The sequence below is a fragment of the Diceros bicornis genome, chromosome 6, assembly GCF_020826845.1.
Source record: "Diceros bicornis minor isolate mBicDic1 chromosome 6, mDicBic1.mat.cur, whole genome shotgun sequence".
In the NCBI taxonomy this organism is placed as follows: domain Eukaryota; kingdom Metazoa; phylum Chordata; class Mammalia; order Perissodactyla; family Rhinocerotidae; genus Diceros; species Diceros bicornis.
The window spans coordinates 65,942,346-66,084,821 of NC_080745.1; the positions used below are offsets into that span (position 1 = coordinate 65,942,346).

At 50.7% G+C, this 142,476-nt stretch overlaps 1 protein-coding gene across 6 annotated transcripts; it reads left to right on the forward strand.

Annotated features, from left to right (window-relative positions):
* The first annotated feature begins 28,919 nt into the window (after window positions 1-28,919).
* Window positions 28,920-106,635, forward strand: PAX2 (paired box 2). 6 transcript variants are annotated; one of them, XM_058542695.1, is made up of 11 exons: window positions 28,935-28,977; window positions 32,462-32,630; window positions 33,380-33,577; window positions 59,859-59,944; window positions 61,501-61,620; window positions 67,471-67,539; window positions 86,090-86,265; window positions 88,489-88,615; window positions 103,430-103,531; window positions 105,768-105,854; window positions 106,343-106,635. In XM_058542695.1, the coding sequence occupies exons 1-11, from the start codon at window positions 28,935-28,937 to the stop codon at window positions 106,462-106,464; spliced, it is 1,299 nt and encodes a 432-aa protein (XP_058398678.1). In that variant the 3' UTR covers window positions 106,465-106,635. The 6 variants fall into 6 exon arrangements, with proteins under 6 accessions (XP_058398683.1, XP_058398678.1, XP_058398680.1 ...); XM_058542697.1 differs by having other exon boundaries at window positions 106,324-106,400; XM_058542700.1 differs by lacking the exon at window positions 67,471-67,539 and having other exon boundaries at window positions 28,920-28,977; window positions 106,324-106,400.
* The last annotated feature ends 35,841 nt before the right edge of the window (window positions 106,636-142,476 follow it).

Genomic DNA, 142,476 nt, shown 5'->3' on the forward strand with positions numbered 1-142,476 from the left:
CCCCCAACTCTTGGACAGCCTCCCCCTTCCCCCCAGCTGACCCCTTCTGTTTGCATGGCCACAGACACCATAACCCTCTCTGACACTCCCCTTCCTTAGCGGCCCCAAGTGGCCCCCCAATCCCAGTCCAGCCCCAACCTAGTCCAAAGCCCCATTTCACTAAGCAGGGTCTGTCCCATCACCGGGACTCCCCACCCCAAATGGCTTCTGGTCTTCTGAGAAGAAAAAAGAAGGATGTGGCGACTGGAAATGCAGAGGATAAAGAGGTTGAAAAGAGAAAAGCTTGAGAGAAAACCTAGACAGTTGGAAGAGGACATCCACAACAGAGGCAGGGGCACAGCGGGCCACACAGAGACAAAAGAAGAGCGCCTGCGATGAGAGGACAGAGGCAGGTGTAAAGACAGAAGAGGGAGCAACAGTGATGGGCAGAGGCAGCGGAAGAGGCCCAGACAGGCAGAAAGAGGGCTGGAAAAGAGGGAGGGTGCACTGGGGGATGTAGAGGGAGGGCAAGAGAAGAGACTCGGCTTCCGGGGGCAGCAGCGTGGGGAGACAGACGCCAGAGGGCGAGGGCTGAGAAGGCGAAGAGCCGGGAGCCGGGCCCGCCCGAGCCGCGCGCCGTCTGTCGGGAGCCGCCGGGGCCTAGGCCGCAGGGCCCACAGGCGGGCCTGAGAGGCGGCGGCGGCGGCGGCGAGGGAAGCCGGAGTGAGAGGCAGCGGAGCCGCGTGTGTGTTTTTATTATTATTATTTCTGATTAAAGAGGAATTCATCTCGTATCTGCCTCCTGCCAGGGGCCGAGGAGCCGCCATTGGGGTTAACGGTGCGGAAGAATACAAAAAAATTTCATTGAGGAGGATTATAAAAGTTACTAGCTGGAACATTAACAGAAGAGTAACTTGTAAAAAATGCAATATTACAATATTCACAAGGACGGCAGAGCGTGGTAAAGCTATAAAATTCAACATTAAAATCTTCCACAGGCTAGATAACCTAGTTAACAAACATGGTATTGGAACTACTTTTCTGTTGGGCTGAGGGATACGAGCCGGGGCGCTGATCACACCTCGGCAGCCGCGGAGGGAGGGGGCGGGGCGGCCCTGGGCGAGCCCCGCCCCTCCCCAGCCTCAGCCTCCTCCCCAGGAAAATGGGGATAAGCCCCGTCCATCCAGTGTTGGGGAGTGCCTGAGGCAGCACCTCAAAACCTCCGATGGGGCTGTACACCTGTGAGGTTATTTTTTGTGTGAAGTGCTATTTAAAGGAAGCAATTCACCGTGGATTCAGTCCTGCTGAACAGGATACACATTTCTGTAACTGCAGGATGTGCATATAAAATGCATTAAGAAAGGATTGTATGTGTGTATGAATGTATGTGTTCAGGGTGGGATATGTGTGCCTGTGCAGGATGTGTACCCAGAGTCTCTGTATGTGTGTGCATAGTTCTTGAGAACATAGGCATGGTATGTAATGTGTATGTAGGTAGGGTGTGTGGGGCACAGAAATTTGGGGTGCAGAGTGTGTGTGTTCATAATATGTGTTTATGTCAAGTGAGTCTCTATGTAGGTATATATGTGTATGCATAGAATCTGTGTGTAGGTAAGATATGTGTCCAGACAGCACAGGTATTTGCTGAGTGTATGTGTGTGCATGGTGTGTTCATGTACAGGATATGTGTGTCATTGCATTGTGCATCTTTTTGTAAGAAGAGTTTATAAAGAGGATATATGTTTGCATGGCTCTGTGTGCAAGGCATACATATCACACAGCATTATGTGGTTGTTAACACAGGGTGTTTGTGTGTGCAAATAGCATAGAAAGCATAATATGTTTGCTATGTGTGCAGAATATGTATTTATGCACAGGCCCTCTATGGGATAGTGTGCATAAATGTGTATGTGTGTGTTCAGGGCACGTGTATATGTGTTCAGTATGAGTGTATATGAGCAGAGGGGATGTTTGTGAGTGTCTGTGTCCAGGTATTTTATGTATATTCAAGTATCTGTAATGCATATGTATGTGAGCAGAATACATGTACGTGAAAAGTGTGTGGATGAGTGTTATATGTGTATGAAAAATACACAGACATTATGTGAGACATCTGAGTATGTGGAGTGTGTGTCTGCAGGCCTGTTTCCATCAGGCCCCCAAATACTTGTAGTGTGATGGTTAAGAGCAGACTCTGGAGACAGGCCGCTTGGGATTGAATTATATAGCTTTGTCATGCATTTAATGTATGACTTTGGGCAAACTTAACCTCTGGCTGCTTTAGCTTCCCCATCTAGCAAAATGGGGATAGTAATAGCACCTACTTCATAGAGTTTTTATTAGGATTAGATGAGTTATAACACTTGCTGTGCTAGGCAGAATAATGGCTGACCCACCAAAAATGTCCACATCTTAATCTCCAAAACATATGATTATGTTACCTTACATGGCAAAGGGAATTTTGAAGATGTGGTTATGTTAAAGATCTTGAGACGAGAAGATTGTCCTGGATTATCCGAGCAGGCCTAATGTCATCACAAAGGTCCTTATAAGAGGGAAGCAGGAGTATCAATCAGAGTCAAAGAAGATGTGAGGACAAAAGCAGAGATTGGAGTGATGTGGCCAGGAGCCAAGGAATGTGGGTGGTTTCTAGAAAGTGGGAAAGGCAAAGAATTCTAGTTCTCCCCTAGAGCCTCCAGAAGGAAGACAGCCCTGCCAACCCATTTTAGACTTCGGATCTCAAGAAATGTAAGATAGGGGCCGGCCCAGTGGCGTAGTGGTTAAGTTCACGAATTCCGCTTTGGCGGCCCGGGGTTCACAGGTTCGGATCCTGGGCACGGACATACCCACTGCTATCAAGCCATGCTGTGGCAGGTGTCCCACATATAAAGTAGAGGAAAATGGGCACAGATGTTAGGCAAGGTCCAACCTTCCTCAGCAAAAAGAGGAGGATTGGCAACAGATGTTAGCTCAGGGCTAATCTTCCTCACCAAAAAAAATAAATAAATAAAAGAAGAAGTAGTAACGTAAGATAATAAATGTGTTGTTTTAAACCACCAAGTTTGTGGTAATTTCTTACAGCAGCAATAACATTTGTAAAGTGCTTACAGTAGTGCCAAGTACACAGCAAGTACCTTCTAAGTATTGGTTAAATAGATTCCTTGGAGATGATGCCTGAGGCCCCAGGGGAGGCCTAGTAGGCCAGTTAGTTGCCAGATTTGCCATCCCTATCTATGGCTGCCTCTGGGTTCCCTGGGCCCTCCAAGATTCTGGATTCTGCCAGAGCCTGTGTTTCGCCCATATAAGCACGGACACATTTTGGGGCAGGAGGTGCTCCCTCAGTATCGCCTGCTTGTTCTTCCTTAATCATGCATTGGGCTGCTACTAGGGATCTAGGCCTGGCTGAGGAGATTGCGGGGCAGGGTGAGAATCTTCGGACCTTCCGGTTCACTTGCTCTTTAGCCCAGGCTTGGCAGGAAGACAGGGTTGTTGTGGGAGGAGGGAAACTTGTGTGGGAAGTTGGTGCCTTGAGAGCCAGTGAAGAATACGCATGTCCTTGTGCACAGAGAGCTACACCAGACCATTAGTCACCCTCAGCCACAGTTTTAGCCATAGGACTTAAGCCACCAATGGGGGCGTTCTTGCTCAAAGCCATGGTTGTTCTCTTACCTCTCTGCTTCTCTTGCTACTTTCCTCCATCTCTAGCTTGGGGCCCCAGGTAATGTTGCCGCAGTGGTTCCTAGACGGCGACAGGGACTTTGGAGGCATTGCCCTGAGATAATGGAATGACTAGTCTAATTTACGCCACAATGTATTTTTAATTCTTACAAGCACGTGTGTGTGCACGTGCATGTGTGTGTGTATGTCATGTGTGAGCCTCAGTTTCCTCCCCCAGAAAAAGGGAATAGTAATCCTTTTCTGCCTTCCTCGCTGGGTGTTAAGAGAATGGAAAAAGAACGTGCTCTATAATCACTTGGTATTGTCAGTGCCTGGGGCCCTGGAGCCAGACTCACATTTACTCAGAGAAAAGAGGTAACTCTGGTTGCTTTCAGGCATGGGGCAGTGCAGGGGCCTAAGCAGGAAGGGCAGGTCATAGGGATCGGAAGGACCATTGCTGGCAGTTAGATACCCATTTCTTCTCAGCATGGAAGAGGACACAGAAAGTCTGTCCCCTGAGGGCATCTGCTCTGGGGCTGTGCAGATGTGTCTGGACAAATAAACATGTACACAGGTCCACATTATAGGGGTCAGGGGCAGGTCCCAGGGAGGTGTGACAAAGCGTTCTTGAGATGGGCCACCAGGGGTACAAAACTAGGATGCGGAGTTCTCTGTGTGCATTGAGATGGTTAAGCACCAAACTTGAGTTAGAACACCCCGGTAAGGATCACAGCACCACCACTTCCTGGCCAGTGTAACCCTGGCAGCTTAATTAGCCCCTCTTCCTCAGCTTCCTCATCTGTAAAATGAGATAACAATGGGGTCTAATTCAGAAGATTGTTGTGAGGGTTAAATGCGACCGTGCCTGGCACATAACAGTTTCTAATAAGCATTGTTGTCGACCATGATGATGTTATTAGCATCATTAGTCCTCCCCTCTTCCAGGGAGAGGCAGTGTGTGCTGTGGCCTGTGCTGGAGGGACCTGGTGAGAATCGAAGCTCCACCACTAACAAGTTGTATAAACTTGAACAGCTGTGCAACTTGGAGCCTCAGCTTCCTCATCTGTGTAATGGGGTCAGTAACACCTACCTCAAAGGGACGCCCCATGAGGATCAGAGTTTATAATTAATGTGGCCCAAAAGCCATAGCTGGCTTTTAGCTCGGTTCGCTCAGCCTGTACTGTAAATACAGAAATCATGCCGTTAATGCAAAGTCAAAACATACCGAAGGGCATACAGGGAAAAATATTCAGATGGAAGTCTTCTTCCACCCCTGCTCTCTTCTTTGAGGCCATTATGTTTCCAGTTTCCTGTATATCTTTCCAGAGCTAATCTATACAGATACAAATTTGTGCACGCATGTATGTGTGTGTTTCTTTTTCTCTCAATAACTGGTACCTTACGCATTGTTCCATGCCTTATTTTTTTCACTTAATTCACCTTGGAGATTTTTCCATATCTATATATGAAGACTCACTTCATTCTTGGTTAAGGCTGCCTAGTATTGAATAGGTATGGCATAAGTCATTTAACCAGGCTTCTAATAGTGAACATTTAGATTACCTCTAATCTGGAAACAAAGCTGCAATGACTATCCTTGCACATCCATCATTTGATCATCTGCCTGGTTAGGATTTTTTTTTTTTTAGATAGTTTCCAATGAATTTCAAATAAAAACCAAGATTCCTGGTTGCTCTTAAAAAATCAGACAACTTGGCCTCACTGGCCCCCACTTCTGTGTGACAATCACATCCTTCAGCAAGGCCTTGCCCTCTCCAGTTGCCCCAGAACCCTCGTCCCTATTGTCTCCTCAACCATTTCTGCCCCCACAGCCGTCTGTGTCTATGAACCCCTAGTAAGACTTAGGATATGGCGTATGCAAATAGTCTCTGGTAGCCAAGAAATGCTGTTGTTACTTTCATGGGGAGTTTTTAGAATGGGCCTGTTTGAGAGGCATGGGTTCCAATGTTCATGCGCATGTGGGTGGCTTGTGTTCTTATAGCGTGTAGGGAACTGGTGGTCCAAACAGGAAGAGGAGCCATGCTCAGAGGCCCCTCACTCACTCTCACAGGCCTTCCACAGCTCTGGAAAGAGGGAGGGAATTCCTTCTGGTATATCCTGCCCCATTTAACGAAATGAAGACTAACCTGACCACGAGACCTGTGCTAGTCAATACAGTAGCCATTAGCCACAATTAAATTAAATAATTAAATGAAATGAAACGAAATTTAAATTTCAATGAATAAAATTAAAAGTCAGTCCCTCAGTCACATTTGCCACACTTCGAGTACTGAATTGCCACACGTGGCTAGTGACCACCATATTGAACAGTGCTGATATAGAACATTTACTCTGTCACAGAAAGTTCTGTTGGACAGCACTGCTCTAGACTGTAATCCCCATGGAGGCAGGGATGGGGTGTTTCTTGTCCAGCACTGTAATTCCTGTGCCAAGTACAGGGTTGACAGAGAGAAGGCATCTAGTAATGTTTGTTGAATTAATGACTAAGGAATGAATGAATCAACCAACCAACGGCCCACGGGAGAGACAGCCACAGGCTCCTCCACAGTAACCCACTGAGGGGTCGGGCTAGGTCAGAGGGGACTTCAATACGATGCTGGAGCCTGGCTGCCCCCAGAGAGGCCAGCGGGGTCACTCTCAGGACTGAGGCCTAAAAAGGAAGCAGTCACCCACGGATGGTTGTTTGAGTCAGAAACCTGTGTTCTGAACATTCCTGCTGTCACTTTTTGTGAGGTCTCCCTCCTTAGAATCTGAACAAAAGCCCCTTCAGAAACATCCTGATGTTTGTGGGCCTGAACTGGGAAGAACTCATTAACCCCCGGGGGTCAGTGCAGAGCAAGTGGGGCTCTTCCAGTAGCAGGATGGGGCAGCTAAGATCTTGCTGGTTACAGGGAAACTCCCTCACCCAAGCCAGAAGTTGTTCCAGAGGCTCTGATGCCTGACCTGTTCCTGCCTAAAGTGTACGTATATGTTGAGAGAGAAAGAGAGGAGAGAGAGATGAGGGCTGAGCATCTGGGTAAGAGGACATGAGGGGACACCTGTGTGTCTGGGATGTGCGTGTCTTCCTGCACCTATGTGTGTCTGTACGTATTGGGGGCTATATGTGTGGTAGGGAGGTGTGTACGTAGGGAGCTGTGTGTGGTATGGAGGGGGCTGTGTGTATAGAGAGACTGGCTACATGAATATGGTTAGGAGGTTGTGTATGGGGTGTATGTGTTGGCGGCTGTGTGTGATGTATGCGGTGGGAGCTGTGTGTGTATTAGGGGTTGTATGTGTGGTGTGTATGTGGTGAGGGGCTGTGTGCGCGTGGCATGAGGGGGCAGTGGAGGGGTATGTGTGGTGGAGGCTATGTGGTGTATGTGTGTTGTGGGTTGTGTGTGTTTGTAGTAGGCTGTAGTGTGTGCCAGGCACGTAAGTGTCTCTGTGTGGCCCTACTTCATTTCCTCAGACTCCTGGATGTGGGCCTGAGTTGACCCCTGGAATCAACCCAGGGAGCCCCACTGTGCAACACCTCCTCTTCCATGAGGGGAGGCTCAAGTTGTTTTGCCACAAACCGCCCTTCTTGCTTCTTGGTTCTGGCAGGGAAATGGGGACGCTGGGTGGGGAGAAAGCAAAGACACAAAGAGAGAGAGAGGAGACTTGCCCAGGCCCAGGAGACCTGAGGGGGGGGAGAGAGAGAAGGGCGTGCCGGGGTGTGGGGGGGGCAGTGGATCAAAGGCCAGAGGGAGAGATGAGAGAGAGAAGAGAGCGGCAGAGAGATGAGAGAAAGAGAGATTGATGGGGAGTGAGGAGAAGAGAGAGAGCGGTGGGGGAAAAGCAGAGACAGCGGATCAAAGGCCGGAGCCGGGGCCCGCGATGGGGGAGGAAGGGGAAGGGGCTGAGGGGAGGAGGCTCCGCGGGGGAATTGCCGGGCGGGCGCTCGGGCGCTCCGAGCCGCGCGGCTCCCCGGGGAGACGGCAGACACTTTGCGGAGATGTTACTCCGGAGTTGGAGACGATGATAAATATGATAATTTGTATAAAATCTGAATGGGTCTTGTTTTCAGGGAGAATGCCTCGGATGATGAATGGGCCCGGCTCTCAGATAGATGGCTGATAAAAAGTGTATTGAATTGTTGAGAGCGATTTTAATTCTCATTCTGTACCTGCAGATGCCGCGGCCGCCGCGCCCGGCCTCCTCCTCCCTCCTGCCCACGGCGCGGGGCAGCCGGCGGCCCAGCCGGCCTCGGCGGCTCAGGACGCTTCTGAAATGACTCTAATTACAGAGTTATTAATTTTAAGAGGAGGGTGAACGGGGGGTTTATGATTATTAATCGAGCGCCGGCGCTCGGCGGGCGGGGCGGGGCAGGGCGGGCCGCGGGCGAGAGCGCTCAGAGCGCGGAGGACGCGCCCGGCCCCGAGGCAACTCCAAGCCCGGTGGGCTCCTTGGCGGCGGCGACCAGGCCCGCTTCGGACACTGGCTGTAGGCGGCAGAGTACTCCTGCGCGCATTCTGCACCCCTCACCTCTACCTGCGCACCCCTCACCTCTACCTGCCATAGGACTCGGCTGTCCAACCTCCAGGCCTGGCCCGAGCGCCTGCGCATCCAAGCGTCCGGCTCTGAGCCCGGGGGACCGGCGGGTCCACAGCCCCGGACGGGGGAGGTGCGGCTCTGCTGAAGGAAGGGCACCCCGCCCCCCCCCCGCCCCGCTCCCAGCTGACACGGGTGTTGAGGAGTGCCCGTGAACCCCGAGCCTGTGACTGACGCCCGTGCAGGCTCCTTTAAAGACATATGATACTAACAATGACATTTATGGGGGTCCTCATGTGTGCCAGGAGGCCATGCTGGGCGCTTTCATCTCCCCGTGCAGACGGGATGAGCCTCCCTACATCTCAGAGGAAACTAAGACTAAGAGAGTAACTTGTCCTTCGGAGGGGATATATCCACTTCAGGGGTGCGGATCCCCCCTCTACACAACTTTCCTTGAGGAAGAGCTGGGGGTGGGGGGAGGAAAGGGCGGCAAGAGAGAAAGCTCCTCTCTAATTTACATCTGTCAGTCACCTTCATCCCTGGCGTCTGCTCTGAGTGATTTGGCATCATGCCTAACACCCTGTCCGTCTTGGAGGAAGATTTTCAAAAGACTAGGCTTGGAACTGGGCAGGCAGGCACCCAAAAGAAGTCCATAGAGGGTTTTGCTCCATGGTGCTGACACTTTGGGAATAATATCTTCCTGACTATTCTAAATAACTCACAGGTCATCTAGAAGAGGCCATTCGGTATATTAGATGGGGAATTGGTTAAATTCCAGTCAAAAATGAGACCCCTCCAAATGTAGGCACACACCCCTCCTCCCTATACATACACATTCATTCCTGCCTCACTTTACCTGGGTGGGTTAAAGGAAGGCAGAGATAGTCTCCACAGATCTGGATCATTCCAGAACTTCTTCAAATTCTGTCTTTTTGCAAAGATAACTCTTGCCCAAAAGGGGGAAAAAAAGACCTCTATGGGTCTAGAGAAAGGAGGGACTGCAGGGTGGTCCCAGCATCTAGGGGAGGGCAGCTCTCTGGCCACAGTGAAGTCAATTCTGATGATAGCCATAGTGCCTGTTGTGTGGACCCAGGGGAGCCAGTAGAGAGCATGGGCTCATGAGTAGGGTCCTCTGTGCTCCTCTGCAGTTCCCAGAGTGGTTTGGCCCAGCTCAGGGGGATCTGTATGGGATGACCCAGGCCGGGCCTGTGTAGGGCGCGTCAGGATCAGTCCAGGGGATTCTTGTCTGTGGCTGGTGTTGAGGATCAGGATCCACTGAGGCCTGGTCAGAGGCTGAGCCCAGCTGGGGTGAGGTGTGGAAGGGAGCCCCCCAGCCCCATATTGAGGCTGCAGGCCTGGAAGCTGGAAAAGCCTGAGGGCCCCTGGAGAGGGACAAGTTCTGGCTGGGAAAAATCAGTCTCCTAATACAAAGGACAGTCCTTCGGGTGTGGCTCTGAGATTCCCGCAGGGCTGGTGGAGGGCTGGTGGCCCCGCAGCCTCACAGACTTGGCGGGCCTGGTCACAGGAGCCAGCTCTCAGTTTCAGGGTTCAGAGGCACCGGTCAGAGAAGAGAGAAGAGCATGGCAGTGGTAAAAGGGGACTGGTGTGAGGATCTAGAAGAGAAAGGGGAGGAGGGCTCCTGGATTTCACCCAGTGGATGCCCTGAAGGAATCCTCTCAGACCCATTCAACCTCTGAGCCACAGCCAGTGTCTCTTTTCCCTCTGACCTCCCTTTGGGCACTAGAAATATCCAGTACAGCATGTGCTTAAGAGTGTAGGTCATGGAGGCAGTCTCTGGGTACAGATCCTACCCTTGCCACCTACTCTCTGTGTGATTGTGGACAAGTTACTAAAACTCTCTGTTCCTCAGTTTCCTCATCTTTAAAATGAGGTTAATAATAGTAGATGAAGATTAATGGAATTAATATATGTAAAGAACTTAAAAAAATGCCTGACATGTGGCAAGCCCTCAGACAGGTTAGTAGTTTTTGTTGCTGTTGTTATTAACCTTGCTCCAGTGGGCACCTGCCCTTCCCCCCAGATTGACAACTTCTCCAGAGTATCTATATTACTGCTCTCTGTACCCCTGACACCCTGTGCCTGTGCTGGAGACAGAGCTCAATCAGTGAATGCAGAGGTCTGGGCCTGGGGTGGGCATAGGGAATGAACTAATGTCTCAGGGGTTAATAGACCCCTTATTTAATACCACCCAACTATTCCATAAGGCAAATATTCTTGTCCCCATTTTACAGATGTGGACACTAAGGCACAGTGAGTTCAAGGAAGGTGCCCAAGGTCACACAACTGGTACATTTTAGAACTGAGAAAGGTGGGGTCTACCTCAGGACTCCCTGGCTCCACTGATCACTCTTGGGTGCTGCTTTCTCCATCTTGGGGTTAGTGAGAAGTTATCCTCTTCTGCAGTGCACGTTGTTCTATGAGGCTGTCTGGTAAGGGTGTGTGAGGTGGGGAGAAAAGTGTTGCCTCCACACATGATACGTGGGTTTCCACTTCCACAACCACGACAGGGGGAGGGTTTGCAAGGTGAGGGAGGTGGAGAGTGAGGAGAGGGGTCAGAGTTGACACTAAAGTTACCCAGAGACATAGACAGACCTTAACTTATCATCTCACCCCACAATACCCACACACACTCCCCCCCAATCTGTGCCTGCGTCCTGACCATCCTGCCTCCATCTCTCACATCTACCCTCTCTTCTCTAGCTCTTTCAGACTTGTTTGTTTCGAGACCTCCCGTCTTCTCTTGCTAAGACTGCTTTCCTAGTGTCTGTTCTGTCTACCCCAGCCCACTGTCCATGTCTGCAGAATGGTCTTTCCCCTCCACATCAGATCTTTTCCCTTCCCTGCTTAAAATCCTTCAATGACATCCCACCGCCTAAAGGAGAAAATCAAAACTCCTTAGCAAAAGTGCTCCTTAATCTGGGTCCTGCCTCCCTCCCAGCCTTATTTCCCTTGCCTCACCTCTCACTCCCATTTGGCCTCACAGAATCCTTTGCAGTTCCCCAGCTAGGTGGGTTGTTGCCCCCCACCCCCATGCCTTTGCTCCTGATCTCCTTCTGCCTGAGAACATTTCACCTAGCTATCCTCTGCATTTAGGGTACATCTAATCATCTTGCTCAAGACCCCATCTCCTCTGTGAAGGTTCTCTGGGCCTTTGTCTGCTACAGCCCAGGCCATATCTTGACACTTTCCAGAGTTTCTTGGCAAAGCTCTCTCTTTGCCACCAGGGAATGTCATCCTTGAAAGCAGGGCCAGTGTCTGATTTACCTCTATAACCCCAGTGTCCATCATTTACCTCTATAAGATGCAGTCGTACTGACTGACTGGTGCCCTACCAGCTGGTCCAGTTGGTGGCTGCCTCTCCACTTTCTCCAGCCCAAAGTATTCTAGTCTAGGTATCAGTTTCTTCCTGTCTCTGTGCAAAAGTAGGAAATGACCGAACTGCCTGTCTTCTTCCTTAAGGTCTTCCCAGCTACCCCTTATCTAGTCCGGCTCCTCTAGTCTGGCTCTGTGGCTGACCAGGTCTGCCAAACAAGGTAGGAGGGTGGGGCAGGAGTGGGGAGAGAAGCAGAGTGGGCTGGACTACATCGACCCAGAAGTCCCAAAGGTTGGAAATTTTCTGAGCACTTGTCATCCCAGGGGCTGCGTGGCCGGCAGGGAAGCCTCCACTTCTCACCCTCTTGTCCCACGGGCACAGACGCCTCCAGCCGCCTTGTTGGGATCTCAGTCTCCAGCCCGGCGTCCTGGGGGCGCCAGAGCATAGGGGCTCGAGGAGGGGGCGCTTCCACATTTGTCCGCACAGAGACCTCATCAGACCAGACCGGAGGGGAGACCCTCCCTAGCACCCTTGCTCCTTCCTTTCCCCTCTGGTCTGCATTTCCACTTTTCATCCCTCTCTGCTTCTCTTCAGCACCGCCCCGGCTCCCTCCCCTGCTTCTTTCTCCTCTTCTTTCCTTTCCTCCTCCGCACCCCCCGGCCTGGGCAGTCAAGTGCCAGGCCTGGCCCCTAGAGCGAGTGGATCGGCGCCGTGCCTCTCAGTCGCCGCGGGGAGGCAGTTCGGGAAATGCGCCCTCCGCTGGCGCCGTGTCGCGGTTCTCGCGGCGTTACTTTTTTCTGACAGCTGTGCCTCGGCTCGTGGGCCCGAGCACTGGGGATCTGCAACGGGGGACTTCTCCGAGGCCCTGCTGAAGGGGGTGGGGAGAGGATCCTAGCTTCGGGGACACTGGTCGGTGTGGGGGTGGGGGGTGGTTCTGCGCTAAGCGACCGAAGCCCGCCCTCCCGGGGTCCCCGCCTCCCGTCGCGCCAGGGCTGGAAGTCCCAGGAGCCCAACTCGCGCCCAAGAAAGAGCCGTGCGCCTTTTATCTACCCATCCCCTCCCCACCACGGATCCAGGATGACACCCCCCACACAAACACCATTCCTTCCAGGGGCAGATACTCCTGTGCGCCCTGAGCCCTGGAACTTCAACTTGGAGTCCGGTTCTGCGCGCGACCCGGCCTAGAGCCCCCAGCGCGCAGGCTGCGCTCCCCGCCTGGCCTCCCGGGTCTGCGGCCCTTGTGCTCGCGCCCTGGCCGCTGCGGGGCGCGCTTTCACTGCCGAGCCTCGAAGAGGAGTTTTTGTGGATAAACAAAAGCGTTTGCTCTTTTGGTTTTCTTTGATTTTTCTTTATTCTTTTGCCCCCTCCTTCTTAATCTCCCTCCTCGCTCTTCTCCTCCAACTTCTCTTTCCCCTCCTCATTTTCCCTTTCTTTTCGTTCGCTTTTCTGTCTCTGTCTCTGCCTCTCTTCTATCTGTCTTTTTCTGTAGCTCCCTTTTCTATTTTAGCCCTTTCTCTGCCTCTGGGTCCCTGTCTTTCTTTGGGTTTCCCTTCCCGGGCCCTTCGCTGTCCCTGGGTAGGGTTGCGCCGTCTCCCCGCATGATTTTTCCCGACTCCGCCGCCTCTTTCTCACTTTTTCGTTCTTCCGGCGGCCCCAGTCTGGCGGGCTGGAGTCCGGCTCCCCCGCCGCCGCTGCCGCCGCAGTGATTTATTCGCCTCACCCGGCGGAATCAGGCGCTGAACCGAGCCCCGGAACGAGGGAACAGATTTCTCCCAGGAAGGATTTTGTGAAGTAAATGATGCTAATTACGGGGTGGGGGACGCGCCGCCGAGGAGGGGAGGCGCGCCGGGCCAAGTGCGCCGGGTGAGGGGAAAGGCCGGGGCTGGGCCGCGGCCCTCCCAGGCCGCCTCCCCTGAGCCTCTCGCACCGGCTTTCGCCTTTCCCTGGGAACTTTCCCGTCTGAGTTAACTATTAACCGCTGTCGAAAGGCAATTTTCTTCGGAATTTCAGCGATTTCCTTTGCGCAGTGGAGGCAGATTAACATGCAAATGTAAGATGCTCGGCTTGAGTCTGCGCGCGGCCGAAGATGCCTCTGCCCCTCCAAACAGTGCCCTTCGCGAAGGCGGAAAACTACAGCCCCGGCCCTCCCCCCGCCCCTCTTGTGCCAGCGCAGGAAGCCGTGACCAAGCCAGTGCCCGGCCGGTGCCCGGAGTTAAGGTGGAAAAAGCCGAGCGTTCGTGCTTGGGGCAGGGTTGGGGGGGGCTTCACCTGGGCAAGCCCGGGGGACCTCAGACTCGCGGCCTAGCACGGCCACCCGAGGAGCGCGCGATCAACACAGCCTGGTCCCTACTAGGAGCCCAGCATATGGGGACGCTCGTGGAGGGGTTGACAAACTCGGGGGAAAGCCTTTTCCAGCCTGCAGAACCCCCAGACAGTCCCTCACTTCCTCCCCGTTCGCCACTGCCGTGCAACCCAACACACACGCACACACACCCTGCTCTGGCTTGTGACCGCTGCCAACTGTGTCAAACTTGAGCCGCTGGGCACAAACTCCTCGCCTTTTCCTCCTTTCCTCTCTTGCCGGGCCCGCTTTTCCTGGAGCAGAACAGGAAGCGGGTGGGGGCGGTCCTCGGCGTCTGGACCTAGAAGAGGACAGTTTTCGAAAGTCCGGGCCTCGTCTCACTGGGACATTAGCCCCTGGCCTCCTGCCAGGCCGCCGGACACCCAACGTGTTCCAGGGTGAAAGGCGCTGGCGGTTGCACCGGCGAGGCTTAGCCGACAGCCCCGCCGCTTGCCCGGCCCGGGCCATCCCAGAGTGCCTGGGTCCCACTGTTGCGTCGGACCGCGCTGGGCTTGGAGCCCCGGTTCAGGGCTGCCAGCCCCTTGCCGAGCCGTCCTCTCTGCGCTCTGAGTCTTTCTAGCCCTGTTCCCCCCAGCGCTTGTCCCGGGTTAGCTCTCTCCCCGCCCGCCTCGCAGGCTCAGTCTCGAGTAGGGCTGCCTCTGTCTCTTCCAGTCTCTCTGTCTCTGTCTCTCTTGTTTGTTTCAACGCGCGGACACTGATTGCGCCTTATGAAGTTCTAACTGGTTTTGTGTCAGGAAGATCTTTCTCGCTGCTACCCAGCCTGGCGTGACGGATTAAACATCAACTAGTTAAATAAAAATTAATATCAACTGCCTCCTAACTTCTAATGTCATGTTGTTTATAACTAATGAACTGATTAGGGGATAAACACATCACGGAGACATTCGGCTCTCCTGCCTGGGCCCTGCTGCTGCCGGTGCCCACTCCCTAGCACAGCCTGACGGCTGGCTGCCAGGCCAGGAGGAGGGCCGGGGCTGGAGGGGCTTCGAGCTCCCTGGGGCTTGCTCCTCTGCCTGCCTTGGTCTTTTTTCCTCTCCTTTCCTTCTTCTGTACATTTCCTTTTCTCAGTCTCTCCTCTCTTTCTTTTCTTTTCTTTCCTTCTTTCTTCTGTCTTCCTTTCCTTCTTCTGTCCTCCTCTTCTGTCCTTTGCTTCTCTGCAAAGAACAGTCCATCAGACTGTCCCTGGTTGTGTTTGTCTGTCCCTCTCTCTTGATCTCTGCTAGTCTGCTCCCCAAACCCCCCTTTCTCTATGGGAGTCTCTACCTCTCTGTTCCTGCTTCTCCCCTGTCATTTGAATTCATTCCTCCCCCAGCGCAGAGTGTGATGACTAAAAGCATCCTTGTGACTGGGTTTCCACCCTGCTACAAAGCAGGAGGCTGCAACCTCTTTCTCAGCAGCTTCTGAAAAACTGACACGCCCTCCCCAGCGATTTAGGGGAAATGGAGGGAGCTAGAATAAATGGGGTTGTGTTTTCTATTTCTCCTCTATTTAATCTAGAAGGGAAGGGAGAAAATAAAAGTGATTTTTAAAACTTTCACCTTTCCTCTTGTCCCAGAAGCAATTAATACAGGTTCAAGTGCTAAATTATTTTCAAGGAAAGAAAAACTGCTCGAGTGTCCTTCCTCCAGGGGCTTTAGAGCCCTCTCCATACACACACAGACACCACACCAGCCAGGCCCAGCCTGTCCTGAGCAGCCTCCTTCAGGGCCCTTTTCCTAAAGATACTTAAGCAAAATCACAATTGTCATCATGACACCATAAGGCAGGAAAGCAAGTAATCACAGACCTGGCCCCGGTGATTTTTTTTTTCCTAAGAAGCCACAACATTTAAACTTGGTTTGCCCTGGACCACAGGGTCTGACAAGACAATAACAACAGAAAAAGCTTTTAAAACCAATTTAGCACACGTGAAAATGTAATTCTAATGAAGAATCAATAGGCTGGTGGATCATTTTTCCCGGGACTCCTTGGAGAACCTGAGAGAGACTTTCAATCAATGGGGCGGGCAATGAGCAAAAGGGCCTGAGAGACAGTGTAGGACCGGGGTGAGGGCTGGGGGACAAAGAGAAACAGAGCCTGAGAGAGGAGGCTGGAGGTAGGCTGAGGTACAGAGCTGGGCCCTTTGACTGGCATCACTTCGCAGGCTTCCAGAGTCCCTAAGGCTCCAAGAGTATCAGAGCCAAGAGCTAAGAAAGCTCCTTCCTCCTCTTGATCCCTCTGGTATGCGACAGGCTGCTTAGCACAATGGCCTCAGCTGCCTTCCCCTGGGCCTAGGCCCCAGCCCTGGCATTGCCCCAACCCTGGGCCCTGTGTTCAGGTAACTGTGACGAGCTGGCTCAGGAGCAGGCAGGGACACTGAGCTGAGTACGTGTGTCCCCAGTTCAAAACACCTTGTTCCCCAGTGGGTGCCTCCCTGCTATCTGTGTGTCTGGAACCTGGGGTGTCAGTTCCTGTCTCTGATAATACAGGTGCAAGAGCAGCGAATGTGTCTGTGGTCGCACTTCACATTTGTTTTATAAATTACTTCCACACAAGTTATCTGGTAAGAAACCTGTGAGAAAGGCAAGGATTGTTACCACTATTTTAGAGAAGAGGAAACAAAGGCACAAAGAGCTGTGCAGTGAAGGTGTGACTCAGCAGGTCACCGCCCTCCCTCATGTGTGACTGGGTGTGGTTCTGAGGAGGTGACGGAGTGGGAGGCTATGTGAGTGTGTGTGTAACTAGGGTTTTATTTATGCATATTGCTCTCTCCTCCTTATACTTGGAAATGTTGCTCTGTGTATAACAAAAAGCACGAAAAATTTTTTTTTGCTTTTAAGTTTTTGTGCTCATAGATTGGAAAATCACGGTTTGATTTAAAAAAATAGAAAAGAAACTCCCACACAGTCTGATGTTTTAAATCACAAATATTGGTAAGATGATAATTTGGCCATGATGTGCCTGATAGAAATTCACGTTCCTGTAGGAAAATTTTAAAAATTTAAACTGGGGATCATGAGATAGGTTTTGCCTCTGGGCTCCTGTGCCCCTCCAGTTTCCTGTCCCTAGTTGCACAGTCTTTCTAGAAGAACTTCAGCTGAAGCGGATGGGACTCCAAGTGAAGAACTTCAATTCCTGACCTAGATGGGCTCAGCGGGCCTCATGGACCTGGGCCCTCCGCCTTGCCTTGCTGCCCTTCTGCCTGGGGCCTGGTTGTGTGTGTGCAAGAGAGGGGGCCAGTCACAGACCCCTGCTTGCACACTAAGGCTTACCCAGCACTTTTCTTGACAGCCTCTCATGGTTACTCAGCACTTGTGAGCAAGGCTGTGTCAGAGTGGGAGACCCAGGGCAGGCAAGTGGGTGGGGATATAAAGTAGGGTAAATTATTAAGGGGTACATGGGGGGTAGGAATGGGAGCAGTAGTGCTTAAGAGGTGTGTGAGTGTGTAAGATGTGGGAGTATGAATGAGTGCATATGAGAAAAGTGGTGTATGAGAGATTTAAGGGAGAATTTGTGACAAAGGTGTGAGGGGTGTAAATTCCAAATTGGGAGGCATGATGAGGGAGAAAGCTGAAGTGAGCCTTTGATCAGGGATGAAAGTGTGAGTGTGCCTGGAGAGGGTGTGAATCTGAGGGTCCAAGAGACTTGGAGTGAGAGGACTAGAAAATTGTGGAATGGTGTGGCTAAAGCACGTGGTCATGTGAGTGTGGCAGAAGCTTGAGAGGGATCTGGTCATTCTCCCTTACCCCCACCATCTCCTTAAGGACAAGGAAGCCAGGAATTTTTCCGTTTCTTCTAAGTTTAAAAAGAAAAAGAAAAAAAACGAATCCTGAGCAGGAGAGCTTGTGAGGGATTTAGTGAGCAGTGCCACAATGTATTGGTGACAGGGACCTCCAGGGAGCAACTATGCGGCCAGAGAAAGTTGGGGTACGTCTATAATGGATCTTGGAAACTGAGGCCGAGACCCAAGACCCGCGGGTGTGTGGCAGGCTCTGGAGCCTGATGGTCGAGAACGGAGAATGGGGTGGGTGCCGAGATTGGTGGGGAAGGGGAATCGTACAAAGTTGGGAAGGGCAGGAGAGTGAAGACGCCCCTGTGTGTGAGGCTGTAAGGCTGCTGGGGAGCGTGTGACAGTGAAGAAGAGGGGGTGGGGTGAGAGGGTGTGCCGGCGTCTAAGCTGGGGATTCGGTCTTTGGGTGCCTCTGGCAGCGCGGGTGCCGGCTTGCCCGCGGCTGGCTCGGGGCCTGGGTGCGTGTGCGCGCGTGTGCGCGGGGCGGAGAGCCTGAGGCTCCTCGGCGTATGGCTGTGCCTCGGCGTGGCCGGCTGTGTGAGCGCGGGCGGGAGCGGAGCGCACAGCCGAGGCGGCGGGCAGCCTGGGTTATCTGAGCCGCTCGGTCTTGGGTGGCTGCGCCCAGATCTCGGGGCGGCGGCAGCAAAGGCGAGACGCGCTGTCGGGCCGCGGAGGAGCCGAGAAGCGAGACCCAGGCCCAGACGGTAGCGGCGGGGAGCAGAGCATGGAACAGCGCGCGGGCCGGGCAGGTAAGAGCGGGAGCGACCAGTCAGCGCCACAGGCAAGGGGCGGTGGCATCTGAGAGGGATGGGGGCCGCCAAGCCGAGGGCAGACTCCACTTCTCTTTCTTTCTGTGTTTGCCCGGCGGGGCCAGTGTAACGGCTGGGTCCTGGGGCTCTACCGCCTCTCCCCACCACTAAGGCTTCCTGGGCCTTCCCTCCCGGTGTCCTCTAAATCTACTAAAAACTTTCCACCCAGCAAACACGAGTTTTACACTTCTCTTGGTCTCTTTGCGGAACCTGGCTTTTCCTTTCTGTTGTGCGTTTAGGACTTGATCTTTTCACTTTCCCTCAGTGTATAAATATTTTGCACAACTTCCTCCAAGTTGGGAGCACTGGGCAGACCTTAGCTTCTAGTGGGAATGGAGTGTGGGTGTGTGTGCATGTGCGCCACTGGAGGGGACATGCTGTGTGCACGTGTGAGGGTCTTGTGTATTTGCGTATGAACCAAAGTGTAAGCACTGGTGTAGATGTGCCAAACTTGTATTGAGAGAAGGGTCTGCCTCCAAAATAAACAACTAAAGGGAGGCATGGGGCAAGGGGAGGGGGGGTGGCAGGCCTCAGGGGACCCAGGTGGGGGTGAAGAATCTGAAGCTGCTTACCCAAAAAACTAACGGAGTAGAGGGCTGTTCTCTCCCTGTTTTTCTGTTCCTCCCTTTCTCCTCCAGGCCTGCCAACCTCGCTCAGTCTGCCCACTAGGTATCCTGGTGTAGTGCAGGGGCGGTAAGCCAGCCACCCAAATTTAGTTTTGGATTGGTGGGAAGGGAGGTGGTTGGATCAGGTTTCCAAGAGTTTTCCAAACAATTCCACAGAGGTCAAGGACTAACTCCAGGCCCTTTTTTGCCTCACTCCTCACCTTCCCCAAATCTCCTCCCTCGCCCCACCAGCTCAGGTTCTAGTTCTTTTCACCCTCAGCACTGCCCTCCCTCTAGCTTCTTGGCAGTCCCTGGACTGCTTCCATTCCCCCTTGGGGGCTTTGTCCCTGCTAGGGAACCTGGGCCTCCAGGAGTGTCAATTGTGCCTCCTGGGCTTTTAGGGCTCTGGGCCACCCCTCCGCACCAGAGGTTTAAGTAGGGAGATCAATAGCAAACAGTTGTAATGATCTAATTAATTATGGCAAAATTAAAAGCGAGTACAAAATCAATCTCTGATGGTGTTGAAGATGGAATTCAATTGAGAGCCCATCTGTGCACCCCCTCGACCGTATAAATATGCAGCCCAAGGACAGACGTAATGGCTGGGCCTTCCTGAAACCTCTCTCTCCCTTTCTTCCTCTCCTGCACAGGGCTTCTCCCTCACTCTGAATCTATTTTGCCTTCTTCCGCCTTCTGCCCCCACCCCTTCTTCCTTCTCTGTCCCCTCTGCTCAGGCTCCTGACACTCCCACTTTTCCATTTTCCCTCTCCCAAGGCAGCTCTCCCCTGCCTTAAATGCCTGAGGTGCGTGGACCTGGTTCCCAGTCCCGGCAAGTGTCCCAGAAGACGCAGCCAGGCCCCCTCCCCAGCGCCTAGGGAAGGAGAAGGCAGAGCGGTGGGAGGCATCCTTGAGCGCCTATCAGGGCCCTCCTCCCAAGTTTCCTGGCGCTCGGGATATTCCAGAAGGGACCAGGGTGCTTACGCAGGGGTGCTTGCGCCTACCTGCGCCTGGCCGGGTAGCGGTTCTCCCGGCGCGCGTGGCAGTGGCCGGGAAGACCAGCTGCGCACCGCGCTCCCTTCCCCTTCCCTTTCCCCGCTTTTGCCGGTGCGAGGATCGCACTCTCGCCAGCCGCGGCTTGGGTAAGGGTGGGGAGGAGGTGCGGAGCTGGATAGGAGGCAGGACTGTGTCTCAGAGTGGGAAACCCCCGTAACCTTCGAGGCGGCCCCACCGAGCCCCGGAGTCTTCCGCCCTTCAAGCCGCCTTCTCTCTCGCTTTCTGTCTCTTTTCACCGCCCCCTCCCTCTCCTCTGCCCTCATCTCTTCCTTAGACACGTCTAGCCCGGGCACAGCTCCCCGGGGGCCCCGCGCCCCTAGACGGCCCCCGTGCCCCTTTTGGCCCCATCCAGCTAGTTCAAAATGGCAATGACACGCGGGCGCGAGCGAGCGAGCCTGGCAGACGCTCTGGCGCAACCGCCGCAGCCGGGTTTGCCAAGGATGCGGGTTTTATTTAGTCTCGCTGAGCCTGTTCGGGAGCAGCGAAAACCACCAGGAAAAGGCGGGGGAAGGGGGAAAGGAGTGACAAGCGGTAACTAGGTCAATTGTGGTCTTTGGCCATCGTCGCCTATACCCCCAGAACCATAAAAATAAGACTTTTATTTGATGTTCTCCCTTTTACTCCGCTGGCCTGTCCCAGCTGGCTCTCTGGCTCCCTGTCGCTGGTCCCCTGCCTCTCCCTCCGGGGGCCCTGGGCCCACTCCCTGTCCCACACGAAGTTCCCAGGGTTCCTTCTACCCTCGGAGACCCCCCGCCCCAACTCCCTGGTCCTGACGCCGGGCCCTCAGAGCCTGGGGGAGACACAGCCCCACACCTCCCCGCCCGCTTTTGCCAGGCCTCCTCAACCGGTTATTAATTACTGTGTTGACCTGCAGGATTGATTGGCGGCCCCGCTGGAAGCGGCTGCGGAGGCCTTGGCCTCGGAGCAGCCACGGCTGAGGGCAGAGGGAGGAGGGGGAGGTGCTGGATATGGGCCCTAAGCTCGTATCTCAGCCCCGCCTGGGACACAGCTGTTTGCCTGGACATCCTTCTCCACCCCCCTCACACACACACCTTTTACACACCCTCACAACACACACTCACACGATCTCCGCACCAAGAGTCGTTCAGTCCCCAAGGAGACACATCAGAAATTCTCCTTAATTGATTTAGAAATTGAAAGAGGCTTCCTCCCTCCATTAGTCAGTTTCTTCAATATATTGGTTAGCCGCGGGTTTAGACCTCCCCGCCAGGCCAGACATGGCGGAGCCAACTACTGGGAATCGGGCTTTTTTCTGTCCGAGATTTACTTGCATCTTTTTTTTTCCCCCTAGGAACAGTTACAGAAAGTTAAGAAATAATCCTGGATGAGGGTAACCCTTGAAGTCTCGAACCAAACCACTTTTTCCAGAAAGAGCCCTTGCCCTGGCTCCTAAGGAATTCGGTTGCGCCCTTTTGTTTCAAGTCCAGGGAATGGACGGCTCTGGACCGCGGAGAGCAGAGGCGGAGGCTTGCAGCCACCTCGGGCAGGGGTCTAACCCGACAGTGAAGGCCCTCCCCTCCCCTCCCCACCGCGATCCCCCGCCTGCCTAAACCATTGCGCGCGCGCCCGCGCGCGCGCACACACACTTACACGGCCCCCACAGCCACAACAACACCCCTTGCCCCGACCCCAGGCCACCGGCCCAGGGTCCAGGAACCCAAGCGGGAGTGAGCCCCCGGGACGTCCCGGCTCCAGGCTAGAGTAGGCGGAGGCGGCAGGAGTAGACAAACCTCGGCCGGTCTTTGCTCGACCCTTTTCCTAGGTTCTCTCTCCGTCTCACAGCCCCTCTCTCCTCCGTTTTCCCCTCTCCCCTCCGCTCCGGTCCTTTGTCTCCAGCCACTTCGCGACGCCGAGCAGCCTGTCCCGCCTGGCCGGCCCTGCTCTTCGCTTCCCTGTTTCGCTGGCGGGTCTCCCCTGCCTTACCCGCTCCCGGCTCTGGCGCGTTCTCCGCCTGCTCCTCACATCCACACAGCTCCTGCGAGAGGAGGAAGGGAGGGCGGGCGCGCCGCGGATGGATCCGAGAGTAGATTTGGTGCTTGCTCGCAACTCCGGGAAAACTCAGCCCGCCGGGGTTCTCCCGCCCCTCTCCAACTATTCCTCAGCGCTGCGGAGCTGCGTGCCCTCGCCTGCGTTTGGCCCCTTTCTTTCCTTGTGCATTGGCTGTGGCTACTTCGCTCCCCTGCTCTGTCCAGCATCTGGAGTTGCGCTCCTCCTGCCCTGCACTCCGTTCCCTTTGGGCTGCCCCTTGCTACCGCCTGCCCCCTTACTCCGCAGCCCCCTTCGTCGCGGTGGCCGTGGCGGGTAGCGCCGGGGAGGTCGGGGGCCCGCCGGCAGTGTCTCCCTCCACCACAGCCAGGTCAGGCTGCGGGCTCGGGGCCTGGCGGAGAAGAGGGTTAATCATTACTTCGCCACCGACACAGCCTCACTCGGACTCTCTCACCCTGGCTTGGGGAGGAAGGGAAGGGGCAGTTGGTCGTGTGGGGACCTCGCTTCGCCCAAACCAGCCTCTTCAGGCCTTCCAGAGACAGGTGCCTTCTCCGTTCTCTAGGCATCCCTTTCATGTCCGTTTCTTCCCCTCCTTTCTCCCCCCTTTCCACGCCTCCCCTTGGTCAGGCCTCTGTCCCCACCGTCCCATCTCCGCTCTGGCTTTGGCAGGTTGACTGAAGGTCCTGGGAAGACCAACTTTCTTTGTTCGGAACCGGACTGGACGGGATTCCCTTCCCAAGTCTCCGCCAATGGGCCAGCTCCTCCCAACGGTTTTGGCAGAGTGGCCCGAAGGGGACCGCGCCAGAGCCACAATTAACCTGGCTGTTGGGGGGAGGGGGAGGATTTAACTGATCCTCTAGCAGCTGCGCTGGTGCAGTGGGGTGAGGGTTCAGGAAGAAGTGGGAATGGAAGAGTGGCAGGAAAGACAGAAAGCAGAGTGATAAACAGGTACTGGTGTGGTATAGTCAATGAAAAGAAAAAAAATCCTGAAAGGGAGGAACATAGGAAGGGAGGTGGTGAGGACTCCTCTAGTTACCTTTATAGGATAGAAGTTGGATGGAAAACACCACCCTCTGCCCTGCCTAAGCGCCCAGACCCCTCCCTTCCCTCTTTGTGGAAGATTAAGGGGTCAGAAACTGGGCACTTATTCCTTAGTCTACTATAGAAATGTTTGGTTTTCAAAATGCTTTCCTATTGGCTAGCTCCATGGAGTAGGGAAGACAGGTGTAAATATCCCCATTTTACAGGTGAGAAAACTAAGACTCAAAGAGGCAAAGGGACTGCATGTGGCAGCTGCCGCTCCTTCCTGTGGGCTGTGGAGTGAGTGGCCCCTTTAGCTGTGCAGAGGACCATGAGTGTCTAAGGGTGAGGGGGACAGGCTGTGTCCAGGTCTGAGCCCGAAGTACCAGAGCCTCACTGGGGCTTTTGTGCCCCCCTCCCCCCAGCTTGTTCTCTGTTGGACAGAGCCCTCCACTCCTATCCTATAGACCTGCTGGCCCAGTTTCTCCTGGCTTGACTATTTTTCCGGCTCCCTAATAGGGTGGCCCACCGGCGGCAGCCACCTGGCAGGCCCGTGCCACTAAGAGGCCGCTTTGGTGGCCAAGTGCCTTGCATTGTCATTTCCCCCTCCAAGGGGCTGCGAAGGGCTAGGCAGGTCGCTAGAACCTCTTGTGAGGAGAAGCCGGGTTGAAGGGGGAGGGGCCAGGGAGGATAAAGGCGCAGCACGTGCGCCCGGCCTCCACAGGACCAACAGACAGAGCGGGCGGGGCCCCCCCGGAGTCAGGCCCCCCGGGCTTCACGCAGGGAGCCCAAATATTGGGAACAAAAGCGGGAAAAGAGGAGTGAGAGCAGGAGGGAGGGAGGGAGCAAGGGAGGGAGCGAGGAAGCAGAAATTAGGGGGTCTCAGATGAAAAAAAAAGAAAGTAGCTTTAGGGGGAATGTGCCGTGGAGTGTGAAATTGCAGCCCATGGTGCTCCATATTGTACCAGAAGCTCTTCCAAAAAAAAAAGAAAAAGAAAAAAACCCATCCTCCAACGTGACCAGAGGGCTAGGAAGGGGGAGAGGCGGGGAGAGAATGGGGAGGAGGAGGGGAAAGGGCCAGGCGGGAGCCGGTCCGGCCGAGCTAGAGAGGCGGCCCGGGTGCGTGCACCGGCTTCCTGGGATCTGATCGCCGCGAGTATGAGCCCCAGGGCGCGCCGGGCCCCTGGGGGCGAGTGGGCCGCAGCCGTCCCGGACTTGGATTGTCAGACGAACTTTTTTCTTTTTTCTTTTTTGTGGTGGTGGTGATAACTTCCAAAACGGTACTAATTCAGAAAAGGAGCTCGGCTGCTGCTCTGCTCTACCCTCCTCTCTTCCCTCCTCCGTTTCTGCTTCTCTTCCCTTAGGACTAGTTTTTCCCCCCTTGGTTCTAAACAGCTTTTTTTCCCCCTGAACTTTAATGCGTTTAATTTGGTCCGCGCTGTGGGGAGCATTTCCTAGGGAGATACATTTAATTTCGGCATTTCTAATCCCCTCCCTCAGAGCCCCGGCCCTGGCTCCCCTCGCCGCTCCCCAGGAGGTGGAAGGAGTGGAAGGAGGCAGGCAGGCCCAGGCCACGGGGGAGGGGCACGGCAGGGATGCTCCCGCGTGCCTGCCAGGCCCCCCGCAGCCCAGCCGCCTTCCCAAACTGCTCGAGGTCGGGAGCCTGGGCCCGGTCAGGGCCCTGCCTGTGGCGAGGAGGTGGCCACGCCTCTGCCTTTCCTCGCCTGGGCAGAAAGCGCTGGGCCGGGAAATGGGAAACTGGGGAAGAAGCAGAAGAGTGGCGAAGGGACCGGGTGCAAGCGGGGACGATGGACAGGGTCTGTACGAGCACTTCACTTCATGGGCCGTCTACCCAGAAACGCATTTGGGAGCTTGGGGTGCTAGCCGCGCTTGGTTTGGCTTGAGGCACCCGTGCATGTGTACACTTGTAGGCGGAGCTCCGTGGGGACCACTGCCTCTAGAACACTTACACCCTGGCAGAGCAGGCCCGGGACAGGCGGAGAGCCAGGCGGGCTGCAACTCCTCGATGAGGAAGGAGGCAAGGTGGGGGGGGGGGTGCTCCGGGCGCCCGGCAAGCCTGGCAGGGAAAGGAGCATAGAAAGCGAAGGAACAGAGATCCACAAGGAAGATTTATTGGGCAGATCAGATGCAAGGAGGCGGCTAATGAAGCAAATCCTGAGATGGGTATCAGAGCAACTCCCCAAAAGTTTATTTGCCTTTAAATTTCCGCAGGGAGGCGGGCACCTTGTTTGAAGTGTAAATGCCCCTAGCTTGGGGGGGTGGAAGGGCCGCTTTGAAAACACCAGAGAGAAAAGGTTCATTTAGAGGCAGACGGGAAAAGCAACCAACCCTGACAGGTCGGAGCCCGGGTTGTGTTTGGGGTTGAGTTGCTTTCTTTCTTTCTGTTTCTTTTCCTCTTTCCTTTTCCCTTTTTTCCTTTCTTGCTTTTTTCTCCTCTACTAGACTCTATAGAGAAGAAAAGGAAGAACAGGAAAGGGCGCATCAGAGGGAGAGGCCAGCCCTTCAGCCCGGAGCCCTAGGAGAAGGCAGAGCCTTGGCTAAAAGGATTTCTAATTAGGAAGCATTGCTCTTTGACTTTCTAGACCCAGAAATGGGCTGGAGCTAAGGAGGAAGCCAGCAGGGGCTGACCTGGTTGGAAGGGGGGGGGTGAGCGTCCAGCTAGTGCAATGCTGGGGAAAGGGTCCCAGGAGCAGGGGAGGTTTCTGGAATCTCAGGGGCTACCTGGGAATTGGACTATCATGGAAGAGTCTTCACGCCTCAGGGTGTATATGTGAAGGATAGATGTGTGAGTACAACTTCCAGCACATTTTGTGCATTAAGTCCCCTACTTTACAAAACGTGAAAATCTCTCTTGCCCTATATGTGAAAATGCCTGTTGTCTGCACTCACACTTCATTGTATGTGCAACAGAGATATGTCTAGCTGGTTCTAGAAAAATCTATGTATAGAGAGGGGTTCTGCCCTCAGTCTTGTTCCTCCAATAGTCCAGACTCCCCAGGACTTAACTTCCTGGACCAACATAGGGAGACGTGGGGCAAAGGGCTCCTTTAGCTCTGAACTCCTCTCAGTAAAGACCTTTTCTGGATGCCTCCCCGCCTCCAGCCCAATTCTGGATTATCTACCTCCCTAAAGGAAGCCCAAGGCTGTACCAGCTGATACCACCTGAGAGCCCCTTGCTCCCAGGCCTGGGAGCCTTTCCCTTTAGGGTTCGCGAACTCTTGTTTTCCTTTTTCGCTCGCCACACGAAGTTAGTGCGTGTTCGTGGGGTTGTGAGGCCAAAGCAAACCCGGGAGCGCCATCTGCAGGTCTCGAGAGGAAGAGACTGACCTTCGGGGCTGGATCCTGCGCCTTCCACCTCCCGCCCAAGGGAACCAGCTTGGCCTCCCAAAGGAAGTCGAGGTGGGGGCTGGGAGAGAGGGGGCGGGCGGGCGGGCCGGGAGGGATTTTTTCCTCCCAGAAGTTACTGCGCAGGTGGATTAACCGGATCGGGCTCAGAAGGATCCAGGAAGAAGGGCAAATGCTAGGATCTCTGCGGACCCGGCCCCCTAAGTGGGAGGCTCAGAACCCTGTGGGGCTGAGCTCGGCCCTGCCGACGATTAAGGGCGCTCGGAAAACCTGGGTGCAAGAGGCCCAGTGGAGTCTTCTCTTGGCTGAGTCGGGCAGATGCGGCCCCCATGCTAGCTGCCGTCTGGGCTCCGGCCAGTGGGACAGCAGCACGAGTCCGCGGAGCCTCCGCGGCGCCAGGGACTGCAGTCAGGGGCCAGAGGAGCCTTGAGTCCGGGCGGCCGGAGCGCAGCGCGGGCTTCCCTGAGCCGCCCTTTCGCAGACCCAGGGAAGCGGTGGGAGGGAGCGAAGGAGGGAGAGTTAAAACATCAGCTGAAGTGCCAAGATGATTTATGAGACGAGGGAAAATATTTCATAAAGATCTCCCGGATATTCTGTACTTAACCAGTTAGGAGACAAAGGGCTTCTCCTGCCTGGTGCGTGAGAGCGGACCCGAGCGAGCGAGGGAGCCAGGGCGGGCGACGGCTGCAGAGGCTGGGCCAGCGGCTCTGGCAGGAGCGGGGCCGGGCCCAGCGCGCTGCGCCTCCTGTGCACTAGCTCCGGAACCGCCAAGCTGGCAGCGGGCGGCGCTCAGCCTCGTTCGCAGCCTCTTCTCCCCAGCCGGGGAGAGCAAGCCCTAGTCTCCCGCGTCCTCTGCCGCCAAGACTAGTCGCTCTGCGCTGTCTCCTTCCTCAAGCACCCCCCTCCCCGGCCACCGGAGGGCCCAGGAGCCAAGTCCTTGGGCTCTCCCATTGTCCGCTGGGTCCCACTGAGGCAGGTGGGTCTTTGCCGGAGGTCTCCAACTCTATTCTAAATCGAGCGTTCTGGACTGCCCAGACTCCGATGGGCAAGAGGACGAGGGAAGCCCTACGCGCAGCCGCGCGTGGGACGGGAGAGGACAAACTGACGGGGCACTTTGCCCCGGAATGAGAATTGGGGGTGCGTGGGTAGGGAGGTACCTCAGGAGGGAAAGGCGAAAGGGAAGGACCAGAGAGGAAGGAAGAACCAGGGAGGAACGGAAGGGAACTCAGAGCTGAGAGTAAGAGGGTTAGGACTAGGGATGCGGCCCTGGCTCGGGGCCCCGTGGACCATGCGGGCATTAGCCGGTGGATGGCAGGGCTGGGTGAGTTGGGACTATGAGCCCGGCTTCCGAGCACGGCGCGCTCCGCGGCCCTCTGTCGTTGCCTGAATATTCATTAGACAGGCCGCTCTTTATCCTTATCTAACGTTTATCTTATCGGCGAGTTTCATTTCTCAGTGTAGTTTTAATCCCGGGCTCCCCTTCCCCCTCCCCCTTGCCCGCTCCCCTCCCTCCCTCTTTCTTCGCCCGCTCCCTCCCTCCCTCCCGTTTCCCCCTCCTCTACCCTCCCCTCGCCGGCACCGGAGTGACAGGCGCGGGGCCCTCCTCGCCGAGGCTCGGGGCTCCAGCGCTGGCGAATCACAGAGTGGTGGAATCTATTGCCTTTGTCTGACAAGTCATCCATCTCCCAGCGCGGGGAGGGGGAGGGGGTCTGGAGGGGGCTTTGCAGCTTTTAGAGAGACACACACCGGGAGCCGAGACTCCAGTCTCCGGCCGAGTCTTCTCGCAGCCGCAACCCACCTGGGGCCAGCCTAGTGCTGCCGGCGCCGCTCGGCTCCCTCCCTCCCTCCCGGCCCTTCGGCCTCGGCGGCGTGCGCCTGCCTTTTCCGGGGGCGGGGGCCCGGCTCGCGCTCTCCTCTCCCGAAGGCGCCCGCTCGGACATCCCGAGGATTGCTACTTCTCTGCCAACTTCGCCAACTCACCGGCACTTGGAGCTGCCCGGCCCCCGCCGGGCGCCCTCGGGCCGCCCCAGCTCCTCGCCCTTTCCGAACACCGCCTCTCGGATGACAGAGTTCCAGGGGAGCTGAGCGAGTCGCCTCCCCCGCCCAGCCTCAGCCCTGGCCGGAGCTGCCACGCGCGCCATGCGCCCCCAGATCCCCCCGGCCCGGCCCGCCACCCTGGGGCCGTTCTGCTGACCGCCCAGCCCCGCGCCCCGACGGTGGGAAGTTGCGGCCGCTGCGGTTGCAAGCTTCGGCCGGCCGGCCCGGGAGGAGTCCCTGCGGGGAGCGCAGCGCGGCGCCCCCCGCCCCCGGGCGCCCCGCCGGAGCCGGGCGCCCGCTCACCCTCCCCCCCACCGTCCCTCCCTTTTCTCCTCAAGTCCTGAAGTTGAGTTTGAGAGGCGACACGGCGGCGGCGGCCGCGCTGCTCCCGCTCCTCTGCCTCCCCATGGATATGCACTGCAAAGCAGACCCCTTCTCCGCGATGCACCGTGAGTACCGGCGCCCGGCTCCTGTCCCAGCTCGGGGCTCCCAGTCCCAACCCTCTCCCGTCCTGGCGCGGCCCTAGCCCCCTGAGCTCATGTCCCATCTTGGAGCCCACGCTGGCTTCTCCTTGTCCCTCCTTTCCTCCCTCTTTCCCTCATTTCCCAGTGTTTCTAAAGCCTCCGGTTTCTCTCCCTTCTTTCTGTCACTGATACTTCTCCATCTGCCTGCTTTCCTACCTTCCCTGGTGCCCATCACTTGCCTGCCTTCCACCTGCTCCTTCTTAGGTCGTGGATTCACAGCCCCTGGCCCTGGCTCCAGCCACCCTACTCCCTGGTCACCCTCTTGCCCTGGGCTGGGGGACTAATAGACAGGCAGTTTTCAGGGTTTTGTGTTGTGTTGTTTTCTCTCTCTCTCTCTCTCTCTCTCTCTCTCTGCCTCCTCCTCCCACCCCTCATCTCTACCTCTCTGTAAGACAGAACTTAGAGTGTGGCTGTCCAGGAGGAGACTCCTAGCATGGGCAGCCTCAGTGTCAGGACAATCAGGCAGAAGAGTGTGGGGGTGGGGTGCCCCCTTCTGACCCTCAGCTCCCAGCATCTCTGGGCCCTGCCAGCCCAGCCAAGGCTTCTTGTGGGCTGCTTTGAAATACTTCCTTACTCTTTTCTTTTCTACCTCCCCTATCTCTCCTTCCCCTTCCCTTCTCCTTGAGTTGGGAATCTGAGATTGGCAGGACCTGGTGGTCATCTTTCTCCACCTCTCCCTGGGAGATGCTCTAAAAACAAAGAGCGGTTCCAAGGAGAAATCGAAGTCAGCAAGAGATGGAGTAGAGGAGGCTTCCAGGCGGCCCCTGGGCAGAGCAAAGCTCTGCTTCCAGTTCTGGAGGCTCCTTGCTGGCCTCCCATTCCCTGGTGAGGACAGTCCAGCCAGTGACCCTGCCAGGGGGTAGGCAAAGACAAGGAAAATGAGAGGGAAAGAACAAAAGGAAGGCAAATGCCAAAGCCAGGGAGAAAGGAGAGAGAAACCAAAACCAGGGGAAGGAAATGAAAGAAAACAGAAAGGATGTTACAGAAAAAAAGAGGAGAAAAGAAATGAAAAAATAGGAAAAGAGGGAATTATTTTCAAGAAATTTGAATTTATCTAATTCATGTCATATGTCCTTAGCTTGGAAAACAATTCAGAGATTTTTTTGTGGGATTTTTTTTTTAAAGATAGACTCTAGATAGAAAACTTCTTCTCTGTAGATTAATAATTAAGGATGATTTGTAACTTTTCACAGGGAAACTTTTTAGACCTGGCTTGGATCTGTGCTACGGACAAGAGAGCCGAGGAGAGAGAGCTGTGTTTTTCTCTAAGCATACATTTAGCATTACAGGGGGAGCTTTAAAAAATACTCCTGCGAATGAAATATATTTCCCTAAATAATTTCCAAGCACAGGAAATCCGAGCCAGGGGCCTGGGGCCGCCGCCGGTCTCCTTTTCGGAGGGAGTGGAACCCGGTCCACACGCCGCCTTGGCCCAGCCCGCCGGCCTCCTGGCCCGGCTGTCTCTGCTCTCACTCTCCTCTCTGGCCGATTCCGCGGGGGATCCTCGGAGTCTCAGTCGTCCACTGGGTGCCACTTTGAAGCCTAACGGAGAGCAAGGCAAGCTGAAGGTGGTTGGAGGAAGGGAGAGATCGCCGCGCGGGCCGGCGGGCTGACAGGCTGGCCGGCAAGCAGCCGCAGCCCGAGTCGGCGCCGGCGGCAGTGGCGCATTCCAGGCCCGACTCAGCGCCGGCTCCCGGCCCCCAGCCCTGGACTCTCGCCGTGCCCCTTCCCATCCCTACTTCTTATATTGGGGACGAGGGGCCGGGCCCAGAGCCCGGGGAGGCTGAATTATTCATCTTTAATCTGCCCGCAGCTGCCGCCTTTTCATAACGGTAACGCGAGTTCTCCCGGGGCCTAAATTATTGATGATCGGGGTTGGGAGGGAAGGGAGGGGTGAGAAGTGGGGCTAGACGTAGGGAGACTAGCGGGGATGGGGGCGTAAAATAGAGGCTCCGGCCTCCCTCAGCCTCCAGATCAGAGGCCTCTCCCCGGGGGTTTTGCGCGCCCTTGCTCTTGGCTCCCCCAGAAGAGGACGGGAGAGAAATGAGCGGGGCGCAGATGTCCCCGCTTTCTCCGAAAGTCGCCTGAGGCTAGTAGGGCAGGGGCTGCAGGTTGCCGGCCCGGTCCGACCCAACTCGGCCGCTAGAAGTCTCTGCGTTTGGATTGCTCAGTAACTGCGGCTGTGGGTTGATCACCCTGGGTGCAGGATTTCTAGACTGCTGTAGGCCAGGGAGAATAGGGCACCGGGCACCACCCTCAGGCTTGGCATCCGGTGACCACCTCGGCTCCGAGGTTGGGAGCCCACGCTGGAGTCGGACTGGAGACCCAGCGCCCTTCTCTTCACCAGGAGAGCAAACGCCCTTGTCGCGTGGTTTCCTGGGCGGCTGCTGAGGTCTAAGAGGTCAGAGGGACGTGAGCTGGCTCAGGCTGGCTGCACAGGGTGCCCCGTGAGCCCTCAGCCCGCCTGGGCGATCTGTACCACGCGCCCTGGGTGAGGAGGTGGGCCCCAAGCCTGGCGCAGCGCTTGAGGCGGGCGAGCCCAAGCAGCCTGCGTTCTCTCGCTGCTGCCGGGCTCCGCGCAGCTCTCGCTGCCTCCCGATCTCTGAGCGCAGCAGACTCCGTGCCCCAGCCTCTTCAGCCTTCCCTCCTCCAGGTGGCTTTCTTTGAACTTTACATACTAGGGAGGCCAGGGGTAAAATATGGTCCCCCAAACATCTAAAGATAGAAAACATAAAGGAAAGAAAAACTCTCGATCAACAAACAAAACAAAAACACAGGGAAGGAGGTAGGAAAACTCCAACTTCCAGTAAAAATAAATACATGGAGAGAAGCTGGGAGCAAAAGTGGGCAATGTCAGGCACTTAGCCCCGCTCTGTGCCCGGAGCCTGTATATACGGAGTCAGCTGGATACATACCCCCCAAAATCATCCGCCTCCAAGCTCGCACGCGCCGCCGACAACTCCCTCTTGGCTGCGGCTCAGGCGGGATCCCGCTCCGCGCTGGTTCGGTCCTCCGCCCGGCCCTTCCTTTCTTCTCTTTCCTGCATTTTTTCCTGCTGGCATTAATTCTCCGTTTGCTGTTTTTCTACCCCTCTTCCCTCTTTTCTGTCGCCCTGCTTCTCCATTCCTTCCCTCACTTTCTCCCTGGCGTCACACTGTTCTTAGAGCCCCGTTCTTTCCCAGCCCTCCGCCCAGCGTCTGCGCCTCCGCGTCTCTACCGCCCTGCGGGTTCCAAACCTCAATCCTCCACGTTGCGATGGGGGGGGGGGGGGCTACCGTTCTCCCGCGAGTCCGGGAACATGCTCCTCCGCCCTGCCTGCTCCCTTCGCACGTCCTGGGCCGCGAACCCTGACTAATGGCTGGTCCCTGCTGTGTGTGGGGTGTTGTGTTTTTTTCTTGTCTCTCCCCAGCAGGGCACGGGGGTGTGAACCAGCTTGGGGGGGTGTTTGTGAACGGCCGGCCCCTGCCCGACGTGGTGAGGCAGCGCATCGTGGAGCTGGCCCACCAGGGTGTGCGGCCCTGCGACATCTCCCGGCAGCTGCGGGTCAGCCACGGCTGTGTCAGCAAAATCCTGGGCAGGTGAGGGCCTCAGAGCTGCCCCTGGGAGATGTCCTGTCTCTTTTCTTGGCCAGCCTTGGGTCTCCAGCCTGAGAACTTAGCTAAAAGTCGAGGACACCAGCAGGAGAGTGGGCGCTCGAGTGGTGGCAGTGGCCCCAGGAGCGAGGGTGGAGCAGAGTTATCCAGCGCCTGCCTAGTTCCAGGGTCCTCGCCGGGAGGTAGCCCCATTCCCGTCTTCAGAAAGGGAGGGATGCCTCTTCTAGCAGAGTTAATTTGGACTGGGAGTTAGAGGAATAGAGTGAGGAGTGAAAATGGGTCCGAGAGAGAAGAAAAATTAGCACTGGGGAGGCGGAAGAAGGGTCTTGGTTGCTGCAGGGGCTCTGTGCTCAATGGGAGAGGGCTGGAGGTGGTGCCCCAGCCCCGGTCACCTCTGAGTCCACCAAATGCTGTTCCTCTTGCTCTTCCCAAATGAAAGGCCAGCCTTTCACTCCCAGGGGCGCCTATTCAGGCTGGTGTGCCCGCAGCCCCTGGCATGACCGCCTCCCTGGCGAGGTCGTCCCCCTCATCCTCCCCCTCGTCCTGCGCTTCGTCCCTCGCCCTAGCCAAGCGCCCTCTGGAAGCCGGCTCAGCCACGCTGGGCCTCTTCCCACCTCGCTGCTGCTGCCTCGGGCAGGCGGGAGGGAGAGTGGCTCAGCGGCTCCGAAGCCTGCAGCCTCCCTGCCCCTGCCACAGCCTGCTTCTCGCTGACCCCGCCGGCCTTCCCGGCGCAGGTACTACGAGACCGGCAGCATCAAGCCTGGAGTGATCGGCGGCTCCAAGCCCAAAGTGGCAACGCCCAAAGTGGTGGACAAGATTGCTGAATACAAACGTCAGAACCCAACTATGTTTGCCTGGGAGATCCGAGACCGGCTCCTGGCCGAGGGCATCTGCGACAACGACACGGTGCCCAGCGTCTCTTCTATCAACAGGTGAGCCAGCCACCAGGGGCTGCAGGGCAGGACTGCAGCTCCCAGCTCCTGCCCACCAGGGCAGCTCCCAGCACTGGGTCTTGGTTCTTTCTCCAGCCTCCACCCTTCCTCCCTGCTCCAGACCCATAGTCCTTTGGGCAGGGAGAGGGGACCTGGAGGCAGAGAGATGGACAGACAGACAGGGCTGTCTCGAGCTCAGGGCTGCATATTCCCTGCCAGGCTTCTCCCACCAGCGTCCTGGAAATGAATCCAAGTGTTTGTGGTAATTAAGACTCCAAGATTACGCGCCTTGCTATCTAGAGACAATCACAGCCCACAGCCGAAGCCGTTAAAATGACCAGTGTCTATTCATTGCTTCCAAACAGACTTTGCTTTCTGAAGGCATGCTCCCTTCCCCAGGGGCAACCGCCTGTCCTGGCTCCGCCACCCTCCCTGCCAGCTCCCACAAAGCTTGCCTCCTGGGAGCCTGGGCCTTGCTAGCCAGCTTCACACAAATTTCCAGGCTAGAAGCACAAGTATCCAGGCCTGTAGAGCAAACGCCAACCACCAGCCAGCAATTGGCAGGGACTGGACGAGGAGCTGGACAAGGAGTGGGATGCCAGGCAGGAAGGGAGAGCTCTGGACCCTGAGGCTGAACCTTAGGAGATGCCTCCAGCCACCTAGGGTGCCTGTCCAGGCCTGAGCCGGCACTGATGACAGGCTCAGGCACACAGTGACAACAACAGGCTGGAGTCAGCTCGATATATAGTAGCACAAGATAAGCTCCCAATCCCCAAGCCACTCCAGTGTGCTGTCTGGGAGAACGCATGGGCACACTCCATGTATGTACAGCCGGCCAGTGTGCACATGTGCCTATCTGTGGTGGGTACAGCGCATAAAAACAGCACTTAGATGGCAGAACCCAGGATGGCTTCAACTTCGCAGAGCTGTGCAACCCGACATCACCAGAGACCCTGTACAAGTTCCAGACAGCCTTGGCCAGCCTTTCAACTCCTGCCCCTCGTTTTAAGGCAAATCCCCAAATGAGAAGAAGGCTGTGGGTTTCATTCCCGTGTTATTCTTTGCACTCTTCATAGGCTCATTATCAGGGCAACTAATAATTCAGATGGTGCCTTTTTCTGAAACTGGCATCACATATTAAGGGTTTTTTTTTTAAATATTTTGCAAATGATATGGAATTATCCCAAATCATCCTGAAAACAGCAGGTAAAATTAGCTGGTAGAATGTACCTTGGCTAAAGAAGATTCCCTCTGCCACATTCCTGCTGTAACGTACTGCGAGGCGACCCCAGAAATTATCCCAGTGTGTGCCATCTGTATTAAAATGGTTATTCAGTTATGAACAGGGTAACATAATACTGATCAGCTAATTATACACCCTCCGAAAACCCTCCAGCTCCCTGGGCCTGGCTCAGCTAGGTATTGAAAGCATAGCGGTTTGACATTCAGACACCTTCCGAAGGAGCTGGAGAGAGAGGCTGAGAGTCGTTTGCATTTAAAAGCCGGAGGAGGAAGCTGGGGAAGCTTTGCGGCTGGGGCAGGAGTGGCGGTTAGGGAAGAAAAGGGGACAAAGCATTGTTTTCTGAGCCATCAGAGACTCAGTCTCTTGGCTGGCTGCTGGTTCTGGGAGTGAGTTGGAACCTCGGTCTTGGGAGGAGAGCAGCCTTGCTCAGGAGCCACGTTGCTGGGACTGGGTGCTGGTGTTCTGGAGAACATTAGAGAGAAATGCTTGTTGTCAGTGATAGGATTTTCAAGTCTTTGGGGGAACCCAAGTCATGTATGGTTAAGGCAGTTTGCTTCTCTTGATGGGTGGAGAATCAGCAATCAAGGCGGGTGTGGTGGTGGCACCCCTTTTCAAGCACCCCTTGTCCTCCCTCCTCCCAATGTATACCCCTCGCTGGCTGAGGTGTTTTGGGAAGCTGGCTTATGCAAAAGTGTGAGAATGCTCTCATCCTGAAAAGTGATGGAGAGCAGGGGACAGGTGACCCAGGATCAAGTCCCAGAGACCTTGAGGTGCACCCACCAGAATTGGGAGAAAGTAGAATAGTGAGCTGTGAGTGGGATGAGTGGGAGAAAGAATGCCTCAGCTTGACAGCTCAGACAGCTGCAGAATCTTCTCAGTGAGGAGCCCCATCACCTGAGGGGCATGGAGGCTTCCTTTGGGTGTGGAGAAACAGCCATCTGTGGCCAGGTGTTGCTGGAGATGGAGAGGGCGTGGGAGGAGAGGAACAGGGAGGCCCCTGGCAGCTTGGGCAGCCAGCCCTGGATCCACATTTAGGATTCTCGGCTTGCTTTGTCAACAAGGAGAAGTCGGGGCATTCTTGATTTTGCTTTGGGACAGATTCTTACTGCGGTTCATATTTTGGAAAGAGCTCTAGGGGCTTCCCAGTGTGCTGCTGAGTCGGGCTGGAGAGATATACCTGGGCCCCACGCCCTTAGCTTCATCCCTTTAGGTGCTTTGCTCCGAAAGGGGAAGGTTCATCTGAGATGCATTGTTTCACCCTAAACCCTAATTAAGGCAGGATGTTTCTGCTGGCAATGGTGATACCAGGAACTTTGTGAATTCTTACCCGCTGTAGGAAAAGCCTAGAGATTTTCTTCTATGCAGAAAGTGTGGCGCACTGGGGAACGAGTGATCCTTGAGTTTAGAGCTTTACTGTTGATGAGGTGCCCACTTGTGTTGGGTACTTTATAGCCAACATGAGTAAGAGTGTGCATGTGCCGGTGGTTGGCAAGAAAGGAAGTCCACACATGCTCACCCACCTGAGCCAAATCGTAAAGTTTTTCATCTTCTCCCCCCCAAAAACAGATGCTGCCGCTGCACTTAAAATATGCTGTTACAGTTATATACTAAATTGCTTTTCATGCTTTAAAAGTGGTTTTGGCTTTCTCTGATCCTGTCGCGATAACGGCTCGGACATCAAACCCTCATTCTCCATTGGCAAATCCTCATAGAAATACCTCTCTGAGGCAACAGAGTAGATCAGGGAGGCCTCCCAACCCCACTCTCACCCCTAGAGACCACTGTCAAAACTTCAGAGGGTTGACTGGATTGCTTAGCATGTGGAATTTATCTGAATCATTCTCAATATTGGGTCACTGCCGCTGTAGAGGGTGGGTGTTTATAAGCAGGTGACTTGAGATTGAAACCTGGTGTGGGAGATGGCCAGGAGAGGGAAAAGATGGAGGGAGATCCATGCTACTAAAAGGGGGAAAAGCCTCCTAGTTACATGGCTGAGCAATTGACTAGGAGGAAGGATTTTCCTGATTATATGCCAAAGTCTTCTGGTTTGGCTGTTGCTCTGGGCAGGGAATACAGCTACGTTGAAAGGACAGGCACAAACTTCAGATAGAGTCCAGGGTTATTGAAGATCCCCTGAGAGCACTCTCTTGGATTGAGCTGACAAGAAGGCCATTGCTCTCTTAACTTTTTCAGCCTGTCCTACACTCTTTGGAATCAGGGCACTCCCTGCCCCTAGATCTTTGGATTGGACTCTTCCAGAGCCAATTTCTCACTGATCACCTGCTACCCACACTGTCTCTTAGCCTGTTTGGCTCTAAGTGAGAGCCAAGCATTCATTCTCCTAGCAGTGACAATGCTGGCTTCAAGAGGGCTACAGCCCCATTGCTGTTAAAGAATTCCATCCTGTGTCATTCGCAGGTCTTCATCAGAGGTCTGGCAGTGGGGTGACGGTGGTCTACCAGCTGTTCATTCAAAGACCTTTCCAGATAAGCTGGGAACCACTCCTCCTAGCCAAGGGAATGCTGAAGACATGTTCAGGGCTGGGGTCTGTATCTCTCTCTCTGAAACTCAGGTTCTAGAACATTACACGTTTGACTCTTGGACCTGGCTTGGCATGAAGCTGGGCCAGAGGGGCAGCATTGCCTGCCACATCTCTAAACCCTTGCAGCTGTTTGGTGGTCAGGGCTGTTGGTCTCATGGCCAAGAGCCGAGGCTAGTTTGTGGACTAAGAAGAAGACTTCTCCCCACAGAGGAATGGGAGAAATGAGGAGAGAGAACTTGCCTTCTGCGGCCCTGGGCCTACTAGCCCGAGACACAGCAGACAGACATGCCAATTTCCGTCTGAGAAGCGTTGCTCGCTTCTCTTTCCCCAGAGAGGGTCTCCTGCTGCCGAGGTTGCCCTTCATTAGAATAACATGTGAACTGGTCATGACTGTTGGTCTTCTTATTCCTTAAAATGAGCTGGAGTTGTCCTCCTGAAAAGCAATCTTTGTTCTCTTAGTTATTTTAGACTTCTTGGCCAGCAGTCGCATTGATCTGACTGTTTCCCTGTTGGCTGGCTCAGAGTGGGCGGTCAGGCCACAAAATGGCTTTCAGGTGAGAGCAGTGGCTGTTTGCCCTGAGTTCGTACCTGACCTGGCAACTCTTGAAAAGAGGAAGACAGGAGGGGTTGTCCCTAATGAAAGCTCCAGGTGGGTTTTGGAGGGTGATGCAAAGAAAGAAAGAGAGGGAATACCCTAAATAAATAAATAGTGTCCCAACTATTCTGAGAACTCAATAAAACAATCACATCAAATATGAAGAGGCATAAATCTTGTGTCTGCAGAGGTAACCTACTCAATTGCTTTTACTATCGCTCAGGCTACCTCCATTTATTACCGTGCACAGCCTGGCCAAAGGAGGTTGCATGGAGGGTGGTCTCCAGTGCAATCCTACACCCCAAGAGGCAACAATCAGCCCATACAGCCAGGGATTTCGGTGGGAGCTCGGAAAGGGCCCATCTGTCTGCATGAAAACCAATCAATAACTCTGTAACCAGAGCCCTTGTCACAGGCAAATGGACAACACAACAGTTCAATACAGGGGCCACAGGGAGAATTAGCCAAATGGAGATGGGGCCAGGCAGGAGCAGCCCCTGGAGAAGGGAAACGGAGTGCCTGGAGAAGGGAATATTGGGGAGGGAGTGGGATGTGGCAAGAGGAGAGCAAGGGCTTTGTGTGCATATTGGCACAAGGGGGAATTGTGCAAAGTAGATCCAGGGGATAAGAGGCATGGTTGGAAGTTGGGGCAGGAGCGAATAGTTGGGAAACGGACTTGTTCTGGTGCACTTGGGATAGTGTGGTTGTATATGTGATGGTATGTGTTGAGGACAGGAATATTACGGCTGCCAGAGAAAGAGTAGCAATAGTAGTAACTGGTGCAGAAGATGAATCACCACCACCAAGAGCCTGCATCTCAAGAGGGGGCTCCTTATGAGCCCACATGGGATGGAGTCCTGCTTCCCAGTCTTCTCAGCAGGACTGACAAAGGAACACCGTAAACCAGGGGCTCCACTGTCTGCTCCCAGCTTCCAAGATCTCCAGCTCTAGGTACTCTGCAGCTTTGCCCCTTAATGCTCAGGTCTGTTCTTAGTCCTTCCTTGTTGCTACCTGGAGTTGGAGTTTTATATTAAGAGGAAACTCTGTATGCTGGAAAGAATTTCTTTTTCACTTCCTGTTCTTTAAAAGAATTCAGTAAAGGGTGCTAACCTGGCCTGCCAATTCCCTGGATCGCTGCTGTTTCTTCTCATACCCACCTGCCTCCAGGTTCAGATTCTTGCAGGGAAAGTTTCTTGAGTTCAGATTCATGCAGCAGAAGCAGTTCAGGTGCAGCTCTGGCCAGTGCAGCTTCCCGAGCCCTGTGGGTGAGCCCAGAGGAGAGAGAAGGGCCCCTGACAGATCCGAGGAGTGGCAAACAGTGTCTTACAATCAATGCCCAAATAACAAGTAAAGTATGAAACAAGTGGGAAATTAAATCGCCTTGGGTTTATCTGTCTACTACTAAACTACTGGATTGAGATGTTTTTCTCCCATTGAATAGGTTGTTTTGGTGCTACAAAGGTGCAGCTTGAATATATTCACATTGGTTGATAGGCATAGAGGTTGATATCTTCAGGGCATGTGGATTTGTGTGTGTTTGTGCCTACCTGTGTCTGCCCTTGGGTAAAAGGACTCTGAGGCCAAGAAGAGGAAAGGGAGGAAGGCCCAAAGGATCTGACTTGTAGTCACAGATAAAGGCCAGACGCTTTGTCCTTGGACCCATCAGGTCAATCAGTGGGGCAGTCATTGGGCCACTGGGTTGCAGTAATAGGGCTGGGCTGGAGATTCCTCATTTCGTAACTGGGCAAACTGGGGCCAAATTTTCCTTCAATTTTTATTTGTACTATAACACTCCACAGTCTGGTTAGCCCCCAATAAGAGGGGCTTTGCTGCAGTGATGGCACCTTTGTGATGGAGAGCTGTGTGATCAGCTGTCTGTCTTTGCTTCAACGCTTGAGTCTCAGCCCAGTTGGCAGAACTAGTTAGGGACCAACTGCAGAAGCAGCCAAGAAGATGCTCTTCCTCGTGCATCCCCTTCCTGCAGAGTTGTAGTGGAGTGACCCACCAAGGGACCTGCAGGTCCTCCCAGCAGGAGGCATGGCAGCAGCCCTGGGACACAGTCATTGGCAGAGCTTTCCTAAGGGCCAGGCCCCAGGGCCAGCCTCCAAATCCTTCCCCAGTAATCCAGGTACCAGGAAATAAGGAAGAAGCTGTATGTAAGAAACGCATAGCTGGGGACTGGAGGAGGCTTGGACACCAGGCGGGGCATGACGGCAGAGGCAGGGGCCTGGGGCCTCATGGGAGGGTGGAGCATGAGCATAGGGGAGCTCTTGGGGGTGTGGGAAACCAGAGGAGAATGACATGGGACTGGAGAAGAAGGAGCAAGGCCCCGTGTAGACCTTAGAACTCTCATGTAGGAGAGGAAGGCATGTAGGAGGGAGGAGGGAGACAGGAGAGGCCATAGGGCCAGGTTCCTCTTGTAGCTCATCCTCAACAACCACAAAAATAACTGGACTCTTTCTTTTGGTTTTTGAGAGAATATGATAAAGAGATATTTTGTGTTTTTCGTGTGTGAGAGAGACTGAGAGTCGTCGGCATTCTAGAGAGGTTCAGGTTTATTGTAGGGATGTGGGGGGAGTAGTGTCCAAAAGTCCAGACTGGCGAGAAATGTGTTAGTGAGGGACAGTGATGGAGATGACCTGTGGCTGCAGGGGTCACAGGCACAAATGTCCTCCAGGACAAAGGTGGTGAGAGCTGGACCAACAGGAGCTGGAGTGCGCAGGCCCAGCCTAGAGGGCAGTAAGATTTGTTTTTTTGTTTTTTTGTTTTTGTTGTTGTTGTTGTTGTTTTGTGTGTGTGTGAGGATGATCAGCCCTGAGCTAACATCCATGCTAATCCTTCTCTTTTTGCTGAGGAAGACTGGCTCTGAGCTAACATCTAACATCTATCGTCAATCCTCCTCCTTTTGTTTCCCCAAAGCCCCAGGAGATAGTTGTATGTCATAGTTGCACATCCTTCTAGTTGCTGTATGTGGGACGTGGCCTCAGCATGGCCGGAGAAGCGGTGCTTCAGTGCGCGCCCGGGATCCGAACCCAGGCCTCCAGTAGTGGAGCACGCGCACTTAACCGCTAAGCCACGGGGCCGGCCCAAGATTTAGTTTTTAAAAACTCTGTGCTGGTCAAATAAAACACATCTTCAGGCCTGATTCAGTTCATGGGCCAGCGGTCTGCAGCCCCTGGTCTGTGTAACTGGACATAACTGATCTCTCTGCTTCAGAGCAGAGCAGTAGTAGCCTCAATGCAGGTGCAGGGGAATGTGACATTTCCTGAGCCCTTGAGTCCAGAAGGCCTTGAGGAAGGGAGGTGGGGAGAGAAACTCCCTACAGCTAGGGGAGGAGAGGGTGAGATGCGGATGGAAAGGGAAGGACAAAAGTAAGGATGGGGACTGGGAGAGTGAGGGAGGTGATGGAGTTGAGGGGTAGAAAGGAGGGTCTAGAACTGGCTCTGCCTTGCCAAGTTGGCTTGGGAATGGAGCGTATGGCGCGAGTGCAGAGCGGGGAACTACAGAAGCTTGAAAAAGGGGGATTGGAGCCCTCTCATCTGAGCCAAGGCCTTTGATACCCCTGCAAGGTCTTGGAGGTGACTGGAGAGAGCCAGACCTCTGGGCGGCTGGTAGACCAGGCTGGTGGGGGCCTGAGGGGAGGCTCAGAGGTGGTAAAGCAGAAAAGGCAAGGCCAGCCAGGGAGGAGAAAGGTAGCAGAGCAAAGGAAGTGGCATATGGGTAAAGTTGCAGGCCCTGGAGCTCACAGCCGGCCGCCTGCACCAGGCTGTGCCCTCATGGCAGGCCCGCCGGCTGTGGCTGTGGGCTGCTGCAGTGCGGTTGCTCCAGCCTGGTTCCTGGCAGAAGGGAGAGTGGGAGAGAGGCCAAGAGGAAGGGAGGGAGGTCCACGTTTCCTGGGTCTTCCAGATTAGAGCCCCCTCCACCTGGGAGCCTCTAACCACTTTGCTCTGGACTTCCTCCTCCGCCTGCCTTCAGCCCTGCCCAAATTTCTCTGCAGTGAGCTCCCTCTGCAGCCATGCAAGAACAGAGGAAGCCAGGGGACACGACAGGGAGCTCCTGGCAGCTCTTGGCAGGAGGAGGAGAAAGGCTGTGAAGCAGGGCAGCAGGCTGGAAGGGGAACTGTACCCACCTTGTAGGCACAATGAGGTGAAGATATAGAGAGAAGGACTCAGAGGATTGGGGGCGAGGTGGTGGCAGGAAGGGAACAGTGGCCCTAGAGCTTGAGCAAATGGGAGCACTGGGGCCAGCTTTCCCTGGTCCTGATGCTCCCTCGTGGCCCAGAGGCTTTGCTGGGCTGGGGAAGGAAGTTGAAGGAAACCAAGAGCCTCGTGGGCAGTATCTGGCCTGACAGGCCTCAGAGATGGTCAGGGAGGAGGTCCTCATTCTGCCCTTTATCCTGTGACCTTTTATCCTAATTCTAGAGGACAAGATGGTGCCTGCCTTGTGTGTTGTACCAAGAGAAGTTGGTGACTATGTGTTGGGGGCCTTTGTGTGGCTCTGTTTTGGAGAGAGTGTGGGCTCATGATATCTTGCTGAGCCTGGCATTCATGCCCTGAGAAGCTGTCTCAATGGCCCTGGCATTCCGGGGAGCTCTTCAAAGGAGTCAGTCTTGTCGAACAGGGAGCTAGTGGTTTGCTCTTCAGAGAGTTTCCAGCTGAAGGCATTGTTTGGTCCCAGAACGAAAGCCTCTGCCATCACGTGGACAGCCTGCCTGTTGAGGGTGTCAGAATACATTATCCGGAGAGCGCGGGGTTGAATGGACGGTAGATGTCCTGATGGGTTGATGTTAGGGGTCTTGTCAGGTACAACAGAGGGTCCCGACACATTTAGTCTGTGTGCGTGCCAGGTGCATTTGCTCTGCTAGAGGTGAGGGTGCAGAGTTGTGTATGAAGCTGGGTAGTGGGTGTGTGTAACACACTACTAGGAAAACTGGTAGCAGCTGCTTGGTTTGTGTCTGCTGAGGTCCTCAAAGGGAGTATGCGTTTAGGTAGGGACAAAGGTCAAGCTATTTATCTCCTTTTATCAACTGCAGAGAGAATAATTCCCCCCTCCCCCTATCCCTCACCTTTTCCTTCCTCCCTCTCCTCCTCATTACCCAGGTTAGCTGGTTTGAGTTAGGAGGCCAATCTCAGTAGACTCTAACTGAAGAGTGAAGAGAATTTGATAAGATAAGGCAGGCCATCCTTCCTCTAGGGACCAGTAGAGGTTTCACGTTCCCCAACTCCACTCTGTTTCCCTAGGGCAGGCCTTCTGCTGACTGTGACTGTCTGGCTCTGCCAGAGAGAAGGAGGTATCCCTGGGGCTGAAACTTGGGTTCCTTTCCCCGGTCACCATGGGCCGGGGAGGGGCAGTCTAACAGAGCCCCGGATGAGAGAGGAAAAGAGGGTAGAAGAAAGATGGCTGAAGACAGGAGAAGAGAAGTGAGAGCCAGGTGTGATTGGCCAGCCCCAGCGAAAGCCTGCTTTTGGCCGTGGAAATAGACTGAGTAGGTGTGTTGGGAAGGGACTTCTTTTTTCATTCAGAATCTTTTCATTTTTCAGAAGAGACTCTGAAGCCTTTTAGCCAATCTGCTGGGCTGAATGCTCAGTTCTTTGCAGAGGGTGCAGCGCTGGCTCAGGTCCAGCTCCTCCGAGAAGTCGTGTTCACGCTCACTCTTACGCCCCCTGCGCTCCCACCCCAGCACATACACTTCACCTCTTCCCCAGCCCTCACTTTCCCTTGCTCCAACTGGGTAATTCCTGTCCCCAGGGAGACAGCCTGAAGGGTAGTGCAGACTGCTTAGGAGGTGACATCCCAGGGTGTGTACAAGCAAAAGTTGAGAGAAATTCATTTCATGGCCAGTGGCTGCTTAGAAAAGGCGATTCCAGCATACGAATGTGATAAATGTTAACTGAGCATTAATCGCATTAAAGAGGGCCCTATAAACTTTTCATTTCTAATTAAATTCCTCCAGTGATGCTGCCCAAGCGAGTACTCTGGGCCTTTGTTTATGTGGAAAATTAAAATGCAAATACAATGGGATTTATTTCCAGGAGTGGAGTGATGGGCTGGCCCCTATGGCTATTGGTCTCCAGGCCTGTCAGGCCAGGTAACTGCTTCTTTGGAGGTGCCGCCCCCCTTGGGGCACATTCTAGTGTGAAGGGAGAGGCCAAAGTTCAAAGTCAAATAAAGGTAGAATGAGGAGAAGGTGTGGAAAGAATTGAAGAGAAGGAGAAAAGGCAATAGATGACCTGGAAACACAGGGAGGCATTGTCCTGGTTTCCCACCTTCCTCCTCCAACTCGCACCTCTAGGAGAAGAGCCCCCCAAACCTTGCTTATGAATAATGTCATCACAAGCCTCCTCCGCAGCTCTGGGATGAAAGGTGTGTGTGGGAGGGAGAATTTGGAGGAAGTTGCCCTGCTGGGCATATATGGACCTGCTCCTGAAAGAACCAAGTGGTCATCAGCAGGGAGGGCCCAGGGCCTGCATTTATCTCCAGCAGTCTGAGGGTCAGCTGCTGTCCACATCATGGTTTTACTGGGCTCTTCCTGCCAGTGCCAAGCGGCAGTGACACAGGGCAGTGGAGCATAGAGGCACAAACCGAGGACACCGTGCATGCACGCCCGCATGCACACAGCCTTCTCGCACGTATGGAGAGCCGGTCGCTCATAAGAATAAACAAATGTCCCTTCCGGGGAGTTCTTTAGTGCCATGATCCCTTTGATAAAAGTGGTAACCCTAAATACTATTGAGTGGAACAATCTAAAGTTCCTCTTTACTGAAACATAAATTAAGTCGAGTGGAGAGAAAACCTGTGTAAGAAAAAGCATTTGGGTATGTCAGTAAAGACACTGAAAGATCGCTCTGCTGCTCTGTGGATAAGGAAGTTGTAAATAGCATTAAAAAGTAGAGAGGGAAAGAAAATGAAAGTAGGAGAGATGACAAAAGGCGGAGCACTAAATCACAAATAGGGGTACAAGTACAAAGTCACAGACCAGATTTATGCCAAGCTTTGCAAAATCTATAGCTTGGACTGACGCTACGTAGAGATACCAAGAGTGCAGGCATGCAGGCGCCCGGAAGGTGGATGAGGCTGTGTCAGTATGAAGAGGGTGGATTGGCCACAACGTGGGCTCTCCGTACTGGACACTAGGACTGATCCCTCAGCTCCGCTATGCAGGGATCTGATCCAGTAGGGTTCTGTAGACAGTTGAGGATACAGTCTTATAAGGTTTTTAAAGGTCTTTAAGCACACGAGTCTCTTGTGAGCTGGGTCCACGTTCTAATGGATCTCCAAGGTGGCAACCCGTTCCCAGAGCAGTCTGCTTGACTAGTTTTGTCGAATAACTGCCACCCCTGCCCTCTTTCATCTGTTTTCTTCTGGGTTATTCTTTTCCTCTGTAGTGTTCACAAGTGTATGTCTCTTGGAAATGCAAGAGCACTTGCTGACAAACAGGTTAATGACTGTGGCAACTCCCAAATACCTGGATGAAAACCAAAACCTTAAGTCAATCATCTATAAAGGTTGTCAATGTGATGCCAAATATCTGGTGATTTAGAGACGTCTACATAATTGATTGAATGTCTTAGTTTTTATCCAGGCACAGCATCAATATCCATTTTCATTTCCTTGGGAAACACCTGTTTTCAGAGGAAAATACTCTAAGAAATAAAGTGTTGTGGTTAGAAAGCGTCTTTGATGCATTTGAATCTCATTCCTTGTTTGAAGGAAGGCTGGGCTTGGCCCGAAAGTCAAGTGGAGAGCTGATGCTTAGAGCATTTAGGGTCTGAACAAGCACAGCCGGTGAACACTTTCCCCTGAAAGTTGGTTGGGAGGACAAATCCCTTTGTCCAAATAAGCTTAAGCTATCAGTTAGGCCCAGCTTCCATTGGGGAATCCACTTGGCCATCTTAAAGGAGAATATCAGGGTTCTTAGTAGGTATGGTGTTTCATTCATTTATTCTTTCATTCATCCATTCAGAAAACCTTTGCTAAGCACCTGCCATGTGCCAGACAATTCACATAAACCTATGTGGCATAGAAAATGTGAGAAAGCAGGCTCTGGAGAGAAATTGCCAGAATTTGAATCTTGCTTCCCTCCTCAAGGGCTGCATGGTTACGGGCAAATATCATCTCCTCTCTGGACCTCAGTTTCCTCACTCATCTAATGTGGGGATGATCATATAGCTCCTCATAGGTTCTCATGAGGGTTATATGAGTTAATCCAAACGAACCTGCTTAGAATTGCACCTAACAGATATCAAGTGCTCATCAAATGTTATTTATTGTTATGGCAATAGTAATCATCAAGTGTATATTTCTGGTTATGTGTCCCTGTCAATGTGTGTGAGTTCTGGCTTGTGTGTGCGTAAATATTGAAATCTTTTAAATAAAAAAGCTTGAGGAGTCAAAAGGATATTGTGTGAACAGAATTACGTATCATGGTTGCGACTGGGAATTGTGGTCCCCTATGAGCCAAGCTGGATTTAGGAAGGGAGCCTGCTCTGTGTACATGCAGGGGAAAAAACTCTATGACTCAGTTATCTGACTGTTGAACAGAATTAGTCAGATAATTGCCCCCTTTGTCAACTTTAAAAGCCCAGCCTCTGTGTGTGTGTGTGTGTGTGTGTGTGAAGTCAGTGTGACTGTACCTCCTTCTTTGGGATAAGCCCAGAGAGGTTGAAGGTTGGCATTCTCTGGGATTCACGGCATTTTCATGGGTTGTGGTGCTTTGCATTTTGTAGTTTTTTTAAAGGTAAAATGAAACAGTAATGGAAAAAAAAAATCCTTATTTGATGGGTTTGAAGGTTTCCTCTGATTCTTTAATGTCATAGAGGGGAGAGAAAGAGGAGGAAAACAGGAAGAGGAGGAGAGGAGAGGAGAGAAAATGGAGATAAGATAGAGGATGAAGAAAGAAGAGAAGTGAGCAAATATTTGATAAATTCAAACCAAATCTGTCTGCTACTGTCCCGCATATCTGGATATCCCAGGGAAGTGTGGGAGGTTGATAATCATTGCAGTTACGTCTACTGCTAATGGATAAAAAATTTTAAGAAAAAAATTTAGGAGAAAAAATTTACTTTGGGCTTAATGTATTCAGTGCCATGGCTCAAAGCAACTGGACAACTGCAAATTCTCCTTCTTCCTCTGTGCCCAACAAGAGCAGAGATGAAAACCACAGTCTCCCAAACTCACGATGATGTGTTCTGGCTCCCCATCTTTAACAGGAAAGCCCATGGAGTGAGGCTGAGACCCCAAGTTCTCCCCACCCCTTCAGCTTAGTTAGGTAACCAAGTTCAGCGCAAGGGACTTCTGTAAGATCCACACCCAAATGCCTTAACAGTCCCTTATCTGATTCCTTTTTTAACCCTTCCTTAGTTCCTCAATTTAATGCCTAGATTCCACTATTCCTCATTACACCTATTAGCTGGTAAAGGTCCTGATTTTTTTAATTAGAAAATAAATATTTTAAATGAGCCAAATTTGAATCCTGAGATCTTAATCATGCTTAAAATTTTTTTATAAGTGTGACGTGTATAAGGGCCACCATCTTCCTTTCTGCCTATTCATCGCCACAGGGCTGGATGCAGCCGTCTGTATGGAGAAGGGCAGTGGTGAACTCTGGCAACCTCCAGCCTCTGCCACTGTCCAAATGGACTAGAAGGTCCAGAAGAGAACTAACCCCTGTCCCCACCTGATTGTCCCTCCCTGACTGTAGTTTTTGCACTTCTCTGCTTAAATCACACACACACACTTTGATTTATCTTGGGATTTTATGTACATCAGCACATGTGTGTACTTGTTTCTACGTGTGAATAGGCCAATCTTATGTCTGCTTTACTTGGTTAAGTCCTTATATTCATAATAATAATAGTATAGCCAACAAGTGCTTGCTGCAGGAGGAACAGTTATAAGCAGGTTGCATTGATTTAAGCCTCATAAACAACCCCATAGGGCTTTATAGGATTGTTTATAGAGGAGGTAACTGGAGTACAGAGAAGTTAAATAACTTGCTCAGGTCACAGGCTAAGCAGCAGAACTAGGATTTGACCCAGGCAGTACTGGCTCTAAAACTCATGTGCTTATCCACTAGTCCATACTTCATATCAACCTTTGATCAAAGGAAGTGCAGGTTTGTGTAATCTCTTGGGGAGCTCTGTATATTTTGCAGTCTCATGCCCAGCAATGTGTTCATACATTTACTTACAAGTTCAGAACAAAGACCCGGCACCCTAGTAGAAAGTCACGCCTAGTACGTGTTCCTCTGCTCTTCCGTGGTGTGTGTGTGTGGCCCCATGATTGTTGAGCCACAGGATCTGGGGATACTAGGAAGGAGGACGACGCGGATGGCCAGAGCCACAAAGTGGGGCGAACTGGGCTTTCTTGGAACTAGAGTTCATGTTGTTATTCCCATTGGAATTGGGGGTTTTACCCCCATCCATCCTCCTCTAGCCCCATCAGGGATCTAGACTCCCCACAGGCATAGGCTTTGGCTTAGGGGCTTAACTCTCCAAATTAGGCAGATATAGGAAGAGTGGCACCAGGAGCTGTGTCAGTGTGGTGAGGTCAGAACTCTTCTGTCGAGCAGGGGCAGTTTGCTTCCAAGACAAATAGAACTGTGCATTTGGTCATCAAGAAGAAATTTGTCCTGCATCTCTAGCATCTTCCTCCTGGAAAGGAGCAGTGCAAATGACCAAGCCAGAGTAAGCTAAAAAAGCTAAAGGATGGGCCCTCTCACCCACAACCCCACTGAGAAAGCAATTACCAAATCATACACCACCACCCAGATCCAACATCATTACTCAGCCCACATCACCAAGGAGACACCCATTAACCTAATCTCTGAGACATACGTTATGAAAAAAAAGACACTGATACGATCGACGAACACAATAATTCAAAGCAGAAACACAGACATTGCCACCAAACAATACTCAAATTCCTCCAACTCGGTGTTACACCAAGTGCGGTCACCTCGATACAATACCACAAAATACCGAGTAACAAACCTTAAGCCAGCTGCCAGAATGGTACAGCACAATGCAATACACGGTAACACACAACACAATTCAAACTCTCCATCCCAGAGGCACACCCATACACAAAGGCTGAAATCATGTGGCCACCCAAGTGGTGATAAACACCTGTCCAACATACACAGAGATGGAGCCAGCTGGGCAACACCCTGCCCTCTGCATCCCCAGCAGAAAATGGTCACAGCTGCAGCCTCCCCAAACCCAGCGCTCCCCTGATCCCCAAGCACAGTGCAGCCTGCCAGAAAGCAGCAGCTCCATCCTGGTTCTCCAGCAGGTGAATGTGTCCAGACCATCACCTCCAATAGGGCCTCCGGGCGCTCGTTGCTAGTAAGAGAGTAAACTGTCCCCTGAGCCTGCTTCCCAAGACAGGACAAATCAGTTCTGTCGTGGTTGGGGTTTAACAAGACTTCGCTGTTACGGAAAATGACACAGCTCCAGGAATGGAGGGAAAAGTGGGGGTGGGCCGTGAGGGGGCTCGCCAAGCTGGGAGCAGGAATTCCCCTTCCTCCACCAAGCCCTGCCCTCTGTGGCCATTCCAGAGCCGAAGCCCTCTTGCTGGGTGTTCACTGAGTATCGATTCAGTCTGCAAGCAATTTTAATATTTCTTCAGGGACTTTCCAGCAACAGCACAAGTCATTAATTCACCCTCCCAAATTGCTTATTCAATAGCAGGAACATGGCTCCTGAATAAAGTCCCAGAATTTATGTGACTCGTACGAGTCAGGAGGTCAAACAACTGTTATGGAGCGAAGTTAAAAATCCAAATAAAATATTGACACTTTTTTGGGGAAGAGGAGGGGGGAAGTAAAGGTATTTAAAATAGGTTTTTGTTGCAATGCCCCCAGGATAAAGAATGGAAGGAGACTGAAGACAAGTTGGAGTTTATAAAATCAATGGAATTTATTGCACATCTACTTGGCATTTAATAATTCTCTCATTTCCACATCCCCCCCACCCCCACCCCATCCTGGCCATAGACAGAAAGATACACAGGTATACAAATGCACATTTACTCACATCAATACTGGTGCACAGACCAATATAAAAACACAGTTGTGATGTGAGCATCTCAAACGCCCTGGGAGGGAACAGCGACGAGTGTGGAGTCGTGTGTGACTGTGGCTTACATATTTGACAGAAATAGGCATAACTGGGCAGAAATTCATGAAGTAGGTTTTGATAAATATATCAGTATTATAAATCTTGGATCAATGCATTAAAGCAGACGTGAATGTAAAGGTACACTAATTGTAGAAATAGTTCTAATAGTTCTAGAAACATAGAAACTGAGAAACACATCTGTAAGCGGTATCACCACACAATCATGTGTGTGATTTGGAAACTAGATGGATGGATAGATAGATAGATAGATGATCAATGGATGGATGGATAGATAGATGGATAGATGATAGATGGATGGATAGATAGATAGATAGATATAGGGAATTTAGAAAATCTACCCTCAAAACCTACCAATGCATATAAAATACACTGAAACCATAGCCACTTAACCTAAAATTGAGGTTCGTTTGTAACACAGACATGATGCTTATCCAATACAACTACTGGATGTGCACAGGAGAGGGGAAGCATGTTTGAATCACAGCCACATGCAATCTCTGTTCACTGTCTACATATACATTTGCTCAGTTGTCCAGATCATTGATGTGAAAAGACCGAAGGAAAAATTTGTTCATGCCCAAATAGTTAATAAACACAAAAAACTATTAATATAGAAATTTCCAGAAGAGGTGATATAATTCAGCATATAGACATTGGAGTCACAGGACTGGACCCAAAGTCTGGCTCCAATGCTATTAAGCATGTGACCTTGGGCAGGTTGCTTAGCCTCTCTGTTGTCTACTTGGTAAAACAGGGAACGTGCCTATTTGATAGAGTTGCAGTTAGGCTTCGAATGAGAAAATGCTTTTGTTACAATGTCTGTCGCCTGGTGAATGTGAAATAACAGTCATTACTTTTACTATTATTATAAGCAGCTCTTCTATTCAGGCCCAGTTTCTCGTAGGTTAGACCACCTGCTCTTGACACAACTGACTTATTCTACCCAGTGGTTTGCAGCATGGGTTCTGGAGTCAGGCTGCCAGGTTTAAATCCTGGCTCTGCTACTTAACAGCTGTGCAACCTTTGGAAAGTTACTTAACTTCTCTGAGCCTCAGCTTCCACATCTGTAGAAAAGGGATAAAATCGTCATAAGAAGTTGTGAGAAATAAATTAAATAACCCAAGTAAAGTGCTTAGCACAGTGCCTGGCACATAGTGAACATATATTAGCTGACTATGTCTCTTAAGATTATGTTATTGTTATTATTACTAATAGTAACTTTCATTTGTTATTCACAAATAGTTTTTAAGTACTTACATTATGCCAGGCACTGTTGCTAGGTGCTGGAAATACAATGGTGAGAAAAATAGGCGTGACATCTTCCCTGATAGGACTCAGAGTCTAGGGGAGGACTCCATGTGAATTGAGAAAGCAAGAAAACAAGGCTTAAGCTCTGTGCTAGACCCTGAGAGGAAGAAGGGAACAGAGAGAAATAGATTGGAAAGCCAGGGTGGAGCCAGATTGGGAAAGATTTTGAAGGCCAGGTTGAGGAATTTTGAATTTATCCTATAGGTAATAGGAAGCAATTGTAGGGTTTAGCCACGTCACGTTCTTTCAGGAGGAGACAGAGAGAGACCGTGGATTGTTTCGGAATACTGGTGTAACTAGGTGAGAGGTGGGAGGGGCTAGAGGCAGGGAGGCCAGGCAGTCACTAGTAGGCCCCACCTCTGCTGCTGCTGAGGGGCCCTTCCCTTCAGGCTTCCTTGGGCTGTGCTTACAGAGGGAGGTGGGCGTGCCCGTGGAGGGATGGGAGGATGGACGGGGAGCACATGTCCCAGCAATGAGTCTACAGCAGCACCCCTTTCACCAACATATCAGACAGTCTTCTAGCCTCTGGAGCCTCCCAGGCGGGACGGGGGGTGGACAGCTGGTGTACCCCAGGTCTAGCTGTGAAGTCCTGACAGATCAGGGCAGGGCCAGTGGTGAGAGGAGCTAGTCTGGTCACGCTCTGGGCTTGGCATGCACCGCAGACTGGTTTCCAAATGGTTAGTTAAACACATTGCCCCTTAATTTTTAAACCTATGCATATCTTGAAGTTAAATCAATCCATATGCTTACCATTCATCATATAAACCATCACTATTGCCCCCCTGGGCCAGCCCTATGGCCCATCTAGCCTGGTAAATTGTGTCTGGCCTGGGCTCCCAGGGACACGTGGTGGAAAGATTATTGCCCTCAGTGCCAGTCTTAGAAACCTAAATTGATACAGAAAATACGCCTGGTATCTAAGGAACCCACTGGGAATCTACCTTCCTGGAATATACCAAAAACTATTTTGAAGTTATTTTTATTTTTAACCCATAGTCTAGTTTCCACAGAGGAACTGAGAGTTTCTTGCATTTTGGTTACTGTGTCAGTTGGAGTTAGGATTAGCAGATGGAGGGAAATGTGGATTGATAGACTATGAGGAAGGAGCCTTGTTAACTCACTACGACTTGCTCCCAACTCGCACAAGGATGGTTTTCTCACCCTCTGGCTTAAGGTAGTCTTCTCAAACATTAGAGAGTTTGAGAATAATCTGGAGAATTTGCTTAAATACAGATACCTAGGCCCCACCACCATCAGAAATTCTAATCAGAAGGTCTGAAGTGGGCCCCAGGGGTTTGCATTTTAACAGGCACCCCAGGGGATTCTAATGCAGGTGGTTCAAGGACAGTAGTTTGAAGAGACCCTTCTGCAAGCTTTTTAATAGGACTCTCATCTCTTGGAGCTCAGTTATGACTTCCAAGAAGCAACAAAGGAGGCAGAAGCCCTTGACACATTTGGGAGGAACCCTGCTACCCTTGGAACCTGAGTATTTCAGGCATATCCTACTACAGCCAGAATGGAAGTTCCGGCCCACAGCTCTGAAGAATGGCCTTCTCCTCATCAATGGCCATTCTCATGCACAGAACTCTGCCTGACATATGGTCAGTTGTCCAAACTGAAACCTGCAGGGCGTGTGAGTGGGCGTGGGCAGACAACTCAACTCTGCACAAACTGCAAAGCCTGGGAGAACAGTTTATGTGAAGCCTTTCCAGGCTGCCAGTGGGAAGGGCAGGGTGGATGCTGCTTCCTCTGGGTTTCTAGGAGGAGGAGGTAGTAAATTTCAGTTTTTCAGTTGCTGGATGTACAGAGGGGAGATTCTAGTTCCTTCGAGTTCTCAGGAGTAGGGAGAGGTAGGGACCATTATTGGAGAGGTGAAATTTTCCTGGATGATCTACGATATCTCACTTGACATTCTGCCATGAAAAGTCTCCAGCTGTTTTGTGCTGCTCTGACTTGCCTCGGGGCTGAGCCAGAGACACGTGCCTGGTGTAGGCGGCTCTCAAAGGCCTGAGTTGAAGCAATTACCTGCATTCGTTGGGCAAAATATCCTTTGCTGAAGCAAATATCGTTTTGTCTTCTGGAATGAACCAGCCTATAATAAATACCCAGGCAGCCTGAAGTCACTGGCAGAGGCCCCTCCCACCACTCATCTGGCTCAGAGGGCAGTGGGGCCAGCTAGTCTGAAACATTCTCTTACCTGGAGTTCCTTTGATTTAGCGAATCAGGAAAGACTTTCCCCACACCGAGGATTAAGTATTTCCTGCAAAGACTCTAAAGTGGGCAGTCTACCCCGGAACAATTTAAACTGATTTATACGTGTATATGACACATGTATGTAGATACTTCACTTCTTGCCCGAAAGACCCTTTGATCAAACCAGTGATATGACCAGGCCTGGAGCCAGCCTGCCGTTCCGATAGGAAGTAATTCCGAAGTGGAGAAGGCAGTCTGTTCTAGGCAGCTGGACAGGATTTCATGGGGACATGCTTGGGGATCCCATGTATTTATCACATTGTCAGCAGCTGGTCCCAGCAGGTGTTATTATTCCCGTTTTCTGGAGGGGAATACTGAAGCTCAGGGGGCAGCTTATCGTTTCTTTCTCAGAACACAACAGAACAAGAGACTAGACATAGAATCCAGGAGTTTGGATTCTGGGCTTTTGGGTTTCTCTCTCCTGGAGGCAGCATAGCTTAACGGGTAAGGGCACGGGCCCTCCCTGGATTCAAACTCCAGATCTGCCGTCTATTAAATGGGTGACGTTGGACAAGCTATAATATGCCTTACCTGCAAAATGGGCTGTGTGAGGATTAAGTGAACTATCTGTTTGAAGCACTTGGAACATTGCCAGGCTCGCAGTAACTATTTAGTAGACAATGGTTTTGATTATAGGAGCCTCTGCTAAGGAAGCATTGCTCCTAGAAATCCTGAGCAGCCTAGTCCTGGAAATTCTGCCACCTAACTCCCTCCAAGGTGAAATGTCTGAGGTCACCTCAATGCTAACAGGACCTCTTCTTGTCTCCACCTCAGGGGAAGTTTTTGCACACCATTTATTATCATATAATATAATATCATACATAACATAACATAATATGATGGGTAGGTTAACTTGGAAACCCTGAGGCAGACCGTGGATGGATGGATAGATGAATAGATACATTTGTACTAAGTATACATACATTATATCATTCTATTGATTTGTAAAAAGTTCCCGGTCTGCCTGGCTGTAATGAGATTTTTGAACTTTGCGTGGCGATCAATGAGAGGAATATTATTGGCCTGGAGAATTGATATACCTGCTCTCAGTGGCTTGTTCTGCTCCCAGGCTGCCCCGGCCCCCCAGGTGTACGATTCCAGCAGACACTTAACCTTTTTTACAGTGTCATCAGGCTAAAAGGAATCTAATAGTGACACAGGACTTGTGCTCAGCACTCTGCCACTATTGCTTTCCTGTCACAAATAATTTATAGCCTTCTATTTCCATCCCTGAGCCTGCACCCCAGCCCTGCCTCCCGCTTTCCCCCAGCTCCCAGGAATCAATAAACTCACATAGGCACAGTGGGACTTGAGGGTGCACGGAGACAGACAGACAGACAAAGAGAGGGGAGACGGAAAGAGGGGCAGAGAAAGACAGAGGGGAGAGAGAGACAGAGAATGAAATGAAACGCGGAGGGAGGAATCAGAGGAGCAGGCAGAGGGAGAGGGAGCAGAACCAGAAGGGGAGTAAGACTCTCCCTAGTGCTTTCTTAGAATGTTGGGAGCGGCTCTGTTTCCTCACGAGTTGAACAAACTGTTAATAGGAGACTCATTACATTTTTTCATTCTAACTCACAGAGCTGATGAGACTGTTTGGATCTTCAGCTTGGTGGGAGGTGGATGCCTCCTGGGAATTTAACCAAAGAGGGAGTGACTTCACCTGCCTTGTCATCCTTCATTCTAAAGCTCTGCCCCAGGCCCCTGGCATCTCTTGGGTCCTGAAGGAGCTGCTGCTTGTACTGTCTGTGGCTCCTCCCCTGTGCCCCCAAGGCTGAGGTCCCCAGTCTGTCTTCCCGACAGTCTGTCTGATGCACCTGTTTTTGGGTCAGGCTGTGATACCTGCTGCTGCTGTTTCCTGTCTTCTCAACGATCTCCCCAGGGTCTCCGCAGCAGCTTCATTGACCAGGCTGGGGCATATTGGGTGAGAGGCCTCCTGCCTGCACCTGGCTCAGCCCCTACACAGAAAGCAGCCAGGCCTAGGGGTCACCCATAGGAATAATAACATTAGTAGCTATTATCATAGCCAGCATTTACTGAGCCAAGCATCATACTAATCATTTTACGTGGATTATCCTATTTAATCCTCACAACAGTCCTGGGAAGTGGATAGTATTATTATCTCATTTTACAGATGAGGGAATAAGAAACCACCAAGGGTTTCCCGGGCGATAAGTAACAGAGCTGGGACTCAGACTGAGGCAGACGGAGCCCAGAGCCAGCCCCTTCGTGCCTTTGCTCTGCTCACACCCTTGTGAGTGTCAGAGACACCAAGTGCCTGAAGTGCCCAGGCTGGGCCCAGGCAAAGCCCTGGAGGTTCAGGAAAGGTGGGGGAGAAGGAGCACTCCTGTGAAGGAAAGCATGCTGGAGAGAGAAGTGGGGAGCAGGCACCCTGGCAAGGCAGGCATTCCATGGAAACAGGAAACGGCACCTCCCAGTCCCCAGTAGAGATGTGCCCTCCAGGGCTCCCAACTGCACCCTCCAAGGATTCATGTCCCGGGACTTGACTTTCCAAGCCAAACCTGTCTGGGGCCGTGGAGACCATAGATGTGTCTGGCTGGCTTGTGGGGCCAAGAACGAAAAAGAATTGGAGGAGGAGGAAGAGGAACCAGGGGAAATAGTATCAGGCAGTCACCCAAAGCAACTGCTTTACTTTATCCTTTTAACCCCTAGTGATCTTCCCATGAGCTGCCGGGTTGTGTATGGGATGCAAAAGGGCAATGGATGACCATCTGGTTTCCACAATCCCAGTTCTTAAATTCCCTGAGATCAACTCTGGGGACTGGCAAGTGCCCACTGCCTGGGAGGCATGGATGGACACCAAGACCATTAGTGACTTGCGGCGGGCACCCTGCCCAACTCCTCTCCCATGCACCACCAAGCCGCTGTCAGGGAGTAGTGATTTTCCATCACTTGCTGCCTCAGCTAAATCTGCACCGGCACCCCAGGGCTCAGAGGCTCTGGGTAACAAAGACAGAAACGCCGCAAGGCCATCCAGTTGTCCGTCTCACCCAGCCCCTGCCCTGGGGCTCCCTTAGTCCAGAGCCCATCAGCCCTCAAGCCAGAGCCACCCACAGGCCCAGCGAGACCCCAGAAGCTTTTGCCGCAGTGGATTAGGGGCAGCTGCTCTGAGATGCTCAGCCTCCTTCTAGACTTTTCATGTAGACCCGTCTACACTGCCCTTAGCTGCTGTCTGGTCTTTCCCTTTGTGATCACTCTCCAAACCTTCCCCCCAACTCTTGGGAGATGACCTTACCTTCTGCTTTGTTAACAGACAAAAACTGTAAAAGCTCCTTTTTGAAGCTTTTGGCCATCTCAAAGTATGCCATCTCCTGCTAGCTGCTCCCCTGTGCCCTGCGTTCCGTCCTCTCCTTGTTCTGCCTTTCTCTCGCAATCATCTACATTCTCTCAGCCCGCTTCAGTCTCTCCCTCTTCCCTGATTCTTCCTCCTCAGCCTACAAACTTAAATCCACCTCTTTCCTACCCTAAATAGCCTTCTCGCCAGTCAGCTGCCAGTTCCGTCCTCCAGCTTCCATACTTGCCTGTTCTTTCCTTTTCTACAAATTTTTGAAGCCAGTAGTCTACTTTCACTGCCTCCCTCTCCTCCTGTTCACTCCCAACCTCTTTCTGTCTGGCTCCTGCCTCAGTTGCTTTGTTGAGACTGCTCTCTCCAAGGTCACTAGTGGTCACCAGAATTCCCAAATCTGTGCCTCTTCTTATTCCCAATTCCCTTCAAATGCCAATCCTGGTTCTGCCATTTCCTGTATGACCAATTCTGACTCCTCTGCAAGGTCAGGTTCTTTTCCCAGCCTCTGAAAGTAGGTGTCCTCCAATATCCTCTCCTTAGACCTCTTGTCCCTGTCAACACTCCTTTCCCTGACAATCTCCTAAATCTGTATCTGCTGTACATGGCCATGCCCACCTGGCTGCTCCCCTACCACTGCAAACGCTGCAAATCTAGGACAAAAACAGTCACCTCCCTGCATCCCTCTTCCTAACAGTGGTGCAAACCACCAGCCTTCCAGTTAACAGAATTGGGATTTTAGAGCCATGGTTGACTCCAGTTAGTTGCCAAATCCAGCCCATTCTGCCTTCACAATGACTTGCAGATTCTTCTCTTTCTTTCCTGAGACCAGCCCCTGACCCCCTCATGCCTGTGTGTTGCTTTCCCAGGATCAGTTTGTACACATCTGTCGAGTTTAGAAACCGCTCATGGCTTGAGACTCTCTACACTTGGTTCCTATATGTTGGGGGGACTATGACAAAGTAACAAAAAGCACACATTTTAGAGACTGAATTCTAACTCTCCTCTAACTGGCAGTGTGATCCCAAGTAAGCTACTTAACCTCTGCCAGCCCTGGTTTTCAATCTGAAAAACGAGGATGATGGCATTTACTTTTGAGGTGGTTGTGAGAATTAACAGTAGTATATATAAGTCATATAAATTGCATATAATATTGGCACATAATAGATGCTCGATAAGTGGAAAAATCACTCTGATCATCATCACTTTCAAGTTTGCAGCATTACTTCCTCTTACTCCTTTACACTCCCCCACCGTTCTGGCTAACCGGCCTAGGCATTAACCCATAACACAGCTCACTCACTCGGCGTCCATGCTCTGCTTCTACCCTCCTCCAGCACCTGCTTATAACGCGCTCCCCACTGCTTCTTTGTTCATCTTAGAATCATATTGCTTTTTACTGGGGAAAGAGACCTGACAGATCCTGTAGTCCAGCCTCTTTACTTTACGCCTAAAGAAACTGAGGCCTGGAGAAGTAGAATGATGAGGCCAAAGCTATGTGGCTACTTAACGGCAGAGTCAGCAGTTGGACTCAGGGCCCCTTCCATGCAGCCCGGTGCCCTCTCCACTACCCTCTGTGCCTCTGGTTCCTATATGTCCATCTATATATCTATATCTATATCTATATCTATATCTATATCTATATCTATATCTATATCTATATCTATATCTATATCTGTTCAGCCCTACTCTGCTTTGAAGATCTACATCAAGTTCTGCCTCCTCAGTGACTTCTTTCCCAATTCCCTCACCTGCAAGGCAGATGGTTCCTCCTCTGCCTCCTTCCGGCAGTTACTGCCTGGCCCCTTGGTGTTACCTAGCTTTCTTTGGGTGGGTATCTTCCTTCCCCAGCACTATGAGGCAGGGGCCTTATCTCTATTGCCTCTGCTAGTGCTCAAGTCCGCTCATGGCTTGTGACTCACCTGGCCAATTGAGGTGAACTTGGCTCACACACCTCTCCATGGAGAGGAGCAACACCCTCGGAAGAGTTGCTCTCAAGGGCACCTAATTTGACCAGTGGGTGGAGGGGAGTGTTCCTCAGTCCTGGCCCCAGGGTTGGTCTTTTGTATCACCGAGCCCTGGGTCCTTCAGATCATTGACAAACAGGCTCACTCTCAGCCCTGGGATGTTTGGTCCAGCCCCCACCCCCAGAGTGCACAGGGAGGGCAGCAGGCTTGTCACCTAGGCTGGTAGAGAAGCTGTGATCCAAGTCAGACCTCAGAAAAGGAGGCCATCGGGCCAGTGAGCAGGACAGGGCTCTGACTTGCTTGAGAGTACCAAGTGGGCTCAAGAAGTTGTTCAGGGCCTGACATCTGGCAAGGGGACCACATGTGCTGTGTTGGAATCCTAGGGACAAAGGGTCACCTGTGACCCAGGCCATCCCTAGCTGCTTCTCTTTAGCGCAGGAAATGGGGACATCTCACCCCCTCCCTTGGCTCTGGAGGACTGTGATACAGTCCCAATCGGATATCCAGCTCCAAAACAATCTCCAGACCCAGGCAGTCCTGTTCCCAGGAGGAGATGTGTGTGGTTGAGGAGGCAAGGGTGGACAGCAAGTCACCAGGGCAGTGCCCACCCCCCAAAAGGGGAAGGAAGCTGTGCTCCACTTGCTCTGCCGCACCGATCTTTGCTACCAGAAATCACGCTGCAATTCGGACGATGCACACGGCAGGGCAGAATGCAGACTGCCTCCACCCAGAGCTGCGCTAGGCTGGAGCCACAGAGCCCACAGGAGGGAAATCTTGTGCCTTGCAGCCATCAGTGAGGGCAGGGGTGCAGGGAGCAGAGGGGTGAGGGGGGAGCTGAGGAGCTTGGAAGAGTTCCTCTGCAGGGCTGGGCTGGAGCTGGCTGGGGCAGGAGAGGGCATGTGATGGGTGATGCTGTTGCGATGCTGTTGCAGGATCATCCGGACCAAAGTTCAGCAACCTTTCCACCCAACGCCAGATGGGGCTGGGACGGGAGTGACTGCCCCTGGCCACACCATTGGTAAGAGGGCTCAGGGAAGGGAGGAAGCTGGGCCCCACGTAGGACACCTGGGAAACTCGGCTCCACCCCCGGGAAATGCCCACTGCCCGCCTGTCTGAGGTCCAAGGCCTGGCCATTTTCCCAACACATGCTCTCCCTGAGCCCCTAGAAGCTCGGTTCTTGCCTCAGCCGTGAGGCTGCCTTGCCTTGTCAGTCTGTGTCTCACCTCTCTCTCGCTTTCTCTCTGTCTCTCTCCTCTCCTTCTCAATCAATATTTTTCCTTTAGCTCTTCTCCTTCCCTCCCGCCTCCTTCTCCATCTTTTGTTTTTATCTAATTCTGTCTCCCTACCTGTCTCTCCCTCTTTCGTATCTACTTTCTTACTCCATTTTTGTTTTCCTAATTTTAAAATTAGCCTTCTCTCTTCTCCCCTTCTCTCCCGTCTCCCCTCCTCCTCCTTCCTCTCTCTGCCTTTCCCTTTCGCTTTTCTTCTCTCTGCATGTGTAGCTCCGGATCTATTCTGTTTCTCTCCTTCCCTCCTCTTGGCCTGTCTCTCTTGATCTCTTTGTCTCTCTCTCATGTCCTTGGTAACTCTCTGCCTTTCTCCGACCTCCTTATTTACTGACCCTTCCTCATGGCCTCTCAGAGACATGACCCAGGCCTACCAGAACACCTGCAACAGCCCCTACACACATATACTGTCTTCCTTTTGGCCCAAGGCGCTTGGTGCTGCTACAGCCATAGATGAGGCCTGGGGTTTGAGGGGCCGGGACATGTTTAAACTTATCCAGCTGCCCCTCTTGGCAGCTGTTCCCTTCTCTCTTGACCAGCAGGAAGTAGAAATGGCTGGTCCCAGCCCTCCTGGAGTTGGCAGGGGCTGTTGTTTACAGGGCCTGTGTTACAGCGTGTGCCAGGAGAGAGGGTTGGGCCAGGCTGTACCTGAGTCGATCACCATGGAGTGAATGTGTTCACTAGCCTGTGCCCTGAGGGGAAATTAGGAACTTCTCAAGTGATTTCAAGACCAGAAGCAACTGGGAAAGAGGAGCTAAGCACTCCTGGGGACTATCAGGACCATTCTTGTGTCTCTTAGAGAATCAGAGACAGATCTTAGAAAGCCACAGACTCTAAATCAGGGCTGATAAAGACTCAGCCGGGGAGACTGAGAGACAATGAGCTGGGGTTGGTTTCGAAGGATTTGCCCTGTCTCCAGAGATTAGACGAGCTGTGCAAGGAGGCATCCTACGAGCTGTTCTCTCTACAGGACTGCCGAGTCACTTTCTAGATTGAGTCAGCTTTAGTGTTTCCATCCATCTTCAGGGAAGTGAGTTCAAGGGCCTCAGTAAAATCTATAGGTCTGCAGAGAAGGCCTGGGGCTGACTAATCGCCACTCAGCTGGACAGAAGTGAATAGTCTGCACTATATATAGCAACTCCTTCTCCCCTAAACCTCGGAGGATGAAGGGGATGTGGGCTCCCCATCCCTCCTGATGTCCTCTGCTTCTCTCTGCCCCCAGCCTTGGGGCTTTGGCCTGCACTCACAGCTGCTCTCCTGACGGCATTTCCTCCTTACTCTCGTCCAGTTCCCAGCACGGCCTCCCCTCCTGTTTCCACTGCCTCCAATGATCCAGTGGGATCCTACTCCATCAACGGGATCCTGGGGATCCCTCGCTCCAATGGCGAGAAGAGGAAACGTGATGAAGGTAAGGAGGAAGAAAGAGGCTTGGCTTCCCCTGTGCATGCTTTGTCCTTGGACTCAGAGCTCCGGTTTCGGCCGGGCCTCGCAGCTGCTCTGCTGTGAGATCAGTTTTAGTAGCAAAGCCCAGGTCCCCCCACTGCCCTGCTGGCTCCTGGAGAGAGGGAAGCAGGCTGCTGGTGGGGCCATCAGCTTCACCATCTGCTCAGCAGCCCCGACTGCCTCATCTTCCGCTGGGATTCACCCTGAATATCCCAGTGGGATGCCGGGAGGAGAAGCATGAACCATGTACCTTGGGAAGGTTTTGGAGGTAGGGGAGCAGCTGGTCTCTGACCCGAGAATGAAAGGCCAACTTGCCCTGTCCTCACCTGATCCCAGCCCATCAGGAGATGAGGGAGTGATGTCACGTACAGCTGACCCTAGTTACATGTGGATATTATGCCCATTATAATCACTCAGTTTGCTGGACATGGGCCCCTCTCTACTCTTCTTCTCCATGGGAGGAGACACCATTCAGGCTCCTCTCTGGCCCTTCCCCTCATTCCCTGTAATTCCTCAAGGTGCAGCCAGCTGGTAGGCACGCAGTTAAAGGGAGAGGGAAGTGGGAGGAGGGGGAGAGGGGAAAGGAAGTAAGAGGAGAGAGTGGTGGCAATGAGCTTGGGAGAAGGTGTTTTTCAAATGTGGTATTAGGGGTCCCTTGGTGACCATCTGGTTCTCTTCCGATGCACGAGGCCAGGGCGCAGGGCTGGCAGGCCCAGACAAATGGAGACACCAGTGTCTGGAGCCTGCTTCCTGCCCCAATCTCATGGGCCCTGCGGGGGAAGCAGTAACCTCCTGCTCTAGGGAGGGCATATGATTTTAAGGATATCGCCCATGAAATAGACAGGATCCTCTAAAGATAAGTGTAAAGGGGGTGACCATGCATCCCGTTAGCCCAGGCCAGCCCCAATTTATGCCTTTTGTCCCTGCATCTTGACCAGTCAGCATCTCCTTTTTCTCTCAAAAATGTCCCTTTGGACAATAAATCATATGGTCATCCTAAGCATAGACAAGCCCTTGATTGAGGCAGCTTTAGAGGGTAAGGAACAGAAAAAAAGGGACAAAGCTGAGATTCCCTGAGCCCAGGCTGAGGGAAAAGGGAATGTGAGAGCCCTGGCCTCCAGCAGAAGGGACAGAGTGCAGGAGAGGCCTGGGTCTGGCAAGACAGTGATGACCTGGCACTGGCCTCCTTCCAGAAGCCCTAATGGCCTCGTTTCACAGGAAAACAGCTTGTCTGGCTCTATTTCTCCTTCTTCCAAAATATCCAAACCCATTTGGCTGCCACGGCCTTTGCCACTCACTAAATTTCATTGTGGTTGTTTTGGCGGCAGCCCCTGATGGGCAGGGGGAGGCTGCATAAAGGCCTGAAGTCCCAATTCTCCCTGGGGGTTTCCCACACTCAGACTTCAGCCAAGCACCCTGGCACCCTGAGTGATTTGGAAGATTCTGCCCCAGATCCTAAGGGTTTCTCCTTTAGCCACCAGCCCCTGCATTTTTTAGAGTGTGAGGTGTCCAGGGGGCCAGGGAAGGCCACCAGACCCCCTCTGTGCTCTCTCTCATTGGTCTGCAGTTGGGCCCAAGCATGCCCTCTGCTTCCTGGGCTTCTATGAGCCGTGAAAGGAGGCCCAGGTAGGGAGGCACCGGCATGAGGCTATGGCCACCCTGGGTTGGGCCCAGCTGGCCCAGAACAGAGTGCTCTCCTCTCTGAGCAATTGATCACATTCATTGTTTCGAGTCAATTCAATTCAGTGAACCCTTCCTGTCCATCAGTTGCAAGAAAGGCTTGGTGCTATAGGATCCCAAAGCAGAACAAGATATGATTCTTGTCCTTAAGGAGCTTACCGTCTAGTGGGGCGTGTAAAACATGTGAGCCCAGAAAGCAGAAAGGCCCATCAGATATCTGTGTTATGATGGAGGTCTGGGCTGCAGGCCATGGGAGCTCAGAGTGGGGAGGGAGTAACCCTCCAGAAAGGCTGCAATTTGAGGGGTTGCCTGAGGGATGGATGAGGGGCATGTTCAAAGACAATGGTAGGGGCCCACCTAATGGCATAGCGGGTCAAGTTCGTGCATTCCACCTCAGCGGCCCGGGGTTCGCAGGTTTGGATCCTGGGTGCGGACTGATGCACCACTTATCAAGCCATGCTGTGGCAGCGTCCCATATAAAGTAGAGGAAGATGGGCACAGATGTTAGCCAGGGCCAGTCTTCCTTAGCAAAAGGAGGAGGATTGGCAACAGATGTTAGCTCAGGGCTAATCTTCCTCAAAAAACAGACAATGGTAGTGTGAAATTCTATCTGATAGACTGGCCTTGTGACCAGAAGGTACTGTGGTGAGAAAATGCAGGGGCGCTTTGGCTGGGATAAAGGCATGAGGGGAAGTCATGGGAGGTCAGGCTAAGGGGATGGGTCAGGGTCACAGGAGATCAGGCCAAGACTGGACCATATATGGAGTTTAGACTTTTGACTGCAGGCATGAGTAGCCACTGAAAGTGTCTGAGTAGGAAGGGAAAAGAGCAGGGCTGGGTTTGAGAAGACCATCCTCCAGCAGGGTGATAATGATGGCAGCAGGGAGACATCTCAGGAAGCAGTTGGAGTCTTCTAGGTGAGGGACAATGGGGGCCTCTTAAGTTTCCTCTTACTGCTTAAACACTTCCCTGCTGGGCCTAGCCAGGTGGCAAGAAGGATCAGAGGCCCCGACTTCTCTTTTGGGGGGTGGTTCTGTTGCTCTGACTCTCCCCTCCTCTTGACCAGCCCCTCCCTTGTGGAGGCCAGAACCTATGAGAGAGGCCAGTTCTCCCAGATCCCTCTCCCCTCCTGCCCACCCGCCCCACCACCACTACACTCCTGATCCATCAGACCCAGGTGGGAAGGGAGAGGAAAGGAAAGGCGAGAGCAAAGGCAGACCTTTCACAGCCTGTCCTCCCCAGCCCCCCGCCCCCGGCCACTCTGGGTGCCTCCAAGCAGCCAGGCCCAGTTTGCATTAGGGAGCAGCTCAGATGATTAAGAATAGGGGAGATAATTATGTGTCAAGATGATGTAGCCCAACTCTGCAGTCAGGCCAAGGTAGCAAAGCGGCTGGCAGGCTGGTTGCAGGAGGCAGCCTCGGGCATGGGCTGCACAGACACGCAGCTGTGTCCTTCAGCTACTGCGCCAGTGCCGCAGGCACAAAAGAAAGCTGACTTGGGCACTGAGGGGCGCTGGGATGGGAACGGGGACACACATCGGAGGACTAGACCTCCAGGGAGTGGAGGGGCATGTCTCCCTCCAGGAGGACCCTGCTGCCCGGGCCAGGCTGGCCCTCCTTTGGCCCCACACACTATGGCATTTCCCTAGAAGTGTCATACCCCGAGGGCAAGCTGTGAGCCTCTCTATCCTCAAGCAAGCTGTTCCCGCTCCTGCCTCTGGGTACAGTTTGGCCTATTCTTCAGCTCTAACAATGTCACGGTGGTGGGCATTAGCGAGGACAATCACGGCAGCGTGTGCTGGCATTATGGAGACAATCTCAGCGGCAGTTATTGGTGTTCGCAGTGATAATACCCAGAGCGTTATTGGCATTGGCACTCGGAACGTGGACAGCGTTATTAGTATCAGCAGCAATCAGATCTGTGGGGTATTAGTAAAGGGCTGATCAGCCGTGACTCTGGGGAAACAGGTACCTGACAGTGACTGTGAGCCTGCTTGAGATGCTTTCTCATGCCTTGGCCTTTGGAAGTATGGAAAACTCCCCAGACTTTCCTCTGAGAAATGTGCTAGTCGTGAAGCTTTGACACCCCCACCCCCAGGAGTCCAGGAGCTCCCAGAATGAGACAGGTGACAGATCAGGGGTAGATGAGGAAGTTATGTCACGAAGCACCCAGAAGACAGGCTGTCCATCAGTCCGAGAGCATAAATCCCCGTTCAGTACTCTGCTAAAATCTTTACCTCTTCTTGGCTACAATTATTGGTTGGTATATTAGGGTCCTTTGAAGGGATGCTGCTTCCCTGAATGTTGCATGCACTGGCTTACATGGCTGGAGAATAGAGATTCTTGTATTTTTTTTCAGGCTGAACAACCAAAGTCCTTTGCCTTTACCCAGTTGCTTTCAGCTGTGGCCCAAAGCATTGCTGTCCATCGGTGTTGCTGAAGCACAGAGCACTTACCTAACTTGTCCAAAAATCCAAATGAAGTCATATGGTGTGAGTCTGTTGATATGTGTGAGAGGAGTTGTGTTGGTATCATCCTTTGATGTGTGGGATTGCAGGGGGATGGGATTCTGCATTCCATTAATTAGGTGCACAATGAATTGTGCAGTTGAGTGGTGCCAAACCGGTGCAGTTGTGCATTTGCAGGCAGGGCAGGTTGCACGGCTGCAATGGCTGAGTCCTGTCGCTGCCTTTAATAGCTCCCTTCTGCTTTGGATGAAGCCGTAACTGGAAGAAGCGGTTTAGTTCCTTAGTTAGTTAGTTAGTTAGTTTCCCTCCTAGAAGTCCTGGAGTGTGTGTTGCTCAGGTTAGACTTGGAGCGAATGAGGGATTAGGCTGTGGAAATGAGCAGCACCTGCCCTGTCTGGGAGCCCTGGCTTCAGGCAGAAGAAGGCTGCAAAGACCCCACCAGGGTGGAGGCCAGCAGGCAGTCCCTGGAGCGCAGCACAGGTGGGCAGGGTGGCCCAGTGGGGAAGGGTGTGGGCTCTGGAGTGAGGCACAGCCGGGTTTCAATCTCAGTGCCTTGGGCAAGTCACTTACCCTTCACGAGCTCAGTCTTCTCTGTAAAATGGAGATGGTAACAGCACTTACTTCACGGGAACTGTGGAGAGGACTACATGAGATCATGGATGTAGAGTGTTGAGCCAACTCTGTCTTGGAAGATGGGTCCTTGTGTGTTTAGGAAGGAAGGCCTAACTGGCAGGTTTATGTTTCGAGGGGAAATGAAGTCGTTTCAGAAAGAAACTTATTTGGGCACAGGCTCCCTAACCTTGGCGCAGCTCCTTTCAAGTAGGGCAGCCTAGGGAAGTTGATGCTGGGATAAGCTAACCTGGATGGGACGAGGGCAGTGGGGGAAGATGTCAGCCTCCCCTGGGAGATTGGGAGGACCCTTGCTCACTTCTGCTTACTCATTTGCTCTGGGTTTTTTGGTTGGGCCACATATCTCTTAACATCGACCAACATTTTAGATGTATGTAAATAAATATAGGACCCCTTCTGAACTAACAAGGAGGCACCCCTCCCTCTATCCATTGCAGTGCATTTCTGCTCCCACATGCAACTTTATTTATTTACCTTGGGAAATGTATTCTTGTTTTATGGACATATATGTAATTTTCTACATGGTTTATGTGAATGTGTGTATGTGTGTATTTTCTACCATTCTGAGATCTTTGGGTGAGAGAGGATGTGGAAGGCCATGCATTGGGCAGGCATGCAGTTTTCTGGGTAGTGTATATACTTTGAAGAGATGATCAGATGTGAGCAGGTGCATGTCCACCAGCGCCAGTGAGTGGAGAGAGCTCTAAGCTAGGCCTGAGTGTGTTAAACGTCCATGGTCCTGAGGCACAAGTATGCATATAGAGTTTTGCCCAAAGGGCCCCGTAGGCCTCACTTGCATTCTGTTGGCAAATAGATGGGCTGTCCTGAGCCTGCCTCCAGGGGTGGCCTGGAGCCCAAGGCCAGGGAGCCGGAAGCTGGGAACCCTTATACCCTCAGGCTGTGAGAGATGCCGCCTGGGACCCCTGCAGCCCTTTGAAGAGGAGCCTGGTCACCCAATCTCAGAGTTTTGCGCCCAGGTCTTCTACCTACCTACCTTTCAGGATCTCTCAGTGTCCGTCTATCTCTTATTTGCTCTAGTCGAGGTATACACTGATCCTGCCCACATTAGAGGAGGTGGAGGTTTGCATCTGGTCTGGACTTTAAGAGGTATGGGGGCCAGAGGGAACATGGTGTGGGGGTCAGGGGAAATAGCTGGGGAGTGGTGGTTAGAGTCTATTCAGAGAGTGGGTTCCTAAGGGCCAGAGAGCGGAAGAGGAGGAGGTGGCTGGGAAACCAAGAGGCTAACAGAGTCTGGGGCCTGGATCACTTCCGCCGTGGGCCACTGCTGGGTTTGGGGGCTGAGGCCCCGGTGGCCTGGAGGGTCAAGCACTCAGTGGTTGGGGGCACTTTTTCCAGCCCTTGGAAAAACAAAGAGCAGATCAGGTAGTAAAACAAAAGCAAAGGAGACCTGGAAGCACCTGACAGCCCTAATTCATCACGGCCCAAGTTTTTTCCTGTGTTCCCATTATATTTGTTTGTAAAAGTGGAAATCAATTTTGAAGGTAATTTTCTGGAAAGAATGGAAGGGAGGTGGGAGGGCCGGATAAGGCAGAGATGGTAAAAGGAAAAATTTAGGCCAGGCACAGCCCAGGGGCAGCTCTTGGCAAGGTGAAAGAAAATTGCATATTCAATCTCCATCCATGAATCTCCCTCACTGCTGCCCGCCTCCTGCTTGAAAACAATGAAGGCTTTTTCCCAACGCTGGGCAGGGCCTCGGTATCAGCCTCACTTTAACTTCAGGGTCATTAATTCCCTGATTATTGAAGGAGAAGAGAGGGTTGCAGCATCGTCAATTCTAAAGGCGCACCCCCCCATGTGATCAGGCCCTGGCTGGGGTGGGGTGGGGTGGGGGGCAGCCAGGGCAAGGTGAGGTGTTGTTTCAGAAGAGCAAAGAGGTGGAGAGGGAGGAAATGGGGAACCAACTGGACTGGGGGGAAGGAAGCCAGGAGGAGGGTGGAAGAAGGCAGTCATTACTGCATACCTCTGTTGTGTTGTTATTGCAAATTAAAAGTAGCATGTTCCACTCCACAGCTATCTTTGGGGAGGGAGGGGCACCGAGGGAGGTGGGGGATCTTATCATTGCTTCTTCAGCAGACCAGCCGTGGTGTCACCGTGTGAGGTGACATTTGAATTTACAATTCCGCTGAGAAAAGCCATTAATTCACAAATTAACATTTCTCCCTCTCCCTCTCTCTTTAACACTCTCTCCCTCTCTCCCATGGATGTGCAAGCAATTGAAAAGACAAAGGAAATAGCCTTAAGGAAGAGACTTTACTGCTAGTCTGTCTGTGCTGAGATTGCTCCCCCTGCTTCCAGATAGATAAACCAATTACCTGAGCAGCTCTGCTCCTGGCCGCCCGCGATCGCCTTCTTTTGTAGGCTGCCTCCATGGCTGGATTACACTCGGTGTATCTCATTAATGTAAACCAGGCATGCCCTGGTCCCCGGCCTCTCTTCCCCGCTCTCTTTCTGGAGTGGCAGCAGGAAGAGTGCTGGTGTCAGAAAAGGCAGGCAAGGAGGACCCCTGGGAAGAGGAGAGGCTGCCACTGCCCAGCCGCCAGGCCCTGGGACTTTGGGTGCAGCCTGCAGTCCTGGAGGAGGCTGATGGGGGAAGTCTGCAGGTGAGCACCCCTTGGTAGGCTTGCATGGGCGGTCATTCAGAGGCAGAGGCAGGAGCTGGAGTGTGATTCTCTCAGGCCCACAATGCCTGTTGGTCCAGATGCAGGGGGCTGGCAGAAGCAGAAAGGGATCTGAGCACTCCCTGCCTGGGAAGAGCTTGGGGAAGTTTCGCTGAGTACACACCATTTTAGTGGGACAGGATTCAGCCTGAAGGAGCTGGCAGGGGTGCTGAGGAGGGCCTAGAAGACACAGTGAGGTTGCACTATCTTGTGTAAATAAAACGAGGTTGCACTGACTCCTTAACCTAAACCCAGCAGTTGGGCACAGTTATGTCTGTTTACCAGCTAATCCTTACACATACATCTCAGCCATCCGATTCCCTTCTCAGAGAACACCCACCCAGGAGTATGGCCCTGGGAATGGTGTGCTCTCCGAGCTCTAAAGTGAGCATACACCGTGGACAGGGACCCGCAGATCCTCTTTCTGCCTTCACTCTCCTCCAGGCCCTGGCCAGGCTCTGAAAGAAAATGTTATATTGGCAGAGGGAAGCCAAGCAGAGTTTGCATTTCTCTGAAGAGAGGAACTCTGTAGATAGTGGCTGGAATTATATGATTTCACACACACTATCCTACCTAGCACAGGTCACATACTGCCCTTCATGAGGCAAGTCCTATGAAAGTCCAGAAACCAGATCTACATCTGTCTAGGCAAGTGCCTGAGTTTGACTGTATTAGCAAAGCTCAGCCTATGTTCAATTTCCAACAAATATTCAAAACCTGGCTAATGTCCACTCCAGTCCAAGAAAGAGCTAAGGTTCAAAGGTCAGCATTCCCTAAGATGCCAAAAAAAAAATCCACTTATGAACACGCATTCATTGTTATGATTCTATCTTCCTAGTAACCTGGGAAATTAGACCGTTCATACCTGAGGGAGGAATTTTTCTATCTTAGTTGGATCGCATATTTTAGCCAAACTCTCTAGGTGATATTGGCCATGAGCCTGTTGAATACTGACCATGTCATTATGCAGAGGTAAGTGTAGGTTATGTCCATGTTTTATGAAGACCTTTACCTTGGGCCCTGTGCACACATGGACTTACTTTTTTCTGTGGAGAAATACCAGGCTGTAGCCATGCTGTGTGGAGCTGACACAGGTGCATGAATTTGTACATAAATCCCTGTGTTTCTATCAGACTGCAGCCAAATCATTAACCACCTTAGTTTCCCAACCAGTTCTTGCTGTTGTGGATAAAGAGTTACATTTAGTTGTCTGAGGAAGTATGTTGAGATTTAGCACAAAAGAGTATTGTTTTTCATGAAGTGCCAAAAAGTCAGAATAGATAGGTCGACCCCACCCGCCAGGAGAGAATGTACAGATTCACGGTAGAGGGGGCCGTAGGTGTGCTCCACCACTGGACGCTGGGGTGGGGAGAGCACAGTATTACAACTTTCCCAGCAAAGGCCTCAGGTCCTCCTCCCCACATCTGCATCTGTACACTCCTGTGCACGTGTGTGTGCACACCCATCTTGTCAGAATATATCTTCAACTCCTAGTCTTCCACTTGGCAATTACCTTCCTACGATGGCAGGTAGGCATCGTTTCCTTCCCCCACCTGGCAAGGGCACCAAAGGAGAAATCCGCTGCCTCAGCTCTGCCCTTCTCCCCTAAGCAAGCACAGGCTCTGGACTCAGGAGGAAGGAGCCAGGCACTAGGCTGTCCCCCAGGCCCTGCTGCTTGTGGGCTCACCTCCCTGGGCGCCTCCTCCTCTGCAGGCCAGCAGGCAGCTGAGAAGGGCAGGAGCATGGCAGCCCCCTCGGAAAAGGGGCTTGGAGAGAAGGTAGGCTGGGGAGACCCAGGATTGCTGCCTGTCAGAGCAGTGGGTCCCAGCAGCCTCCCCGACCATTGCTGGCTACACAAAAAGGAGCCCTGGAGCCCAGGGAAGGACCCCTCCCCTGCCTGCCTTCCTCAGGGGACCCTCCCCATTCTGCCCCATGGGAGTAGAAAGGCAAGGAGGATTGGGGGAGGGCTGGGCCTGGATCACGAGCCTCAGAGCTGAGTTGCCGCAGAGCCAGTAATTCAAACCATCCTGACCCTTGGATGAACCCGAACCTGCTGACCTTGACAGCACCAGACAAGGGAGGCCTCACAAACCTCAACCTGCGTGGAGGCCTCGCCTTCTCTCCTCCCTTCCTTGGAGCCCCGTGGCCCAGCCTCCAGGTGGCTCCCAATTTGGCCAGCCCCCGAAATGTCAGCATCCCTCCCTCCCTCCCTGAGGCACCCACCTGCCTGCCTCAAAGCGGCCTTTGTGCTCCCCTCCACTGGAGACAAGTGCGTGGGCATCTCACGGGGCCTTTCCAGGGCTTTCTCCTTTAAACAGAGCTTTTACACCTTGCGCATTCTCCTCCTGCCCCAGGCTTCCTCTTTTTCAGGAGTACTGGCTGTAGTGTGTGCGTTTGTGTGCGTGTGTGTGAGGTCTAGGTGCACACAGGGGCAGGGATAAAATGTGACTGAGACAGAGCAGACAAGGGGAGAGAAGAAAGCCTGAGGAAAGCAGCCCCAGGAACCTGCATTAAAGTAAATGCAGTTGATGAAGTTTACACTTTCCTCCTAGGGAGAGCTGGATTCCATCCAACAGCCTCTCAGAGCCTGCCAGACAGCTCCTGGAGCAGTAAGCGCAGGCAGGAGTGCGAGCAAGCCAGTGACAGAGGGAGAGATGCACGGACACACACATGCACACACACATTTTCTCTGTCTCACCGGCTCACACAGATCTCCCTAGGCTCCAGCAGACTGTGAAGCCTGGGATGGAGGGATGCAGACAGGTGTTTGGTAGGAGGGACTCCAGGAGCTCCTCTTTCCTTCCTTCTTACCTCCCCACCCCCATCTCTATCTCTTTTGGTGTGGCCGGCCCAGACACATGGGCACTGTGGACACCTGGGTGGACTGGTGGTGTGGTGAGCTGGGCCGAGGGCAGTGTGGACCACTGCACAACCAGCAGTGGAAGCTACTCTGGGTGAGGGGCAGTGTGGGTGGTCTTGGGGTGGTAGGTATGAGGTCTAAGTAGTAAAAGAAATGAGAATGTGGTCTGCCAGGAACCTACCTTTTTTCTGATGCTGGGGATCCATTTTTCTCCAGCACTTGGTCTAGGCCAACTGGGTACCTTGCGGCTACTGAAGGCGGCTGCCAGTCTCTTGAGGAGAAACCATTAGAGACAGTCTTTTTTTCTAGGCATTCAAAGGAAATAAATGGTTGACAGGGTTAGGATATGGGAGCTCTCAGAGGGACTTATAAGCAAGGTGGAATATCTGCCTTTCTAGACTCTTCTTCATGAGCACACGCACATGTGCGTGTGCACCAATAATGTGTAAGTGGGCCAGGATGGTTGACTTTAGAGGAAAGGGGAGTATAGAGGAGAAAAATGACTGGAAAGGGAAGTTTCTAGCAAAGGCCTTTGCTCCAGCCTGTGGGGTTGACAACATCCTGTCTCTCGCCCCTGTGCTCTCGTGACGTGCCTCCACTGGGGATGGGCAATAGGGAGAAGTCTCTCTCTCACCTCTTCCTGGGAACTTCATGTCCCTATTCAAGTTCTACCAGGACTGGGACAGAGGAGGACAACAGAGGCAGAGTCACCGAAAGCAGAGAGTAGAAGGGAAAGTGAAGGATGGGCAGAAATTACTGATTGTGGAGGATGCCTGGGAAGCCAGGAGACGTGAGGCATACACGTGAGACATGGAGGGAGGCAGAAACTGGCCAAGGATGGCTCTCGCCCTTTCCCTCCCCTTCTCTTTCCTTTCCCCTCCCCCTCTTTATCCCTCCCTCTTCCCTCCGCACGTCTTTATTGGTTCCGGTAATAGCGTTGATTTGCATGTCAGGCAAAGCCTTGCTACACACACAAAAAGAAAACCCCAGCCGTGGCGTGTGGCAGTGTCAGCTCTCGCTGTTGTTCGACAGTGTAAAATTAAATTAATAAAGCCCCCAACACAGGAAAACATAACAGGAAATTAATGGCCTTTACTGTCGCTCTGATGCAGTCATTTGCAACCCTGCTTTCCGCACCAAAGACTTCATAAATGCAAGCAGTTTCTCTAAACAAGCATACTTAGGGCGGCCTGGTATGTAATTTTTCGCCTTGCTTGTGTCCTTTGAGCTAACAAAGCCCCCATCCCTTCTGGCTTCAGAGAGTTTTCTAACTGGTTCTGGCCCCAGCTGGAGCCCAGCACCAGGTGGAAGGCCCCAGCCCCTCCCTGAGAGCCCAGAGACACTGAAGGCAGACTCAGGTCCCACACAGACAAACACTCAGCCAGTTCTCCTTCCCCACCAGTGGTCAGCGAGCCTGGAGCCTCAGCCTCTGCCAGCAGGCCAGCAGGAGGTACAGTGCGTGCTCTCAGGCAGGAAAGCTGATCACTCTGGGGAATTCACCCAAACCCACCCAATGCTCACCCCTCCCCTTTCCCTGTGCATCTGTCTTCCCTCCCCCACTACCTGTTTGCTCTCCTCCCACTGCCTCTGGCCTTCCCTTCCCTCCTCCGCGATCTGTACCCGCTGACTCTCCTACTTCTTCGCCTATGGATCGCACACACTCAAGCTGGCTCTGTGTTGGCAGTGGGCGCCCATGCCCTTCTTTCCTACAGGTAGCAGGGGGGCTTTTGGGAGGAAGGGGGCTGACTTATTCAAAACGGGAAAGTAACTGCTCTGGTACTTCTCTGGGGTTCTAGGTCTCCCCCATATCTCTCTCTTCTCTACAGGTTGGTTAGGAAATACGAGGACCCGAAATGATCATTGAGGCCATCCCTCTGTCCTTGGGCAGATTTCCTACATTTCAGAGAGCTGAGAATCTATGATTTTGCTTTGGTGTATAAATAGGTGGAATATTGAGAAAACTTACACTTACCTCTCTGGAGAGCTCTATATCAGTGTGGCCCAAGTGCCCACTGTGTTGGGCTGTATGAGAGGAGCAAATAACCAGGACATGGATCTCAAGGAACTTACAATCATGATCCATTAGAGGAGCAAGGCTATCACACACCAGACAATGAGCTGTTAATTAAATGCTGAACCCTGCGGCTGTGTTCAATAGGAATCCCAAAGTGGCCAGAGGAGCAAGCAGGAAAGGGGACTCGAGCCTGGGAGTGGTAAGATTCAAGAGGCTGTCTCCAGGGACTTCTCCCATATGGAGGGAGACCAGTGGCTAGGCTGAGAGTGGTGACAAGGCAGAGTCAGATTCTTTTTTTTTTTTTTTTGTGAGGAAGATCAGCCCTGAACTAACATACATGCCAATCCTCCTCTTTTTTTTTTTTTTTTTGGCTGAGGAAGACCGGCCCTGGGCCAACATCCATACCCGTCTTCCTCCACTTTATGTGGGACGCCGCCACAGCATGGCTTGTCTAGCAGTGCGTGGTGCGCACCTGGGATCCAAACCTGGGCCGCCAGCAGCAGAGTGCGCACACTTAACCACCACACCACGGGGCCAGCCCCCAGAGTCAGATTCTTTAAGGTCATCTGCTACTCACATAGAACCCTCTCCTCCAGCAGTTCTGCCGGACAGGTCACAGCCCTTGCCTGGACATGGGACATAGATGGACAGTTGTCCTTGTTGGCAGCATTGGCTTTATACTGAGTCAGTGTGGTGTCAAGGGAAGAGCACAAGACTTAGAAACCAAATGTCTGGCTGTGGGCTCCATCTCCCCTCCTTACTTGCTCTGGAACCTTTGGCTAATTACATAATCTGTCTGAAGCTTAGTTTCCTCATCTTTATACTAGAAATGAGGACATTAACCACATAGAGTGGTGGTAAAGATCTCCATTTGACACCTTCTCTTCTCTCCTTCCCTCCCTTCCATTCATTCCACTGATTTACTGAGCACCTGGAAAAACACAGGGCTGAGTCCTGAGTGGATTTCAGTTTCTCACATGACGTGATTCCTGCACTTGAAGGAGGTCCCTCACCATCCTGGTTACCCATCTCTGAATTCATTCTTGATAATTAAAGTCCCTCTTCAATGAACACTAAACTCTAGAGACAGTCTAGCCAATGCTGAGTACAGTAGAACCATTGCCACTCTCCATCTGGAGACTCTACATCCATAATGTAGCCTAAGATTACATTCGATTTTTTAGCAGCCGTGTCAGACTCAAGCTCATATTGAGTTCGTGGTCAACTAAAACCTCGAGATCTTTTTCACATCAATTGCTATCAAACCGGGTCTACCCCATTCTGCACTTGTGTAATTGATTTTTTTAAACCTAAACATAGGGCATTCCATTTATCCCTGTTGAATTTCATCTTGTTGGTTTGGGCTCTTAATTCCACCCAATTAAGATCATAAGGATGTCTTCTATATTATCATCCCAGGAGTTTTTTTGTTTTTTTGTTTTTTTTGAGTTATTTTCCTTTAAAATAAAGGAGAGCCACATGGCCCACCAGCGGAGACCTCCTTCCTGGTTGTGATAAATGAATGCTTTAGATACTATTTAAGCCTAACAGCCATCAACTATTTCACTTCTCTTCATCTTGCCCATAAAGTTAGGGAGGAGGTTCTTTGCGAATTGTTAACATTCACCCCATCCACAGAATTTCCTTAATCAATCAATAAAAAAAAATCCAATTTAAGTTGAGGAGCAGATTGAGTGCCTGTTATCTGTAAAGCATAGCAGGACTGATTCACACAAATGTCAACAGGACACAGTCCTTGACCTCAAGAAGCTTCTTATCTAGTAGGGAGATAGATGTGCACATCATTATACAAGCAGAATGTGATAGATGCTATGATCAAGATATGAAGTGCTATGATGAATGTTGAAAAAAGAAAAAAAGTTCTTCCAACCAGGGCAATTGAGGGCGTCTCAGTGACGGCATTTGATCTAAGCACTGATATCTAGTTAATGTGCCACAACTTATTCTTGGTGAGTGCATGCAGGCTCCAGGGTATCACCATTTTCTTTCCTAGTGCCTACAAACTAACTGTATAATAATTTCTTCTAAAATATTTCCAGACCCTAACACTAAATTTATCAGAGTGTTGTTTGCATAAGCTTACCTTTCCCCCTTTTTCGAAAGACAGGATGGCATTAGGCTTTGTCACTGCCTCACCCTGTCAGTGTGACTTCTCAAGGATTATCAATAAAAATTTTAGGATCCTTTCTACTTTTTCCCCTAGTGTCAAGATATATGAATTATCTGGGCCTGGGAAAGTTAGCTTAATTGAGGCGGTTAGGAGTGACCTGCTTGGCTTCTCCTGACCTGGACAACTCCAGCTGGTCTCATTTTTGAAGGTTCTTTTCTTTGGTGGAGAAGACAAAGGGAAGCTGAAGCTCTGCCTTCTCTCTTGTTTCTCTCAATATTACCTCCTCTTCCCGAACACTGAGCCTGAACCTGCCTGCCTTTTTGTTCTTTCTCCAAATGTAGCTACCCAGGCCCTTTTCTGTTGTCTCAGCTTGTTCTGAGCTTTCGTCTTCCTGACAGGCTCATGCTCCTCTCATATCCATCCTTGGTTATAGTCCCCTCCTTCCATCTGTTGTGTGTCCTTTATAAGAGAGGGAAAAATTACTTTTGTCTGATAATAAGTGTAATATGTGCTCATTGTAAAATATTTGGATATACAGTAAATTTTTTAAAAAATCGCCTATAACCTCATCACTAAGAGATAACCGCTGTTGGAATTTGGTATATTCTTTACAGCCTTTTTTTTTCTGTGCATATATATATATATATATAATTTTTTAATCAAAATTGGAATGATACTGTACGTACAGCTTGTGTGTTGCTGTTTTCGCTTAACATTATATAGGATCATTTTCACATATTAAATATTCTTTGAAAACATGATTTTTTAATGGCTGCATACTCTTCCACTGTTTGGTATACATGTCCTTTTAAAATCTAGGTTCATCATATTTTAAAGCTTATCTGTGTGCAACAACAATGATTTTCCTTAAACGTCCTTCTCTTTCCACCCCTCCCCCACTCCCACTCCCTTTACTTTGTCAGGTTGATTATTTGAGCTTGTAGAAGTGGAATTTCATTTTTAGAGCATCCTGTCCTTATGGAATTATATTCCTTTCTAGAATCTCTTGCCATGGGAATCACACGACCATTCTTTCCCTTAACACATAGCAGTTGGCTTTCCTCAAGTAGGATTCTGTCCCATGTCCCCTTCCTTTGCTACTGTCAACTCTAGACATGGTTCTTTCTCCCCAGATCCTCATCACTTCCCTTTTATCGGTTTTTCTTTCTTGGTCAGAATTAAGCAGCCTGGAACGGTGGAAAGGGCACTGGGCTGAGAACTTCTTCCCATCCTAACGATGACTAGCTGTGTGACATGGGAAATTACTTAACCTTCCTGGACCTTTTTTTTTTTTTTAATCTCTAAGAGGGAATTGGATTAAATGATCTCCATGGTACTTTCCAGCTGTAAAATGTGATGATACTGAATCCAGAGTAGCAATTTCCTTTGTTGCTTCTTTTTCCTTCTAAAAGGTAAACTGTTGAGCAAGGCAAATTAAGAATTTATCAACCTTTGCTTTTGGAATTCTTTTTGATAAATCAGCCAGTATTTTCCATCACCTATTATGTGTAAGGCCCTATGCTAGGTTTACAAAGATGAAAATGATGGGTCCCTGCTGTCAAAATACTCATAGTTTCGTGGAGAAAACAAACATTAAAAAATAACTATGATACACTTAGATTCTAAATTTGGGTCTGCCGCTCACTGGCTGGAGTAAGTAATTCGGGGCAAGTTACCTGAACTCCCTGGCCCCAGGTTTCTCCAGCTTATGAGCTCAGCTGCCAGAGGTATATTGCTTGGGTCTGCTTCTCCCTCCTCCATCACTTGATAGCTGCGTAACCTTAGGAAAGTTCCTGAACCTCCACACTTCCATTTCCTTATCTACAAAATGGGAATAACAATAGAAGCTTCCTGCTTAAGTTCTGGTGAAAATTAAATAAGTTAATATATGTAAAATTCTTAGATGGGTGCCTAATATATAGTAAGCACTTAATGTTAGCAGCTGTTATTGTAAGGATTAAATCAGTGGCTGTACGTTAAGCTCAGTGTCTGGTACCGTAATAGGAACTGGATCGATTTTAGTTATTATTGTTATTTCTACAATAGAGGTTTGGATAGATGGCTACTGGAACACGGAGAAAGGAGAAGTTAATACTGCTGAAGGAGGAGCTAGCAACCCTCTGGTGTATATCTGAGGAAACTCAATCCAGAACAGCTCAAGGGACTTGGCCAAGGTCATATAGTACGTGAACAACAAAACCAGGATTTCAACTCAGGAGATGTTACCCCCAGTCCAGCGTTATGTTAGGGCCACTAATGCAGTTGGCATCCCCAGAGGCACATAGGTGTAAATGGGCCCAGCAAGACAGGCCAGGCAGCCACCCCCACCGTTCACCCTGTCATAACTCAGGGAGTGTTTAGAAGCTGGGCTTGGTCGAGGATAGCAGGTGGTTTGCCAGGGCTGGAAGGCTGGGCAGAACCTGGTCTGGCTCAGAACCTAAGCTTTGGGCTGGATTTCCGAGGGCTTCTTCGTGCCCTCCTCTTGAGCTTGGCTTGGGGTTCCTGGCCGGGGTGGACTCCCAGATTGTCCAGTTTAAAGATGGGAGGCAATGGGGAATGTGGACAAACAGTGTTTCCTCCAGCACATTCTCCAGCTCCTCCCAGCACACTGCAACGCCCCTTTCCTCCTCTCTGCTCCTTTCCCTATTTCTCCTTTCTGCCCGCTTCCCCTCACCCTCTCTTCCTCCTTGTTTCTTCCCCTCCTTTTCCTGTCTCCCTCCTCTCCTGATTCCCTCACTTTCCTGCCCTTTCTTTTCTCCTTCTCTCTCCCCGCTGTCCCCTCCCCTCCCCATTCTATTAATTCTTGCTCTTCTCCCAGTCTAGAAGGTAGCCCCTTCCTCAGCGTCTCACACCTCACTCCCTGTTCTCAATCAGGTGGGAGGGCCAGGGTGGCAGCCCAGACCTCCGTGGTCTTGCGCTGCCGTGGGGGTGGGGCTGGGGCTGCACAGGCAGGCTGCCCTGAATGACAAGCTGGGATATTGATCGCATTCTGAACTCAGCCCAGCCGATAGAAGGTAATTAATGACTCCATTTGCCTCAGTACCGAGGAGAACAATTGAGTTTGAAACTGCAACAACTGGCAGCTGGGGAGGCCTGGGGGTGAACCCCTTAGAGGGGGAAGGTGGTGTTAGGGGAGCTAAGATGGGGAGAGAGAGGGCGGCCGAGGCCACCAGTCCGAATGGTGTGGAGCAAACATTTGCACAGAGCCCCCACCCCGACCACAGCTGACCCCTGACTTCCCCTACTCACCTGGCCCCCTGGGGGCTGAGGCCCATCACCCACTGTCTCCTCTTCTGCCCGCTCTTCTCTTCCTGTGTCAGATCGTTTTCTGTCTGTGGATGAACTGACTTTCTCTCCCTGGGATTGCGTCTTGTCCACTATGTAATCTTGCCCGTGTTTTCTCCTCTCCCTCAGCTTGTTTCCTCATTTGTAAAACTGAACTAATGGTATCTCTTTTGCAAGTGTTCTGTGAGGGTTAGAGATAATGTGTATAAAGCACCTCAAGCCTGCCTAGTACATAGTTAGTGCTCAATAGGTGATGACGATGATGATCTTGACAAAGAAGGCACATTTGATAGAGTGGAGAGGGCTTTGGAGTCAGACATCCCTGAGCCCAAATCCAGCCTTTGCTACTTACTAGTTGGACGATGTTGAACAAATCATTTTGCCTCTCATCTAAAAAACGAGAGGAAGAATAATGAATACATCATAAAGTTGAATGGATATAATGAGTGTATGCGAAAGCCCTAATATTGTCAGTTTTCTCATAGAAAGGTAGATATGTATATTTGGGCTTAGAAAACTGAAGTTAGTAGAGTTCTTTACTATACTTTAAAAGAATTCCTCTCAAATGCCTAATTCCTACTTCTTGGGATTTGGTGGGCAGCCCCTGGTCATCCCATCTTGATTTTGTGGAATTTGATGAGCCATGGTGCTTTCTCACCAAGGAAATGGCATTATTGCATTCTGTCCATTACCATCACCCCCACCTACCTTTTGGTCAGTGCACAAGAATTTCTCTTGTCCCTGCAGTGACTACTTTTGGAATTCAAGTAGAATGTTGGCACACGAGGAGGACAGAACATTTCTGTTTTGTCCCTTGTCCCTAGCCCTCATCCCTAAGACATGATGTTCAGTGACTGCCTCCCTCCCCAAGCTCCTGAGACCTCACTGGACAACACTATTCATGATTGGCCAGCCAGGGGGTTCTGGCCTGGGGTCAGAGAGCTGGGAGGTAGGCTCTGCTCCAGGGCAGCCCGGGAATTGATGGGGAGTGAGAAGGCTTAGTGAATGAGGAGATCAGATCTTTTTGTTGATGAGTAAAAGACATTTTTATTAATGATGCTAGAAGTGGTACCTGCTTATTGTACAAAGCCTGGACAATATGGAAAAGCTTAAGATGAGAAGAAAATAATTTGTTAATGATCAAAATGTAACCACTGCTACCCTGTTGGTGGCTCTCTTTCCAGTCTTTGGTTCTGCAATTCTGTTCATTTGCCTGGAGATTGGGGCCCCACTGCTGGATCCCATGCTCTGGATGTCGGCTGGGCAGGCAGCTGCTGCTCATTGCTGTTCAGTCCACAGCTGTCCATGGTGTACCTTCCTTGTGCAGGCTCCCTGGTGGATATGCCCTTGAGCTAGCCACTTACCCTCATTTAACCTGCACATCATTTACTCTGAGCCTCAGTTTCCTCACCAGTAAAAAGGGGATTATAATCCGTACCTACCTTGGAGAGTGTTTAGGAAGCTCAAATAACCTAAGGTCTACGAAAGTTTTTCGTGAACTGCTAAGCATATATGAAGCAGTCAGAGGAGAAGACAATATGAGCCTTTGTTCCCTTTGACAGAATAATATATGTCAAAGTTTTAACTCAGCAGTTTGTCTAATTTAATTAATTTATTTGTATCCTGCTCCTTTCCAAAAAGGACTTGTGGTAGCGCACTCTCCTTGACAGTGCTCACGCTGTAGTGGACAAAGCACCTGGAGTAGGCTCCCATCCTGAGAGTCCTGCTACCTAGTTATGTGACCTGGGACTGGTCACCTCCCCCCACCACCTCACCGCCCACCCAGCTAGTGTTCATTACTGTGAAATGAGGAATTTGGACCAGGTGTCTCCTAATCATTCTGGGCACAGCTTGTGCTCAGCCAGCTCAGGGGCCATAGGCTGTAGCCTCAGTGTAGGGAGGGTGCAAGGCAGAGAAGTGGGGATGCTGGGAGGGGAACCGTGTCCCGGATGGGGCTAAGTGTCCCTCAGCTGGGCCCCTGGGTTTGGCACCCAGGCAACAGAGTTAAATGATGTCGAGGGCAGGCTCTGGAGTCAGATCTGAATTCAAATCCTGACATGTACCAGCTGCATGGCCTTGGATAAGCTACTTAACTTCTCTTCACCTGGGTTCCTTATCTTTAAAATAGTTGTCACGGTATTTACTTCCTAGGATTGCTGGGGGATTCAATGGCATGTAATAAGCTCTCAGTGCTGTGAGCTGCTAATGGATGGTGGCCAGGCATGGGACAGCAGGAGAGAACAGGGCTGAATCCTCCACTTATGGAGACTGACTAGCACATGGCCCCTTCCTTGGTCTGGGGGTCTTACTAAACCTACAGCAACCACATTTTCCAACCTCAATCTAAAAACGTGGCCTGAGAATGGGAAAGAATATTGGCAATAAGAATTGTTCCAGAAAGCTCAGGGCATATGGCCACCATACTTCAGCCTTCTTCTTGGAGCCCTGACTTATTATCCCACTAGGGTGAAGGCCAAGGGCCTCCTCCCATCATTTAGAAAAAGCCTTCTCTGAAACTAGCTCCCACCACAAGAAGAGAGACCCATTTTATCCCAATCCTGCTCTCTGTGACCAGGGCCTTGGTGTGGGGAGTCCAAAGTAGAGGTCATTTCTGGGCCCTGTTCTCAAGCAACTCTGCCACCTGCTTTGGTTCTGCAGGTCCAAGATTAAGTTCTGCTCTTAACTGGAAACATGGTGTTCTCTGTGCCTTGAGTAGAGGCACCATAGGTGGACATGATGGTGTTGATGAGAGTGGAAGGGGCCTCTTGTAAACCAGAGTTGATGCTGTTAGAAGCCCACAAGCAGTGGGGGCAAGTGAAGAAAGAGAATCAGTCTACCCAGGGGCCTGCTGGGGGTCTTCCCACAACCTCTGATAGCGAGGATTGCATGAGACTTGCCTGACAAGTGACTGGGTGTCCAGGGGCGCCAAACCAGTCAGATGGCCAGTCCAGAGACCTTCTGCCAGAGGTGTGGCTTTGAATGCTACCCAGGAGAGCCTCATTCATTCATTCAATCATTCACTGAGTACTAACTCTATTCCCAGCTCCATGCCTGGCACTGGAACTACAGAGATACATTGGTCATGGTGCCTGCCCACAAGGAGCTCACAAGGGGATGGATGCTATCTAATTACTCACACACTTTCCTTCCCTGCTCACTCTGAAGCCTAGACCAAGACTTGCTTCTGCCTTCTGCTCTATTATAGCCCAGCTCTGCCAGAGAGCCCTTCAGTATCAGGGCCTAGCAGTGGTTTCATAGTCCAGTTCCATCCCTCTACCTCGCTGTCACCTCTGAGACTCTACCCTTGGGAAGTCCCACTTTGGGCTCTCTCTCTCCATTGTCCTGAGGAGGTTTCTCCAAGTGGTTGGTGCTGACAACATCTTCATTTCCTCTTCCTTTTCTAGTCTCTCCTCTATGTTCTCTTTTCTTTTCTGCTCCTTCCCTACTCTCTTCTCTTTTTCAACCGCCACCCCCCACCCTCCAAACCCATCCCCATCCAGGCCTTGGACTGCCCTCCTTAGCTGGATACCCAAGCTTTGGGAAAGCAGAGCCCGCTGATTTTATCCCTGTGGCAAGTGCTCTCCCCCTAGCCAGTGCTTCCCTAGGTTTCTAGCGTGGGAAGCTTCTTTCCTTTCTCCCTCTCTCTCTTTTTGCCCTTCCTCTGCCTCTGTGCCTGCTCCTTCCCTGAGCTTCTCCTCCTTGCACCTCAGACCCCAGGCTTCTCCCAGCCTCCTCTCCTCACTCCCTGCCACCCTTCCTCCTTGCCTTCATAGGGCGCCATCCCATCCTCTGGAGAGAGCCAGTGAGAGCCTATGGGCCCTTGGCTGATTGAGAGGGCTGCCTCTCTGTCCCTCACCAGTAACGCCACTGCCCTCTCCCTGCCCCTGCACCTCTCCTCCCTGTTCCCCCAGAACTTTGTGCTCCTTCGCCATTTATCATTACTGCTGCCTTTCCCTCCTCCTCCTCATCTTCCTTCTCCTTTGGGGAGTTTCCTCAAGCCTCTTGCAGCCTCTCTTGGGGATTCTCTGCATGCTTTCATCACACTAGTTTGCTTTTCTGCTCATCTAGCACCTTCTTTCTCTTCCTGTCCCCCAACCCCCTTCCTTCTCCTCTTCTTCCCTTATCCTGTCTCCCCCTGCCACCTCTGCCAGTAGCAGGCTTCCTTTCGCCTTTCTTTCCTCCCTCCCCCTTTCTCTCCGTTGCTGCGTCTGTAACCTGTCTTATCACCAGGGCCTGAGTATACAAAAAAATAAATAAATAAAAAGGTCAGTGAGTGGAGGGAGCAGCAATAACCCCTAAAACAGTACTATCAGTGAAACATGATTGATCAATTGAATTCCATAGCAGCTGAAAAATGTGGGATTAAGTAGTGTATTATACGCACAATGAGTTGAGGCATGATGTTCATTTCAAGTTCATTTCGCCGGCCTCTGCCACCAGATCAGGCAATCAATAGGGGCAGCAGATATCATATATCACCTCTCTGCGGGCTGGGGAGAGAGCACCATAATCTCTCGCAAATTTAGAGTGACAGATTTGTCAAGATCTGAAGGGCCCCAGAATAAATGAAGGAAAAGAGACTCCTCCAGCCAGTGACCTGAGGACAAAGCTCCAGTTCAGCCCCTACACACACACACACACACACACACACACACACAGAGGCTAAGCCAAGCCACACACAGGCATATACACAAATCTACACAGAGGCATGGTATGAGTCTCCCCACACATATGCACACACCCATGCACACAATATGTGAGCACAAGCTCACAGACAAATGCACACTTTACTCCCCAGGACTCATTGGTGACACTGCAATAACCACACACAAAGACACTCACTGCTTCCCTTGGCCCTGACAGCATGGCTTTCCAAAAAGGTAGCAGGACTCCAGCAAGACAGAATTAGACACAATGGAACATGCAGATAGCTCCAAGAGGTGGAATTAGAATGATGGCACATCCTTGAAAGAGAAGCAGGCACAGAATAAACATGGAGCATGTGGGCTCACGTTCCCCGTGCAATCGCACACGTACACACACACTTTCTTTTAGGAAGGTTCCTGCTCTGTCACTTACACATACCCAGACACTTATTTACCTGGATGCTTACAGAGAATACTCACACAAAAGGGAAAAATAAATATACCCCATACTAACTCAATAGAGAGAGACACATACACCCTCTAAGACGGAAAATCATTCCAGAGGCTTACACAGAAAGAAACACAACAACCAAGTTTTGTGTCCGTAGGAGCATAGGGAACATAGGAGAACCATCGAGGCTGCCCTTGGGTCTGTCTGTCCGCCTCAGATTTGATCCACACACACACATTGTTTGCTTTCCCACCCCCTCCAGAATAGAGAGGAGGGAAGACAGGAGGTCCCTTTTGGAAAGCAGACCCCCATGCTCCATCTAGGAGGCCAGCAAGAGAGGATGGCTGCAGGCTGAGGTTAATCAATATGTAATATTTTCTGTGGTCTCCCGAATGATACTGTACAGTGTTACTGTATATAATGCAATATTGATTACATCATATCATATAATCACCTATAAACTGATATATATAACAGTCCCAGAGGAACACCCAGGGGCCTACAGCATGGGCTGGCCCCAGGCCCAAGGTTCCCCAGCTGATCTTGGGCTGAGGGAAGCCAAGGAGTGGCCAAGCTGCGTCTGGGGCGGAGCCAGCTTTGGGCGGGGGAGTTGCAGGGTGGGGTTCGGGGAGAGGTGGCAGAGCAGGCCCTTGGCCCACTGTGCGTTCTGAAAACTGCAGTGGGCCCAACGTGGGAGGGCAGGGACAGGAGGTGGGGGTAGCAGAGTGGTGAGAAAGCTGGGTAGAGCAGGACATGGACAGGACTGGCCTGCAGCCACAGAGAGTGGGCACTTATGTGGCACCACTGGGCCCTGTCCTTCATGGAGCGAATCTCAGCTCCCTGTGGAGACCTGCAGGGGGAACCAGGTGGCCAAGGAGCTGGCCTCTGATGGAGGCCTATCCAGAGTCCAGGTCAGGGACAGAGGCTGAGAAGGGTGGCCTGGCACAGCGGTGTCCACAAAGACCCTGTCCTTAGTCTCTGCCCAAGTCAGTGTTTTACAGCTCACGGCTCCAGTCTCAGTCCTGGCCCAGAGCAAGCAGAATGCCTTGGCTTGGCTTTCAGAGTTCCTCCTCCCTTGGTGGTAAAGTTAATTACTTCACCCAGTCTCTGTGTTACACTCAGCCTCGGAGATTTGATGATTTTCCACCCTTAGAGTCAGTGGAACTGAAATTCATCTCAGAGCTGAGTTCAATTCTCCACAGGCTCCGTAATGCTCGTCTGAAATGCCCAGCTCCTCCCCCAGACTGACCCAGGCCTGGGGACAGAAGGGGTTCAGGGGAGACACCCCTGGGCAGACGGCCCCTGGGAGCCCCTGTGGCTCCACCTCTGCCTAGTCTCTCCTGTCCTCTGCACTGTGACAACTTGCCTTTCTCTTCCCAGGTCCTTCAGAGGCTCTGGCTTCCTCAGCCAGATCTCTGAGGCATGGCCAGCCCCTGGGCCAGCCCCTCCAGCCTCAAAGCTGGGAGTAAGGGGTCCTAGCAGGGGTGCAAAGCCCTGGGGACTGAGCCAGGTGCCCCCCCCGTTTGCCCACTGTACTACTCTGTGCCTCTGCTGGCCTGTGCTGATGCCCCGAGTGTCCATGTGTCCTCCAGATGTGTCCGAGGGCTCAGTCCCCAACGGAGACTCCCAGAGTGGTGTGGACAGTTTGCGGAAGCACTTGCGAGCTGACACCTTCACCCAGCAGCAGCTGGAAGCTTTGGATCGGGTATTTGAGCGTCCTTCCTACCCTGACGTCTTCCAGGCATCAGAGCACATCAAATCAGAACAGGTGAGGAAGGAGCTTTCTGCCTGCAGATGTGGAAAGGAACTGGGTAAACAAGGCCTCTGGAGAAGATGCACACGGATCAGCCATGTGCACACCTAGCATTGCATGTGCTACATATGGGTGCACCGCATGTGTGCTGTGTGAACACACTCACACAAGGACATTATGGTAGAGTTAAGAAAAATCATTATGGTACATGGTAGTTAGAAATGATGAGTTCTGGGTGCGAGTATGGCCTTGGGTAAGTCTTATCCCCTTTCAGAGCCTCAGTTTCCCCGTCTGTAGAATAAGGGCTTGGATGTATAATCTAACAGGTGCCTTCCAGCCCTGCCATTCCGTGCTTCTGGCAGGGTACTCAGGAAAGTCCTCTTGCCCTGTCTCTTACCAAAACACCCCTGGGGTCCTGCAGAAAGTCTGTGCTTGCCTGGTGTCAGGAGGAGAGCCCGCTGTGCCTGCCTCCTGCTCCCCCATCCAGCTGTCCAGTGTGACCCCAGGCAGGCTGACGGCCTGCCCCTCAGACCTAGTACTTCCTACAGATGCGGAACAGCCCAGAACACACAGCATGGGACACAGACCACAACACACCAGCATAACACACAAAGTAGAAACACATCTCCTGACTCCTCACATTTACCCGCATGCACGTGCACCTCCCCCCACCTGCTCCCTCCCCCCACAGCCCCCAGTACTCACAGCATAGCCGGCCAACCAGTAGGCGGGCATCCCCCCAGACCACCAGCTCAGCACACCTCCAGCACCCGCCTCCACCCACACATCAGTGTAGCCCCCAGTGCACACGCTCAAACACGGGAGCACACACCCGTTCCTCCCACACCTACGGCCCAGGCCAGGCCCAGAACCGCAGCACAACAGTCTTCTGTGCTTGTACACACACGCACACCAGCGCAGCCCCACAGGCTCCACACAGCACAGTTCCGCTCCAGGACTCCACCAGCTCCCTGCCACTCGCCTTTCTCCCCGCCCGTCCTTTTATCCCATACGCTGTTTGTCTTCATAAAACAAAAATCAAAAGTCTTTTTAAGGTGCCCTGAGCCATAAACCAACAAAGGAGGAGCCGGCCGAGGCGGGCGGCTCGGTGCACCCTCCCCGAGTCCCCGGCTGTATTACAATGAATAACCTTTATTTACTTTCATTAGACTATTAAACACCAGCACAGTCATTTTTCCCCCTGAAACTCAGAGCAGGGCCCATAAAGCAAATCCGAAGCCTAATTGAGTTCATTTTAATTTCTCTCCGATCACAGCGAATTACTCTGGTGATAAATCAGGGGGCAGCTTCACCCCCAGTAGAAGGCCTAATTTGCAGCTAATTACAAAACTGATTTCTACAGGAAGATCAATACGAGAAGGAATTGGAAATGACGAGGCAATCCCGTCCAGCCAGGAGGGGAGGGGACCCTCTGGGGGGGCCAGGAAGCGGAAAGGAAAAAAACGGACCCGAAAGAACAGAAAATCAGTTTTAATTTAACGTAATATTAATCAGAGCAACTTTTCCTGCTTTGTGCAGGCTCCTGGTCTGCCCAGCTCTGGGGTCTGGCTTGGCAGTGGCTGCAATAAAAAGGCAATTACCCGAGTGTTTCGGGCAGGACACCCTTTCAGAGTCAATGACTGGCCCCCTCCCACCCTTCTGTTAGCCATGTGGACTCTCCCCCTCCCCAATTTCATACCCCAGTGCACAGGCAGAGAGCAAGGGGCCCATGGGGCTGTCTTTGTTTGTTTTTAAAAAAGGGGCGCTAGCACCCGATCAGCCAGCCCAGCAGTGCCAGGCTGGAGGCCCCATAGGCCCTTCCCCCAGCTACTGCCTCTGCCATCATGTCATGGTTGGCCCCTCCTCCCCAAGGGCCAGTCACTCCAGGGGGTCCTTAAAACACCCCTTGCCTCTCAGCAGGGGGGATCCCCACTGCTACACTCCGCCCTTGGGGCTTCTTAGGCAGGAGATGGTACAGAAGTTTCAAGGGTGCTGGGATAATCACTGATAATGTATAGGCTGCACCTCCAGCTTCACAAAGTCAGCTCTATCCCCACCCACACAAAGCTCGCCATCATCTGCCCAGCCGTCCTGCCCTCTCTCCCCTCCCTCTGCCTGGCCATCTCCTTCCACCCCATCTGGGAGGGCTCCCGGTCCTCCTCCCCATCTGCACGCTGAGCCCTTTCTCAGTGGCCTGTGCACATCAATAGAGAGCTGTCGCTTTTCTCTCTCCCCCAGGGAAATGAGTACTCCCTCCCAGCCCTGACCCCTGGGCTTGATGAAGTCAAGTCGAGTCTATCTGCATCCACCAACCCTGAGCTGGGCAGCAACGTGTCAGGCACGCAGACATACCCCGTTGTGACCGGTAAGGGGGCTTCCAGGAGGGTGGGGGTGCTGCTTTCAGTGGGGGCACCTCAGCCTGTGCCATCTGGGGCCCAGTGTGACAAGTGGGCCCCCTGCCATGATATCTGCAGAGAGTGAGCCTCCAAAAGCCATGGTGCTTCCTGAACAGATGTGTCCAGATGTGAGAAGAAAAACGGTGGTCAGGGTCTCTGTGCTCCAGCCTGGAAAGGTCAAAGCCGGCAGGGGCTATTGCTGGTTCTTTCTGCCCATGCTCTTGCCTTGCTCTTTGCCATTTTTTTTGCCTCCACCAAGGTGCCCAGAATTATGGGCCTCTTGCTAGGATGTGTGCAGAAGAATGCAGGGGGTAGATAGGCCAGGCTGGCGAGAATGGAGCATGAGAGCCCAGTGTCTAGCCTCCACACTTCTGTGTCCCCAAGGCTCCTGAGGGACCTGCTTTCCTCTCCCTCTGGGCAGCCTGGGTGGCCATGGCTTTGGGCTTCAGGGCATGGCATCTGGCTCTGTGGTTACAGAGAAGCACAATTATTCCAGCCCTTCTCCTGCTTCCCAGAGAAATCACAGAGACCAAGGCTTGAGTTCAAGGCCAAGCAGGGTCAGACCTGTCCCATAGTCAAATGCAGGGGGAGGGCCCCTAATCCAGGCACTCCCATGGATTAGGAGCGGCAGAGGCAGCTAGAGGGGAAGATGGCCGAGGTGTGGCGCAGGGAAGGGCCCAGCTGATGAAACTCCAGGCCGCAGAGCTGCAGGCTGTGGAAGGCGCCTGGCACTGCAGAAGGGTTTCCGGGCCAGGAAAGTGCCCAAGTGGGAGAGACACACATTGAGGTGTTATTAAAATTCACCTAATTATACTGGAGACACTAAAGCCAATGTGCCGTTTGTTCCTTGGGAGACAGAATGATTGAGAAGGGTCTCGATGGGGATTGGGAGACACTGAGGCGTTACCTGCCGAGTGAGGCAAGCGGAGGCGGCCTGGGGACCTGGCAGCAGGACTGCAAGCAGCCAGTGTCACAGCCAGTGGCAAAGACAGGGAGCAGGCATGGCCCCACAGTAGGACAGGGCCCTGGGTCTGACTTGGAGCTGATTTGAGCATAGCTCAGGCCTGAGATGGGCTGCCAGGGACCACCCAGCTTCCACCTGGGGGGGCTTGGGAGACCCCTGTTGTTAGCTGTCCCAGGTTCTCCTTAAGGGGTGCCTGGTACACCTGTTTCCAGCTTGGACAGAGTTGAGCTCTTCGGCTAGGCAATCAGAGGTTGCATTCTGGAAGTGTTGGAGAATTGGACGGGGCTTTTGGGAGTGACAACTTTAGCCGGGTTCGCCGGGTCAGGACACAGCTTATTATCAACTGGCCCTCCCCATGAATGAGTCCTCCTTAGCCCAACTAGGAAACCCTTTGAGCTGCTGGGTATTCTGACCTGAGGCAGAGAGATGGCCCAGGCCAGGCCCCCTTGCTCCTGATCTGCTGAGAGTTATAGTGGTCACTTCTTAAAGGTCGCCCACCCCAGGCAGCTGGCGAAAGAGAGCCCAGGAGACATTTCTCTAATCCCAGCTGTGCTTCCCTGTGCCCAGGGCCACAGTCCAGAAGGCAGGGGTTTCCTGGGGTGGAGAGATGGCTCTTCCGGATATGGTTCCTGCTGCAGGAAAACTCAGACTGGTGCAGAAAAGGGCCTCCACCTTGAGCATCCCCCGCCCGCCTCCCCCCCATGGCCCTGGAACGGTCCCAGCTCAGCCTGGGAACGTCTCTGGCTGATCCATCTGGATCCAAGTGTGAGAAAAGTTCATTTCAGACCCAGCTTGACATTCCCAGGTGGCAAGTTAGCACTAACATCTCAATCTGTATGCGACATTTCAATCAAGCGAAGAGTAACAAAAGCAGAACCATTAACATTCGGAGCTGTTCACCAGTGGTAATGACGGGGAAACTCGCTCAGAAACTGGAAATTACCAAAAAGAGAGAAGTGTATGGAGAGGTGGGGGAGGGGAGGTGGGCGGGGGTGGGGGCAGGGAAAGATTTTTCTACACTTAGGCCAAGATCCAGTGTTTGGATTAATGGTGCCATTACCCAAGAAAGGGTTGCAGATTATCCTCATTCTTAAAATGTTTTTGCTGGCAATTAAACGGCTGCAGTTATTGATCTTTGTTGATTTTATGTCCTCCTAATTTGCATAATCTATTAAAGATGAATGATTCATGATGTATTTATTATGGGGACAAACAGAATTTGCTGGAGGTACTGTCAAGGTGAGAAACAGGGCAGTGCCCAGAGACTTCATGGGCCATCTCAGGAGTGGGTCCAGCGTGTTGGCCTTCGGGCCAGGACTTTGTGGGTAGCAGTGAGCAGTGAGCAGTGATGTAAGGAGAGCAGACATAAGAGAGGTGGACTTTGGGTGAGTTCTTCTAGAAAGATGTTGGCATCTGTGAGAACTGGGCTCCTAGCATGGCTGGGATATGGGAGAGGCTTTGGGTGTATTTGTACAAATTCCCCTCAAAGATTCTTTAAAAGCTTATTTGGTTGGAGAATATGAAGGGCTTTGGTGGAGGAAGAAAAGAGGAGCCCCTTCGGGGGGAGTGATTCTGGCCAGGTGTGTGCTAACAGTGAGAAAGCGGTAAGGTCATCCTGGGCCCATGGCCAGGCAAGGTGTTCAAGGAGCTCTCTTCATCCCCCACGTCTCAGGCACCGAGCTCATCTTCTTCCCTGGGCACAGGCAGCTGAGGCTGCAAACCTTCAGGGATGAGTCCTGAAGAAATGGGCCCGGGAATGTCCTAGCCCAACCTAAAGACCCGACCTTATTGATATTCCTGCCACCTCAGCACTGGAGGCTGATTTCAAACTTCACCAGCCACTTGATACAGCTGTTCCACAAGGTCAGAACTGAGAGGAGAGAGGAGCCTGGACTATTGTGTGGAGGGGAGAGTGGGGCCCAGTGGGCCAGGACACAGCTAATCACATTGCAAGCAAGGGTGGCTGCCGGAGGCTAGAGCTCAGCCTGATAGCCTCCCCTCCCCACCTTCCATCATGGAACCAAGGAGAGAGACGGATTTTTCTGGGTAGTGTTTGCAAGTTCTGCCGAGATTTTAATTTCACTGCATCACAACTCAGCAAGCTGCCAAGTCAAGCTGGTTATTTAAATTTATCACCCACTTTCCCTTCCGCCACTGCACTGCTCTAGCTCAGCGGCATCTCTTCTCTCCAGCCCACTGCTCTAGGCTGCTGGTCTGGAACGGAGCCGAGTCTCTCCGAGGTGATAAGGAAAAAGGGACCAGCTAGATGAGAGAGTGGGTTAGGGGCACTCTGGGCCCAGGCTTCCTCAGGTTGGCTACTGTGGCTGGTACCTTCTACCAACTTCTTATTCTTCCAAAGTGGCCCACAGGGGGCCACCATCAACCCCTCCGTAGTCCCAGGGACCTCTGGGTCAGTGCCTCTTCAGCAAGAACTCTGGCTCCAGCTGTGTGCTGGTGCCTTCATTCCTTCCTGTCTCCCATCACTGGTAGAAAAGTGCCTCTTCCCCATGACCTCCTCACCTCGACCCTTCCCTTCCTGTGCCTGTCCAGGTCTGCAGCCATAGAGGAGCATGGCAGTAATGTTGATCTGGGAGGAGAATATGAATACTGGTTTCAGGATTCCCAAAGTCACTTGGAGATGCTTCTGAGCATTTAGAGAGTCCCTTGGCCTGGTGAAAGTCCACCCTGAAGGTTAGAGTCCCTACCCCAGGTGCTGGAGGAAGTCAGGGATTACTCAGAGGCTCTCCATGCTCACTCCAGAAGCTGAGGAATACACCGGTCCCCAGAGCTGCTGCACCGAGCCGGCTTCACTGGCCTCTGGTGGGCATCGCTGCCAAGCACTGGGAGAGCTTTGTGCCAGTGTAGTTCTCACCACCTTCATTTGAGTCCCAGAAAGGTAATGGAGGAATGAGACTGATGTCCAGAAACAAGGCAGGCAAAACACAGCTGGATAAAATATAACAACAAGACTTAAGACACAACCAAACCTCACTGTCTGGTGCCAGAAATAGAGGGAAACTCAAAGCCAGGGCCATATGTGAGAGACTGCTGGCATCACACTGAAGGTAGACCCTAATGGGGAAGCCTGGGGTTGTAACTCACCAGACAGGAGACGTGACCTTGAGCCCAAGAGAAGCAGGAAGCTAGAACTGAGTGTTACCCTGCGTAAAGCCAGGACCAGAGCAGGACTACACTATCCGTGAAAGGGAAACACACCAACTCATCCCAGTGGCCCAGGGAGGCAAGTGAGGGAAAAAATGTCTCCGTGAGCAATGGAGACCCTAAGCCTGATCCTGGTTCAGAGTCCAAATTTATACCATGAGTTTGTGGCAGGAACCCCCAGCCGGGAACTTACATAAAAATTTGTCCAGGATAGTAACCCACTCAGAAACCCCAGCAGGAACAAGGGCAAACCTTCTGTGTAGAGACATTCTACAATTCAGGGCACATGGGACTCCCACAGAAAAAAAATCCACCACTAAAGGTGAGCTCACTATAAAATTACACACCTCATGTGAATACAAACTATCATGAGGGGGAGTTAGCAGAAGCAATAAATAGGACAATTAACACCCCCAAGAACTGGAGATAATAGAACAATCCAAAAGCAACTATAAAATAAGTATGTTTAATATTCTAAAAAAGATCAAAGAAAAGTATCAGTTTTGTGTTTATCATAAATCTCAATTCCATGTCCCCTTCCCCACCACTGCTCAGCAAATCATCAGATAATAGAAATGGAAAAGAACAAAGAATGAAGACCACACCTATAGCTTATTGTTTCGGGGTCCAAGAGCCATGGAAAGAGCTGAGCCTCAGGCAGCCATCAAAGGAGAGCCTGATCTCTGCTTATCCAAGACTGCTAAGTCTCAGCAGAGAAGCTTCTCTTTTCTTTGGAAAAATGTCTAAATGTCAGAGAGCCAGGGACAAGGACAGTACATTCCTCTCTGGTGAAAAAAGAGCCTTGTTAGCTGCTCTACCCTTGGGGGTGGCGGGGCAGTATTCAAGAGCTTGGGAGAAACTTCTCTTGATGCCTAGAGACTGACAGCTAAGACCCAGGAAGAGATGTGGATCATGCCCAAGAGGGAAGTGCCCAAGGCAAAGAGAGTAAGCAGAAGATGCTAGTCTCCTGGAAGCTGGCAAATTTGAACAGAGGTGGGGGAGGCCAGTAAGGCAAAGTTCAAACCTGAAAAGCAGGGTCTGGCCCCCCGAGTCCTGGAGGCCTGTGAGAGAAATGTGGGCTCAGCTTCTGAGAAGGAGTTATGAACTCTTCGAAGCTCAGACTCCTTGCCCACCTCTGGGATGGTCTGCGAAGTGGCCTTTTAGCAGATGAAGGTGTGGACCCTGGGAAACCCTCCTACTACTACTCAGGGAGTCCTCAGGACCTCCAGAAACTGCCTCTTTCCTGTAGTTAACAACCCCCTTCCAATGCGAAAGCATTTCCCTCCATAAAACAAACAGCTTAGCCCTTGGCCAGCCCCTCTGGGGGAGGAGAGGGCAATAAAGGCTGAGAAATGTTTCTGAAGGAGGCTGGGAGTCTCCTAGCCTTGTCTGTCAACTCAAAGCCCCTGATTAGCTAGAGGAATTTAGGGCACAGACATCAGAGTTCCTCTCCAACCTTGAAAGGAGAGGGCTAGGGCAACTTCGACCATGCAGAGCAAGTCAGGGCCCTTTCCTGTGGAGGCCGGAGCAAGCCAGAGGGCTTCTCCTCAGCACACGCCCGGACCCTAGACTCTTCATTTAGGTTGAGAAGGCCCAAAGGTAAGAGGCTAGCGTCCTCTAAACATCCCTGAGGCCTCCAGGGACCTCCAGCCCCCAGACCTCAGCTCTGATTTAATTATGAGGGCATTTCCATAGCAATGAGACATTGACAGATAACATGGGTGCCCTGGGCCTGCAGCCGAGGGAGTCATTGGATCAGGGCTCCTTCCCTTCCTCCTTTATCCAATCCACCTCTAGAGGGAAATGATATTGAAAAGAAGAGGCACTAATCCACTCTAGGACTGGGAAAGTCAGGTCAAATTTGAGCAGAATAAAAGCTGTACCACCCCAGTTTCCAGCCCTAATCTCACCTCCATGTCTGTGCCCACCAGCCATCCCAGTTGCAATGGGCTGCACTCCCCAGCAGGATGCCTTGGGCAGAAGCACAAGGGGCTGCTAATGGAGCTGCAGAGGGGAGGAGAGTTGTCGGGAGGATGAAAAAGGTATGAAGGGTTTCCGGCCATCTTAGCAAAGATTTAGTTCTATGATCTTCTAAGCTGAGCTCAAATTTGGCCCATTACATTGGGCCTTCCTCTTGACTCCTTGCTTCATCTCTTCCTTCTATCCATGAGACCCAAAGGCTGAGCACACCAAATGGACTGTGCTTGGTCCTCCACAGCATGGTCTCACTGATTTATTTCGGGATCAGGGAGAGAGGCCAGTTTGAATTTGAATCAAAATATTTTCAAGAAATCAATGATCTTTATTTCAAGTGTGAATAGTAGCCAACTCAGACTGACAAAGGGTTGCCTGGCAGGAAACACTGGGCATTGCCTTCATGATTAGCTACGTTATACAGAACCTTTCAGCTGCTGTAGATGTTTAGAGATGCTCGGGGTGTCCCAAAGGAGCATTCTTCAAAAGGGGGATCCCCAGCACTAAGCTTGTTTACTCCATTATTTAGCACTTTCTAAGAAGAAAATATTGGCTAAGTAAGGTCAGTCAACCCAACCTTTTCTGAATGACCAGAAATCTTAAATAGTGGTGTCCCAATGAATGTTACAGGTATGTATTGGGACCAAGGGCTCAGAAATGTCCTGGTGGCCTCAAAGTTACGTAGGCAAGACCTGAAAGCCTATTTCCCCCAGAGAGCCAGCCACCCCCCAAGGTGACAGGAAGACCCCCCACTCCCTCCCCAGGGTGATCAGATCAGAATCCTTCCTTCCCGCACTATTAGCTATAGCCTCAGGACAAACAAGCCAGCACTTTTTCAACCCTGAGCTTTGCGAGGCAAGCCCTACGACTATTGTTACTTCTGTGAGGGCTTTGCCGCCTTCAGCCTGGAATCCTCGCCTCTCCCCGGTGGCGCTGGGCTGGCGGGCAGGGAGGGAGGAAATCCTGCAGCAGGCTCGGGAAGCAGCCTAATGCTCCAGCAGCTTAAGTGGCCGTTTTCCTTGGGATTAGGGTTTCACTTACACAGAGCGCCTGAAAAACGCTGCTCTTTCGGAAGGATTAGAGCTGACAATTCAGTGCTCTCAGAGAACAAAATAAAGCCCGAGAGGAACTGGGAGAGCTGGAGTCTCGGGAGACTGTGCAAACAGGCTTAACCTCTGCCCACCCAGCATGAGGGGCTCTCTTGTTCTGAGCCCATCAGTGAGCCTGGGCCCAGCCTCCGGAGTGCCAGCCCCTGCCCAAGCCAGTCTTCATTTGCGATTTGCTAATGGAGCCAGAGAAGGCAGCATGGGGAAGTGAGAGGAGGAGCGGGCTGGGGTGTCTTCCCCTCTCTCTGAGCCTCAATTTCCTCCTCTGTAAAATGAGAGAGTTGGACTAGAAGATAGCCGAGTTCCCTTTCAGCTCTTTGAAAATGTGATTGTTCCCAACACTCCCTAGCCTTAGCCCAGGGTCCTGAGGCTGCAGCTCCACCCATGGTCCAGCTGAGTTAGAAGGAAGCCACATCTTGTGGTGCCCTAAGCCGGCAGGTTACCGCAGCCCAGATGAGCTGGGAGGAGAAGGGGTGGGAAGAGAATGACTGGTTGTGTCCAGCTGGTTGGCTGGTGAGAAGCAGACCTCACTGAGCCTACACAGATCTGGGCAGCATCCCAGCCTAGGACACCCCAGGGACTAAAGGTCCAGCTGTCCATGGGAAGCAAGATCAGCTAGGAGAGCAGCCACCCTGAGCTGCAACACAGCCCCCTCTACTGGAACCCAGAGCAGGCAAGCCCCAGGATGAGAAGCTGTGGGGCCAAGAGTACCTGGGGCTGGGGGCCCTCAAGCAGGTGCCTCTGCCCCAGAGGAGAAACCTTTGGGAGGATTTGGAAACCTGGGAAATAAGAAACAAAATGAAATATGTAGAAAATTCTTTCCCTCTCCTTTTAAAGCAGCATCTTTTATAGATTTAAAATTTGTTACTTTAGTGCATTATGTATAACTTGGATTGGTCATAAAGTGATCATAATTGGTATAGTAAATGTAAATGTACAGTATATTTAGGCAGTAATTACAAATTTAATAACTGTGTGTTCTTGGAAGTATTATAAATGCTTGTGTCAAATGCAGGCACAGATTGCCAACCTTGAAGCCATCTAATGTCTTCATTTTTACCACCATATGAGAAGCAGACAAAACTTGAGGAGAGGACAGTAAAACAGGAGTTATGTCTTCTGGCCTTAGGGGCCTCCACAGTGTCAAGTGGATAGCAAAAGTGCTCATTTTCAGAGAAAGATGCTGAGGAAAATCATCTCCAGACTCATTGAATATAACTTTTGCTGTATAAATCTATGTCTAATAAGTCTCATTGTCTGAGCCATCACTCACAGTAGTTTCTGCTTCTTGGCGGCTTCCTCCTTATTATTTCCTTAGTCTTCTGAACGCTGACATTTTCCTTGACTTGGGATAAGCCTCTCTGCACCTTCACATGTTATTTTGCTGTTCTTTGTATGATTTTGTTTACTGGTACAGTTCACATGGTTTCTAACAAGTCAATGTCTTTCTTATGCCAAAGAACAGAGGTTCTTTTGGTCTTATAAACAATGCTTATTAACCTTTGAGTCATGAATACTTTCGAGAATACCATAAAAGCCATCTAGATATTATATGTGTATATCTATAACATTTTGTGTGTGTGTGTGTGTGAGGAAGATAAGCCCTGAGCTAACATCCGTACTAATCCTCCTCTTTTTGCTGAGGAAGACCGGCTCTGAGCTAACATCTATTGCCAATCCTCCTCCTTTTTTTTTCCCCCAAAGCCCCAGTAGATAGTTGTATGTCATAGTTGCACATCCCTCTAGTTGCTGTATGTGGGACGTGGCTTCAGCAGGGCCGGAGAAGCAGTGCATTGGTGCGCGCCCGGGATCCGAACCCGGGCCGCCAGCAGTGGAGCTCGCGCGCTTAACCGCTAAGCCGCGGGGCCCGCCCTATAACATTTTATATATAGCTTTATATGGACTCCCTGAAGCGTATCTGTGGAGTCCTGCAGGATCAGTGAACCCCGATTTAAAGCCCTTGCTGTAGAAAATGGAAGAACCCGAAACATGCAAGAAGCAACCAGATGTTCTGTTATAGGAAGGATTCACTTAGCATAGTCCCAGGTTACTTTCCTGGACTAAATGCCTATCTATTTCCTGGGTCTACAATATTTGAGAATGTCATTCTAGGATCAATTCCCTAGTATACTGCTTGCCTGTAGTCCAGGATCTGCCATCTACTAGCTGCGAAATCTTGGACATTATATTTAGCCCCTCTGAGTTTTGGTTTCTCATCTATAAAATGGGGATTAAAAACAGATCAACATCATAGGTTGATAGGAGGATTCAATGAGCTCATACACAGAAAATATTCAGGACAGTGCCTACCACCTAGTAGGTGCTCAATGAATGCTAGCTAGTCCAAGTGCACGTAGAAACATAGCTCTACCCTTGAATCTTAGACCTGACAAAATAGCATAAATTGATGACTGAAATTTTCTAATTTCTTTATAAAGTCTTTCACTTTGCTTTTCTCTGCACTTGTAAGAAAGACTGCACTTAGATTCTCCAAAACAGTTGATTTGATCTGGCCCATTTGGTAAGGAATGTCTGACAAAAGTGCACTGTCTGATTCAGATGCAGTGATTGCTGTAGAAATTGGCTTTAGAGTCTTCAGGGACTTCTGCAGTTGAACTGAGAAGACATCCTCATCAAGTACAGTGCTTCTAACACTTCTGGGTACTTTAAGATTCTCAATGACTACTGTTTCTTGAAGAGCCTCTTCATTTTTTAGAAAACTCTCAAAGGATATTAATACTCCACCCCATGGAGTTTTACTACAGACTCGCAGTGTCAGTATTTTATTCTTTGTGTCCTGTTTCTCCTGCCTCAGCTTAATGACAGGAGTGACGATATGAGATTTTGCTTGTTGGATGACTTCTTTTCCTTTTCTTTGGCTCTTTTGGGGAGTATCTGGCTGCATGTTATCATTAAAAGGCAGTGTGTTACAGATATAGCTTCAAACTTTGGCTCTATCATTTACTAGCTGTGTAGCCACAGGAAAGTCATTATGCCTCTGTGCCTCCTTTTTCTCAACTTTAAAACAAGGAAGTTAGACTGATCATCTCAAAAGCTCTTCCATCTTTAAAACTTTGTAATCTTGGGCCGGCCCCATGACTTAAGTGTGCGCACTCCTCTACTGGTGGCCCGGATTTGGATCCCGGGCGCGCACTGACGCACCACTTGTCCGGCCATGCTGAGGCGGCGTCCCACATACAGCAACTAGAAGGATGTGCAACTATGACATACAACTATCTATTGGGGCTTTGGGGAAAAAAAGGAGGAGGATTGGCAATAGATGTTAGCTCAGAGCCGGTCTTCCTCAGCAGAAAAAAAAAAAACTTTGTAATCTTAAGAAGCAAGTATCCAACATGAAATGCCCATCCTCTTGTAATATGTGGGTTTTTATTCATTTGTGATTCTTGGCGCTGTTTTCATGTTCCCGGCATTGTCAGTGAGCAAAGCAAATACTTTACTGCTTCCTGTCTTTTGTTGGATGACACATATTTTATAACTGATGTATTCTGCCGGGTAGCTGTTTTCTCCTCTTTCTGTGCTTTTGCTTGTTTGTTTTAAGGACATGGCTGTGCTGTCTTATAGTTTTAGAGTTTGTCTCTGCTCCTGTTTGTCCATCTGTCTGTGGTAATGCAAGGCCCAGTGCTCTGTGGGTCTTGCACAGATTCCATTACCCATTCATATTCTCTCACTAAAAGAGGCTTGCTCAAAGAATGCTGCTGGGCAAATGGTATGACGATCTTAGTAATTTGAAAACTTCCTGCAGAATGTGTTTTCCATTATTGACAGTGGTGTTCCAGAAGAATATATGGCTCTGGCAAGAGTTTGGTCAATTTTATCCTGCTCTTCAGGTGTCACCTGTGTACTAACGAAGCCATTGAGAGTGTTCTGTATACAGTGGCTTGCACCTTTGTTGACTCAGGGGTCCTGAATGGGCACCTCTTTGTGGTGATACTGATGTTACAGAATCTGCAGCAGCAGAAGCACAGCTGTATGCAGAACATCAGGAAGCTCGCGTGTTTTTCCTCATCATAGGCCTCTTCTCTTGCATTTTAAAATTATCTGCATAGCACTTCCCAGATTCAGTTTTTTAAATAGAATTTGGAAATGCACCTTTAATCAACAGTCCTGTGGGTGACTTTCAGCATGCAAAAGCTTCTATATGCTGGAAGTTGGCCTTACCATTTTGCAAGAGAAAAAGCCAGTGGAAGTAAACATTGCAATAGGGTGCCTCCAGGTTAGCTGGAAACACCTTTTAGCCATCCAGCCTTTCTTCCTCTCTGCTGAAGCTAGGTAGGGATTATGTGACAAAACCTTAAATTACAAGGAATTCATGTGTGACATGTTGTAGGAACCGTGCAGCCGAAAATCAGAATTCAGATGCATTTAAATCTCTGTTAAGAAAGAAGCATACTTCTTTTCCTGGCTGCTTTGTAGACATTAAGAGCGCAGGACCAGGAGGAATTGGGTTTCTGTACGTTTCTAATTTCAAAACCTCTACATCTTCCCTAACTCTCTTCTGTCTTGGGCCTTTTTTTTTTACCAGTAAATGCCATATTATTACTCTTTCCAGGAATTGATAGATATTGCTGTCCTTTCCACTTCAGGACCACTCCACTGAGAGACAGTCAGGAGAAGTGTGCCTTTAATTGACAATAGAAGTGTCAATGAAAGAAAACCCACAGCAAAGCAAACAGATTCTTTCTTCTATCTCTCTGGGAGTCTGACATGATCTCTTATCTGACAGTTGTACTCTGTTGTTTGTTCTTGAGCTTTAGGAAATGTAAGATATTAACCATATTAGATACATATAGAGGAAGATCATTCTATCGTATGATAAAGATGAGTCACAATATATGAGTCCCTCACTGTAAATTTTTCATCATCCTATAAAAATTCATAATCCATTGTGCAAACTATTTTTAGAGAAAAAGCAGATTCCAATGTTTACATTTTATCCCAGATTTTACCTCTTCAAAGGAGACCAACCTATATGAAACAATTTGAAAACAATATAACTCACCTGGAATTGGTTATAAGTGCAATAGAGTGATAGAGAATTAATCAACAAGTATTTATTGAGCATCTACCACGTTCTCAACTGTGCAAGATAGAGCAGAAGAGAGGGCCTTGCCTCAGTTTGTTTATGATCTGTCTGAGAAAGCAAGCCATAATATGAAACAACAGGGCTGATGCGTTATGAAGTATAAGGACATGGTAAACCATGGAGCATGGCCGCTATAAAAGTTCAGAAGAGAGAAACTTCTCTGATGAGTAGAATGGTAGGCATTTTAAGGCTTGTGCTGGATTGAGAGGGAAACGAGGAGGAAGAAGAAAAAAAACTATATAACAAAAGTACAGGAGTTTCACAGCACACAAGCTGGTGAAAACAGTCAGACTAAACCAGGAGGGGTGAGAATCAGAGCTGAGAAAGTTGGGTGGGGAGGGTGCCTGGGAGGCTTTGAAAGCCTGGCAGGGTTCAGATTCAAACTGTAGCCTACAGAGAATCAATAATGGCTTTCACAAGGGAAGTGGTGATGAAAGCGATGTTTCATGAGGACTAGCCAAGCAGCCACATTTGGAACTTTTATAGCGGCCATGCTCCATGGTTTACCATGTCATTATACTTCATAACGCATCAGCCCTGTTGTTTCATATTATGGCTTGCTTTCTCAGACAGATCATAAACAAACTGAGGCAAGGCCCTCTCTTCTGCTCTATCTTGCACAGTTGAGAACATGGTAGATGCTCAATAAATACTTGTTGATTAATTCTCTATCACTCTATTGCACTTATAACCAATTCCAGGTGAGTTATATTGTTTTCGAATTGTTTCATATAGGTTGGTCTCCTTTGAAGAGGTAAAATCTGGGACAAAATGTAAAGGATGAGAAAGGATGTGGAGCAGGGACTACAAGCAAAATAACTGTTGTGGGAAACCAAGGGCAGGTGCTCAGGAGCCGAGCTAAGGAGGTGATGGAGGAAATGGAGACGGGACAGATGTATCAGACGTCGCTAAGGAGAATTGACAACACTTGGTGACTGACTTCATCTAGAGGGGGAGGAACAAGGCTATATCAAGAAGGATCCCAAAGTGTTTGGTCTGATGGTCTTCAGAGGGCCCCTTCAAGAGGAAAGATGAGTCTGCTTTTATTCCTGTCAGGTTTGAGCTAACAGTGGGACAGCTGATGAAAATGTTCAGCAGGAAGCTGGACATGCAAAAACCTGAGCTGTATCTCTGTCTACTTAGGGAAGGATGAATCACTCAGATGTGTTAAGGTAGGGGTGAGGAAACTCACATCTCAGAAAAGTAGGAGGTAAGGTCACCTTCAAGGGGAGAGTGGCAAGGAGAGAGAGAGGGGCGCTTTGGAATAGCCATCGGCAGGATGAGGACTAGGGCAACTGATGAAAAGCAAGTAAACTGGGCCAGATACGCATGGTTCTATGACTTCCTCCAGCCACAACTTGCCTTCCCAGGGCTGGACAGAGACACTAGAGTGGGAGAGAGGCACTGGCTGAAGAGGAGGATAAGGTGAATCTGGAGAGGATAAATGAGATCCAGGAGACCTGGGAGAGAATAAAGTAGTCTGTAGGGCATGGAAGTGTGGGAGAGGGGAGAGGGCAAATTTATTGTCATTAGAGATTGGAGCATACTAAATTGCAAAGGGAGATGGTGACCCCTTCATGGCAATGGAGGGGGCAGGCAAGGAAGGGAGGTCACTCAGGTGCAGCTGTGCTCCAGAGGATATATCTGTGGACCATGGGTATCTCCCTAGTATTGATTTGCTCTGCCTTCACTCCAGGATACTGCTAAGGAAAGCCCTGTCTCCCACCCCCCAGACTCTAGCTAATAGAGGCCTCCTGGGATAGCAGTCCAGCAGCTAGTGGGGGGAGCAGGTTTTGCTCTTGGAACTTGATCTGATCCACTTGCACTGTTGGCTCAAAGCTCCTGATTCGCTTCAGGGATGGTTTTCTATCATTTAAATGCCACAAACACTAACAGCAAAATAGCCCACTGGCTGGCCCCCTGCTCTCCACACCTGCCAGGCCCAGCACCTGCAGCTCCACTTAGAGAGGACAAGGAATACCCATCAGCCCCTGTATTTGTGGTGGTGGGGTGTCCTCCAAGTGTGAAGGAAAGTTGGGTTTTAGAGAGGGGAGAGGTGAGCAAGATGATAGAGGTCCATTGGCTACTGGAGAGACCACAGCTGAATATCTTGCTGGGAAGGAGGAGTAAAACCAGGTCATTGCCCTCCCATCTCCAGCTGCATTTGGGCTACAGGGAGACACAAGCAAATGCAAACACACACACACACACACACACACAAATGCAGAGAGAGAGACACAGAGCTACTCACAGAGCAGAGGTGCATACACCCAGCTGATCATAGGGCAGACATTTAGGTAACAAGCTTAGACACATGTAAAGGCACACCTGGACCTGCTCAATCAGATGTACCCCCACATGTCTGCACAGTTCTTTCTTTTCTGAGAGTTTCCTGTCCATGGAGTACTCTGGTGTGAGTAGAGGCAGGCCCCTCTCTTCCAGGCCTCACCCCTTCCCCTTTGTGTTTTTCCAGGTCGTGACATGGCGAGCACCACTCTGCCTGGTTACCCCCCTCACGTGCCCCCCACTGGCCAGGGAAGCTACCCCACCTCCACCCTGGCAGGAATGGTGCCTGGTAGGTGACAATGCTGCAGCTGCCTAACTTAGGTGGTGGTCACTAAATTGTGGGTGAGCTGCTGAGTGGTCTGTAGTCTGAGGCTGGGGGTGGGGGAGACCCAACATCCCCTCCCCTAAACCACTGGTCTTCTATCCCTCTGTCTCCCTGAGGCTGCAGTTGGTCCCTCATCCTCTCTCATGAGCAACCCAGGGAGGGAGCTTGCAGAAGAGCCCCCTTGTGTGCACCCTACTGCATGTCATAGCCCCTCCCCAGTGCCCACCCACCTGAGCCTGGGGAGCATACAGCCTTGGCTCTGCCCTCAGTGCCCCAGACTACCCCCAGCCAGCTGACACTGCTTGGAAGAGCCTGCCCTGGTTTCCATGGAAACTTGGAGCCAAGAACCATTTCTAGGGGCCTGTCAGTCACTCAGACAAAGCCACCCTGGTCTACATCAATCCACAAGGAAGATCAGTGTCAAGAACGGACCCCACCCCAGGGAGAAGAGGGAGCTAGTCCCTAAGGAAAAAGGAACAGAAGACAGGCTATGGCAGGAACCAGAGAGACTTTGGCTTCAGAGAGACAAGCTAGAGCACCCCGACATCTCAGAGGAACCCAGGCCCTCATTGCTCCTGTGGGCTCTGACCCACCCCCTGTCTGAGAGGAGTTGGGTCTGGGCTGTGTGGATCAGAGAGGCAGAGGCGGTATTTAGGGTCTGGTGACTGCAGCTGGAGGTTGGGCTCTCCCCAACTCCTCACTCCAGATTAGGAGCTGGGCTTGAAGTCAAAGAGAGTTGAAGCTCCTATTTGCATAAACACGAAAAAAACTCTTGTCTTAAAAAGGGTGAGACTCACTGGGCCTGCAACACACTCCCACTGGCTGCCCTCTTGTGTGCCCCTCCCCTGAAGCTCAACTCTCCGTGGGGTGGGGGGTATGGGGGGTGGATAGAAGAGGGTAACTGGCCCCATTCTGGGACCCACCATCCAGGGACAGCCCTGGGTAAGCAGAGCTTGGGGGGCGGGGCATGGCAAAGAGGAAGATTGCTGTAGGGTGTTGCAGAATAGGGGCTGTGAAGGGAGTTAGGGGAACTGGGTAAGAAGAGCTGGGAGGTGGGGGTGGGGATTCTTGCCTGGATTTGGGATGGGGGAGTAGTAGAAGTGTTAGGGGCAAAGAGATTCTTCAGGGAAGGTCCTAGCATGAGCAGGTGGAGGCTGGGGAAGGTCTTAAAGACAGGGGGGTGAGAGGTGCGGAATGGGGGGAGCAGTCTGCAAGGAGGTGGGGATGAGGGGAGCCGCACAGAGCTCATGGTGGCAAGGGGGGAGTCGTTAAACAGAATCTAGTGCTGATGAGGAAATTACACTTGTTTCATTAGCGATGGGGAAGGAGATAGCTCAGTTCCTCTTGGTCACAGTTGAGCTCAGAAGCTCATTATCCTGCTGCACGCATGCTTTCCCTCCTCGTCAATAAACAGGCTTTCCAGTGGCTGCATCCCCCACCCCCACCCCAGCTCCTTCTCCGAGAGGGGCCCCCTCTCCTCTACTTAACCCGCGGTTAGGGATCACTGTAAACAGTCTAGGGTCATCACACAGGAGAAAGGGCGAGGGGGAAACCTGGAGGCCTGGCCTTTCTTCCGCAGAGGGAGGAAAGCAGCTTCCGACGGCTCCAAGCCCACGGGGCCCTCCGCTCACCACTTGCGGACCGGCGGGCAGTCCACCTGCTTCCCGCCGCCTCCCTCCCCTGCTGCGTGGCCCACGTATCTAAGCTCTCTAAGGAAAGGCGGGAGGGAGGTGTTTCCCAGCAGAGCCCCCACCCCTTGCCTTGGCACCGTGCTGAGATGCCATTCTTAGGACTTTGTGGGACAAAGTGTCCCGAGGGCCTTTCTTCGCCACCCTCCCCCGCTTCCACTCCACGGGCCCCCAGCGCAGCGCGGGTAGGAGCGCCTGGACAAGGAACAAACCTTTCCTGGGTGGCCTGGAGCACCTCCGCGGGGGAGCCCCGGGCGAGCACTGCCCGGCAGGTCCCTCCACGCCCGTGTGCGAGGCGCGTCGGTGCTTCTGCACTCCCCTCCTCCCAACACGGGCTCTCCCCAGGCGGACCCGGTAAATTGCTCTGCCTCCGCCCGGCCCGCACGCCCGCAGCGGGCATTGCCCTGCCCGCCGCACCTGCACCTCGGACCGGGGGGAGGCCGCTGGCTGGGCACTTCGGATCCGCCCTGGCGTTGTGCGTGTCTGATCTCCGCTCCCCCACCCTCCCACAGGGAGCGAGTTCTCCGGCAACCCGTACAGCCACCCCCAGTACACGGCCTACAACGAGGCTTGGAGATTCAGCAACCCCGCCTTACTAAGTGAGTACGCCACCTGGCTGGCCGGCGGCTCAGCGTGTCCGCCCGCCGGCCAGCTCGGCCGTGCTGCTTCCGGACACGGGTCCGACTCCCCGAGACCCGACCTTCGGGTGCCGGGCCGGGCAGGCTCGTTAGTGCAGCACTGAGGCCCCGGGATCCCTTGAGGACGCCCGCGCCTCTCGCCCCTTGCCTACCCCTCTATTCCTCCCCGGTCGCTGGAAGGCTCTGCGCCGCTCCTACCCTCGGCCCCCCTGAAAGGTTCGCAGTTGGGCGGCAGCAGTCACCTATCGGGCCCTCTCCCACCCGATGAATGAGGCTCTGCTGGGGGCAACCGGCCCCCGCAGCCCAGCCAAGGTCTCCCTGCCCGGATCCCGCCAGACCCCAGCCCTGGGAGTTCTTTGCTTTTCTTTCCTTTTTTGTTCTCCTGTTTGTCCTCTCACCCAGCCCATTCTTCTCCTGTGTTAACTTCCAGGTTCCCCTTATTATTATAGTGCCGCCCCCCGGGGCTCCGCCCCTGCCGCTGCTGCCGCTGCCTATGACCGCCACTAGTTACCGCGGGGACCACATCAAGCTTCAGGCCGACAGCTTCGGCCTCCACATCGTCCCGGTCTGACCGCCCACCCCGGAGGGAGGGAGGACCGACGCGACGCGGAGCCTCCAGGCCACCGCCCCAGCCCCACCCCCATCCCAGGACCCCGGCAGCCCTTCACGTCACCCCGTCGAAGGCCGGACAGGACGGGTGGAGCCGCGGGCGGGACCCTCAGGCCCGGGCCCACCGCCCCAAACCCCGCCCGCCGCCCCTCCCCGCCTGCCTGGACTGCGCGGCGCTGGGAGAAGGGCCCGACCCAGCTCGCCCCGGCTTCGCCCGAGCCGGCCCCGGAGCCCACCAGCCACACCGCCGGACTCTGGCCGGGCCCGCCGCTGCGCGCGGGGACACGTTTCTGTGACACACAATCAGCGCGAACTGCAACGCGGCCCAGCCCCAGAGCAGCCCGCCTTGGACGCTCCGGCGCTGGGAGGCTTCGCTGGAGGGACTGGGCGAAGGAAATTAAGAACAAAACGATTTTCTGCAGAAAGAGGAAAAGCCTCCTGCCGAACCTTCGGGGAAAAGTCCTTACCCCCGCGCCGGCCGGACTGACCCCACCTTCCAAGTGTGCCCTGCCCCAGAAGGTGGAATGGAAGGGGGCCGGGCTCTAGGGACAGGGTTTGGGGTCGTCAGGTCTTTCCAAGGTTGGGACCCAGCAGCCCGCACCCACCGATCCCTGCTCTTCCCTACTCCACCTGAACTGCCCAGTTCCCCAGGGCCCAGGCACTCCTGCTAGAGACCAGACTCTCAGCCCCGCCTTGCCCCTAGCTCGGCGTCTCCTCCATCTGCTGACCTCCCAGTTTCCCCTCCTGCCCGTCCTTTTCCCATCCCACGACGCTCTGCTGCTCTCCGCCCTAACTCGCCGCCCATCGGAGGCCGTCCCGTGCCTGCCTGCCGCAGGACCCAGTTTCCATAGGCCGCGGGCACTGGTCTTCCCGGAGCAGTTACTTGAGGTCGCCTCCCCGGACACAGACTCTCGATCTGCGGGTGGCAGGAGCAGGTTCTGAGCTGGCGTCGGGGCTGTGGCGGGCTGGAAGTGGGGAGCCTCCCACTCCACCCCCACCCACCCGCCCCCAGCCTCCTCCTCCGGCAGGAACTGAACAGAACTGCAAAAAGTCTACATTTATTTAATATGATGCAAAATGGAAAAAAACAAAAACCCAACAGGCTGCTGCTTTGTAGAAAGACGGTGTGTCGTGTGAAGGCAAAGCTCGGTGTATATAACCCCGCCCCCTCCGCCCCGCCCCGCCCCGCCCGGTAGAGTCCCCGCTGCCCGCCCGCCCTGCCTGTAGATACGCCTCGCTGTCTGTGCTGTGAGAGTCGCCGCTCGCTGGGGGGAGGGGGGACAGCTACACGCCCACTAAAGCACAGCACGTCCTGGGGGAGGGGGGCATTTTTTATGTTACAAAAAAATTATGAAAGAAAAGAAATCTCTATGCAAAATGACGAACATAGTCCTGTGGACTCCTCTCGCCTCTGTTTTGTTGGCTATTTCTCTGTAATTCCGTGTTTTCGCTCTCTCCTCCGCATCTCTTCTCTGTCTCCATCTCGGCCTCTTCTCTGCTTCTCTCCCCCTCCGTCTCTGTCTCTCTCTGTCTTTGTCTCTCTGTCTCTGTCCCTCCCTTGGCCTCTCCCCAGCCCTGCCCCGGCCGCCTTGCCCTCGCAGGCCAGATCGGAGGTGGCAGCTCCACCCCCGGGCTTGCCCCCTCGCGGCCGTGCCCCGCGTGCCCTGGGCCGCCGGCGGCCGGGCCGCCCCGCCCCGTAGTTGCTCTCTCGGTAGCGGCGATGCGCCCTGCATGTCTCCTCACCCGTGGATCGTGACGACTCGAAATAACAGAAACAAAGTCAATAAAAGTGAAAATAAATAAATAAAAATCCTTGAACAAATCCGAAAAGGCTTGGAGTCCTCGCCCAGATCTCTCTCCCCTTCGAGCCTTTTTATTTGAAAAGGAAAACGAGAAAAGAGAATAGTTTAAGGGAACTGCCGGCGCCCAGCCAGGCTCCAGTGGCCCGAGCGAGGAGCGAGGCGGCGAGAGCGCCAAGGTTCGAACTCCGAGGCCCAGCCCAGCCCAGTCCTTGTGGGGCTGGCCGGACAGGGGCCCCACAGTCAGGACCCAGCTGAACCCTCGAAAGATCCCTCGACAGCTCTGGTCTCCTTAGCCACTTTCAGCGCGTCGGTTCGTTTTGATTCTTTTCTTTCTTTTTTTTTCTTCTTTTGTGCACATGAGAAATAAATAATAATAATAAATAATAATAATAATAAATAATAATAAAATTTTGTATGGCACTCCCCATGGCTCCAGGTTTGTCTCTCCCTGTCTCTGGGACAGCCCTCCCCTCACAATGGTCGATCCTAAATGACCCCCTCAATGATCCACCTAACTACACTCCCACTGCGAGCCCCCTCCTACCCCTTGGCCGAGGCGATCTTAGCGGCAGCTGAAAGCAGGCAAAGCCCCAGACGAGCCTGCCCTTCAGTAGTCACCGTCCCCCAACCATCCCTACCCACCCCTGCCCTTGGGGCAGGGAGTTTTCGCTTTACAAAACTTCAGAGTAACTTCGAGTTACGCATCTATACCAGCCCGATTCGGTCGCCCTGCCTCTCCACCCGCACCCAGATTTAGGGTGCAGGCTCTCAGAACGCGACGTCTGAGGCCCTCTCCCCATGGACAGGGGGTTGTCTATTGTTCTATCTCCCTCCGCCGCTTAGCCGCGCTGCCTCAATTTTATTCCCCGAGTCCGCACAGAGACCACAGAGACCGCAGCCGCTTGCCACGAGCTTCCTCGCTGAGCATTTACTTCCGAGCCCGGACAGTGCTTAGCCCCGCGGAGACTCGGGGAGAACCAGCTGGCTCATGGGGCCTCGCGCGCCCCCTGTGTCTTGCGGAGTCCCGGGGCCCTGGCGAGCAGCAGCTAGGACTGGTGCTGTCCGGGTGTGTCCCAGAGAGGGCGCGCAGGCGCCTATGTCTGTCGGTCGGTGGCTTCAGTTTCTGTTGGTCTGCGTGGGTCTTTATGGCCCTGGATAGGTCAGGGGGTGGGGAAGTGGGAGAACTGTTTGTTTTTTCTTGCGCCTTATTGTTCTTTTGCCTGGTTCTGCAGTGAAGGATCTGTGTGTCTGTCGCTGTGTCTCTGTTCCTGTTTTGGGAAGGGATGGAGTGATTGTCCAGGATTGGACAGGCTGCAGCTGAGCTACTTGCAAGGGGTCCCCTCTCCACCCCATCAGCAACTTCCCAACTCCAGCCCTCCAACAAAGGCCAGAGCTCCACCTGGTCTCTGCCCTTGGATACTTTCCTTCTCTGCCCCTGGGGAACCTGCCCAGCTCAGCTTCCATCTCTCCCTCCTCCCACTTGAAAGGCTGTTGAAGCTCTGAGCTGCCAGGGATGGCTGGGGGGCTGCAAGCAGGGCCTGGAGGCAAACTAAGGAGTGACCTTCCCCCTTGACTGGAGGCAGTGTCTCCCAGACACCCCCTTCTCACCAGGATCCCAGAGGCCTGTCTTTCCCCAAGCCTATTTGCCCAGCCTCGCCCACATCATGACACTGCAGGACCCCCTAACAAATCAGCAAGCCCCTCATCAAGTCCATGTTCTTCCTTCTCCCTCCCCACCTGTGTCTTCTCCCTATTGCCATCTTCGCAAATGACAGTCCCACCTTCCACACTGCCCGGTGCTGCCCCCCTTGACCACCAGTCTCCTAGAAGAGTGGTCTTCAAACTTCTTTGATTGTACACCCTAGCAGTAAGAAGAATTCTGAATGTGTACTGCCAGTATATTTACTTATTTACAAATTCCATAAATGTACTACTGGACTAATATGTTATGAATTTTATAAGATATAAAGTAGAAAAAGGATGAGACTGGAATACATAGAAATAGAAGTTCTAATGTTCTCTTCTCACACCTAAATGAATTATCTTGCACCCCCCGGAAGATGTGCACCCCACTTCAGAGATCCTTCTCAGAACCCATCAAAACCAAGCATGGCAGAACTCCTGACTATTGCCTGATGCCCAGTGAGTGAGTTCCTGGAAGTTGTCAGGACAGTGGGTTGGCCCAGTCAATGCTCCCACCATTATATGTAGCAGGCTACCTGGCCCCCAGTGCCTGGCTTTGCCTCCAGGTGCCCCACACTCTGAGCCCTGCCCTGCTCAATCCACCAAATTGGGAGCCAGGGCCTCTTACCTGGGTCCCACCAGAACTTCTTACCTTCTGTTCTATTTCTGGTCTTTTTCACACCAAATTTGACAGCAAGTATCCACTGTCTACAGTGACCACCTCTGCCCAGAAGCTTTCATGCTGCATCCCTCCTGGGGTGCTGATTTCTCCTTGGAATCAGCCTGAGGGCCCCCAAAACATGTTCTATTGTCCTTGACCAACTGCCTTTTCTAACGGCAGCCCCACTTACAGACCCCAAACACAAACAGAGCCTGTTCTCCAGCTTCAGTTTTCCCCAGAACTCACCTAATTCTGACTCTGTTAGTCCTGTCCCCACCCCACCCCCACACAGTTCCCAGCTGCGGTACACCAACTATGACAGTTAGAAATGGGTGAAGAGGGACCGGCCCAGTGGCACAGCAGTTAAGTGCGCCCGCTCAGCTTCGGCGGCCCGGGGTTCGCAGGTTGGGATCCAGGGCGCGCACCGACGCACGGCTTGTCAAGCCATGCTGTGGCGGCGTCACATATAAAGTAGAGGAAGATGGGCACGGATGTTAGCCCAGGGCCAATCTTCCTCACGGAAAAGAGGATTGGCAACAGATGTTAGCTGAGGGCAAAAAAAAAAAAAAAAAGAAACGGATGAAGAAGGTGTCCTGGGTTGAGGGAACAGCAGGAGCAAAGACACAGAGGCATGGAAATATACCAGATAAAATGTGGCTAGAGTATCAGGTGTCTTGGAGAGACAGAGGGGGTCAGGGGAGGTGGCAGGAGATGAAGCTTAAAAGTAGTTGAGAGCCAGGACACTGTGCTGGGAATGTCAAGATGATATTCCTCACAGTGGCTCCTTTAAGGAAACTGCCCCATTCTCAGCCCCTCCTGCCCATGTAGACGCTATATTTGTACCAATGACTCTGTGACTAGTACGGAATTGGATTCAAGCACCAATCCAAGCCGAGCCCATCAGTTCCGCTCTCTTAGGACACAGAACTGGGAAGTATGGAGAGAATGAGGCCATTAACCATCAGAGGCAAAGCCCAGGGGAGGTCCTAAGGGGATTGCCCAGTCTTCCTATCTTAGTAAGGGGCAGCTCCATTCTACCAGTCACTTCAGCCAAAAACCCAAATCTTCCCTGACTCCTCCTGTCTTTCCCATCCCACACCTGATCCACCAGCAAAACCAGACAGCTCTACCTTTAAAATAGATCCTGAATTTGACCATTTCCAATGATCTGCACTGTACCATCCCAGTCCAAGCCACTACAATCTTTCACCTGGACTTGGTCTTTCTGTTTCCATCTTTGTCCCGCCTACCCCAGTCTAGTCTCCTCCCAGCAGCCACAGTAATCCTCCAAAATGTAAAGCAGATCATGCCCCTCCTCTGCTCAGAGCCCTCCAGTGGCTCCCCTTCTCCCCCAGAGTCAAAGTTAGAATCCTAAAACTGACTCACAAGGCCCTACATGTTCTGATCACACCTCACTTACCTCCCATTACCTCCCCCAGCTCACTGTGCTCTGAGCCCACTGGCTTCTGTGCTGCGCTTCAGTTACCCCAAGCGCTTCAATTACGCCAACCACAAGCCTTCTCAAGACACTTGCACTTGATACGTTATTTCCCCCAGACAGCCCGACGACTGGCTACCCTCGTCCTTAAGGTCTCTGCTCCTATATTACCTTATCAACAAGGCCTTCCCTCATCAACTTTAAAAAAATAGTGCACACCCCACCATCACTCTCTTCCTGTCCCTCCTTCTCCATACTCTTCACCACCACCTGACAGATTACATTTTATTGGTTTATATCCTGTCCTCTCCATTAGAATGTGAGCCCCATATGGACAGGTTTTTGTCTGTTCTGCTTGCTCCTGTATCCCCAATGCCTAGGTCAGGGGTTGACACACACAAGATGTTCAACTTATATCTGATAAAGAAACGAATGGAGTGATGAGGAAGAAGAAATTGTGACTAAGCAGGAGGCTGAGGCAGGGAAGGGAAATCCAGAGCAGAGGTGGAGAGACGGAGGAACCTCAAATACTTGGCGGAGGAGGGTGACCCACAGAGAGTGGCTAAGTGGCTAACGAGGGGATGTGAGAGAGGGCAGATGCTCTTCCTACTTCTCCTGCAGCCCAGTGGTTCAAGATTCGTGAGCACAGGGGCCAGCCCCATGGCTTAGCAGTTAAGTGTGCGTGCTCCGCTACTGGTGGCCCGGGGTTCGCATCCCGGGCGTGTGCCGACGCGCCACTTCTCTGGCCATGCTGAGGCGGCGTCCCACATACAGCAACTAGAAGGATGTGCAGCTATGACATGCAACTATCTACTGGGGCTTTGGGGAAAAAAAGGAGGAGGACTGGCAATAGATGTTGGCTCAGAGCCTGTCTTGCTCAGCAAAAAGAGGAGGATTGGCATGGATGTTAGCTCAGGGCTGATCTTCCTCACAAAAAAAAAAAAAAAGATTCGTGAGCACAGAACTCCTCGAATAACTCCTACCATTACCTGGGGTGACTCTCTGCTCCTTACAACCCAAAGCACTTACCGTTGTCCCCATGGGGGGCATCAAGGGTGCACCCCTCCTTCCATTGGGAAACTGCCCCTCCATCATCCTGTGTAGTCCTTGTGGGACTGTCAGTCACAGTGCCCCATCAGCTCCTGACTCTTGATATGGGCCTGAGACCCACATCTGGCCAATGGGGACCCCCATGTCCCTGTCTAAAGCACAAAGACCTCAAGTCAAGTACAGAGTCCTCTCAGAAGGCTTGTTATTGGGGACTTGAAGAGAGAGCATCTCTTCTTCTTTTGGACTGTGAGCTGCAGTGATGAGGTCTTTGGACCCCTAAGGACTGCCCCCACCATGTGGAGACTGCCTGCCTGAGAATGGAGTCACGCTCACAGTCAGGCAGGGACATGCAGAGCTGAGAGATAGAGAGAAAAAGAGCTCTGGTGGTATTATTCGAGTCTCTGGAGCCAGCTAGGCCTGAAGCAAGAACACTTTTGGACTTCCAGGGTCCTAAGACAGTGCATTCTCCATTTTTTTCACTTAAGCAAATATGTTGAATGTCAATTGCAAGCAAAAAGTTTCTGACTTAAACAGTTCTGGAGGACATGAATGCCCTGTTAAGGACTTTAGATATTTTTTCTTTCTTTCTTTTTTTTTTTTTGTGAGGAAGATCAGCCCTGAGCTAACATCCATGCCAATCCTCCTCTTTTTGCTGAGGAAGACTGGCTCTGAGCTAACATCTATTGCCAATCCTCCTCCTTTTTTCCCCCAAAGCCCCAGTAGATAGTTATATGTCATAGTTGCACATCCTTCTAGTTGCTGTATGTGGGATGCGCCTCAGCATGGCCTGACAAGCGGTGCGGCGGTGCGTGCCCGGGATCCGGACCCGGGCCGCCAGTAGTGGAGCACGCGCACTTAACCGTTAAGCCACGGGGCCGGCCCCAGATTTTTTTTCTACAGGCAATGAGAACCATGGAAAGTGTTAAGCAAGAGAGAACAGTGTAAGAGATTTGCATTTTTGGAGGAGCTCTCTGTCCGTTATGTGAGGAGTGGGATACAAGGAGAGACAGTGGGTGCAGGGAAACCTGTATGAGCCCACTGCAATGGTTCAGGAAAGAGATAATGGGGTCCGCACTAAGGCTTAGCTTAGGAAGGACATTGACTTGGAGACGTGACAATGTTATACTTTTAAGTAAAAAAGCAATGGGCAGAACAATGGACACATTTTCTTGTGTAAGAAAGTGGGAAAATAATTTTACCACATTTGCTTGTATATACATAATTGGAAAGATAAACAGCAGTCTAATAAAAATGGTTGTCTCTGAGCAGGGAACAGTGTGGATGGGGACTAGGTAAGAGTGAGATTTCTGTGAGTGTACTTTTTTAACGTAATTTTGAGTTTATTGAAAAATAAAATTTAAATTACAAAAAGTAAAGAAACAACCAGGTCCTTGACACATATGAGCATAATTTTTAATGAATAAACCAAGTTTTGCTTTTTTTTTTGTTCTAAGGCTGAGGGAAAGGGCATTGGATTTGGTGAATAGGGCATACCTGGTAATCAGAAAGCTGGTGCTTTCTGAAGGTGCAGGGAGCTGCTGGGGGGAGGGGTGGCTAAGACCTGAGGAAGTAGAAGGAGGCAGAGTGCAAACAATTCTTTTGAAAGGTTTGGAGGGCAGGGGCAGGAGATGATGTCAGTGAGCTAAAGGGGAGCTTCTTTCAGGCTAAGGGCTCTGTGGACAAGCCTGCTGGCTGAGGCAGAGGGTGGGGCAGAGGGTGGGAGGCAGGAGAGGTGAAGAGAGGCTGTTGAGAGATCAGCAGGAAGGGCTTATGGAAGGAGGCCTGAAAGAATGGGGTAGAGGCATAAGGGTGAGGGGTGGGGAGGAACCAGAGAATTCCGCTGGGGAGAGGAAGATCATGAGGGGTTGGGGGCCGCTAGGGCTGCTCAAAGAGATTGCAGGAGACACAATTGCTGTCTGCTGAGAGTAGCAGGAGCAGGGCTGGGACCAGCCTTGAGGAGGGTAAAGAATTTTGGAAGAATCTGTCTTGGGGATTCAGAAGGGAGTCTGTGAGAGCAGAAGGAGCATGTTGCCAGCCAGCAGCAGGGAGAGCACACACTGGTGGAAGACCCTTGGCTCCCCTTGCCCTGGCTGGCACCATCTCTCAGGATACAGCATCCAAGCCCCTCAAGATTACACTGGTCTCCCCTCTCTGACCTGATCCTGCTCCATGTGGCCTCCCTACTTGATTGAACCCCAGCAGCACTTCAGGCCCATTCTCATGGTCTGATCTTTGTGACTGTCCATCCCCAAGTGCCCAGGCATGGCCTCAACTGCCTTGTAGAAGAGGCCTGTGGAAGAGCCACCCCCCAAGGAGTTCCCAGCCGTGTATGCAACCTAGAGGCAGAACAGAAAGCATGTGTGTATGGAGGCATCCCCAAGTGGAGAGCAGAAGGAACCCAGAAGTTGGCTCAAAAGGTCACTGTGTGAACTTCAACAAGCCCCGCTCTCTCTGTGCACCTCAGTTTCCTCATGTGTAAAACCAGATGACCTCTAGGATGCCTTCCCACTTTGACATTCTAGGCTTCTGCAGTTGTATACTGTAGGTGCTCAGGCCAGGAGAAGTTCAAGCAAGCTCTGTGGAGGTGGAGTGGATACAGCCAGATGAGGAAGGGGATGGGGGTCTTTTTAAGCTAGAAAAGGAGGAGGCGTGGATTTATTTATATGTTGCCATCTCTCCCATCTGGGAGTTAGGACTGCCTTTTCCTATCTCTCTTCCCAGTGTCTGACCAGGGTTCTCTAGGAATAGGGGCTGCAAGCACTGGGACAGGAGAATGGTGGGGACCATTGAGGGTACAGAGTAGGGTATGACGGGAGAGAGACAAAGGAAGCAGCTATTTGGGGCCAACTACATTTCCTGCCTCTCCGCACACCCCCGCCTGCCCAAACCATCCCAATACCCTAATTAGCCAGTCCCTTAGGCCCCTGTTAGCCAAGCCGGCTGAGCGCCCAACTCCCTGGGGACCAGCCCCCTTACCCCCCAGACTAATCAGTCCTTGGCTCCTGGAGTGCATGAGTGTGTGTGCATGCGTGCACACACACACACTCCTTGTTCTCTCCCAGATCCCCAGACCCCATTCCTACCTTCAGAGGGTTAATGTAGGGTGGTGCTCAATTTCCCCAATGAAGACACCCCCATTTGAGATGATTGAATGGTTAGAAGAAGCCAGACAGAGTTTGGAGTGTTTTCTCCAATTTAGGGTTTTCCCTCAAACTTGTGGGATCTAGGATGTGTAGCAAAGGATGAAGCCATGATTGGGGGTACCCTATGGCACCCCAAGTCCTTGGGCTGGCACCTCTCAGGCCCCCATCTATGGTCAATATTCACCCCAACTCAGACCCCCTCCTCCCCTTCATCTCAGCCCCCACATTCATCTCCCCACTCCCCTACCCCCCGACACCCGCACTGTCAGCCCAAACACATGATAAATTGCCCTGTCAACAGAATTCATTCAGGGACCAATTAATTCCACAGAAATGAACCAGGAGCCATCAGTTGCTGAAAAACTCAGAGTGCAGGGAGCGGAGGGAGGGGGTGCAGGCGGGGGGTGGGCGGCAGAGGAGGGGACAGGGAGGCTGGGGAAGTTAGTCTGACAGAAATTGGTCATTTAATGCTTAAGTGCACGCTAGACAGCCCTGTCATCGCCCGCAGCCCCCGTGTGGGATTAATTATCGGAGGAGGAGAGGGCAGCCCCAGCCCAGCCCAGCCGTCTGTCACCAACCAAGGCTAGAGTCACCCAGGACTTGGCCACCCTGAGTCCTCTTCTAAGTCTCCAGGCCTCCTACTTCCTCAGCTTCCAGGTCCCTCAAGGTCCCAATCCTAGGCCCAACCTCATATGTTGGACCCTCAGCCACATTTAGTCATGGCCTTGCCATCAGCTAGCCCAACCAGGAAGCCTTCTTTGACCCCTTGACTGGGTCAGGTCCCGTAACTCCCTGTGCTCCCCTATCCTTATCCTCAACCATCTTGGGTGACTCTGTGTGTGGAGCCCAAGGTGTGATTGATCCTCCACTGATCCCAATCTGAGGGAATGACACCATCTTCCACTCAACTGCTCAAACCAAATCCTGCTAGTTGTCCTTGACTCCTCCCTCTCCCTCATCCATCTCATCCAATCAGAATCCAAGTCCAGTCAATTCAACCTCCTGAAAATATATCACATCTGGGCCACTTGCTTCTTGTTCCTCAACACCACCTAAAGCTAAGCCACCAGCAGCTCTGCCTGCTCTCCTGATTCAGGCTCTTGTTTGTAGCTAATGTTATCTTTAAAAATGCAAGTAATATCTTGTTGTGTCCCTTCCACTCCCACACACATTAATTCCAGTTTAACACTCTCTGGTGGACCACTATGGGCCTGAAGGGGATCAAGTCCAAACTCTTAACTTGACTCACAAGCCACAAAGCCCCAGCCTCTGCCACCAGCCTACCCTCACCTCCAGCATGCTTCCCCCACTGTCTCTGCTTCAGTCCCATTGACCTTCCCTTCCGGCATTTGCACATGCTGTTCTTCTCTCAGCCTGAAAAACTCTACCCTGTGACTCCCACCGTTCACTTGACTAACTCCTCCTATTCATCATTAAGATCTCAGATTAAATGTTACTCTCTCTAGGAAGTCTTCCCTGATCCCTTGATGTGCTTTTACATCTCCCCAAACTTCCCCATTCATCAACGTCAACCCTACTTGTGCATTGTCTGTCTTTCCACCAAAATGTTAAGTTTCACAAGAGTGGAGTCCATGTCTTGATCCTTCGAGCCTGGCACTTAATGGATACCAGAAAATATTTGTTGAATAAATAAATGAGTGAATGAATGAATAAAGGCCTAACTTTGTCTTGGCTCTATCCCTGACCTGACTCTAGGGCCAAGCTCCCCAGAGACAGACCTCTCCCGGCAGCCCAAAGTGGCTGGCGTGGCTGGAGAGATGAGAAACCCTCAGGCATGCCCAGTCAACTTTTGAGCCCAGCAGACTGACCCAAAGCAGCTGTGCTGGATCGTTCCAGTGAGGGAGAGTCTGCTGAGAGCTGAAGGTTAGAATGGTAGAGAGAATGACTGGGAGGACTTCCTGGAAGAGCGAAGCCCGGAGTCTGGAAGAAGCATGCTCTGTGCAGAGACGCGGGTTGGCTGAAGCATGGGTCTGATCAGAGAAGGAGGCAGAGAAACAGCTGGAAAGGGAACTCTCCAAAATTGATTTTGATATATTTGCCAGAGGTTGAACTGACAGGACTTGGATACTGATTGAATGAAAGGGATGAGGGAAAGGGAGACCAGTTTGTGAAGGACAATGAATGCCAGGCTGAGTATGGCCTTTTTCCTGCCCTTGATGAGGGGAAGGGGGTCACTGACTGCTTCTAAAGAGGCCAGATGCAAAGTTTTATTTGAAAAGTTAATTCTGGCTGCCAGACAGGGTGGTTGAAGGGAAAGGTTGAGGCAGGGAGACCATTAGAAGGCTGGTGCAATTATGAGAAAGGGAGTGTGTGTGTGTGTGTGTGTGTGTGTGTGTGTGTGTGGTGTGTGTGTGTGTGTGTGTGAAAGAGAGAGATTGACCTGTGGAAGGAAGGTCTGTGATGGAGAAGTCTCCCTTGAGGGGCAGAGGGGGACAAGGTGAGCTGAGTGGGCTCCATCTCCAAGAAGCCCAAGAAGGCCTGGTGGCAGCCTCACTGAGGTGGCATATCTGGACTTGGCTGCTAATTGGACTTGAAGGTGAGGAAGAGAGATAGGGCAAAGATGACTGCCTCTAAGGTTTGTGTTCTAAGAGGCTGGGTGGCTGGTGGGGCCCTCAGCAAAGGTAAGAAGAGAGGCTGACTTGGGACTAGAAACAGAAAGTATGACTTTGTATACTGAGTATACATGCCTGAGTTTGACATTCCTGGGCTTGATATCCAACAGACAGAATTACTGGGCAGTAGCTCCAGGGGGCGAATTTGCCTTGGGATGTAGAATTGGGAGACGTACCTTCCAGCCTCAACTCTCCTGTCCTCTAAATTTGCATTTCAGTTTGAATGGATCAATGTAATTTTGTGACAAAGTAATAATATAATACTTAAACAAAGTGATCCTACAATAATATAATGCAGTAGAGATGTGTCACCAGGTATAAGTGGTCACGTAGGACTATAATGGTGTAATCCAGAAACAGGATAACCATATGACAATTTACTAATACCAACCAGGAAATGATGGGTCAATGACCTGGTTAACTATATGGGGCTATATTGTGGTGATGAGGTAACCATGTAGTCAGTGACACTGCAGTGCTGAAATGACTGTAACGAGGCACACAACTCAGCAATGAAATGACAACCTAACAGTGTAATCATGTTAACTTGGTAATGATGTACTGATATAATGATGCCATGACTTAATGGCAGAGTGTGGTGATGACGTCACACAATAATAAAGCCTCAAGGACAGTGGAAAGGGAGAGGATGGAACTTTTAACCATGAGCCCCAGGACCCTGACAATAGAGTGAGAGAACCCTTCCTAAGTTTGAAAAGAAGCTTCCTCAGGATGCAGCAGAGGTCTGGAAGCAGCTTCTGGAGGGATGATGCAGTCTGGGGCGGGAAAGAGCTGAGCCAAGAAGGGAAGCTGGGAAGGCAAGAAATGGTGGTGGCTTTGCGGGACAGGACATGGCTCTGTGATGCTGGCCAGAATGGAAGGGCCTGGGCTGGAGTCAGAAGGAGGCAGGCTCTGACTGCAGAGTAGTATCTGAGCAGCCCTAAAAGCATTCAGTGCACAGAGTGCTTACTTGGCCAAAGAGGTGTCTGCTCCTTTAGGAGCTGAAAGGGATGGTAAATCCCATTTGGTACTTATAAGATTCTTAGAATCATCAAATTGACAAGAATATAAAAGAAAACCCAGAGCAAATAATAACACAATTGAAAACAACTCCAACCTTTAGCTTGTGCTAGGCACTGTGCTCAGTGCTCTACCTGCATTATCCACAATCACCTTGTTAAGAAGGTCTTATTATTTCCATTTTATAGAAAAGGGTAATGAGACCAAGACAGGTTAACATATTTGCCCAAAGTCACACAGCAAGTGAGGGGTAGAGCTGGAATTCAAACCCGGATCCATTTCTTTTTAAAGCACATCCATGCCCTTGCCATTGGGTATCTGCTTTAAAAGGTGTCTGTCCCTGAGTAAAAAGCAAACTATGGAGCAGGTTGAGCCACAACGTAAACATGTAACATATTCCTAGACATAAATTTTATTAAAAGACCAATATTAAGGTAGATAAAAATGTGTACAATAGGCAACCATTTATCTAAGAAATAAAGGAGGAATATGAATACATATACTTATTTATTTACATTTTACAAAATGGAAAGATAATCCAAAAGGTTTTTTTTTTTAATGTTTATCTATTGAAGAAGGGAGGAAACAAAATGGAGGATAGGGTAGAAGGTAGACATCACTGATTATATCTTATTTTGCAGATTTGACTTTAGAACCATGTAAATATTTTACATAATAACACAATAAAAGTAAATACATAAGCAATCCCCCAAAAAGCTAAAGCAAAATTAAACAAATGAACAAATGAAACCAATGAATCTATTGAGTTGGTGTCATAACCACATAAAGAAAAACTATTTCAAGTGATTTAAAACCTAGTAATTGACTGTGTATGTATTCCCCCAGTGGGACATACACTAATAAAGCAAATAACTAATGATATTGATGTTCTTGGTGTTTTTTGGTGTGGGAGAAACAAATAAACAAAACCAGATGAAAGATCAATGAAGATAAGTGAAATCCTTGTAGTCATGGATTTAATTATTAATAATAACTCTTGATGCATTTTACCTTTTTTAAAAATGTATTTCCTGGCTCTGTCCACTAAAAAGGATAAGAAACTGACCAACTCAGTAGCAATAAGCACCTCTAGCCCCAGATTGTGGTCTTTAAATACCACTTTGCACTAAAAGGAACCAGGACTCTTTGGGGGAAATGAAAGATGCCAAGTCTGAAACAGGAAATGTACAAGATGATTCCGGAAATCTTGTCATAGTAGAAAACAAGGAAGCTATGAAAGACTACTAGGGTCATGTCAAAGGACTTAGGTGCCAATTAGAGGCTCCTGTTGACCAATGATGAGATAATTGAGCATCAATGAGAATAATGACTGCAATTGATAGAAACTCATCAGATATATTTAAGTCCATGAGTACATAATTATAGTTAAAAGAAAAACCCTATTGATATTCTTTGGAGGATGCTAGGGAACCAACTCATTATTTGGATACTGATAAATAGAGAGAGCGAATCAAATATTTCTACTGCCTTTCTTTTTTTTTTTTTTTAGGACTTTATTTATTTATTATTTTTCCCCCCAAAGCCCCAGTAGATAGTTGCATATCATAGCTGCACATCCTTCCAGTCGCTGCATGTGGGACGCGGCCTCAGCATGGCCGGAGAAGCGGTGTGTCGGTGTGCGCCCGGGATCCGAACCCGGGCCACCAGCAGCGGAGTGCACGCACTCAACCGCTAAGCCACGGGGCCGGCCCTCTACTGCCTTTCTTATATGAACTGTACCTTAGGAAAATCAAATAGTAGGTGAGGGGAAATTTCTCTTTCTAGAAGTCTTCCAGCTAATAAATGGAGAAGGAATGGATAGAATTAGAATATCACCATTTTGCAATCCCTAATGGAATAACAGATCTAGGCAATGATCATCAATGGCTGTTAATTTCACAAAAAGAGAAACAACAGAACATTATGTGCCTCTCAATGGAAATACAAAAAATACAAAAACAAAAAACCTTATAAGTAGTATTTCCAAAAATTCAAATGTGAATCTGATCAAGCCTCTAGATGTAACTACCATCTTACAGAAATACTATGAATAGAGGAGCCACAAGTATGCAATGTGATTTAGGCTCTTGTTTGTATAGTTTCCCCAGACTGTGAGAAACTTTAGTGCAAATAATCTTGCTTCTTCAATAAAGAAATTGCAAGGGGGAAAATGGATAGACTAAAAGAAACTTAAGAAACATATCAACTAATTGCAATATATTTGAATTCTGCAAGTAGTTAAAAAGAAGAAGAGGAGCAGGAAGAGGAGAAGTTATGAGGTAACCAAGGAAATGTAAACATGGCATTAATTGCACATTATGAAATTTTTTAGATGTGCTAGTGATATTATGGCCATTTTTAAAAGTCCTTTTATTTTAGAAATATAAACTGAAATATTTACAGATTAAATGATATAATGTCTTGGATTTGCTATAAAATAATCTGGGAGGTGGAGTGGTTGGGGACTATGTGGAACAAGACTGGCTATAAATTGGTAATTGTTGGAGCTGGATTTGTTATACTATACTCTTTATTTTTGTATATGTTTGAAATTTTCAATAATAAAAAATTTAAAAACCATTGTTAGGGGCCGGCCCTGTGGCTTAGTGGTTACGTGCGCGCGCTCTGCTACTGGTGGCCCGGGATCAGATCCCAGGCATGCACCGATGCACCGCTTCTCCAGCCATGCTGAGGCCACGTCCCACATACAGCAACTAGAAGGATGTGCAACTATGACATACAACTATCTACTGGGGCTTTGGGGAAAAAAAAAGGGAGGAGGATTGGCAATAGATGTTAGCTCAGAGCCGGTCTTCCTCAGCAAAAAGAGGACGATTAGCACAGATGTTAGCTCAGGGCTGATCTTCCTCACAAAAAAAAAAAAAAATAATAATAATAATAAAAATTTGCTTTAAAAAATTGTTATATTAAAACAAACTAGTTAAATTTGGGGGTAGCCATCTCTTCCATCTTGACTTGCAGAAAGCTGACAACTATCTTCAAGTGTTTAGCTGTCCAAGCTGGAAATTCTGAAGAAACTGGCCAGCCCAAAAGAAAATACCTCTAGATTCTGGCAATTGGGGTCTCTCACAAAATACCGGGGTCTCTGCTTTATCACTTTTCAGTGATGTCTACTAATCAGCAGATTCCAAACATGCACACAGAGTTTCCAAGCAGTCTTTCAGTGCCTTACTTTTCTGTACTGATGGACAAGAAAGGATACTAATGGTTTAAAATAAGCTTCTAACATGAGAGATAAAGACTAGAATTAACTATCACGAGAAAAAGAACTTGAAAGTATCAAAGATAATTCAGGGAAGAGAAGAAAACTAAAAACAAAACAAAAACCCACCTATAATTAGTAGTCTCAAAGAGGTATAAGAAACTCACATCTATGAAACAAAAACAGGGTGTATTTTTAAGGTACATTCATGGAATAGTAATAATTTTTAACCCCCTGGAAATTAATACATACATGTATGTATATACGCATATATATAAATTAGAAGTAAAAATAATTAATAGAAGGTTTTCAAGGTAAAGCTGAAAAACTATCCAGAAAGTAGAATGAATAGCCACAGAGATGAAACTAGGAAAGAAAAGAATTAGAAACTAGAGGGTAAAGACAGAAAGTATAAATATCTGACTAGCAGGAGTCTCAGAAAAAGTGGACAAAGAAAATGGAGGTGAGAAAATTATAAAAAAGTAATTTCATAAATTTCCCGAAAGTGAAGACATGAATTGCTATGTTGAAAGGGCCTATCAAATACCCAGTACGATGGATTTACAAATTCCCATACTAAAACACATACTCATGAAATTTTAAAACACCAAGGGATAAAGAGGATCCCAGAATGAGAAAGAGGGGAAAGAAGAGTTAAATACAACAGTTTGGAAATAAGAATGGCAGTAAACTTCTCAACATCAATAATGGAAACTACTAGATAATGGAATAATGATACCTTCAAAATTTTTATGACAAATTATTTCAGATCTAGAATTCTATACCCAGCTAAAATATCGATCAAGTGTGAGACTAAAATAAAGTGTTTCTTACATTTCCAAAGTCCCTCAAAATTCCCATGCATCCTTTCTTAAAAAATTACTGAAGGATGTTCTCTGTCAAAAATGAATGAATAAACCAAAAAAGAGGAATATTTGGGACCCAGTAAGCAAAAGATCTAACACATGAGAGGAGTGAGGGGAATTTCCAAAATGATGGAAAAGGAAAATTTCATAATGACAATTGTGCAACATATCCATGGAGTAACCAGTGCAGATAGGAACAGGAACAGGTAGACCACATACAGTTGTGCAGGTTGTTCCCTGACCAAAGGTGTCTAGCTTGGGGACCTTAAATGAGAGCCAAAATCTGTCTTGCACTCTGCTTGCCAAGCCACATTCCTGATGAAGGGTTGCATCAAACCTAGAGGAAGAAAACACTTACTAATGGGTCTTCCCAAAGAGAGCACTATTCTGTAATTTGTCATCCCAGGAAGCTCCTTTTTACAATCCATCTGTCCAGAGGGGGTGTCTTTTTAAAAATTTCACTCTAAAGGGCCGTTTGTGTTAGTGATGGCCCTGAATGGAAAAAGTGTAGGTCCAAAACAGATGCTACCAATAAAAATATGGTAACAATAGATTACAAAATATGTTTGACACAAATAAAATGTTTCATATTTCTGTTGGGAATTTTGACATGAATTAGTAATAAATAACTAGAATATTTAGCAAATAACCAAAAAAAAAAAAAAGCTGAGGCAATTACTAACTCCAAGAAAAACAAAAAGTTATACAGGAAATAAAATGTGATGCAAGTCATAACATGAATCAGCTGTAAAAAAAGAAAGAAAGAAAGAAATATTTACATATTTATATACATAAACACAGAATATTGATTTTACTCCAAATGGTGATGTAAGCATATTGAGAGAATGAACAAAGGTAAAGTGAACATAGATAATGGTATAAGAGAGCTCAATCCTCATCTTCCATACTAAATAGTCAATAGGTAATACCCAAAAAATTAAAAGTCAAATATAGCAATATAAACATGATACTTCAATAGAAATAGGGAAGTAAATATCAGAAGATACGGTTAAGCAGTTTTAAAATGGTAGCCTAGAAGGAGGTAATAAGGAATAGCTATTACCTTATATTAGTTTGCTTTTTGACCTATGTAAATAATTATTTTTAATGAAAACATCAAAGATACATAAAAATAGAGAAAATAGTACAATGAACTCCCACATTCTAATCACTCAGTTAGCCATTATCAAGATTTTGTTACACTTGCTTCATGTAAGAATATTAGTTAAATTTTTGGAATTAAAAATATTTAGAAATACACACAACAAATTAATAATATGGCTACCTTTGAGGCACACAACTGATATAGAGGATGGGAGGACTTTTTTCTTTTAAACAGTTTTATTTTTATTTTTATCTTATAAATTCTTATGCTATGCACTGTTCTAAACACTTTACGCTCATTTAATCCTCATAACAATTTGAGGTGGATACTAGTATCATCCCCATTCGACAGAAGAGAGTTGACTATGATGTGAGGTTTTTTCATTGAGCAGATGTTCCTTTTTTTGTGCTGAGGAAGATTCGCCCTGAGCTAACATCTGTTGCCAATCTTTCTCTTTTTTTTGCTTGAGGAAGATTAGCCCTGAGCTAACATCTGTGCCAATCTTCCTCTATTTTGTATGTGGGTTGCCACCACAGCCTGGCTGACAAGTGGTGTAGGTCTGTGCCCAGGATCTGAACCCATGAACCCAGGCCCCAGAAGCAGAGCACGCCGAACTCAACCACTACACCATGGGGCCGGCCCTAGCAGGTGTTCCTTTTTAAATAATAATTTTGAAAAATAGTAGGCCATAGAAATCTATTTCCCTTCTCATATGACAACCATTTGGTTATTTGAATTCTTTTCTTCTCCAATATAAAAAGTCCTAGATCTTCCAATGATGCCTCAAAGGTAGAATTATGATACATTGCAGTTATTAATAACACTTTCTTTCACTCTTAGATGCATCCCAGTTTAGGTAATAAATTTTATAGTCACTCTACTCATGGGACTTGGTGTTTAGATCCTTTACCATGGGGTTGCCCTTCCCTGGATATCACTCTTAAGAAGGGTCCTCAGCCCTGAACCTAGCAAAATACGGAACATAGTGGGACCACTGACCTTTCGTATTCCAAGCTTTCTGCATCTACTAAGGCAGTGTGGGAGCCTGGGAGTCATCACACTCCTGGAAGTGCCACAGAATTGGTTGCTGTCAACCAGCTGTCAAATAAACTCAGTCTTTTTCAAGTGATTCATTCTTAAACCAGGGCTTCCAGTCCCATATTTGTGCTTCTGATCTTTTTAACTGGCCTGCAGGACTCCACATCCACCCTCCTCCAAATGTCACTTGTTCACGTAAGATCATCGTTCCAGCCTGTCAAGATCATTTTGAACCTCAATTCTGTCATGCAACCTATTAGTGATCCTGTTCCTCTTTGTGTTTTCTGGAAGTGTGATGAACTGGACATCTACATCTTCACCTGAGCCACTGATAGAAACATCGCATGACCAGGGCTGAGTCACAGGCTCAAAGACTTCCCGCTGGCAAGACACAAACTCTATCATCATCATCATACCTCGTTGGGTACAGTGAGTCACCAGTTATGAATCCTCCAAGCAGGGCCATCATGAAGCCCACATTTCTTCATTGTATCCACAAACTGCTTCATGCCCTGTTGAAAGCAAAAGACAGTATCTTCAACATCCCCCTAACCTCTTCATTCAATATCCTTATCAACAAAAGAAGCATGATATTCCTCCCTTTGGTATGTTTTTTTAGAGAACTCATGCTGGTTTCAGCCAAAAAGTAAACATATTCTCCTTGCTAAGCATTGCCAGACCCCATATATAATAATCATTTCTAGAATTTTGCCAGAAATCGTCAATCTTGACAATCCTTAATTATCAAATCCATTGTCTATTCCTCACTGAGTATAATGGCAGTAGTTGTCCATTTCCATCCCATAGCACCCCTCCCTTCCTCCATGATTCCCCAAAGGTCACTGAAAGCAGACTTCTGATCACATCTGATCTTGACACCCATTTGGACCTGGACCTTTTTATCATGATTTGTTCCTACTATTTCTGATTTGAAATCATTTTCCTCAACACTCTGAAAAGAAGGAAAAAGAAAGGTTAGCAGCTCTTCTTTCTGTCTTCTGTTAATACCACACTATGACTTTCTATTCCAAAGGTTGTCCTGAGTATCAAACACATTTTATTTACTTATTTATTCATTAATTCTTGCATTCATCCATGCATTCATTCATATTTAATCACACAATTAATATATACTCATTAAAATGCAAATATTACAGATAAAATAAAGCTCTCATTGACCAGTCCTTCTAATTCTATTCTATTCTTTATTGTTACTAGTGTGGTGTATATTCTTCTATGCATTTACACTTATATATGTACCTAAAAACCATATGCTTTGTTTTTTTGTTTAACTATGTTGGCATATCCTTTAGAACATATTCCCCCATTGACATTTTCCTGGCAGAACATCTAGGTTTTTAGTACCCAAACTTTATAGAACACACATATCTCACAATGTTTTTCAGTTGTTGTTTATATAGGGAAAATATACAGTATTTGCATCCCCAAAACTCAGTATGGCATTCTAAACATAATTATGTATAGGAAAAATCCCAAGTTACATTTCAAATAGAATTGATAGGGGTTCAGAATCACATGTAGACATTTTGAAAAGTGTCAACAAAGGGGATGCAAATTGGGAGTGTGGCTGATGCTGAGAGGCCTTATTATTGCTAACAAAGCAACCATTTGTTACAACCATATTCATTGTTTGGTAACCAGGAAGCAATGTTTTGAGCATTTTACATCCTAACATACTAATTTGTTTTTTATATAAAGGAATTTTATTGGGATTTAATTACATTTTAAGAAATCTGTCGAGGGATGCAAGTTGACACATAACCTGTTACCATTTTTCCCATTTAAAATAATGGAAAACAGGCTCCTACTTAGTGTTTTCACACAAAATGTTTGTGTCTGATTTGAAGAAATGGATTTCTGACATTGAGAGAAAATGCCTGTCCATCAACAGATGAATGGATAAACAAAATGTCGTATATCCATATGATGGAATATTATTCAGTAATAAAAAGGCATAAAGTGCTGACAGATGCTACAACATGGATGAATCTTGAAAGCATTATGCTAAGTGAAAGAAGCCAGACACAAAAAGACACATATTGTATGATTCCATTTATACGAAACATCTTACAGGCAAATTCATAGAGACAGATAGTAGGTTAGAGGTTACCAGGAGCTTATGGGAAGGGGAAATGGAGAGTTATTGCCTAATGGGTACAGAGTTTCTGTTTGGGATAATGAGAAAATTTTAGAAATAGATAGTGGTGATAGCTGCACAACATTGTGAATATAATTAATGCCACTGAATTGTATATGTTAAAATGGTTAAAATGGCAAATTCTATGTTGTGTATATTTTACCACAATAAAAAAGGAAAGATTCTACGTATTTTAAAAAACCCTTTTTAGCACTGAGATTCTTATTTACATTTAGTCCTACAAAGATTAACATACATATGGAGAAATTTGGGGAGAATCTTCTGTTTACCTTATTAAACTTTTTATTTTCCCTGAAAAAAAAAAAGAGGTAAGATGCCTGTATATATATAAACGACAAATGTTTTGTTCTGTAACTTGCTTTTCTCATTCAACAATATACGTTGGAAAGCCCCTGTGTCAGTACCTGCCGGCGCCCCATTCCGTGAGTGCTGCAGAGTCCTCTGTAGGATAGGTGTACGTGGGCTTATTTGGCCATTGCCCTGCCAGGCAGTTTTTAGCCGCCTCCACTCCTCTTGAGCTCTAACCTTTCAGGTGCTTCTCACAGTTTGTTGCCAATCTGGTGTCCCTCTCCCCAGTCACTCTTCCTTCCTCCCATGGTCTGTGCAAGGCCTTATCCACATGGCCTCATTAGAGACCTTCTCAGGTGGTCACATTGGTATCCTCCCATGCCTCTCTTGGATTTAGAGATACATGCTTGGGGATGTTCCTTGCATTATTGTTTATAAAAGCGGAAAGCACCCATTGTCCATCAATAAGAGATTATTCCATAAAGTTATCCTTACAGACTACTATGCAACCATTAACAATGTTGCTACAGATTGTAGAACTATATTTATTGACATGAGAAATTGTCTACAATACACTAAGTGAAAAAAAAGTTTTCAAAGCAATATGTATTATGTAATACCATATTTGTAAAAACAATTGACTATGTACATAAAAGTAAAGTCTGGAAGGCTATACACCAACACGTGAACGGTGGTAATCTGGGTGATAGGAGGACAGGTGATGTTTTATTTTGCACTTGAATTTTCCAGGTTTTTTTTTCAATTAACATTCATAACTCAAGTAACTAGAGAAAAGAGTTTTTTTTTTTTTAAGCCAAGATTGACGTCCTTGACTCTGGGAATTGTACGGAGCTGTCTTAGAGCACAAATAACATCCCTTGCACTGTTCTGTCTTTCTCCCTGAGAATTTCAGCCTTCACTACAAGGAAGAGGGAGGGGAGGGAAAAGGAGTTGGGCCTACCATCTCCATCATTGCATTTAATCCCCAGAACAACTGAGGGGAGGGAGATATTATTAGCCCCATTTTCAGATGAAGAAACTGAGGCTCTGAAATGATAAGCAACCACCTTCAACCAGGCAGTTAAAAAATTACTAAAGCAAAATTCTGCCTGACCCCAAAGCTCACACACACACACACCACATTCTCTCTCTTTCTAGAAGTACCCCAGAGTTCTTGCTTAAAGTTTCCCACCAAATCTCCCTCTCCTCTCCACCCCCCTGCATCAAAGGCCTGGTGGCAGAGAAAATGTGGAAGGTGGGCCCATGGGGGCAGTAACACACACTAATGTCCCTCATGTTTTGCGCAATAGCACCACAAGCGTCCCACTCTAACATAACTACCATCCTCATTTCTGTCAGAGGAGCCACTTGTTCTCTCAATGACTCTATACTGAGCACCTTCTAAGTCTCAGACAGAGAGATAGGCACTGGAGATTCAGTGATGAACGGGACCAATGTGGTTCCTGCCCCCCTGGAGTTTACGTTCTGGCTGGAGAACGCATTACTGACAGTGCACAGGCACCAAACAGAGAATATCCAAGCATGGTAATAAGCAGTGGAGGTTCACCAAGAACCAACAGTCAAAATGGAGACAGGAAAGGAAAAAGTAGATGGATGTAAGCCTGAAAGGAAATTTCTAGAGCTTGGTCCTATGACTTCATCCTTGGTCCTTCCTGTTCCTTGTTTTTGTTAATGACCTCAGGTTCTTCAGATTGTCAGAAGATATAAAACTTATTAAAAGTAGGAGGACAAAATTGAGGCCTCACAGATAGCTTGGAATAACGGGTCAAAATTAACATAATGTAATTGAAGGGACAAATGTGAAGTCCTGAATTTGTGTTACAAATCAGTTGCCCCAGTTCACTGCCACATGGTCCGGGCCTGTCAGTGGGTCATGTGAGAAAAAGCAGGGAGGTTTTTGCCCATGAGCTTTATGTGGGTCCACAAAACCAACCGACTATAAAAAAGCTAGGACAGGAGCCAGCCCCATGGCCTAATGGTTAAGTTTGGTGTGCTCAGCCTCGGCAGCCCAGGTTCGGTTCATAGGTGGGGACCTACACCACTCATCGGCGGCCATGCTGTGGTGGTGATCCACATACAAAATAGAGGAAGATTGGCACAGATGTTAGCTCAGGGTGAATCTTCCTCAGGAGAAAAAAAAAAAAGCTAGGACGTAGGTGTGGGCAGCCCTGATGGAGTCCAGCAGAAGCTGGAAAGATACTCCCACTGTCCTCAGGGCTGCTCTGAAAGGGCCCTCCACCCATCCAGCCTCCAGGGCAGGTGTCAATAAAGACACACTGCATCTCTGCATCATCACATAGCAGGGCTGACCACCTGCTCCACCTCCTTGTAGAGCAGCCAAGTGAGGCCCAGGGAGGGGAAGGGGTCTGCCCAGTGGGGTGAGCAAGTTCACAGCAGAACTAGGGCAACTCTTGACTATCTTGAATCAATGAATGAATGAATGGATGGATGACATACATGGATAAAGATAAAGTACATGTAGGGGCAGCAGACGAAATTAGGAACATCCATTTCATCTTCTTTGAGGCGTCAGAGGAATTAATCAAAATGATAAGTCTTCCCATTGATTTATGCGCAGATTCTTTGTGTTGAGTACATGAGTGCATATGTGCGTGCCCACACCATGCCTCTAAAGGTTCTGCCTTGACTTCCACACGCTGTCCTCCCTGCCCCACATGAGTGCTGGAGGCAGTGGGGAAGGGACTACTCAGCCCTGCCCTCTTCCAACTCCCTGGGTTTTCTTTCCTCTTTCCAAGGCCCCTCCTCCAGGAAGCTCTCCTGGATTGGGGAGGCAGTGGTACTGGCCTCCCACCCAGTCAGAGACCACTGCCAGCTGCAGCAGCTTCTGCTCAAGGCAGTTATCCTAAATTGTCCTAAGGGATCAGGAGCCTAGAGAAAGCCCCCATCTTGTAATTTTGCACCTCCGTCTCCCCATATGCTTCTGTGCCCTGGCCCCTCATTCTCTCACCCATCCTCAGACACGTGTGTCCCTCAGACCCCAGACCCCCAGTTCCCTTTCCCTCCTCATGTACCCTCCCCCGAGATTCTCTGTCATTATCTCTGGAAAGTGAGGCTTGTGCATCATCATTAATGGGCTAAACAGCAGGGTCAGCAAGGCAGGTAGCAGTAAACGCAGCAATTACGGCCGCGCCTCCATCCTAGCGCCTTCGCTCCCAATCCATCTCCCCTCATCACCGGGCGGTGCTGAGCCGGCCCTGCCTTCATTACATTAATCAGGTTAATTCCAAGTTAGAGTCCACATTCTAATCAAAAGGCAGTCAACAGGGGTGGGGTGCCGGAAGAAGAGGGAAGAGCTGTCCTCCCAAGAAATGGGGGTTGACAGCAGGGCCCCGGTCTGGACACCTGACAGCCTGGCCTCCAGGGGCAGCTCCCACTCTGTGTCTGGGCCTTGCTCCTGAGACATCTTTTGCATCCTGGATCTGAGCCAGGGCTGAGGCTCTGGATATGTAATTAGAGGCAAGAGAGAGTCCCTTTCTTGTCTCTCTAAACAGGCCGATCACACCATCATGGACGATTGGCAAGGTTGTACACTGACAACTCTAGGAGAACACCATATTCATATTGTAGTCTACATGAATGATGCCCTTAGAGATGTGCAAGGTACAACCTGCACAACAGTACAGAGAGACCCTGCCGGCCACCTCCTGAGAAACCAAGGGACCAGGGAAAGTAGGGACAGCGGAGGAAAGGAGAGTAGAGGCCACAGAGCCAACACTGGACCTCAAAGAGCTTGTTAAGAGGAAACAGATCAAGAGACCCAGCCTCCACAAGAGCAACAACTCCATCAGCCCCAACATGCTGGCATGTCCCAAAGGTTCTGTCCTCACCCTCTGCTAGGTAACCTCATCTGCTTCCACAGCTTCAAATATCACTGCATTGAAGAAGACCTCTTCACAAAGAGCTTTCCCACCCTGGCTTCCTATTCCACATGAGTAGCTCTGCATGGAAGTCCCTCCAGCCACACACCAAGAACGTGGTTGAAATAGTTCAGAAGCTTCTCTCCCAAATTTACTTGTCTTCGCTTTCTCAATGGATTCCTCCCTATGTGGCACAAGCTAGAAATCTTGGAAGTCACTTGAGAGTCCTCTTTCTTGGACCCTTTACTAGTTTTCTATTGGTGCTGTAAAAAATTACCACAAACTTAATGGCTTAAAACAACACAGATTTATTATCTTTTGATTATGGAGGTCAGAAGTCTAAAATGGGTTTCACTGAGTTCAAATCAAGGTGTGGGCTGGGCTACATTCCTTCCGGAGGCTCCAAGAGAGAATCTGTTTTCTTGCCTTTTCCAGCTTCTGGAGGCTGCCCGCCTTCCTTGGCTCATGGCCCCTTTCTCCATCTTCAAAACTGGTAGCATAGTATCTTCAAATTTCTCTCTGACCCTGACCTCCTGCCTCCCCTTTCATTTATATAGACCCTTGAGAGTACACTGGGCCCACCCAAATAATTCAGGATAATCTCCTGCACCTGATTAGCAACCTTAATTCCATCTGCAACCTTAATTCCCCCTTGCCACGTACATAACATTCACAGGTTCTTGGGATTAGGATATGGACGTTGAGGGGCCATTATTCTGCCTACCACAAACCCAAGATGCCCCATTTATCTTCAAGTCCTATTAATTCTATGCCTCCAAAATGAGCCTTCCTTCTATCAGTTCCTATATTTTTCGTCTTGGATTGTCTGGATATTGCAATCACCTTCTAACTGGTTTCTTTACCTCCAATCTCTCCCTTTCCAATCCATCTCCCAAGTGACCATCAGAGTAAAGCAGATGCTTTTATTGTTCCGAGCATCTCTTCCACTCAGCCCACTTCCGATTTCAGGGCACCTAGCCTAAGAAAACGGATGTGACACCCCAGGGGCAACCTTCAGCCAATGTGGGACCTCATCGGTAGATAAATGCCCAGCTTCCTGTTCTTTAGAGGGACAATTCTGAGGTACATTCTACACAGTTCTGAGAGGGTCCCCAAGGATTGAACACCAATTACCCACAGTGGCAACCAGCTTTCCTCTCTGTTTCACTGTCCCCACTCCCTCACTGCTGCTCCCTAGGATCACCTCCCAAATAAACTGCCTTCACACAAGTCTTTATCTCATGCTCTGAATTGGGGGGAAATCAAACTAAAACATAGAGTGATATCTCTAAAATGAAAATCTGATCAAGTCTTCTTCCATGTTGAAGACAGTCAACAACTCCTGCCCTCAGATTAAAGTACTAACTTGTAGGTTGATATTCAAAACCCTCCATACTCCAACTCACTTCTCCAATCTCATCATCTTCTACGTCCATCCATTCATCCTATATACCAGCCATGCCAGATCTCACCACAAACTTTCACATGCCCAAGCCTTCACTCTTGCTGAGAGCTCTGAGTTCTATTCCTGCTGCCTGGACACCTCCACATAAATGCCTCGTCGCAAACCTCAATCTCACAAGTCCAACACTGAACTCAACTTCTCATCAATGTTCTCCTCTCCTTCATAACTTTTTCTCAGTTTTCCTATGTTTTGTCTGATTCTTCATCATCTTTCCCTGATTCTTTTTCTTCCTCCTGTCTCATATACATGAGTGATCTCCAGGCTTTTGCCCTGGACCCTCTTCTTGATCTCCACATGTTCCCTGGGTAGTCTCATCCATTTCTACGGTATTATTTACTACCTACACATATTGACCATTCTTTTATTTTTATCTCCAGATAGGACCTCTCTGCTGAGCTCCAGACTCATATCCAGCTGCCTGCTGATACCTCTACCTGGATGTCCTATCACAACTTAAATTCTACGTATTGAGGAACCTATCCTCCAACTCGCTTTTCCTCCAATATGTCCCTTTGTGGAATCACTTACTACCTAGATGTTCACAAATCTTCAATACCTTCTGCCCTATCCCCCTCTCCAAATTCTGCCCATTCTATCTGGTCTATTCTCTCTTGTCTCTTCCCTCAGACCCTCACAATCTCTCCCCTGGATTTTGCAATGGTTGTAACTGGTTACCTTGCCTCTGGTATTGCCTTCTCCAATCCATCCTCCACACAGCAATCAGAGAAGCCTTTCTAACACACAAATCTGGCAGGATGACGTCCCACTCAGTACCCTACAGGAAAAGACCACATTTTTTTAGCAAGACCCAAAGTCCTTCCTGATCTGGGGTCTGCCCTTCTGAGCATCCTCGGCTTCCCCTTATGCTCCACATACTGTTCCCTCTGGTTGTAATGCCCTTCCTATACCACAACCTCATCAATCCCTCCTCTACTTGAAAACTTTCTTGTCTTTTAAGCCACCTCTTCTGGGAGGCCTTCCAGAACAGTGCTCCCAGAGCAATCCATGCAGCAGAGTACTGAGACATTTATTTACTAATCTGTCTCTGCTGTTATACTGACTCCTTGAAGGAAGGGACCCTATCTTAGTCATCTTTGCCCCACAGCACTGTGGCTGGCTCATAGCAAGAGTTCATTCAGTGCTTGCTGAATAAATAAACTAATAGATGTGCAGCTTCACACACAGCGAAATTCTTACCTACATAATGACACTCACATAGTCACTGTACTCATGGTTACACAGGCAGACACAGCCATACTCATTCAGACTGTTGTTTCCATGTACAAGGAGTCTTCAACAGTCAGTCACATACCTCAGCCGTCACTTACCTACAGCCAAATACCAACATTCACCCATACACCCACCTCCACATCAACCAAGTCACTCAGAGTCATACCCATTCAAACACGCCTAGTCACAAACACTCTCACATGGTCGTACACACAAATTCACACAGAGCCACACATACACAGCCACACACGCAGCTCCAAACACCTTGAGGGCACACTTCATCTCCAATTGTGAGCAAATGCTGTTGGTTTTCATTAATCTGCAGACTCTGTGTTTGCCAGTCTCTCTGGCTCCCCCTCTCCCTCTTCCCTGCTCTCTCTCTTTCTGCTCGGAGGCAGGTGAGCGCATCAATTTTCTCCTCATCTGTGGCAGTTAAATTAAATGGAATCGGCCTGATTGCTGAAAATCAAAGGGAAGGCTGATAAAGCAATTAAATCCCTCTAATTCCTCGTCCTGAAAGGTGCAGCGGCTCTGAAGCTAATTAACTTCATAATGAAAATCCTTCTTCACCCTTTTAGGCTCTTCTCTCCGGGTCTCCTCTCCTCTCCTTCTCTCCTTCTGGGGAGAAGCTGGTTACTGAGGAAGAGCTGGATCAGCAGCATTAAAAGTCAGAACTCTGGAGAGGTCTCAGGGGGCTCTTTCTTGCGCTTCCAAATCCAGCTCCCTTCTCATCCCTTCCCCACTCACCTGCCCACCCTCAACACCCAGTCCCCTTTCTCCTTCATTCAGTTGCCTGCTTACCTCTCAATATTGCATTTGTAGCATCCATTCCTACCCCAAACACCCAGCACTACACCAACACCATCCCAACCTCCAACACCATCCCTACCTCCAACACCAGCCCTATCCCCACACCCAGCCCTACCTCACTCAACAACCACCCCATCTCCAGCACCCAGCCATTCCACCTCTAATACTCAGCCCTACCTCAACACCTAGCCTTACCTGTACATCAGCCCTCCCCAACACCAGCTCTGTCTCAAATACTAGCCCTACCCAACACTCAGCCCCACCTCCAACCCCAGCCCTATCTCAACACCAGTCTCCCTCCAGTGCACAACCTATAATTTTGAGCACCTAATACACGCCCAGAACTATCCTAGGCACTGGGGCTATAGAGATGAACAAAAAAGCAAGCCCTACCCTAAAGGGTCTCCTTATCTAGAGGTAGAGACAGACAAGCAAAAAGATAATCACTGTATGAGCTAATAAGGCCTTCCTAAAGAGAGCCCATGACAGGGGCCCCCAAGGAGCTCTGGCAGACCAGAGAAGGCTCCCAGATGGGAGACACTTGAGCTAGGTCATTAAGTGTTAGCTGGGCTGGCTGGATGGCAGAGGGAGATGGTGTCAGCAGAATGAGCATGTATAAAGCTTGGAGGTGAGAGAGAGCAAAGGCTGATCAGGGACTGGAAGTTAATTTAGAAAGAAAGCCACCTGGGCACCTGGGAGGCTTGGCTGGTGATGAGGCTGGGTAACTCGGCAGCGGCCAGATCATGAAGGGCTTTGAAGACCATAGCAAGGAGTCTTGGTTTCTTTCAAACAATATCAGGAACTGAAGAAGGATTTACATGTCAGATAGAACCAGAGTCTGTTGGACTTGTCTTCCACTACCCAACGTGTGGAAGCAGGGCAGCAGGGAGCCTGGCTGCCTCATACACATATGTGTCTGTGGGCACACTGGCAGGGAGGAGGCCTAGAGAATGGGGACCACAGGAGGCATCCAGTCAAAGCCTACCTAACAAGGTAAGGGAGCAAGTGTATTGGATGGTCTTCCATGAGTTGAGAGAGACAAGAGACACTAGTCCTGTGGCTGACCCTCTTCCCGCCCTGCGATGCTGGCACTCTAGCACCTCCCACTCTTCTCTCTCTGGGAAGTTCATCCACTTTCATGACTTCAGATACCACCTCTCCGTTGATGGCTGTGAGCCCCACAAGGGAAGGGCACAGCCCATCTCATTCACCATTACATACCCAGCCCAATCTACCACAGATGCCCAATAAATATTTGTTGACTAATACATAGAAATGAACAACGACTTCCAAATTTACATCTCCAAGCTCTGGACCCTTGTATTTCATTATAAACTGAACATTTCCACTTCGATATTTCCATCTCACACTCAACATTTCCAAAACCAAACTCAGCCCTTCCCCCACCCCCATCCCAATCCTGCTCCTCTTCTGAGTTTCACATCTTAGTGAATAGTGCCACCAGCCACACTAGCGACCAAGCCGTGGGCCTGGGCTTCACTCTTGGCTCCTCCCTCTCTCCCACACCTACTCCCACATTGAACCAGTCTCCAATCCTATTCATTCTGCCTTCCCCATAGTTTCCCCTCCTTCCTCAATACCCCAGTCATCACCTCTCATTGTCTCTCTCGGACTGCTGCACTGATTTCCTAACTGGTCTCCCTGCTTTGAGTCTCATCCACTTCCAATCCATCCTCTAGAGTAATTGTTCTAAAATGGAAAACAGGATCACACCATTCACTTGCTCATTATCCTCCAGGATGGCTCCTCATTGCCCATAGAACAAGGGCCAAACCCCTCAGCCAGCCTATGGAATCCCCAGGCTTCAGCCACAGCTACCAAGCATCCCAAATTCATGTCAGAATGCCTTGACTCATGCCCCCACCCCTACCGGGAATGACCTTCTCCAACACAGCCCCCCTGGCTTTTCCATCACCACATCACTCACTTGGTAAAACTCCACTCATCTCTCAAGACTCCTTGCAATTTTCTTTAAAGATGCTATTTTGTTTCTGTTTTCCTTTGAGCTTTTCTGTGCCTTCTCAGCATTCTGCATCGAGCAAGTAGTATTTTTGTAAGTAGAAAAAGAAAATGTTTTTAATGCAGCCCAGAACCCCTTTGTCTATAAAGCTTCTCCCCAGGCTTCCGCACCCCCATCCATAGAATTCAGCTTCCTTTGGGCCTCACTGGGCCCTTTCTCCCACCCCTGAAACACCAGCATTCTTATCTGCTTGCACATCTGTCTCCCTGGAGGGAGGGCGGGAGGCCCTCGAGGGCAGGGTCTATGAGTATCTTGCTCATATTGGTTAGCACGGTGCTTGATAGATCAAATGTGCCCCATGATTGTTGAATGAATGAATGACCAAATGGCCTGAGAAGCAGCTGAGCTTTTGGTCCAACCACAGCACTCCGTGGGGAGTAAGGGTGTTGGGGGCACTTGATCTGGGAGACGTGAAGAGTAGCCAGCATACCCATCCCTGCCTTAGGGCCCTGTCACAGACCCAAGCACCCGCCACTACCACCAACCAGGACCCCTGCCTGCTTGCCATGAGGGGGAAGGGTGGTGATAGAACTTCTCAAGTGGAGAAGACCACCCTGGGGGCCCAGGCCTCAGCCCCAGTCCAGCCCTGATCCCCACCTTCAGAGACTCTCAGAGCTGTGGCCAGAGGCACAAGGAGAGAAGAGTGGTGGGCAGAGAGGAGCAGGAATGTGGCAGAAAGGCAAAGACGGAGAGTGGCAGAGGGATGGTGGTCCTCATGAAGACAGAGGGGGAGGGACAGACAGACACAGCAGCAGACACAGGAAGGGCAGAGGGCCAGCAAGACCCAAGCACAGCCCAGGATCCTCCGCGTACACAAAGCCAAGGCTGGGGTTGGGAGATAGGGTCCCAGAGAGGGAGGAGAGGAGAGCAGGCTCCCAACTCCCCCCACCCCCACCCCCCACCCCCACCCCTAGACTTGCTGCCCCCATCATGGGCGGGCTCCCCACCCCATTCCGGAGCCGGAGCTGGCGAGCGGCACCCAGCAGGGGGCAGATGAGGCTGCGACATGAGTGATGGGTGCCAATTTGGGCCCAGATTTGCAGCGCTTGGAGGGGCTGGCACAGCTCCGAGACCAGGAGGGGTGGACTGGGCGTATGCAGGCCGGGCCAGCGATATCAGAAGTGGGATATCTCTCTGGGGAAGCTCCTGGCTCTCTTCTCTGAGCACCCAGTGGAGTTCAGGTGACCAGTGACTCAGGACAGCAGCCAGGAGACTTGAGAGGGGCACTCCGTGCAGGGCCTGACTTCTGTCTGCAGAGAGGGCAGGAGAGGCCCCCTGAAGGGGTAGTCACAGCTGAGCAGGCAGTAGGCATGTGTGTTTGTAACCCCCTGGAACTGCCCAGTGTGTGCGCATGTGCAAACACACACACACACTCACGCACGTGCACACACGCACACGCACACACACACCATTCCACAGCCCAGCATTCACACTCAGAACAAACCACTGTGAAGTGGCTAGATGGATATACTCAGCAGCACTGTTTGAACACCAACTGTGTGCCACAGCCCATCTGAACCATTCACACACTCAGTCACACCCCACACAACTCTCAACCCCACAGCCCCACAGATCAATCCCCCACACACAGTCATTTCCTCCACAGCCACATGCCATCACACCTATGCACCCTCATCGTCACACAACTCATGCTCAGTTACTCACACTTCCACAAGTCACAATTCCCAGCCAGACATAAAACACACCCGCTCACAATCCTACTCTGTCAGGCACAAAAGGCCACCAGCACTTGTTCACCCCTCTTCCGGCTGCACAGAGTGAAATTCGGGCAATCTGCACGGACATAATGCATCACATAAGGGATCTCACAGTCTCCCAGATACCTCGCACACAAGCACAAGCAGGCCGGCATACATGCACACACACACATTCACACACAAAACTAGTCAGTTTGACAAAAGCAATGGCGATAACCCTAGAGATGAGGAGCTGGGTGTCTGGTTCTTGGTTTTGAAGAGAGAAGAAGACAGTCTCAGGCTACGGGCGCATGGAGGCAGATCTGTGGCCACAGCCCTAGAGAGTGCGGTGAGGTCAGCCACAGGGTCCAGGTCTCTTGGGGACACTCCTGTCCATCCCAGCTGACTCAGGCCCCGCCCACACTGTCTCCAGACATCCTCCTGCTCCCTGCCAGGGTCCAGTCCCCTTCAGTCCCTACAGTCACTCCCTCCCTGGCCCCCTCCTGTCAGCTCATTCTCTTTCCATCTGCATCCCTTCTCCTCCCCCCTCCGACCCCCCCCATGCCCGCCCCCCCAGCCTTGGTGATAAAAGAGCCAGATTGGAGCGGGTGCCACGCAGCTTCATTCCCCACCATATGGGCCCAAAAGCCAAATCGTCAGCTAAGCGATTAAATCAAGTATGTCGAACAAAATGTTATGAACTGACATTATGGGTATATAATTTTATGCCATTTGTTGCCATCTGTTTATCTAAACAGCCCCCATTCTACACAGACATAGACTCACACCTTCCTTCCTACCCCCCGACCTGTCAGGATCCCCCCACCCAACCAGAGCCAAGGGTCAGGGACGAGAAGATATGTGCCCAGAAGTTGGAGAACTAGGGGCTCTAGGGTTCTTGGGGATTGGAAGGAATTGGGGGCCAGGAGTCCCAGAGGGCTGAGGGGTGGGAGAATAGAGGTCAGGATGGCTCGCTGGCCTGGGAGGGGGCAAGGCCTTTGGGGAGCAGGAGGTTGGGGAGTCAGGAGTCCTGAGCATAAGGAGTGGCCAGGGCCCCAGTACGGACGGGAGCCATGGACCAGGGCCAGGGGAGCCTCACTGGCAAGCCTCCAGCCTGGCACGTGGCACATGTGAGTGAGTGTGTGTGCTGGGGCAGGCACGAGAGCGGCAGCTGCGCACGTCAGTGGCTGTGGAAGCTTTCTCTCTCTCTGCCCCTCTCTGCCCTGGGGCTTGAGGCTCTCAGGGCCTTGCAAGACAGGCTGGCTCCTCTTGGGACCACAGGCACAGACCACAGGTCCAGAGGCTTAGGCTGGAGTTACTCGTGTCTCCTCCTCAGCATGAGGTCATAGGGCAGGTGCCCCATCAAGCCCAGAGGCTGGGGAACCCACCTCCCCACACTCCTCCAGCCCCAAAGCAGCTTCAGAGTCTGGCATGGCCTCTTGATACTAGGCCTATGGCCTCTGTGAGCTTAAGTACGAGCTGCTGGTCACAGATGCTCAGAACTCCTTCCCTCCTCTGCCTCCCTGCTGCCTGGCCCCTGACCTGTGCTATGTCTGTGGTCTCTCTGCCTGTCCCTCCCTTGTCCACCGCCTCTGCCTGAGTCTCCCCTCTGCCATGGTTTCTCTGTGAGTCCTCTCACCTCTGTGTCAGGTTTCGTCTCTCTCATCTGTCAGTCTCTTTCTATCTGTTTTGGCCTCTGACTCTCCTAGAGGGGCAGGCTTGGGCCTCAGGGATGTCCAACCAGAGGCAGGGTGGCGCCACAGAAGGGTGCAGGCCAGAGTGGGGGTGAGGAGCTGGACAGGGAGCGAACGGGGCAAAACATTAGACCCCAGGGACTCCGATGGTGGACAGTTAGGTGATCCTGGGGCACTGAAAGCCTTGGGGCTGTTCAGGGAGCTGGAAGGAAAGTGGACCGTGGTCAAGAAGTGTGAGGAAGGTGAGGGAAGCCTCGTACCCTGTACCAGGCTAACCCAGAGGGGTGAAAGGAGGAAGGCCTACTAAACGCCACACTGGGCAGAGGGTGGGGAACCTCTCCCAGGGCTTACTAAAACACTACCCCAAACCCACACTCACACACACAGAGGCAGGTCACATCCACGCCCTCACACAGATACACATGGCCACACACACACACACAGAGTCACAGTGACACTTCCCATATAAATACCTCAAGGTCACTCTCACACATACCCTGACAGTCAGGGACGGTGTTGCTAGCAGAACAGTAGCTCCGCAGCTCGCTGAGCCCCAAGCCAGGCATTCCAACATCCAGCCTGTTTCAGGGCTCCCCCAGGTGTGTGTGCACAAGAGGGTACCCCAAGTCTGGGTTCGCCCTCCACTGCCCCACACAGCATCACGCAGCCACCCGGCATCACTCCAAGCGTCTGTCCCTAGTGCAGGAGGACTTTGAAGGGTACAGAGAAGAGCCACGGTGAGCAACAGAAACACAAGCAGGTGAGTAAGAAAGAGCCAGAAAGACTGAAGAGAAGACTGAGGCTGAGACAGAGACTGAGAGAGAAGGAGATGAGGATACAGAGAGAGACAGAGACCCTAGCCACAGGACAGAAAGACAAAGAGAAAGACAAAGAGAAGAAAGAGACTTGAAGACCAACAGGGAGAGAGCAGGACGGCCAGCAGAGCGAGCGGACGCTGCGGGCGGGCCGGCGGGAGGGGGCGCCCGGGACGCGGAGAGCCGGGAAGGCG

Coding starts and splice junctions, on each gene's coding strand:
- PAX2 (XM_058542695.1), top strand. CDS start 28,935: ATGGATATGCACTGCAAAGCAGACCCCTTCTCCGCGATGCACC. Junction 33,578..59,858: donor AGCGTCTCTTCTATCAACAG/GTGAGCCAGCCA, acceptor ATGCTGTTGCAG/GATCATCCGGACCAAAGTTC. Junction 103,532..105,767: donor CCTGGCAGGAATGGTGCCTG/GTAGGTGACAAT, acceptor ACCCTCCCACAG/GGAGCGAGTTCTCCGGCAAC.